Genomic DNA, 144179 nt, shown 5'->3' on the forward strand with positions numbered 1-144179 from the left:
GACTTACCACTATTGTAAAATGCCGTTTGGACTGGCTTCAGCTACCGCTGGTTTTCAAAGGATCATGTGTCATATGTTGAAAGGGGTCAGCAGAGATGTAATGTTCCAAGATGACATGTTAATTTATGGGGCAACTAGAGAAAAACATGACAACACATTGATGCAGGTTTTAAATTAAGAAAGAGAAAGGTGTTGTACTAACCAATGAGAACTGCCAGTTAAAAAAAAAAAAAAGTGGAGTATTTGGGGCATGTCGTATCTGAACATGGGGGTTGAGCCTAGACCAGGGTTAGTGAAGGCCATTGTAGATGCCGCAGCACCAGTAGGTAAGGTTGGTCTGAAATCCTTTATTGGAGTATGTGAATTTTATTCAAGATTTGTGCCAGTTTATGTGCCCAAAGTCAAACCTCTCACCAAAATGTTAAAAAAATATTCATTTTGAATAGGCTGAAAATTGTCAAGTGGTCTTTGAATGGTTTAAATCCCAATTGGTTGGATCCAAAACTTTTAAGCCATTCGATCCCATCGTCAAGTGCACAATCACAATAGATGACAATGGTTGTTGTCACGGGGCAATTCTCAAACAAAATAAGGATGGTGTGAAAAACACATTGGGGTATACCTCCAATATATTAAGAGGGACCGAGATGAGTTTCTCTCTGATCGAGAAGGAACTTTTGGCCTGTTGGTGGGCGATCAGAAAGTTCAATCTCTATCTCTGGGGAAATCATTTTGGCCTACAGACTGATCATAGTCCATTAGTTTCAATTCTGTCAGGTGACAAGATTAAAGAGCATACTTCACATATTGCTAGGTTGTCCACTAAACGTTTACAATATGATTTTGCAGTTTCATACGTGCCTGGCAACAAGAATGGCAGGGTGGATTACTTATTCAGATTTCCTGTGGCTGAAACCGATAAGGGAATGATAGATGATGAAGAACAAGACAGCTGCTTCGTGTACCATTAGTGAGATTGAATGGAGAGAGAGTTTTCCAAAGATGAGTTGTTGGTACAGATGATGAAATTCAGGAAGGATGGCTGGTCCAAAGGAAAAAAAAAAGTATCATGCCAGTTTCAAACTTTTATCAAAGTTTCATTGGAATTGTCTGTTGAGGATATCTGGTGGTTGATTGATACCTCCAGAAAGTTTAAGAACAATAATGTGTGGGGTGCATGAAGGACACCTGGGCAAGACATTGACAAAGCACAGAGTACACAACGTGTTCTGTGGCCTCTCATGGACAAAGTTGTGGATGAGTTTGTTGCGGATTGTGTTGTGTTTAGTAATGCAGAAAAGTGGTTCAAAGTAAGGACTCCACCCATGAAACCAATAGAATACCTGAATGGACCCTGGGAAAAAGTGGGCGTTGACATATTTGGTCCATTTAACACGATGCTTCCTGTGCCCAGATTTGCAGTTATGGTCACTGACTATTACTCAAAGTGGCCTGAAGTCCATTTCATAAATGAAACTTCTTCCAAAAATGCCATAGACTTTTTAATAGATATCTCCTTAGAGACAATTTCCCATTTTCAATTGTCTCGGACAATGGTGTTCAGTTTGTCAGTTTAGAATTTCAAAAATTCTTGCAACAAGGGGGTACTGAACATTGTAGAAGTTCCTTGTATAACCCATAAACAAATGGTCTTGTTGAGTTAATGAATAGTTTTGTGCAACTGTGTTCAGTGGGCCACTGCAATTAAGTGTGTGGTACAAAATGCTGTAACTTCTATGCTTTGGTTCTACCCTACCACTCCACATTCTTTCACTAAAGTCTTCCCTTTTGAGTTGCTATGGGGAAGAAAACCATTGTCCAAAATCTATCCTGGTTAGATGTCAAGGTAGGTGAAAACGAATGTCATTGACGGTGTGGATGAAGTTGCAAAACAGAATGTTGCAAAGGCTCAAAACTACCAAAAAAGATATTTTGATTTCAGAAAAAGAGTTGTTCAACAACATGTGATGGTGGGAGATGTAGGGTTAATAAAAGTACCTACTCACACAAAGAAAGGTAACATAAAATATACCGAACCGAAGGTTGTTGATAGGTATGCGGAAATTGATCCAGGTTAACAACAAAAATTGGTGGAATACTGCTAGAGTGGTCAAAATTAAGAATTCTGTAGGGGTCAGTAAGGAGCATAATATGTATACTTTTGAAGGGGAGAATGAAGCCCTAAGGTCTGATGTGGGAAACTGATGAGGTACCAACTGTCCCGCAGGAGTAAACAACAACGTTCAGTTCTTTTCAGGTATCGCTAGACTTTCGCTGTACATTTGATTGACGAATCTATACTAGAAGGTTCACAATGGTCAGTTTAGTACCATGCAGGATTTATGTCTACATGAATTTTCGATAAAGAAAATGTTTCCATCCACAAGATGTTACTGTGTTACAATTGTGTTTGGTTAGATATGCTCTTTGTTCTGTATTCTATTCTATTCCTGAGTTCTTGTACAGCGCATGGCTACCCAGAGGCCTCCCAGCACTGCCCAAGACCAGGACGGAACCATGGAGTAAGGAGATAGCAATCAAAGAGCCAGGTCTTTAAGGCTTTGCGAAAAGAGAGCTCCTGGTCTAGAAAGTGCAAGTTCAGGGGCAGAAAATTTGAGTCTAGGGGACACCTGCCACCCCACTGAGCACTGCGGACCCTGGGCACCTTCAGTAAATGGGCAGAGGAAGAACGAAAAGATCTCTCTAAACGATATGGAATGGCAAGAGAGAGGGCAAAACAGGGCCCTTGTTGTTACCAGCCCCGTGCATCATACAGAGGGTCTTAAACTGAACACAGCGTGCCACTGGGAGCCAGTGTAGGTCTCACAGGGCCTTGGAGGCAGACGTGTTTGGGTATATCCAGCAACACGCATGCAGCAGCATTTTGTAATGTTTGCCTCATCCTGGTAACATAGCACGGAGAACCAAGGAACAAAGCATTGTCATAGTTGAGCCAAGCTAGTACCAGGGCCTGCACAAATAACCGTCTAGTCGTGGCAGGAGGGCGATGGAGAACCTTTGGCAGCATTTTCAGGGTACCAAAGCAGCTAGCCGCGAGCTTCATGGTGTGCCGATTCATAGTCAGCCCCAAGTAGAGCAATATCCCAAGGCTCTTTAGGACTGGGCAGACAACAGTAAGAAACCAACAGAGGTCTTGAGATTGGGTAGCTGAAGTTGTTGCTCTGCAGCATAATCTCAGTTTTATCATAATTGAGCTTCAACTTGCATCTTGACATCCAGCAGGCGACCTCTGGTAGACATGAGGATAGAGGGTACTGACCAGGAAGGGCGTCATGAGAGATTGAAATGGCCAGCTGCATATCATCTGCATAGGACACCAGAGACAGCTCATAATCCTGCACTATCTCAGCCAGGGGGCACACAGAAATATTAAATAAAGTGGGGCTCAAGTAAAAGCCCTGCAGCATGACAGGACTCTGACAGACACTCAGGCCTCATCCTGGACCTGAAAAAGGCATTCTGCAGAAACGAGGCAAGCCAGTTAAAAGCTGTACCCATGACACTTACATCAAAGACCCTCTGTGAGAGGATGGAATAGCCTACTGTGTCAAAGGCCACACCGAGATCAAGAAGGATAATAGCTGCTGAGGATTCCTGATCTAGAAGGGTTCTAAGCTTTTCTACTGCAGCTAACAATGCGCTTTCTGTGCTGTTAAAGCCCATCTGAGTAGGATATAACAATGAATTAGATTCAAAAAAAGGCCAAAAGGTGTTTGTTAACATGTTTCTCCAGAGGTTTGGAGCCTCCAGGTAGGAGGGAGTTTGGCCTAAGATTGCTCAGGTTCGAAGGATCTAAGTTGACCTTCTTAAGAAGCGGCTTGATTATTGCAAGTTTCCAATGATGGGGAACAACCTCTTGGGCTAGTGCGAGGTTAAATAACTTAGTCAGAACAGGAGTAATGGAGACAGCCCCTTGCCTCAGAGTATGCTTAGGTAACGAGTCCAGTGGAGACCCAGATCTTACTGCCCTCAGCAAGTTCTCTACCAGGTCAGCAGATACGGGAGCCAAGGCTGGCAGGGTGTGGAATCAAGCAGAGCATTACTAACATTTCTGGATATAGTCACTCACGTTGGCTTAAGTATGCTCACTGATCTGTAGCACCCAGGAGGGCATTAATCTTACTATTATTTTATGATGTACGAAATATTAGAGGGAAAGGATACTGTAGTATTTAGAACTGGGTTAACTTTCCGGTCACCTGGCTGAATGGTTAAGGGGCTCTGAGATGTCAGAGCATTCTACATGGAATGTTAAGAGCGGGTGAAGGAAAAGTAGTGAGCTGCTCCGGTGGAGAGGAACCGTTGAGTATGCTGCTACGCACCTCTTCATGAGAATAAATGTATTGTTCTACTACAATGTTTACTGGTGTAATTAATACAGATTGCTGTCTTGCTACAAGGATTGCCGCTCTCATGGACTGCTGCCCTGCTGTGCTGCCCTGCTGCCCACTTGCCTGAGGAAGAACTGGAGCTGCAACTTCACTTTAAACCATGGACCCCACAGTGACTCAAAAGGGTAGTCTGCTGACCTCCTGATCGGAGCCTCAGACACTAAAGGCTCCTAACAGCTGTTGGGCCAGCCTTGATCAAGCTCCTTACCCCCAATTGGTGTGTCTCAGGTCCTGGACCCTTTGTGTGGCTCTCAAGCTCCTGAAATCAAGCACTTGGGCTCTTTGTGACTGCAAACAGGACAGTTTGCACTGAAACTGCGGCGCTCGCAAAAAAAAAAAACAGCAGGATCTGCCAACAGACCATTTCTTCGGACAGCAGCATCGACAGCCCATGGGGGACCTCCAACATGAACCGCAAGCCTGTCCATCCACAACACCCGGCCTGCTCTTCACCCCATGCAGATCGCAGCCCCTGAAGATGTCCTTGCGACCCTCTATAACTCCAATTCCTCCTCCTCCTATAACCCCGCCTCCTCCTATACCACCTCCTCCTCTAACTATTCCTCCTCCTCTAACTCCCCCTTCTCCTATAACTCCTCCTTCTCCTCCTCCTCCAACTCCTCCTCCTCCTCTAACTTTTCCTCCTCCAACTCCTTTAACTCCTCCCCCCTCCTCTAACTCCTCCTCTTCTAACTCCTCCTCCTCCTCTTCTAACTCCTCCTCTTCCTCCTCCTCCTTTAACTCCTCCAACTCTTCCTCCTATAAATCCTCTAAGTCCTCCTCCTCCAACTCTTCCTCCTCCTCCTCAACACTGTTGTTCCAACATGAGATCTGGAGCCCTACGATGAGGGTGGCTGTACTGTGACCACATCGCCCGCTTAAGATAAGCACCCCAAACGTACAGTTGAGCACTGGTTGAATTTTGACTGCCACACTCATGGAATCCCCTACAGCCTAACTAATGTTTTCCTAAAGCCACTTGCTGGATGTAGGAGTTGTGCAGCAAGATGGTTGTTTGCCAAGACAAAAATCCTAAAAGCAGAAAACCTATATGGGAGCAAGGGGAAGAGAAGCAGGATTAGTCACCATTGAAACCTCTCCCCTAAAATTGCCTACATCAACCTTTGATTTCTCTCCAATCAAGCAGACCATTTTGAGCTCTAAACATCAGTTATCAGGCAGACAGAAAGGTAAAATGGACTGAATGCAAAACATCGGGGGACATGGGCACAATTAGACCGGAGGTGAAATCTTGATATTTTACAGAATTAGATGAAAAAGTGTGAAAAGGGCCATCTGCAATCACTGTCCATCTGCCACAGATGAATCTAGGCTGGGTCACACGGAAAGGACTTCCTGTTGTCACAGGGTTGCTGTGATGATATTACCTAGAACCACATTAATAAGAGACCATTGGAACAGGCAGTCCACAAGCACCTGGTCCAGACAAATAGTACAATGTATTCACCAGTGCGCAGTCACCCTGCTGGTCAGGTGAACCCTAAGATTATCCCATTCGAGTCAGACATGGAGAAGACTAGACTTAAAGTATGTGTATCTTCTGCTCTACAAGTAGTGACAAACTCAGCCCTTCCACATTCTAAAGAAAGCCTCAAAGAATTAGAGTATTGCAGCTTGGCTTCCACTACACAAGGGGTCAAGCACACTGAGCTCTGTACACAATGGAACCTTCATCAAGTTTCATGGTGTTCAAGACTGAGATTGAACATCAATATTCAGACTTTGTCACATTTATTTATCTAATACATGAATGTAAGGAAATGCCTTCCTTGGCACAATTACCTCTTGACTTTTTGCCTTTTGTTGACGCCAGTTATGATTTAAAGTGTGCTGGGACCCTGCTAACCAGGCCCCAGCACCAGTGTTCTTTCCCTAAACTGTACCTTTGTTACCACAATTGGCACAGCCCTTGCACACAGATAAGTCCCTTGTAAATGGTACCTCTGGTACCAAGGGCCCTGATACCAGGGAAGGTCTCTAAGGGCTGCAGCATGTCTTATACCATCCCGGGGACCCTTCACTCAGCACATGCACACTACCTCACAGCTTATGTGTGCTGGTGGGGAGAAAATGACTACGTCGACATGGCACTCCCCTCAGAGTGCCATGCCAACCTCCCCTGTGGCATAGGTAAGTCACCCCTCTAGCAGGCCTTACAGCCCTATGGCAGGGTGCACTATACCACAGGTGAGGGCATATGTGCATGAGAACTATGCCCCTACAGTGTCTGAGCAAAACCTTAGACATTGTAAGTGCAGGGTAGCCATAAAGAGTATATGGTCTGGGAGTTTGTCAAACACGAATTCCACAGTTCCATAATGGCTACACTGAAATCTGGGAAGTTTGGTATCAAACTTCTCAGCACAATAAATGCACACTGATGCCAGTGTGGGATTTATTGAAAAAAGCACCCAGAGGGCATCTTAGAGATGCCCCCTGACTAACAGTCCCACTCCTAGTGCTAGGCTGACCAGCTTCTGCCAGCCTGCCACAACCAGACAAGTTTCTGGCCACATGGGGTGAGTGCCTTTGTCACTCTGTGGCCAGGAACAAAGCCTGTACTCGGTGGAGGTGCTTCTCACCTCCCCCTGCAGGAACTGTAACACCTGGCAGTGAACCTCAAAGGCTCATGCCTTTTGTTACAGCACCCCAGGGCATCCCAGCTAGTGGAGATGTCCGCCCCTCCGGCCACTGCACCCACTTTTGGCGCCAAGGTAGGAGAGGATAATGAGAAAAACAAGGAGGAGTCACCAACCAGTCAGGACAGCCCCTAAGGTGTCCTGAGCTGAGGTGACCCCTGCCTTTAGAAATCCTCCATCTTGAGATTGGAGGATTCCCCCAATAGAATTAGGGATGGGCCCCCCTCCCCTCAAGGAGGAGGCACAAAGAGGGTGTAGCCACCCTCCAGGACAGTATACATTGGCTACTGCCCCCTGACCTAAACACACCCCTAAATTCAGTATTTAGGGGTGACCCAGAACCCAGGAAATTAGATTCCTGCAACTTACACCAAGGAGGAGGACTGCTGACCTGAAAGCCCTGCAGAGACGATGGAGATGACAACTGACTTGGCCCCAGCCCTACCAGCCTGTCTCCAGACTCAAAGAACCTGCACAGCGACACATCCGACAGGGACCAGAGACCTCTGAACTCAGAGGAATTCCCTGAACCGAAGGACCAAGAAACTCCAGAGAACAGCAGCACTGTTCACCAACAGCAAAATTTTTGCAAACTTGAAGCAACTTTTAAAGAACTCACTCTTCCCACCGTAAGCGTGAGACTTCAGACACTGCACCCGACGCCCCCGGCTCGAGCTCCAGAGAACCAACACTCCAGAGAGGACTCCCAGGTGACTGCGACCTCGAGAGTAACCTGAAACGACCCCCCCTAACGACACCTGCAGAGAGGATCCAGAGGCTCCCCCTGACTGCGACTGCTTGGAACAAAGAATCTGACGCTTGGACCAAGCACTGCACCCGCAGCCCCCAGGACCGAGAGGAACCAACCTCCTGTGCAGAAGTGACCATCAGGCGGCCCTCTGCCTTGCCCAGTTGGTACCTAGCCAGCCCGAGAAGCCCCCGTGCCCTGCCTGCATCGCCTAAGTTCTCCATAGTCGCCTATGTGTTTTGGGCCCTGCTTTGACCTCTGCATGTGACAGGCCCTATGTTGCTGGTGCGTTGACTTTGGGGTTGCCTTGAACCCCAACAGTGGGCTGTCTATGTCCAGGAGACTGAACTTGTCAGTGCTTTACTTACCTCAGAAACTTTACCATACTTACCTCCCCCAGGAACTGTTGATTTTTGCACTGTGTCCACTTTTAAAATAGCTTATTGCCATTTTAACCTATACTGTGTGTACTACTGCTTTAATTCAAAGTACCAAAGTTCCTTACATACCTGTGTGGAGTACCTTGCATTTTATGTATTTACTTCAAATCTTGTGGCTCTAAAATGAAGAAAATATATTTTTCTATGTAAAAACTATTGGCCTGGAGTCAAGTCTTAGAGTGTGTGTTCCTCATTTATTGCCTGTGTGTGTACAACAAATGCTTAATACTACCCTCTGATAAGCCTACTGCTCGACCACACTACCACAAAATAGAGCATTAGAATTATCTAATTTTGCCACTATCAACCTCTAAAGGGAACCCTTGGAATCTGTGCACACTATTTCTCACTTTGAGTTAGTATATACAGAGCCAACTTCCTACAATGAACCAATCTTTTTGTTTTTTTACCCAATGTATCAGACATTTGTCTAAGTTATTTTAGCCTGACCTTAAGGTGGCTGCCCTTTTTGCAAGTCCATTTGCAGATGGAGACTGCTTAACCACAAGATGGCTGAAGTTTTTCCAAAGTCAGCATCAAAATACTTCAGCATTTCTTAATTGATCATGTTGTTGGATCTTGAGCAGAGCAACTGCTGCCTCTCAGCATTCCCTGTGGCTCTTTTCCTTCCTGCTGCCAGGCTCTACTCCTGCAATTCAGCACAACCATCAGCAAGAGAGAAAAAGAGCTGCTGCTGTTTTTCAGCATGCCCTGCTACTTAGCACCTTGCTATCGAGCTGCTGATAACATAGAGAGGCAAGGGTAACTAACTCGTCTGGCTTAGAATTCAAAATGCAAACTAGAAGTTTTGACAACGCTTGAACACGGTGTATGAAAAACAAAATCGTATTCTGAACCACACCATTAGATGCTGAGTTCATACTGTAAAAGATCTGCAGCTTTATGATTGGATGTTCTTGTGATTGCTCCAGAAATCAACAGAGTAAAGCGAAGAGCGCAGGATGTCCACAAGATGACCGCAAGTCCGTGGCTCTCCAGCTGCCCTGGGCAACATTAGGAGATTTTCTGTGGCTCTTCCTGCCCCGTCACATTCAAGCATGTGGTGCTGATGTCAGAGTAGTGAGAGAGCAGCTAGATGAGTTTTGTTTGACTCCTCGCAGTCTTTAATGACACTTTTCCTCGAATGCTGCCGCTTCTCACGCTGCACCATTGCACCTGCCATTTTGAATTTGGCGCATACCACATTTACCTGGTCCTGCATTCTTCTACATGGCTTCTTTTTGAACGCTGTATTTTTTAAGAAGCCTTTCGACTGGAACTCTTGGTTTGCAATGCTGCCTTGTGGAAATATGTTTCAGTGCATACATCTTATGTCATGCTGCACTGCTGCTGTGGCTTCTCACTCACAGCTGTCTACAGGTGTTGCAGCAGTTCTCGACTAACCTCTTCTGTTTAAGCTGATGTACAGATCTTATTGACAAGTTCGAAAAACATTTACGTTGGATATATATCTTTTTTCAATGTTCTTTTCTTGAGGAACAAGTCACCTTGACTCCTTCAGAATGGGTAATCAGGTTTCTAACGCTGGAGGATATTATGGTTGAAATTAAGAATTTAAAGCCTTTTGTGGTGGAGGCGACTGACGCTGTTAAACGAACTAAAGAAAAATGATCAACCTTGGAATCTAGAATTTGATCTGTCGAACAGAGAAGTAGTGATGCTCAGGATGTAGGGGCCAACGTGGACTCGTTGTCTAAAGAAGTTCTTCTTCTTAAAAAACTAAGGACTTAGAAAACCGCAACAGATGGAATAACCTGAGAATTTATGGGATTCTTGAAGGTGCAGAAGGCTCCAATATGATAGCATTTCTAAATATTTCTATCCCCCAAATTGTTGGACTACACAATGTTTCTGAACTCAACATACAAGCCCACAGGGTTGGGTATATCTCTAATTCCAAGACAAATTTCAACCTTCCAGGAGGTATCATCCCCTTCTTCCTAGAGTACTCTGATCTTATGACAATCCTCTCAGCTGCAAAATAATGAAAACAAATTCTCTGGTCACAAGATATTCTTTACTCAAGATGTTGCCCAATCAACTGCTAATAGACAAATAAAGCTTTTGGATTTGCCCCTAACTCTACGATCTATGAATGGCAGATTAGGACTCAACCACCCTGGTTTCTTCAAGGTCACTTACAAAGACAAACATTACACTTTTGACAACCCAGAGGACTTTGGGGGGGGGGGGGGGGGAGGACATCCTCCACTTCCACAAAGGAGAGGAGATGGATCTTAGCAAGACTTGGTTATCATTGTTCCTCATTCATTATTTTTTGACGTTTAACTTTTTCTTTTATCCTTATAGGTACCTTGTCTGGCCCCTGTGACATGCGGATTGATGTGCTCTGTGCTTCCATGTCCTTATGTCTTTCCCCTCATCTCACCATGTGCACATTGTCCTACCCAGTATCGGTTAGTGTTTATCGCCCCTTTACTTATGCGTCTTGCTTGATACGATCCATAGTTTTAATTTTTACATACTTTATCTTCTTCTAATTTTCTCTCTTCTTACTCTTTTTCTATGTGCCGGGGCTGCTTGAGGATGGCCTCTGAAATGTTTTGTGCCCCACATCCTCCCACACGTACTGTTCTCACTTTTTCTTGAATACATTTTATGGTTAAAGTCATATGGCTTTCTGACATTTTTTTTTAATCATGGGGACTATATTTCCCCCCTTTTCATCTCTTCTTTCTCTTTTTTTTCTCTTCTCCTTAACTCCTCTTTGCCATTTTCTTTCTCTTATTTTGCTATGTTATGACTTTCGCTTCATGCCCTTAATTTTTTTTATAGCCTTATTTTTTGCAAGAATTGTAGCCCTCCACATTTTCTCCCTCACATTTTAAAGTTGTTTATTTAAATGTAATATGTGCTATGTTTTACTTGATTGTTTATTATGAGTACTATACATTTTGTTTAATTGAATGTCGAAGGTCTTAGAAACCCAATTAAATTTCAGAAATAACTCACTCATTTATCTAAGCTAAAATGCCAGCTTGCCCAGTTACAAGAAATGCTTCCTAAGGAAAAGGATATTATTTCTCTCCAAAATAATTGGATTGGTCAAGTGTTTTGTTCCCCCACACAACATAGTAAAATTGGTGTAATATTTATTCTCACAAATCCTGATCTCTTGGTATTGAATCCGCTGTTATCAATGATGATGGTAGGTGGTTGTTATTAAGAATATTCAGTCAATTTACAATGTTTACGGTTCCACAGGTGTGGATGTTCAATTCTGAGAAAATGTCTCCAATCTATTACTCTTGTTGAACTGAAAATCTTATAGTGGGATAAGACTGTAATGAACTGATAGATCCTTTCATTGGCAGACGTTCCCAAGCGTAACATATTTCTAAAACAAAAATGCAACGCTCTTTTAAAAACTCAATACTCTCGTGGGGATAAGCAGTGCTTGGTGAACTTTTAACCCTGATGTTATGAAATTCACATTTTGTTTTTCATCTGTGCATCACTCCAGCTCAAGGATAGACTGCATATTTTTAACCCATTTTTGTTGAAATACCTGAAAAGTTAGTCTGGAATTCTTTGAGCTTAATCTTACTGCTGACTCGGCAATGAATTTGAATTGGGATGTATTTAAAGCAACTGCCAAAGTATTATTATTGACGATGTCGCGTGTACATTAAAAAAAAAAAAAAAAAGTACCTCACTCAAAGAAGAAACATCCATGTTAGAAAGAAAAAAAAAATCTTCTTGAACACAAATATTTGCCCTCCAATGGCAAAGACACTAGACGGCCTAACCAAAGCCAAATTAGATTTTGGCAAAAATTCTATTGAGCAAGCAAGTGGATCCTTACTAAAAGTCAATGCAAAGTTTTAGGGAGGCCGCAAAAAATCTGGTAAAATGTTGACAAATTAGAAAAAAAAAATCTAAAATAGATGATATCTTCAACAGTTCTGGTAACAAATACTGCACTGATTCGAAAAATTGGGAATGTTTCATGAAGTATTATAAACAACTATATATTCACTACACAACAACCCACAGCCACATGCTCTGGAAGGATTTTTTAAATATTACACTTAAAAATGCAACCCACCCAGTTGACCTTTCCTCTTTAAAATGGACTTATCAATTGCCGAGGTTCAGGCAGCCGTTACTAAGTTTCTCAACAATAAGGCCCGTGGACCAGACAGATTTTCTGTTGAGTTTTATTTCCACTTCTCTCAAATATTAATCCCAAGACTGTTATTAATTCAACGCTTCCTTAAACACTGCACAATGCACATGTGGCCAGGCTATGCTCTGCTTAATCCCGAAGAAAGGTAAAGGCCCCTCTCTATGTGGAAATAACAGGCCCATCTTCCTGATTAACATAGACTGCAAGATCTTCGCATTAATCGAGTCATGCCTGATTTAACTGGAATACAACAATACGGATTTGTGAAGGGTAGATATATTAATGATAGTTCTAGAACTTTTTTGAAAAATCATTCAACAGGCATCCAGATGTCACGACCCACATGCAGTTATCACACTTCATGCCAAAAAAAGCCTCTGACCGTGTGCATTTGGATTTTGTGTTCTGCATACTGCAATGGCACGGTTACAACTCTCAAATTCCTAAATATGTTAGTTTGCTATAGTCAGAACCTACCACTTCCATCTTCGTTAATGGTTGACAATCCCTGTACTTTCATTTGCACAGAGGCACTAGACAAGGATGCCCACTATCTCCCTTACGTTTTATGCTTGCTTTAGATCTATTTTTAGAAAAATAAATGATTTGCTTCAGTCAGTTCTCGAGAAACATAAAAGGAAAGCATGTATAGGATTGTGTAGGCTCCAACAACCCAAAGACTTCCGTGGTGTACATTTTCTTAATTTTCCAAATATCACTTGCTTGCTCACTTTTCATTTCGAGATATAGTTTACATCTAAAAGCACCCTAATTCTTTCCCCTACAATCACACTTTCATTATACCTAGCCAAATGCTTACTTAGTTGCATGCACCTACCTCCAGGAAATTTAAGATTTTCTCCCATATGGTATGCTCATCTGGAAAGACGGGATTCACAAAGACAAATATAAACTATACAGGGAGTGCAGAATTATTAGGCAAATGAGTATTTTGACCACATCATCCTCTTTATGCATGTTGTCTTACTCCAAGCTGTATAGGCTCGAAAGCCTACTACCAATTAAGCATATTAGGTGATGTGCATCTCTGTAATGAGAAGGGGTGTGGTCTAATGACATCAACACCCTATATCAGGTGTGCATAATTATTAGGCAACTTCCTTTCCTTTGGCAAAATGGGTCAAAAGAAGGACTTGACAGGCTCAGAAAAGTAAAAAATAGTGAGATATCTTGCAGAGGGATGCAGCACTCTTAAAATTGCAAAGCTTCTGAAGCGTGATCATCGAACAATCAAGCGTTTCATTCAAAATAGTCAACAGGGTCGCAAGAAGCGTGTGGAAAAACCAAGGCGCAAAATAACTGCCCATGAACTGAGAAAAGTCAAGCGTGCAGCTGCCACGATGCCACTTGCCACCAGTTTGGCCATATTTCAGAGCTGCAACATCACTGGAGTGCCCAAAAGCACAAGGTGTGCAATACTCAGAGACATGGCCAAGGTAAGAAAGGCTGAAAGACGACCACCACTGAACAAGACACACAAGCTGAAACGTCAAGACTGGGCCAAGAAATATCTCAAGACTGATTTTTCTAAGGTTTTATGGACTGATGAAATGAGAGTGAGTCTTGATGGGCCAGATGGATGGGCCCGTGGCTGGATTGGTAAAGGGCAGAGAGCTCCAGTCCAACTCAGACGCCAGCAAGGTGGAGGTGGAGTACTGGTTTGGGCTGGTATCATCAAAGATGAGCTTGTGGGGCCTTTTCGGGTTGAGGATGGAGTCAAGCTCAACTCCCAGTCCTACTGCCAGTTCCTGGAAGACACCTTCTTCAAGCAGTGGTACAGGAAGAAGTCTGCATCCTTCAAGAAAAACATGATTTTCATGCAGGACAATGCTCCATCACACGCGTCCAAGTACTCCACAGCGTGGCTGGCAAGAAAGGGTATAAAAGAAGGAAATCTAATGACATGGCCTCCTTGTTCACCTGATCTGAACCCCATTGAGAACCTGTGGTCCATCATCAAATGTGAGATTCACAAGGAGGGAAAACAGTACACCTCTCTGAACAGTGTCTGGGAGGCTGTGGTTGCTGCTGCACGCAATGTTGATGGTGAACAGATCAAAACACTGACAGAATCCATGGATGGCAGGCTTTTGAGTGTCCTTGCAAAGAAAGGTGGCTATATTGGTCACTGATTTGTTTTAGTTTTGTTTTTGAATGTCAGAAATGTATATTTGTGAATGTTGAGATGTTATATTGGTTTCACTGGTAATAATAAATAATTGAAATGGGTATATATTTTTTTTTGTTAAGTTGCCTAATAATTATGCACAGTAATAGTCACCTGCACACACAGATATCCCCCTAACATAGCTAAAACTAAAAACAAACTAAAAACTACTTCCAAAAATATTCAGCTTTGATATTAATGAGTTTTTTGGGTTCATTGAGAACATGGTTGTTGTTCAATAATAAAATTAATCCTCAAAAATACAACTTGCCTAATAATTCTGCACTCCCTGTAGCTCAGCTTTTCACAAATGATCACCTCCTCAAATCATAAACTACAAAAGAAATTTAGTATACCGTCTTACTATGCTTTACAATAAGAATTAAAAATGTTAATCCTACACCTCTCTTCTTCCACACTAGCCTCACAAACAAATCCTCCAGACGCATTCCCAATTTTTTTTAACTCTTCTGTTGACGTGACTGCTTCTTACAAGAGCTTGGATATAGTTCCGAAAGACTGAATAAAACCCACAGTTGAATTAAAATGGCAGAATGACCTTCAGCAGACTTGCCCCATTCATACCTGGACCACGGGTGGTCTACGATTCATTCCCCTTCTTGCTCCAAACATATTTTTTTCTTTTATAACAGATTATGTCTATACCCAACTTTCCTGTTTAAATGTAAAGTATCATTAGATAGTAAATGCTAATCCTGTAATAAGTACTGTTGTGCATATGTTTCTGGAATGTCCAAAAGTCAGAATATTTATGGCTACAGGTTTGGGACATGGTTCATGATAGCTGTTCTACTAATATACTGGTTGACAAAACTCATTTTTAGGTGCTTTGCATAATAATGTTACAGTTGAGAAATGTGTTGATTTACTGATTGCCATCGCTTTACAAATTATTAATTCTACCTGGAAGGACACTATAAATATAACTTCACCAGATGATGGAATCCGTTATGTTGTACTCATAGATTAGAAAGAGTTTATTTACATTCTACTCAGATTCTTACCAAGAGAAACATACTTTGGTCACCATTTACATCCTCCTGTCGAGACAACTAGCCATCCATTCTGCTTCGAATGCCTCTTTTCAACCACCATGACTTATGTTTAGCTCTCCTGCAGGTTGTCTCATTATAGGTTTCAATTAACCAAGTGTTCATTTGTTTTTCATCTAATTTATGATTCTTTCCATCCCGCTTTCCTCCTCTAGCTTATCCCCAAAACTAAATTCTTTAAATGCTAATTGTTTCGTTGACCTCATTTAAAAAAATATATATATTTTATGCCTACGCAGTAGTCCATTACTATGTAATATTTCTGATGATATGTATATGTACCCTGGGATAGATATAATAGTCTTTATAATGCAGTTATGCTTGTATTTCTTTCAATAAACCATTTTCAAACATAGAAGGAAATCAGCAGTGCAGCACTCTCGGCAGCTTTGTACAAAAACACTAGGAGCTTGCAAGAAAGCGCTACGTGGGGAAGCTCAGATCATTGCACTTCTCTGCTGCAGACACTCAGGGCACCACTGGATCCTGTAAGAATTTCATGTCTGGGGATTGTTTTGATGTTTTTTTTTTTTTTTTTTTAAACACATACAGATTCAACCTCTGACTTAAGTGTAGTTTTGGGGTGCAGGACCTGGACTGATCCCCAGTGACAATATCTAACCGACATTTTCTTTACAGCCACATCTTTACGTTCTCATTAAAATCTGTCTCTTGGGTCTGAAAGAGTCCAGCTCCATACCCAATACCTAAAACACTAGCCCATCTCCACACCAATTATCAGAACACCAATCCTCACCAGCTCGGAACTTCAGGATTATCCCCAAACAATCCCTTTAAATACGGCAAACTCAGGCTTCAGACTCCTTGCTGATCTTAAGCAGTGTTTAAGCTGCTGAAGCAAACAAGGCCTGGAAGAAAAGAAGACTAATGAGGCAGCAACAGACAGCCTTGGATAGTCTGTTTACTCTCAGCCTTGGCGCAAGCTCAGGGTATGTAGAGTGCTGTAACGCGCCCTTTGTGGGAAGATTTCCCGTGAGCAGAGATCTTGGTTCAGTTGCAGAACTAAAGAGTAATCGTTTATCTTGGAGTGCCAACAAAGTGCATTTTAACCATTAAACCCCTTTTAGGCTTCTTTCAGTGACAAAAGGGATAATTTGTACGGGAAAGAAGGGATGTGTGCTACAACGAAATGACTAGTATTTTTTGGAGAAGGAGAGATACCTTAGATTGAAGACAACTGTTGTAGGAGTCTGGCCAGGTGAAACATAGCAAAAATAAAGGAAACACTGCAAAAGCCTTTAAGAATGGCAAAGATATTATATGAAAAAAGAAAAACAAAGAGAAGAAAGGCAGCCGGGGGGGCAAAGCTATCAACGGGGGAGAAATCTGCAAATCCCCTGAGGGAAGGGAATCCGTCTTAAGGAAGAACGTCCTTTTACATTGGAGTAACCAGTCTTAATAGGCCCGAGTAGCAGCATCAAAAGAATAACAAGCCTCTGTGGGCAAATGGAAAAGTTATTAAAATCAGGAGTACACACATCAGAGTTGAGTGGTCTTTATAGGACAGTGAGCAGGCATGGCATTACAGACAAACAACCATAGAGTTCAAAGATTATACAAATTCTCATGATTAAACAACAATAACTGAAATTGTAAGCTCCACGACCTGCAGGATGAAGGAAGTGTGTCACTAGGCAAGGGTGACCGGGCTCCGTGATAACCAGACAAGACAACTTCTGGTGTCCACAGTGAAAGAAGATCCAGTCGTTACTGGGGAGATGTCTGATGGAATGATTACCACTGCACTTGGTTTAATCGAGACCTCAATGAAAACTGGGCCAGTAAGGATATGGTAACGTGCGTCTGTTGTGGACAGACAAGCAGCCAGCGTGGGCAACTGGGCCTGCTCAGGGGTCACCCCTTGGACCAGAGGTAGCCTGCATTAGCATGAAGTCTGTAGAGTTATCGAGAGAAGGAGACCCCAGACCATGATGTCACTGTGCCGGCGTCACCCCCTGCTGCATCTTCTTCATCAGCTCCTCGTCCTGCAAGGAAAGCTCAGTTAACTTCTTGCCCATACGCTCGTGGATGTCTAGATACTTGGACACGCAGCGATCCAAGCACACAGACTCGCCCTTGGACAGCTCAGCTTCTTTGTAGTGTGGCGGGACACACTTCCGGTGGCAGGCATTGGTCATCCTGAAATGAAAGAGCAGAGGCAGTCAGAAAAAGTGAGAAAGAGGCACTAAATGCTTGGTGGGTCAAAGGAAATTACTTGAGAAAACACTCAGGGAAAGGACACAGACTCTGCAGTTCAAAAGAGGACAGGACTGCGGGAGAGAGGAACTCCCATAAAAGGGGGAACTTTATGGAGGTGAAGAGACAGACAAGAGAGAACTTCAGATGTAATAAACAATACAGGCAATAGGGAATTGGCATAAAAAAGGAAGAATATGGGGAAAAAGGGAGAATTTGGGAAAGGCAAAAACAGATGAGATCAGAAATATATTTTGATGAAGGGAGATGGGCAATAAGGCAATGAAAAGAAGATTTTTCCAGATGTTTGATGGAGGAAGGAGTCATTTCAATAGACATGGAGTAGAGAGCACCAGCTGTTTGATGGAGATGGGGCTAGTGAGGTGCTCAGAAGAGGTGAAAAGAAAAACACGGAATGGAGGACTCAAGCTGATAAGATGATGATCTCAACAGTAACAAGCCAATCAGGCAAGAGTGGGCCTGAGTGCTTAAAACCAGGGACCTCAAAACGGATTTTCTTTCTCCTTTAGAAAGGTAACTGGTTGCGTGATATTTATTATTCAACTCTAGCAGTGAACCGGAACTAAATGCTCCTAGGAAATAAGAGACGGCATGACTGCCCTACTGCACTTTTAATTGCCACAAAAGGGGTAAAGCCATTCGTGGGTCCTAACTCCTGCTCAACACCTTCAAAAATCCAGTCTCTGTCATCAGTGTCTAATGCGAGCCAACTACCGGAGTATGGTTCACAACGCAACATGTCCCAAACCACGATCAAGTCCACAGAACTTTAAAAGATTAATAACCAGGCCCTTCGGCTGGAGGGGAAAGGAGTTCAAATGAACCAGATCATCTACTGTAAACTTAAAACTGCATAGAAAACTGCACACAATCGGAGATTAAGGCAAAGGAATGGCTGAAGGAGCAGGTCTGGGTAGCTGTCTGGGGCCATTTCCTTTTTTTGGTACAGACCCAGTCTTCTTACTTGGGTTTGCGTCTGGACCGTTCAGGAGAAGGCACCATATACTACCTCCAGACCATTTCATGCAGTGGCCAGCTTCACTGGGCTCGGGTATTTATTTCTCACTCATGGAGGCATTAGCTGGATCTGGGGCACGCCCTATTGTGCCACAAGAAGCACTGAAATTTGGAAGCCTCACATATCCGGTTTTCTAGCTACTTCTCAGAGAGATACTAGGTTCCTAATCACGGGCTTTCATTTGATATCCAAGTGCATTCCCTGAGTTGTAGTCATGCGTTCTCTTGAACCAAGTGAGCTAACAAACCAGATAACAAAGCTCTGTAACACAAAAGCCCAGAAGTGCAAATATGCAGCCAGGAAGCCAGGGCCCAACAGCATTTCTGGAAACGTCTCTCCACCTTCTCGACTGCTGTCGGCTCTCCGGTGATCTCTGGTCAGCAACAAGGCACTGCCCGCTGAGCTCTTCTCACCTCTGTTCACTCTACAAACACTGAAATAGACACTGGAGAACCTAACCCCACTATTGTGTTCAAGGGCTGGTTACTTGGCAGCATTCTCCACAGGGCCGTTTAGCAAGGGTGTCCCACGGCCCACAGTGCTATTGCGCTCTAACTGGATAAACATGTTACTTGCTTTGAGGACCTGACTCCTTTCTGGGATAGTGAAGCTGAACAATCAATGATGACTCTAAAAGCTGCTAAGGGTTAGAAACTCCAATACAGAGAGACACCATAAAATAACACAATGTCCAACCAGCAAAACCAGTGTCTGTGAAAACCAGGGCCATCTACAATTTACTCACTCTAGTATTCCAAATAGCCAATGGCTTATCCCATGGCTAGGACTGTTGACATTTTGCCACATCACAGCGAAATCTCTACATCCACTACCCAGAACCAGCAGACCATGCCCAAGTCACACTGTGCAGCATCTAGGTGTCCGAACTTTCCAGCTTGTAGGACCTACCAGCAAACAGATTTATGGTGAAACTCCACTGCCTTCTTTACTGTTTTTCTGAAGCCACCGGTGCGGTGCCTGCTAACTTCGACCGACATGGTGCCCTAGTACCTACCGAGAGACCCTTATCTTAAAAGGGCCGAAGTCCATCTTTTCAAGGGTGAGTATCGGAGTGGGTTGCTCGCACACTGGCCGATTCCAGTCACTAAGAAAGTTGCTTTGTCTAAAACTGCTGATGTTGTTTTGTATATTGTGGGAATTGATTTGTTTCATGTGCCTTCACTGAAAGATGTGTCTTGATTGCAGGAGCAGGCCTCAAAAGTGAAAAGCAGTCTTAGATCAAGCAGAAATATAACAGAGACCCTCAGGGGGTGTGAAGAGAGTGCACTGGGTGTGTGATCACACTGAAATGTCTACTCCTCACCCTTGCACGTTACATCACTGAGCAATCCATGTCACCAGGGATGGCAAGGGGTGTGCCACAGCAAACTACTGGTATGCACCATTCTCTTCTTCTAAAGCCCAGAATCACTGTTGGTACCGCACCATCCGCCTGTCCCACACTGATGGAAAGGTTCTAAGACCACAGCTGCTGCTCACAATCCCCTTTGGGGCCCGTCCATGCACCTTTAGATGGGTTTTTTCAAGATGCCAGGGTGTGGGACAGACTTGTACGTTTCATAATGAAAATGTCACTTACCCAGTGTACATCTGTTCGTGGCATCAGTCGCAGTAGATTCGCATGTTCTGCAATAGCTCGCCATCTGGTGTTGGGCCGGAGTGTTACAAGTTATTTTTCTTCGAAGAAGTCTTTCGAGTCACGGGACCGAGTGACTCCTCCTTTTGTCTCCATTGCGCATGGGCGTCGACTCCATCTTCGATTGTTTTTCCCCGCAGAGGGTGAGGTAGGAGTTGAATTGTAGTAATAGTGCCCATGCAATGGAGTGACTAAGTATGCACCTATTTAAGGTTGAGATGATACATATATAAATAATTGAAGGTAACTTCCAAACTGCTACAGGCTCCCGGGGAGGCGGGTGGGCACATGCGAATCTACTGCGACTGATGCCACGAACAGATGTACACTGGGTAAGTGACATTTTCAGTTCGATGGCATCTGTCGCTGTAGATACGCATGTTCTGCAATAGACTAGTAAGCAGTTATTTCCCCAAAAGCGGTGGATCAGCCTGTAGGAGTGGAAGTAGTGTGAAATAATGTTCTTAATACGGCTTGACCTACTGTGGCTTGTTGTGCGGATAGCACGTCTACACAGTAGTGCTTGGTGAATGTGTGAGGCGTAGACCATGTGGCTGCCTTACATATTTCTTGCATTGGGATGTTTCCTAGAAAGGCCATGGTAGCACCTTTCTTTCTGGTTGAGTGTGCCCTTGGTGTAATGGGCAGCTGTCGTTTAGCTTTAAGGTAGCAGATTTGGATGCATTTAACTATCCATCTGGCTATACCTTGTTTTGAAATTGGGTTTCCTGCATGAGGTTTTTGAAATGCAATAAAGAGTTGTTTAGTCTTTCTGATGTTCTTTGTTCTGTCAATGTAATACATTAATGCTCTTTTGACATCTAATGTATGTAGTGCCCTTTCAGCTACGGTATCTGGCTGTGGAAAGAACACTGGAAGTTCCACTGTTTGATTTAGATGGAACGGTGAAATAACCTTTGGCAAAAATTTAGGATTGGTCCTTAGGACGACTTTATTTTTGTGTAGTTGTATAAAAGGTTCCTGTATAGTAAACGCCTGAATCTCGCTTACTCTTCTCAGGGAAGTAATGGCGATGAGAAATGCCACCTTCCAGGTTAGGAACTGTATGTCGCAGGAGTGCATGGGTTCAAAAGGTGGACCCATAAGTCTAGTTAGGACAACATTTAGGTTCCATGAAGGAACAGGTGGTGTTCTTGGTGGTATAATTCTCCTAAGGCCCTCCATGAATGCTTTAATGACTGGTATCCTATATAGGGAAGTTGAATAGGTAGTTTGCAGGTATGCAGATATTGCTGCAAGGTGAATCTTAATGGAAGAGAAAGCTAGGTTAGATTTTTGTAAGTGAAGCAAGTAACCCACTACCTGTTCTGGAGTTGTGTGTAATGGTTGTATTTGATTAATATGGCAGTAGCAAACAAACCTTTTCCATTTACTTGCATAGCAGTGCCTGGTGGATGGCCTTCTGGCTTGTTTTATGACTTCCATACATTCTTGGGTAAGTTGTAAGTGCCCGAATTCTAGGATTTCAGGAGCCAGATTGCTAGATTCAGCGATGCTGGATCTGGGTGTCTGATCTTTTGGTTGTGCTGTGTCAACAGATCTGGCCTGTTGGGCAATTTGATGCAGGGTACCACTGATAGGTCTAGCAGCGTTGTGTACCAGGGTTGCCTTGCCCAAGTTGGTGCTATCAATATGAGTTTGAGTTTGCTTTGACTGAGTTTGTTTACCAGGTAAGGAAGGAGAGGGAGAGGAGGAAAAGCGTAAGCAAATATCCCTGACCAGTTCATCCATAGGGCATTGCCTTGGGATTGTTTGTGTGGGTATCTGGATGCGAAGTTTTGGCATTTTGCGTTCTCCCTTGTCGCAAACAAGTCTATCTGAGGTGTTCCCCAGAGTTTGAAATAAGTGTTCAGAATTTGTGGGTGAATTTCCCATTCGTGGACCTGTTGGTGATCTCGAGAGAGATTGTCTGCGAGTTGATTTTGTATCCCTGGTATAAACTGTGCAATTAGGCGAATTTGGTTGTGAATTGCCCAATGCCAAATTTTTTGTGCTAGCAGGCTTAACTGCGTGGAGTGCGTCCCCCCCTGCTTGTTTAGATAATACATTGTTGTCATGTTGTCTGTTTTGACGAGAATGTATTTGTGAACTATTATTGGTTGGAAAGCTTTTAGTGCTTGAAAAACTGCTAGAAGTTCTAGGTGATTGATATGCAGTTTTGTTTGATGTACGTTCCATTGTCCTTGTATGCTGTGTTGATCGAGGTGTGCTCCCCACCCTGTCATGGAAGCATCTGTTGTTATTACGTATTGTGGCACTGGGTCTTGGAAAGGCCGCCCCTTGTTTAAATTTATGTTGTTCCACCACAGAAGCGAGAGGTAAGTTTGGCGGTCTATTAACACCAGATCTAGAAGGTGACCCTGTGCTTGAGACCACTGTGATGCTAGGCATTGTTGTAAGGGCCTCATGTGCAGTCTTGCGTTTGGGACAATGGCTATGCATGATGACATCATGCCTAGGAGTTGTAATACCATCTTTGCTTGTATCTTTTGTGTTGGATACATGCGTTGTATGATGGTGTTGAAATTTTGAATTCTTTGTGGACTTGGAGTGGCTACTCCTTTTGATGTGTCTATTATGGCTCCCAGGTATTGTTGTACCTTGCGTGGCAGAATTTTGGATTTTGTGAAATTGACGGTGAACCCTAGTTTGAAGAGGGTTTGTATGATATGATTTGTGTGATTTGAGCACTCTATTAACGAATGGGCCTTGATTAGCCAGTCGTCTAGATATGGGAACACATGTATCTGCTGCCTTCTTATGTGTGCTGCGACTACCGCTAGACATTTGGTAAAGACTCTTGGTGCGGTTGTTAATCCGAAAGGCAGTACCTTGAATTGGTAATGTATTCCTTTGAATACAAACCTTAGGTATTTCCTGTGCGATGGGTGTATTGGTATATGGAAATAAGCATCCTTGAGGTCTAAAGTTGCCATGTAGTCGTGCAGCTTTAGCAATGGCAATACTTCTTGTAGTGTGACCATGTGGAAGTGGTCTGATTTGATGAAAGTGTTCACTACTCTGAGGTCTAGGATTGGTCTCAGTGTTTTGTCCTTCTTTGGTATCAGAAAGTACAGTGAGTAAACTCCTGTGTTTATTTGTGTGTTTGGCACTAATTCGATTGCATTCTTTTGCAATAGTGCCTGCACTTCTATCTCCAGGAGATTGGAATGGTGTGTTGTTAAATTTTGTGCTTTTGGTGGTATGTTTGGAGGGAACTGTAGAAATTCTATGCAATAACCATGTTGGATAATTGCTAGAACCCAAGTGTCTGTAGTGATTTTCTCCCATGCTCTGTAATAATGACCTATTCGTCCCCCCACTGGTGTTGTGTGGAGGGGGTGAGTGACATGTGAGTCACTGTTTAGTAGTAGGGGTTTTGGGGCTTTGGAATCTTCCTCTATTTCTAGGGAATTGCCCTCCTCTATATTGTCCCCGAAAACCTCCTCTATACTGTCCTTGGTAACTGGACGGTGTGGCTTGTGAGGTGCTGGCTTGTGTGCTTTGACCTCGAAACCCCCCTCGAAAGGGCGTTTTACGGAATGAGCTGTAATTCCCTCTGCTCTGCGGGGAGTAGAGTGCGCCCATGGCTTTGGCAGTGTCCGTATCTTTTTTGAGTTTCTCAATCGCTGTGTCCACTTCTGGACCGAACAGTTCTTTTTCATTAAAAGGCATATTGAGAACTGCTTGTTGAATCTCTGGTTTAAATCCAGACGTTCGGAGCCATGCATGCCTTCTGATAGTTACAGATGTATTAATTGTCCGTGCAGCTGTATCTGCAGCGTCCATGGAGGAACGGATCTGGCTGTTGGAGATGGTCTGTCCCTCCTCAACCACTTGTTTTGCCCTATTTTGGAAGTCTTTGGGCAGATGTTCAATGAGATGTTGCATCTCGTCCCAGTGGGCTCTGTCATAGCGCGCAAGTAGTGCCTGGGAGTTCGCGATGCGCCACTGGTTTGCAGCTTGTGCTGCGACTCTCTTACCAGCTGCATCGAACTTGCGGCTTTCTTTATCTGGGGGTGGTGCATCTCCAGAAGTGTGAGAGTTGGCCCTTTTCCTAGCTGCTCCTACAACAACAGAGTCTGGTGGCAGCTGTGTTGTGATGAAAGCCGGGTCCGTAGGAGGCGGCTTATACTTTTTTTCCACCCTTGGTGTGATTGCCCTACTTTTGACCGGGTCCTTAAATATGTCTTTTGCGTGCCGGAGCATACCAGGGAGCATAGGCAGGCTTTGGTAGGAGCTGTGGGTGGAGGAGAGTGTGTTGAACAAGAAATCATCCTCGACCTGTTCTGAGTGGAGGCTTACGTTGTGAAATTGTGCTGCTCTAGCCACCACCTGAGAGTACGCGGTGCTGTCTTCTGGTGGAGATGGTTTTGTAGGGTATGCCTCTGGGCTGTTATCTGACACTGGGGCGTCGTATAGGTCCCATGCGTCCTGGTCTTGGTCACCCTGGCTCATGGTGGTGTGAGCTGGGGAGTGTGATGGCGTTTGTGCTGGTGAAACGTTAATCACGGGCGGAGGAGAGGGTGGTGGTGTAACTCTTTTCACCACTTTTGGTTGTGGTGCTTGTTCCGTCTGGAACTCCAACCTTCTCTTTCTCCTAATGGGGGGAAGGGTGCTTATTTTTCCTGTCCCCTGCTGAATGAAGATACGCTTTTGCGTATGGTCCACATCAGTTGCTTGTAGCTCTTCCTCAAACCTATGCTTTTGCATTTGGGAGGTTAGCGAGTGCTCTTCTGTATAAGAGCCCGAAGCTGGGTCGCTTGCAGTTTGTTTCGGCATCGAAACTTTGTCTGCGTGTTTTTTCGGCTCCGAGGTGACTTTTTTCCTTTTCGGGGCCGAAACCTCTCGGCGTCGATCTGTTTCGGTGCCGCTGTCTCGGCGTCGAGCCGTGTCCACACCGGCATCTCGGTGTCGAGGCTTGTCTCCAGCACTTTCTCGGTCCCGAGAAGGCTGCGTGCCGGTGTCTCGACCGGAGTCGGACGATCTCGGCACTGTTTGGGCCTTTTTCGGTGCCGACGGTCGGTCACCGAATTTATGGGTCGAGCCATGGCCTGGTGGCAGTGGCGTCCCCTGGGCCTTGTAAATGTTTCTTTGTGTGGTTTTCGACGTTTTACTCACGGTTTGTGTATCGTCGAATCCTTCGGAGTCTGAGTCTTGGATCGAGAAGGTACCTTCCTCTTCCTGTTCCTCGAACTCCCGTCGGGCTGTCGGTGCGGACGCCATTTGAAGTCTTCTGGCTCGACGGTCTCGGAGTGTTTTTCGGGACCGGAACGCACGACAGGCCTCGCAGGTGTCTTCGCTGTGCTCAGGTGACAGGCACAGGTTGCAGACCAAGTGTTGGTCTGTGTAGGGGTATTTATTGTGGCATTTGGGGCAGAAACGGAACGGGGTCCGTTCCATCGGCGTTCCTCAGCACGCGGTCGGGCCGACCAGGCCCCGACGGAGGATCGAAAAACTACCCCGAAGGGCACCGGAGCTCTTCGATCTTCGATGCGGTGTTGAATCTAAGTACGCCGATCCCGAACGCAACAATACCGACGAAAATCTTCCGAAATTAACTATTTTTTCCGTTCCGAAACTCGGAGCGACAGGAACACGTCCGAACCCGATGGCGGAAAAAAAACAATCGAAGATGGAGTCGACGCCCATGCGCAATGGAGACAAAAGGAGGAGTCACTCGGTCCCGTGACTCGAAAGACTTCTTCGAAGAAAAACAACTTGTAACACTCCGGCCCAACACCAGATGGCGAGCTATTGCAGAACATGCGTATCTACAGCGACAGATGCCATCGAACTTATCTTTATGCTCTCAGGATGGATGGAGCCCTCCTCCTGAACCTGTGCAGATGCCATCACAGCAGCAAAACAATTACTTAGAAATGGTATCCCTCTGTTCAGGGCACTGAACTGGCTCTCAAGCGACCAAAGAAAGCACTTTGTTGGAGTCAGCAATATTACAGAATGTTTGCAAGGCTCTAGGGATAGACCAACAATTCCAAAATCGGTGGAAAACGTGGAGAGAGACAGTGGCACAGAACAAACAAGCAAACATATGTTCTGAAACGCAACTGAAATTACCCAATGTCCTTCCATTAGTACTTTGGTCCCTCAGAGCGATTCCCTCACAGGAAACAAGAGTGAACCTTTACAAAAAGTCCTAAGCAGACCTATGATGCTGCCCTTAGTTCCTCCAGCCTCATCTGCAAAATTAGATTTACAACTCAATGAATAGTTCAGTACTGCAGGAGGTTTATACAATGTCTCTGTTTCCGTTCTCAGATTCAAGCAACCTTACCAGAGTGTCTGACAGAAGCCTGCCACTCCCTCCAGCCCGGTGACTGGGTGTACATACGTGTGCGTCAAAGGAATACTGCACCCTCTAGGGCATGGATCCTACTAGGTTCTGCTCATCATCAACACAGGTGTTAAATGCCATGGGAAGGCAATTCGGATACAGTGCAAGCCAGCTGATCCTCCTGGGGACAACATCATTGCTGTTTCTGCTTCTGCATCTTTGCCTGGCCCCGGATTCCCGTCAGCTGGCCTCTGCTGCTAGGCTTCCAACCTACCAGTTGTATAAGCCTTCAATGCGCCCACCTTCTCTGCCTGCTACCCCTGCAGCCTCATCATTACCACCTCCGTCCGAGGTAAGAGGGCCTTTCTGGATAACTCTGAGGGCCTGGCCTGCCTTGAGGGTCTGGTTGGTGGTAGGACATACCCTTACTGTGGAGCAGAGAATTGTTCTAAGGCCTGACTGTACTGACTCTCTCTTTGGACGGAGCCACCACTCTGCCAATGAAAACAAATCCAATGTGATGTTGCCGAAAAAAAAAAACACAATTAATTTTCCTTTTAGCTAGATTGGCATGCATTTGCCTGGAGATGTGGGAGGTAGTATCTCCTTAATCGGTGTGCCCATCATATATAACATTTGCATTTATCCCTTCTGCCATGGGCAACGACTGTCATATTGCGCTGACATACCCCCATACTTCTTACCAGGGCCTTGAAAAGCTTAACAATCCTTTGGACCGGAGTAGGCCAGACGGGACTCACCTTGCACTGACTGATGCAGGACTTATCTGTTGGCACCATAAAGAGAACATCGCTGATGCTTTTGTAAAAAAGAGTGAATGTGACCTAGTTGCAGAAACCATTACTTACAAACCCCCAATAATAATCCAGTCTTTGCACTGGACTGTTTCCATAGGGAGCAGGGCCAAGACTGATTTGCATATGGCTGGGTCCAAACTAGGGTGAACTGGCGAACAAACTAACAATGGATTAAACCCAGATATGTGACTAAGGGTTAGTGAAAAACGTTTCAAAACACTGTCCATCATTTTATTTAGTGGTACTGCTATATGCGCCTTAAGTGGCTAGGGTTATGTCCAGATTAGGGTCCCTTGGTCCCTGCACCACTGGATTCAAGCTAGCCAGGCTGATGAGGGGGTGGTACCCTGAAACTGGTCCCAGGATGCTTGTTTCCAGTCTAGGGAGGACCTGACTTGCCAGTCTGGGCTCGACTGATCGATTTGGGACCAGGGTCAAAACTGATCTGCGTATCGCTGGATCCAAACTGGGGTGGCGTGACTAGCAAAATAACGATGGGTTAAACCCAGATCTGTGACTTGGGGGAGAGTGTTTGAAAAGTTTCAACACTCTGTCCATCATTTTATTTTGTGGTGTTGCTCTCATTTCATAAAGGGACTATGAATTTTAGATTCACACATCCTGAACAAATTCAAGGCGGTCCTTAGACTGGGCTGGGTCATGTTGTCCTAGGCATGTCACTCCTGCAATGAGACACTTTGGTGGCCACTCTACGCAGTGGAGGCATGGTTGGCGGTTCACTTCAGCTACAAGCAGATTCTTTTCTGCTTCAATTCCAAGCGAAGCAAGACAAAATCTAGACATCACGGAAGAGCTCACTAACTCCGCCGTATGACCTGTAGGACTAGTGCTGGATGGAGTAAGTCTCGGAAGCCAAGATGATGATTCAGAATAAGAGGGCATCAAATTAAATTTCAAAAGGGGTGTTGGAGTTGTGCTATTCCTGGGTCTGTATGCTGCACCCTTCTTCCTAACACCACCTTCAGCATGCAGGGGCAGGGATAGCGCTAAGAATACACAGCTCCAGAATGGACTAGATTTCATTGTTAGTGTCATCTGGGTGTGTCTAGGTGGAGTTCTTGTACCCTGAGAAATACAAATGTGTAAAATAATGACTGCTGTTGTTTTAACTGCAGTTGTTTCATGTGTGTTGATACAATTATTAATACCGGGCAGAAAGCCTGCCCCATTCTTTGTCATGAAACCTATCCCTGTTGATGCAAAAGCAGCACCTAAGATTCAGAAGTTTCCAAACACTTTACATTTTTTTCATACTGTGGCATCTAGAGTCTTAAGTGCCACTTTCTGAGGTACTTTCACAATAAATATATAAACATGCAACATGGCGGCCAGGGTTGTTCCAGTTACAGCCTTCAGAGACCCCACAATGTGACCACCAGATAAACCTAACAGACCGGCAGCAGGCATTTTTTTTTTTTTAAATAAAAATGGCCAGAATTCTCAGAAGTGACAACATCTTTTAACGTAAGGAGCATACACATGCAGATTTGCATTGTGCTGAGCCCACTCATCATCACTTCTTAGGTAGACTATTTTAGATAACAGAATCAGCAAAATAGCATTCTCCCTCTTGCGTTCAAGAAAGAGTCACTAACTTCTCATGAACAATAATTTCATCAGTGTGTGTATACTTTTCTTCTTAAAAATATGACACTAATATTTGCATGTAGTACTACCCAAATGTGGTACAATACGCCACAAAAATGTGTTTTGGACACCTTGATAATTCGAGTTTCTTCTGGTCCAGAGAGTAAGAAGGTCTACCTTTGCCAGTATCTGAAGACACACGATGATATAAGGCTAGCTGTAAAAGTGATCCATCTTCAATCGTCCATTGCAACCATAAATCTATACAAGGAAATACTCAGAACCCTTCTCACTGACAGTAACATCAAACGTGTAGATACTCCGCGACTAACCTCTGCCTCCACCTCATGCAAACATAGAGGTGCAGCGCCTACATGAAGTTCAACCCAACCAAGGGGAAGTTTATACTCTGTTAACAACAACAAAGTCTAAAGCTGGCTCACAAATCTGAAAGGCTTCAGCTCCCAAGTGAAAACCAATGCTAAATCACTCTGCTTCAGGCCCAAGACAGGTCTTTCCTCTGATTATCACATTGCAAATAAAAGTAAACAAGCATTTGCAATGCAATAGGTCTGACATATTTCAAACACGTTAAGTGTCATCTTTTGACAATAGCGCCCATGAGCAAAAACAAAAGAAAACACGACAAGAAACTGAGAAAAGACGACTTGGCAAAATAAAATAAGTTAGCTTTAAAAAATAAAACTTAAAAATTTTGTTTGTCCTGCTGGGCACGTGTTTGCCAGTCACAGGGGCACGTGAAGTTAAAAACAAATAGCACCTCGATCATGTCAGGAGCAGCGGACGGGCACTAATTAAGCTGCATCAATCAGTGCTTGATCCCTGCTCCACACAGAGAGACGGAAGTGATGCCAGACACGCCTTGACCAATTACGAGGCTGTAAAGAAGAGTGGCATGCAAACCAACAAATGGTGTGCAACAGGCGGGGTCCAAGCCCTTTAACGAACACAACAGTGTCTCGCAAGCAAGACGCATGTGCAAGCACTCGCAGGCTCGACCTTGAAAAGCACCAGTTCGTGTCCCTGAAAGAGGCGGAGTCCTTGCTCCCTGATGTCTTCGGAGAGAGGACCCATACATGACTGTAGCACAGCTCACTTCCACCTCTGCACCCGAGGTGAGCACAGCATGCCTCGCATGGCACCTCGTTAGGTGGGCACCCCAAGTGAGAGCACCAGATGTACTACCGCAAGTACCTTCTAGGAGCACACTGTGGCTTTCGGGAAGGGCTACCTTAAGTGACTGCATTGAACATACTACTGAGGGATCCTCTGTGAACACAATTCCTTGGTGAGAGAGTTACCCTATGTGACTGCACCAAATATACTACAAAGGATATCTTCAGGAAGCACACTGTGCCTCAGTGGGAGGACTACCCTAAGTGACTGCACCAAATACACTACAAAGGATAACTTCAGGGAGTGCACTGTGCCTCGGTGGGACAACTACCCTAAGTGACTGCAGTAAATAAGCACACCATACCCTGCGGAGAGTGTTATCCAAATATACTACAAAGGATATCTTGAGGGAGCGCACTAGGGCTCGGTGGGAGGACTACCCTAAGTGACTGAAGTAAATATACTACAGAGAGTATCTTACGTGAGCACACCATACCCTGTGGAGAGTGTTATCCAAATATACTACAAATGATAACTTCAGGGAGTGCACTGTGCCTCGGTGGGAGGATGTGAGAAAGTAGCCTCTTTCTAGCCTTGTTACCCCCCACTTTTGGCCTGTTTGTGAGTATATGTCAGGGTGTTTTCACTGTCTCACTGGGATCCTGCTAGCCAGGGCCCGGTGCTCATAGTGAAAACCCTATGTTGTCAGTATGTTTGTTATGTGTCACTGGGACCCTGCTAGTCAGGACCCCAGTGCTCATAAGTTTGTGGCCTATATGTATGTGTTTCCTGTGTGATGCCTAACTGTCTCACTGAGGCTCTGCTAACCAGAACCTCAGTGGTTATGCTCTCTCTGCTTTCCAAATTTGTCACTAACAGGCTAGTGACTAATTTTACCAATTCACATTGGCATACTGGTACACCCATATAATTCCCTAGTATATAGTACTGAGGTACCCAGGGTATTGGGGTTCCAGGAGATCCCTATGGGCTGCAGCATTTCTTTTGACACCCATAGGGAGCTCTGACAATTCTTACACAGGCCTGCCAGTGCAGCCTGAGTGAAATAACTTCCACGTTATTTCACAGCCATTTACCACTGCACTTAAGTAACTTATAAGTCACCTATATGTCTAACCTTCACCTAGTGAAGGTTGGGTGCAAAGTTACTAAGTGTGTGGGCACCCTGGCACTAGCCAAGGTGCCCCCACATCGTTCAGGGCAAATTCCCCGGACTTTGTGAGTGCGGGGACACCATCACACGTGTGCACTGTACTGTACCTATGTACAGCGTCACAATGGTAACTCCGAACATGGCCATGTAACATGTCTAAGATCCTGGAATGGTCACCCCCAATGCCATTTTGGCATTGGGGGGGACAATTCCATGATCCCCCGGGTCTCTAGCACAGAACCCGGGTACTGCCAAACTGCCTTTCCGGGGTCTCCACTGCAGCTGCTGCCAACCCCTCAGACAGGTTTCTGCCCTCCTGGGGTCCAGGCAGCCCTGGCCCAGGAAGGCAGAACAAAGGACTTCTTCTGAGAGAGGGTATAACACCCTCTCCCTTTGGAAATAGGTGTGAAGGCTGGGGAGGAGTAGCCTCCCCCAGCCTCTGGAAATGCTTTGATGGGCACAGATGGTGCCCATCTCTGCATAAGCCAGTCTACACCGGTTCAGGGATCCCCCAGCCCTGCTCTGGCACGAAACTGGACAAAGGAAAGGGGAGTGACTACTCCCCTGACCTGCACCTCCCAGGGGAGGTGGCCAGAGCTCCTCCAGTGTGTCCCAGACCTCTGCCAACTTGGAAACAGAGGTGTTTGTGGCACATTGGACTACTCCGAGTGGCCAGTGCCAGCATGTGACGTCAGAGACTCCTTCCGATAGGCTCTTACCTCCCTTGGTAGCCAATCCTCCTTCCTAGGTAGCCAAACCTCCTTTTCTGGCTATTTAGGGTCTCTCCTTTGGGGATCTCACCAGATAACGAATGCAAGAGCTCACCAGAGTTCCTCTGCATCTCCCTCTTCACCTTCTACCAAAGGATCGGCCGCTGACTGCTAAGGACACCTGCAAAACCGCAACAAAGTAGCAAGACTACTACTAGCTACTACTACTACTTGTATCGCTTCATCCTGCTGGCTTTCTCGACTGCTTTCCTGGTGGTGCATTCTCTGGGGGTAGCCTGCCTCCTCTCTGCACCAGGAGCTCTGAAGAAATCTCCCATGGGACGACGGAATCCTCCCTCTGCAACCGCAGGCAACAAAAGACTGCATCACCGGTCCTCTGGGTCCCCTCTCAGCACGACGAGCGTGGTCCCTGGAACTCAGCAACTCTGTCCAAGTGACTCCCACAGTCCAGGGACTCTTCAGTCCAAGTTTGGTGGAGGTAAGTCCTTGCCTCCCCACGCTAGACTGCATTGCTGGGTACCGCGTGATTTGCTGCTGCTCCGGCTCCTGTGCACTCTTCCAGGATTTCCTTCGTGCACAGCCAAGCCTGGGTCCCTGACACTCTAACCTGCAGTGCACAACCTTCTGAGTTGTCCTCCAGCGTCGTGGGACTCCCTTTTGTGATTTTGGGTGGACTCTGATTCACTTTTCTTCTAAGTGCCTGTTCAGGTACTTCTGCGGGTGCTGCCTGCTTCTGTGAGGGCTCCCTACATTGCTGGGCGCCCCTCTGTCTCCTCCTCCAAGTGGCGACATCCTGGTCCCTCCTGGGCCACAGCAGCACCCAAAAACCCTAACGCGACCCTTGCAGCTAGCAAGGCTTGTTTGCGGTCTTTCTGCGTGGGAACACCTCTGCAAGCTTCTTGACGACGTGGGACATCCATCCACCAAAGGGGAAGTTCCTAGTCCTCTTCGTTCTTGCACACTGTGCCTCAGTGGGACGACTACCCTAAGTGACTGATACTACAGAGAGTATCTTATGTGAGCAAACCATATCCAGCAGAGAGTGCTATCCAAGTATACTGCAAAGGATATCTTCAGGGAGCGCACTGTGCCTCGGTGGGACGACTACCCTAAGTGACTGCAGTAAATATACTACAGAGAGTATCTTACGTGAACACCATACCATGCGCAGGGTGTTACCCAAATATACTACAAAGGAGATTGTCAGGGAGCGCACTGTGCCTCAGTGGGAGGGCTACCCTAAGTGACTGCAGTAAATATACTACAGAGAGTATCTTCGTGAGCACACCATATCCTGCCGGGAGTGTTACCCAAATACACTACAAAGGATAACTTCAGGGAGTGCACTGTGCCTCAGTGGGAGGGCTACCCTAAGTGACTGCAGTAAATATACCGCAGAGAGTATCTTACGGGAGCACAACATACCCTGCTGAGGGTGTTACCCAAATATCCTACCAAGGTTAACTTCAGGGAGTGCACTGTGCCTCGGTGGGAGGACTACCCTAAGTGACTGCAGTTAATATACTACAGAGAGTATCTTACGTGAGCACACCATACACTGCTGAGGGTGCTACCCAAATATACTACAAAGGATGTCTTCAGGACGCACACTGTGCCTCAGTGGGACGACTACCCTAAGTGACTGATACTACAGAGAGTATCTTACTTGAGCACACCATACCCTGCTGAGGGTGTTACCCAAATATACAACAAAGAAGATTGTCAGGGAGCGCACTGTGCCTCGGTGGGACGACTACCCTAAGTGACTGTAGTAAATATACTACAGAGAGTACCTTACATGAGCACAACATACCCTGCAGAGAGTGCTATCCAAATATACTACAAAGAAGATTGTCAGGGAGCGCACTGTGCCTCGGTGGGAGGACTACCCTAAGTGACTACAGTAAATATACTACAGAGTATCTTACGTCAGCACACCATACCCTGCAGAGAGTGTTACCCAAATATACAACAAAGGATAACTTCAGGGAGTGCACTGTGCCTCGGTGGGAGGACTACCCTAAGTGACTGCAGTAAATATACTACAGAGAGTATCTTACGTGAGCACACAATTCCCTGCTGAGAGTGTTACCCAGAGGTTATGTTAGGGGAGCACAAGGGTCCTTTACTGGAAGGATAGCCTAAACTTACTGTAGCTTCTGAGCAGGACCAATGAGTTGTATACAAAGGCTGAACCTATGTACCTTCCTGAAAGGGTACCCAAGTTAAGTGAAGTGGCTGCTCAACATATACAGATATGGGCGACCCCAGAGTGCTGCAAGTGTGCACATTATACTAAGCTTGACGATTGCCCTGAACATGAACACCGTGGCATCTCGCCTTAGGTGTCCTCACCATGCATGATACTTTATGTATACTCACAGTTGCCTGCTAGAGAGATTACTCTAGGTCACACTCTGGAAGATACTCAGTATGTGCGCACAGTGACATATTACACAGGGCACAATAGGTGTGCCTCCATCACAGCACAGTGCCATACATGCGCACACAATGGCCCACTTGGCAGTGTACCAAGGTGTGCACAGAGCCCTCTGCGGCAGTCTGCATTAGGTGTGCACAGGGTGGCCTGCTACTGATCAGGGGGGCCTCCTGACCTGTGTGGAAAGGTGCACAGTCCTGGAATGCATTCTTGGCCACAATCCTAGAGACTGAACACTGAGCCAATGTCTCGCAGCTGAAAAGACCTTGCTGTTCTGCCCGGACTGGCAGATCTAAGGGCTAATATCCCTTCTCCGCCCTCTTGTAGTCATGCCATGTGTAAGGGCATTAACCCATACATATCCTAGGAAACTCACAAAACACAACAGAACTCAGAGGCAGCCAAAGGGCAAGCGAAAGCAAACTGTCATATTGAAAATCTTTGAGTCAATGAGAATTTGGCAATTTTTTTAAATTGAGGATTATCTCAGTGGCGTAATGGACTAGACTACTTAGTATCTTTGCTCAGATTTCTCCCCTACTGAAACTATGTGATCATGTTTATCCATTAGTAAATACGTGGCATCCGTAGTGTCACTGGACATGGGCAAGTGTCCTCTGAGACCCCAAGCCAAACTGCTTGAGTAGCTGGCCCCTAATAATAATGATTTTACTTGACGAAGAGGTCCACAGTGTGGCACTGCTGGGCTGCAAACCAAGCTCCTGTGTCAGTAGGCAGAGGCTGCCCCTCGAGTCTCGTTACTAATACAGACCTCCCTGCTCCCTCTGGGGATGGGCAGAGAGCCAACAGAGGCCTGAGGCACTGAGGATGCTGGAAGCTCCACTGGGATGTGCTGCTAATAAGAGAGAACAGTGAAGGGTCAAGGAGGGAGTAGTGCTTGGCACAAGTGGAATCTGCTTTCAATGCTTCACTCCCTTCTGGTACATACAGGCAGAACCTTGATGCCACGTAGATCTATACGAGGCAATGAGGCGCTCCGGTGGGGGTGTGAGTGCATTACAGAGGTATGCTGGTCAGGAATGAACAGCGTCAATGCTCTTGGTGGTACATGGGATGGCAAGGAAAGGCAATTTAGCTAACGGTGCCAAGAAGAGATGAGGAAAAGAGAAGGTAACTGAGCTGCCAATCTATAAGCTGGGGTCACCACTGGAACCCCCGGGTGGGCAAAAGGAGGTAGGGTAAACCGGCCTAGTCCAAGACTGAATTTGAAAAGAACTGTTTTCTTACTCTCTCTGCATGTTGGGCTTTCAGTTTAACTAGTAATTCTCCTACTGGAGATAGACGTGTCCTCCACCTCCCCAGAAGGACCAGCATCACCCCCCACCTCAGGGCCCTCCTCACGCTCCTGTGCAGCAACGATGCCTCTCGAAGCTTCGCACACACACAAACGAGACCCTCCCCAATGCTGGAAATGTCCACACCAACAACCGCCTCACAATCAACTGACCAATCAGAGAAATCCAATCAGGCACCCTCACCCAGGCCCAAGTCCCCAACATTTGCCGCAAACGCCTTGAGGATGCGCCTTCTCCCACCTTTCCGCCAAAGCCTGGAACAACTTCCTCCAACATCTCTGCACATCCCCCTTCCTGTTGGACTTCAGAAAACAACTCAAGACCTGGCTTTTTGACCACTGCCAGCCAGGCAAGACCAGCAGCGCCAAACCAGCACTTAGAGACCCACCTGGGATGACAAGCTCGCGCTCTACAAGAACCCCCTGACTGACTGATTAGACAGGCTTATCCAGTCCATGGGTGCGCTATGGGTGGGCCCTGTAGGAAAGTACCCTCTTTCTGGCATGGTTACCCCCACCTTTTGCCTGTTGTCAGTATGTTTTGACTGTGTTCACTGGGATCCTCCCTTTAAATTTGGTTTGTTGAACCACACACACCCCGCATTTGGCATACTGACGACCCCATATACGTCCCTAGTATAAGGAACCCAGGGCATTGGGGCACCTGGGGTCCCCCATGGGCTGCAGCATGTATTATGCCATCCATGGGGAGCCCATGCAAAGTATCTGCAGGCCTGCCATTGCAGCCTGCATGAAAGGGTGCATGCACCATTTTCACTACAAGTCACCGCACCAGGCCACTAAGTCACCCCTGTGGTAGGGCCTGCTAGCCCACAGGGCATGGAGCAGGTTCTTGTGTGTGAGAGCACCCCTGCAAGAGCAGAGATGCCCTCACAAACTCCAGCTCCATTTTCATGGATGTTGTGAGTGCGGAGACGCCATTTTACGCGTGTACTGGACATAGTTCACTAAAACCTATGTTCAGCTACAAAATGGTAACTCCGAATCTAGGCATGTTTGGTATCAAACTTGTCGTATCATACCCCAATGTTGTTGCCAGTATTGAAAGTATGATTCCATGCACTCTGGGGGCTCCTTAGGGGACCCCCAGCATTGCTCCTACCAGCTTTCTGGGGTTTTCCCGGGCAGCCCAAGCTGCTGCCACCCCTGACAGGTTTCTGCCCTCCTACGGCTTGAGCAGCTCAAGCCCAGGAAGGCAGAACAAAGGATTTCATTTGGGAGAGGGGGCAGCCTCCCCAAGCCACTGGTATGCTTTGAAGGGCACATTTGGTGCCCTTTGTGCATAACCATTCTGCACCGGTTCAGGTCTCCTGTTGGGGCGGCCTTTTCTTCTGTGGACTCTCTGCCTTGCTGAGGACTCCCCTCAGTGGGCTGAGTCTTCCTGGACCTTGCTGGTCCCCGGCAGCTCCACTTTTGCCTGTGCCAAGGCTTGTTGGTGGCTTCCACAGCACAGACAGACTGCAATCTTCCATTCAGTGTAGGACGTCAACTGCATCCTCCAGGCACTCTTCACCGATTCCAGGGCTGCATTGCTGACCGTCTTCGTCCTACCGTCGATCAACTCCTGCAACCACAGACAGGTGGGTAGTGGCTCCTGCCACCACCCAACACTTCTGCGACTTCTGGACATGGTCCCCTCTCTCCACAGTTCTTCCTCTTCAGGGATACACCACTCGTTTCTTGCAGTCTTGTCGGGGTGTTGCATTATCCTTATTTTCAGTCTCTTTGGTAGTTTTGGGAAAAATGAGTAACTTACTCCTTTCTTCCTGGTTGCTGGGGGGTTTCCTAGCTCCCCCAGCTCCCCTCTACAGATTCCACTTACCTGTGTGGGGATCCTGCATTCGCATTCCATTTTTTTAGTATATGGTTTGGGCTCCTCCTAGGGTCACTATTGCCTATTTGCTATTTCACTGTTTTCTACTGTTCATATGCCTATTTCTGATTACTAGTGTACATATTTAGTGTGTTTACTTACCTCCTGTTGGGGTACTGCCCATCTAGTATTTTTGGTAATTGTGTCGCTAAAATAAAGTACCTTTATTTTGTAACACGGTGTGGTTCTTTCATGTGTGTAAGTGCTGTGTGACTACAGTGGTACTGCATGAGCTTTGCATGTCTCCTAGATAAGCCTTGGCTGCTCATCCACAGCTACCTTTAGAGTACCTGGCTTCTGGACACTCTCTACATTTCACTAATAGGGGAACCCTGGATCTTGCATAAGGTGTTTACTCACCACACACCAGGCCAGCTTCCTACAGACCCCACCTGCAGTCACTATGGAGGAACCACTTTTCAAACTGTAGTAAGTCACTGCTCAGCCAGAACAGCAGTGGAGAAACAAAATAGCTGCTATGTTACAACAGCTTCAATCAAACAACCTCTCATTTAGCTTCCTAAATAATGAAGGGGACCTCCTCAAGCCTAGTGCAAAGGTAAAAAATATTGCAAAAAAAACGTGGGTTACCCGTAGAGTTTTGAACACAACTACAGCCCAAACCGCTGGATGGAATTACACCGAATTTGGCAAAAGCTAGGTTGGTATGCAGATTGTGTTTTTGGTGTAAATCAGTTCAGTAGTTTTTGATAAATTAAAGAGAAAATACATTTGTATATCTGAGGTCATGACGACTTCGCAAATAACAAGCTTGTGCACTGAGCTGCAGAGCTGGGACTGGCTGCCAACACTCCAAACCAGAAGCGTTGGCAGCCATCTTGGGACTCTGCTTTAGCCAAGTCCCAGAAAAAAGTGTTGGGGGGGGGGGAGGGGGAAGGTGGGGCCAATGTAGGTACACCCTGACCCCTTAGCTCTGGTGCTTGGTTCCCAGAGAAAACAAAAAAAACAAACAAACCAAAAAAAAAAAAAAAAAGATTTGCTGTAAATTTGCAGTGGATGCTGGAAAAAAAAAAGTGCTCGGTTTTAATGAAGCCCCTGGGTGGGCCAGCTCCTGGGGGCATGTGAAAAATAAGGAGGCGGGCGCACGGGGCCCCCTCCAGGGCTTGCTAAAGCCCAGTGAATACTGCCATCTCCTCCAGGGCTTTGGTTATGATAAATGTGGGGGGTTGCCTGGGGACCGCCACCTGCCCAGGGATAACAACTATTTAAATACGGCCCCACCAGACCCCCCTCCTGCCTCAGCCCCAAGGACCGCAACCTACCCAGGACTAGGATGCAATGAAATGGGGGGCAGGACTGGGGGGTATAATGCATGCAGGGAAACAGATGAAAACATTGCTCCCACAATCAGGGAGCTGAGTTTAAAGCAGCTCCTTGGGAGCAATGCCTGGAAGCAGCTTGTGAGATCAATGCTGGCTCCCACAGGACGTGGGGAGCTGGCTAGGACCACAGGGGCCTTGAGGTTGATAGTGGTTCCCTTGTATGAAAGACGAGAAATGTGAGATGAGCTGGGTGAATAGTAATATGTAAATAGGCGTCTTTTAGATCTAGTGCTGATAGGAAGTCGTTCTGCTGCAGTAAGGGTAACACGTGGAAAAGTTCTGACATGATGTAATGGTTTAGGGGGTCAGAGATCCAGAATGAGTCTTAATGAGCCATCCTTCTTGGGCGTGAAAAAGTAAAGGGAACACTCTCCTGTTCCTTGATGTTGAACAGGTACTGGTTCTAATGCTTCCTTTGCAAGCAGAGATTGAACCTCCTGTTTGAAGAGTGATGTGATCTCAAAAGAGTTTGTGATTGCGAGGTGGTATATTTAGAGGTGTGGAAGTGAACACCAGAGACTAAACATGTTGGATAATATCCAACACCCATTGATCTATAGTGTTGTGCTGCCAGTTTTGGAAAAAGAACTGAAGGCGCCCTCCTACTGGTGTCTGATGTTTGGAGGGAAACATAGAGTAAGTCACTGTTTGGAGGTAGTAGATGTTCGAGGGAAGCGAACTCTCTTCCTAGCATTAGTTACTACCAAAGATTCTGCTGGAATCTGACTCCTGATGTATATAGGGTCTGAGGGAGAGGCCTTATACTTATTTTCCACTCTAGGAGGACCGACCCGAGCTCTAGCTGGGTCTTGACAAATGGTGCCCGCATTCCCTAACATTCTTTTAAGCATGGGGAGATTCTGTGCGACGCAGTTACCGTTTCAAAAAGGAAGTCATCCTCTGTAGGATCATTTTGAAGGGGTATGTGATGATACGCTTCTGGCCTTCCCACTAACTCTTGAAAAGAAGTAGTGTCATCAGGTGGGCAAAGGTCTCACTGGATAAGCTTCTATATCTGTGCCTACGTAAGTATCTACATAATACTGACACCAAGGGCCGATGGCGGTATGTAAGTGTTCCATGCCATCTCCTAAATCTTGTGGAAGATGGAGGGAACGAGGGGATCCTTGTGGTGGAATATCCAAGGTGTCTTCCTGAGAGTGTTGAGGAAACAGAGAATGTGTTGGTGGTGTGGTGGTTATTGGAGGAGATGAAGAGTGAGGTGGCCTCTTGTATGTCTTTGTCCATTCTCCTTTGTTTGATTGGAGGTGTAGGTTATTCCAGAGCCTCCTCAAACATGAGTTGCCTCATGGAAAGGGTGGAGATAACAGAGTTTACCAACACCCTCACCGTCTTTGGCTAGACATGAAGGTGAGACTGCTTGCTTTGAAGCTGTTGCTTCATTTTATGTAGGACTGGCTCCGGTAAGGATTTTGATTCCGATTTATTTTTTAATACGTTTGTTCGATGCCAAAGCAGGTTCTGTTTTCGGTGCTAAAGTTGTCATAGCGAAGGCTGGTGATGTTTTCAGTGCAAAGAGAAACAGGCCAAACGGGAAGTGCAAGCTTTCGGTGCCTGATCTGTGCACAAAACTGTGAAGAAAGGGAGCGAGGGGGGAACGGAGGAGTTACAACCCGCTCCAAGGCTCAACGGAGATGAAGAGGATGAATCAATCAAGGATTTATAAAGCGCAGCAAATCACCTGTGAGGGCCTCAAGGCGCTGGAAAAGCAAGAAGATAAACAAGGAGAAAGCCGTGAAAACGAGGGAAAGTGAGAAGACGGGGGCAAGAGGCCTGCAGCGGCGCGAGGAGAGCTGGGCCTTCAACCTGCTCAGAGGGCTTTGAGGGGTGTTGGACACCTCGCCCCCTCCCCCCCGAATAAAATGAAGCGTCTGCAAAACTGCGGACAGTAAACTTGTAGTTACTAAGGCACTGGAAACCTTGGCCACTTTAGATCAAGGAACATCTTACTCTGATGGTAAGCAGGTTAAACCTGAGCCCCCAAGGTTTGTAACTAGCAATATTACAGAACCTACACAAAGCTCGTCATAAGAACACAAACTAAAACACCCAAAGTATAAAATCTAAAAACGGATGTAATAGTGATCAGAGAATCCTAAAAACAGCTTGAAATAGAAGAAAACCGAAAACAAACTGGTTAACCAGATGCGTTCTAAGAGTAAAACAGCTTAACTACCATTTATGGCGAAAACCGTGCAGATGCTGCCACCTTCTGGCCAGAAATAAAGTACATGCAAAGAGCAAAGTCACCTCAAATGATCTCGTAGGCTCCAAGTAGGAACTAAACACTTTCTGTGAAGCTAACAGCGGATGAACTCCGGGTGCCATGCAAGGCCATGTGCGCGAGGTCTTTGGCGCGGGTTTTCATCTTTACAAAACAGGAAGGGGGGGCGATGTGAGCCATCTCCTTGCGCCGCAAAACCACAAGAACATCCAGGCTGTCAACAGACAATTACAAAAAATCTTTCTTGTGCAAGAAGAAAAAAGATTTTACGAGGGTAACTAACATCCAACTGTTACAGTTTCTTTTCTCATTTATTTCGGTAAACTGATACTTCTGTGCGCCGCGGCTCGCTGGTGCGCCATCAAAACTAGCCAGGGGCGCCGCACACAGTTTGGGAACCACTGAGCTATTTATAGCCCTTGGGCCAGTTCGTACAAAATAAAACTACTCAGTTGTAGCAGCTCTTTTTTAATTTTGTCCTTGAGCGCCCTCTGGTGGTTAAACACAACTAAAGGGATTCTACATTTCACAATATTTAAACAGTTATGTTATAACTACATAAAAATGAGACCTGCCCATTTTACTAGGGTTACCGTCAACCAATATTTTCCCCTTACTAAAAAAAAACCCTATGCATGCTGTAATTAAACTACTGTTACATTTTTATTTTTTACAGTTATATATAGAATTACAATACCTTCATTGGCGTCATCACAATTCTTTTCAGGGAGAAAAATGGATGTACTCCCTAGGCCAGGCTTACATCCCCCACCCGCCAACAAAAAGTAACATAATGGGGAGCCGCAGCCAGTGGCCAATAGATCAAGGGAGCCGTGGGTCGAAAATGTTTGGGAACCACTGCTTTAGGATATTACACTTTTCAGCATGTAACATGACAAACGACTCTTTAGATATCTCAGTTGAATGAAAGTGACTGCGACGGGTAGAAGGCGAGAATCCCGTGTTTTCTGGAAGGAGGCAGGAAAGGCAGAGGCCTGGCTGGGTTACTGTAAACAGAATCAGAACAGGGGCACCGACCCCCGGGCCCTGAGGAGAGAAGAGGCACCGACCCCTGGGCCCTGAGGAGAGAAGAGGCACCGACCCCGGGCCCTGAGGAGAGAAGAGGCACCGACCCCCGGGCCCTGAGGAGAGAAGAGGCACCGACCCCCGGGCCCTGAGGAGAGAAGAGGCACCGACCCCCGGGCCCTGAGGAGAGAAGAGGCACCGACCCCCGGGCCCTGAGGAGAGAAGAGGCACCGACCCCTGGGGCCCGAGGAGAAAGGCACCGACCCCCGGGCCCAGAGGAGAGAGGCACCGACCCCCGGGCCCAGAGGAGAGAGGCACCGACCCCCGGGCCCAGAGGAGAGAGGCACCGACCCCCGGGCCCAGAGGAGAGAGGCACCGACCCCCGGGCCCAGAGGAGAGAGGCACCGACCCCCGGGCCCAGAGGAGAGAGGCACCGACCCCCGGGCCCAGAGGAGAGAGGCACCGACCCCCGGGCCCAGAGGAGAGAAGGGGCACCGACCCCCGGGCCCTGAGGAGAGAAGGGGCACCGACCCCCGGGCCCTGAGGAGAGAAGGGGCACCGACCCCCGGGCCCTGAGGAGAGAAGGGGCACCGAACCCCGGGCCCTGAGGAGAGAAGGGGCACCGACCCCTGGGCCCTGAGGAGAGAGGCACCGACCCCTGGGCCCTGAGGAGAGAAGAGGCACCGACCCCCGGGCCCTGAGGAGAGCGGCACCGACCCCTGGGCCCTGAGGAGAGAAGAGGCACCGACCCCTGGGCCCTGAGGAGAGAAGAGGCACCGACCCCCGGGCCCTGAGGAGAGAAGAGGCACCGACCCCCGGGCCCTGAGGAGAGAAGAGGCACCGACCCCCGGGCCCAGAGGAGAGCGGCACCGACCCCCGGGCCCAGAGGAGAGCGGCACCGACCCCCGGGCCCAGAGGAGAGAGGCACCGACCCCCGGGCCCTGAGGAGAGAAGAGGCACCGACCCCCGGGCCCTGAGGAGAGAAGAGGCACCGACCCCCGGGCCCTGAGGAGAGAAGGGGCACCGACCCCCGGGCCCTGAGGAGAGAAGGGGCACCGACCCCCGGGCCCTGAGGAGAGAAGGGGCACCGACCCCCGGGCCCTGAGGAGAGAAGGGGCACCGAACCCCGGGCCCTGAGGAGAGAAGGGGCACCGACCCCTGGGCCCTGAGGAGAGAGGCACCGACCCCTGGGCCCTGAGGAGAGAGGCACCGACCCCTGGGCCCTGAGGAGAGAAGAGGCACCGACCCCCGGGCCCTGAGGAGAGCGGCACCGACCCCTGGGCCCTGAGGAGAGAAGAGGCACCGACCCCTGGGCCCTGAGGAGAGAAGAGGCACCGACCCCCGGGCCCTGAGGAGAGAAGAGGCACCGACCCCCGGGCCCTGAGGAGAGAAGAGGCACCGACCCCCGGGCCCAGAGGAGAGCGGCACCGACCCCCGGGCCCAGAGGAGAGCGGCACCGACCCCCGGGCCCAGAGGAGAGAGGCACCGACCCCCGGGCCCTGAGGAGAGAAGAGGCACCGACCCCCGGGCCCTGAGGAGAGAAGAGGCACCGACCCCCGGGCCCCGAGGAGAGAGAGGCACCGACCCCCGGGCCCCGAGGAGAGAGAGGCACCGACCCCCGGGCCCCGAGGAGAGAGAGGCACCGACCCCCGGGCCCCGAGGAGAGAGAGGCACCGACCCCCGGGCCCCGAGGAGAGAGCGGCACCGACCCCCGGGCCCCGAGGAGAGAGCGGCACCGACCCCCGGGCCCCGAGGAGAGAGCGGCACCGACCCCCGGGCCCCGAGGAGAGCGGCACCGACCCCCGGGCCCCGAGGAGAGCGGCACCGACCCCCGGGCCCCGAGGAGAGAGGCACCGACCCCCGGGCCCCGAGGAGAGAGGCACCGACCCCCGGGCCCCGAGGAGAGAGGCACCGACCCCCGGGCCCCGAGGAGAGAGGCACCGACCCCCGGGCCCCGAGGAGAGAGGCACCGACCCCCGGGCCCCGAGGAGAGAGGCACCGACCCCCGGGCCCCGAGGAGAGAGGCACCGACCCCCGGGCCCCGAGGAGAGAGGCACCGACCCCCGGGCCCCGAGGAGAGAGGCACCGACCCCCGGGCCCCGAGGAGAGAGGCACCGACCCCCGGGCCCCGAGGAGAGAGGCACCGACCCCCGGGCCCCGAGGAGAGAGGCACCGACCCCCGGGCCCCGAGGAGAGAGGCACCGACCCCCGGGCCCCGAGGAGAGAGGCACCGACCCCCGGGCCCCGAGGAGAGCGGCACCGACCCCCGGGCCCCGAGGAGAGCGGCACCGACCCCCGGGCCCCGAGGAGAGCGGCACCGACCCCCGGGCCCTGAGGAGAGCGGCACCGACCCCGGGCCCTGAGGAGAGCGGCACCGACCCCGGGCCTGAGGAGGGGCAGAGCCACACGTGACTGCACGGATGGTATGGTCTTAAGTCAAGGAAAGGGGGGGGGGGGAGGGGGGGACAAAAGGTCGAGGACCCAAAGAGGTCCTGAGAGTGAAGGGCAGGCCAGGGTTGTGTTGTAATTACTTGCCTCATGGGGTGAAGGAGCTCCTCAGCAGGCTGCTGACCCAGTGACGAGCAGATGGTGTACTGTGTGGTGCATTCTGCAGACTCCAGGGCGAGTAATAATGCAGCTCTTTGTAACTCCACAAAGAAAGAATACCTGGGCCTCCAGAACACAGCAGTAATGAAATACTCGCGCCCCTGGAGGCAGGGCTGAACACAATCATTTAAATACCCTGGCTGGCAGCGTAGTGTCCTCTGTGTGTGCTGTGTCACACAATACTTGTACAAGTGTTTAGTTCCCTGGTGCCTCCTCGCTTGGCTTGGCAGCTTTAGGTTCTGAGCAGTTCATGTGTAGTGTCATCTATTTCATAGCTTTCAAAAACAGCATTATAGCAATCGAGGAAACCAATTTATTAAAAACTACAACTGATATTATGCGCTCAGCAGGACTTTGGCTTTCCCTTGTATATAATATCGCACAGGGAGGTGACCCTATGTCCGGTGTGGGGCTACGATGGTATCGGGGTAGGCAATTAAAGATGGGGAGTTGGGTCTGTACCTGCGGGGATCTCTGTAAAGAGTTCCCCCGATTCATGGAAGAGCAGCCCAGGTCTGGCCGACGTCTTTAGGGAATGAACCGAGAGGTGCCTGGATTTCCACAAATCTCCAAGGATGGTGTCACCTGTGCACAGGATCCGGCTTGGGATCACAGGGCACTGAGCAGCGTTCAAGGTTATGTACCGTGAAGGCCCTGACGTTCCGTTTTTACGGATTTGTGCAGATAAATACAGACACAAAACATGTTTCCTGTCAGTATTTATTTTTAAAAAGATGAAAAATACTGAAAATTGTGCTTCTTGTGACTCGCTCTCCGTGCCGGGGTGTGTCAGTTCCACACAAAGGCTGGGCACAGACAGCACGGGGAGTTAGGCACATGTGTTTGTAGAATAATCCTAATATTTACCGGTGGCTGTGGTGTTTTCCTATATTTGGCTGCTTAATTGGCTAAAGCGTGAAAGGCATTTTAATCAGCTAAATAAATGTTCAAATAAATATGGGTAAATACCAGTAGGATGGTCAAAAAATGAATATAAATACAGATGAAAATGTAAAAAAATAAATACCTTAAGACCAGGACCCTGTTTCCAATGAGGCAGGAAACAGTAAGTTCCTGTCAGCGAGGCGGCGGCGGGGCTCTTCAGAAACCGTTGTCTGAACTGCAGATTCCGGCAGATGGGGAGCCCCCTCTTCTGCTGCCTGCATGCTTGTTCGAGTCTCACAGGAGCCCGGGGGGCACTGCTGTGCAGCGTATGCACGAGAGCTGCAGGAGATGTGCTGTATGTGGCCTCGAAGGCGCTACAACCCCTTCCACAGTGGGACGGTGCGGTACAAGGTGACCCATCACAGCCCATGTCCGAGGACCCCATCCGCATGTCCAAGGTGCCGCTCCGTGCTTGCTGGGCGAGCTTGTGGACAGCAGGGGAGAGGCTGAACCAGACTGGGAGGCAGAGGTGGTTGTTTTAACGTGAAGATAGTCTCTCCCTGCTGCAGAACGGTCTAGAGCCTAACTGGAACCCTGTAGGCCCCTCTTCTTCACCCCTTAGGTGGTCTGGTGAAGACTGGTCTCAATGATGCCCCGGGTGAAAGGGCAGTGATCAGTGAGGTCATCTGCATCCAGAGCAGGATCTCTCAGCAGGGTGGGTGGGGGGTTGAGATAGGTCCTGTTCTGTTGGCATCTGAAACAGCACCTTTAACTGAGAGAAGTAACGTTGGCGTTACAAAAAGAATGAGGGTCCTTCCTTGCAAAGATTTCAGGATGGCGGGTGGCAGACTGTCATCCTGAGGGGGTTGAGGATGATGGTGAGGTCATCATGCGAGAGGAGGTTGGAAGTTGTACACTTGGGGTGGGAGGCCCGAGGCAGCGTAGATGTCTGTTGTGTGATGTTGACGTGGCACTTGAACTAGTTGATCTATGTAAAGAAAAGGATGATGGTCTTACAGCTGCCAGTAGATTGAGGGTCTGGAGGCTCTGCAGGTAAGGTGATGCATTGCCCACCAGCCTTGAAAGGCGGCGTTGCTTCTGTTAATGGGGCTACACTTGTCACTAGATAGAAGGACTGGGGGGTCTGCAGGTACATGATGCATTGTCTAACGGCCTTGGAAGGCGTGTTGCTTCTGTTAATGGGGCTGCACTTGTCACTAGATAGAAGGACTGGGGGTCTGCAGGTAAATGATGCATTGTCTAACGGCCTGGGAAGGCGTGTTGCTTCTGTTAATGGGGCTACACTTGTCACTAGATAGAAGGACTGGGGGTCTGCAGGTACACGATGCATTGTCTAACAGCTCTGAAAGGTGCATTGCCTCTGTTAATGGGGCTGCACTTGTCACTAGATAGAAGGACTGGGGGGTCTGCAGGTACATGATGCATTGTCTAACGGCCTTGGAAGGCGTGTTGCTTCTGTTAATGGGGCTACACTTGTCACTAGACAGAAGGACTGGGGGTCTGCAGGTAAATGATGCATTGTCTAACAGCCCTGAAAGGTGCATTGCCTCTGTTAATGGGGCTGCACTTGTCACTAGATAGAAGGACTGGGGGTCTGCAGGTACACGATGCATTGTCTAACAGCCCTGAAAGGTGCATTGCCTCTGTTAATGGGGCTGCACTTGTCACTAGATAGAAGGACTGGGGGTCTGCAGGTACACGATGCATTGTCTAACAGCTCTGAAAGGTGCATTGCCTCTGTTAATGGGGCTGCACTTGTCACTAGATAGAAGGACTGGGGGTCTGCAGGTACACGATGCATTGTCTAACAGCTCTGAAAGGTGCATTGCCTCTGTTAATGGGGCTGCACTTGTCACTAGATAGAAGGACTGGGGGGTCTGCAGGTACATGATGCATTGTCTAACGGCCTTGGAAGGCGGCGTTGCTTCTGTTAATGGGGCTACACTAGACAGAAGGACTGGGGGTCTGCAGGTAAATGATGCATTGTCTAACGGCCTTGGAAGGCGTGTTGCTTCTGTTAATGGGGCTACACTAGACAGAAGGCTGGGGGTCTGCAGGTAAATGATGCATTGTCTAACGGCCTTGGAAGGCGTGTTGCTTCTGTTAATGGGGCTACACTAGACAGAAGGACTGGGGGTCTGCAGGTAAATGATGCATTGTCTAACAGCCCTGAAAGGTGCATTGCCTCTGTTAATGGGGCTACACTTGTCACTAGATAGAAGGACTGGGGGTCTGCAGGTACACGATGCATTGTCTAACAGCTCTGAAAGGTGCATTGCCTCTGTTAATGGGGCTGCACCTGTCACTAGATAGAAGGACTGGGGGGTCTGCAGGTACATGATGCATTGTCTAACGGCCTTGGAAGGCGTGTTGCTTCTGTTAATGGGGCTACACTTGTCACTAGACAGAAGGACTGGGGGTCTGCAGGTAAATGATGCATTGTCTAACAGCCCTGAAAGGTGCATTGCCTCTGTTAATGGGGCTGCACTTGTCACTAGACAGAAGGACTGGGGGTCTGCAGGTAAATGATGCATTGTCTAACAGCCCTGAAAGGTGCATTGCCTCTGTTAATGGGGCTGCACTTGTCACTAGATAGAAGGACTGGGGGGTCTGCAGGTACATGATGCATTGTCTAACGGCCTTGGAAGGCGTGTTGCTTCTGTTAATGGGGCTACACTTGTCACTAGACAGAAGGACTGGGGGTCTGCAGGTAAATGATGCATTGTCTAACAGCCCTGAAAGGTGCATTGCCTCTGTTAATGGGGCTGCACTTGTCACTAGATAGAAGGACTGGGGGGTCTGCAGGTACATGATGCATTGTCTAACGGCCTTGGAAGGCGTGTTGCTTCTGTTAATGGGGCTGCACTTGTCACTAGATAGAAGGACTGGGGGTCTGCAGGTAAATGATGCATTGTCTAACGGCCTTGGAAGGCGCGTTGCTTCTGTTAATGGGGCTACACTAGATAGAAGGACTGGGGGTCTGCAGGTACATGATGCATTGTCTAACGGCCTTGGAAGGCGTGTTGCTTCTGTTAATGGGGCTACACTTGTCACTAGACAGAAGGACTGGGGGGTCTGCAGGTACATGATGCATTGTCTAACAGCCCTGAAAGGTGCATTGCCTCTGTTAATGGGGCTGCACTTGTCACTAGATAGAAGGACTGGGGGTCTGCAGGTAAATGATGCATTGTCTAACAGCTCTGAAAGGTGCATTGCCTCTGTTAATGGGGCTACACTTGTCACTAGATAGAAGGACTGGGGGTCTGCAGGTAAATGATGCATTGTCTAACGGCCTTGGAAGGCGTGTTGCTTCTGTTAATGGGGCTACACTAGACAGAAGGACTGGGGGTCTGCAGGTAAATGATGCATTGTCTAACGGCCTTGGAAGGCGTGTTGCTTCTGTTAATGGGGCTACACTAGACAGAAGGACTGGGGGTCTGCAGGTAAATGATGCATTGTCTAACGGCCTTGTAAGGCGTGTTGCTTCTGTTAATGGGGCTACACTAGACAGAAGGACTGGGGGTCTGCAGGTAAATGATGCATTGTCTAACAGCCCTGAAAGGTGCATTGCCTCTGTTAATGGGGCTACACTTGTCACTAGATAGAAGGACTGGGGGTCTGCAGGTAAATGTATGTCTCAGCCACCAGCCTTGAAAAGTGCCTCGCCTCTGCGGACTGTGTAGAGACAGCAGAAGGTGCTTTGACTGCTGTGACGAGTTTACATGAAGAGTGAAGTGCTTTGAGCTGGGTGCTGCCGTCAGGGGCTGCGGTCAGTCTTTATTCTCTTGTCTGCATTGCATACATACTCATCACTTCAGCAGGGGTCACTGTAGTGCCAGATGTATCTTTGGATGGGGTGGACGCTGCTTATGCGTTAGGTTTAAAGGTATCTGGTAAATTCACCATTTAAATTAATATGATTTGACTCGCATTTGCGACATTTATTTAAGAACTGGACGAGTGTTGGTTATGTGACTGTTAGCTGTTGAACCTCACAGAATAAAGACATTAAAAAGAAATGTAACTTTAGGAACTGTGCAACACAGGAGTGGATGCTGGAGAGTGAATCTCTGCTACTGGAAGAATTTTATGGATCACCTCCACAAGATCAGGCTCCACCTTCTCTGCAGGGGTCTCAGTGCACAGTACCCGACAGAGCTGCAAATGGTGAGTCTATCAAAGTATCAGAGACAAGTGAATGACAAGATTAGAGGTAATGATGTTGACGTCTCAGAAACCGAGTTAAACGTGGCTGAAGGGACTTGTCGGTTTTCAGATATTAGATATAAATTGAACTTTTTCTGAATACTAAAGTAGAGAGATCGATCTTAGATTGAATAGGCAGTTATTTTGAGAATGAAGTCAAAAGGGACTTTATTAATAAGGGGTGAATGGAAGTAAAATGGCGCCACTTCAGACGGTATAATGTTTGATTTATCATACCTCCTGCTGCAATACTGAGATAAAGTTCTCAAATGCTGAACAGAGGTCTCCCACAGGTGGACTTGGTGATGAGAGCCGAGTTTCCAAGAGTTCGGCTTTGCCATCGTCAACAAATAACCTACTCAGCACTGATTCTCTATAAACCTGTATAGAAGGATGCACAGGTCACTTAGACTGGCAAACCAGGATTCTCAGTTTATGAAGGGTTAGAAATCAATCAGGCCTGTTCGTCGTTCCTTTAAGAAAAGAAAACTTAAAGGACAGATTCAATGGCTTGTCATTTTACAATTTGGCCACTGTCTCTATTTTTTTTCCAATAAGAATTTCCCCCCAACGTGTTTTTTTTAACAGGCTGCCTTACCCAATACCTCCTTTTTAAAATTTGGAATCTTTGGTTAGTAAACTTCAGGAAGATGAATCGAAGGAGTCAAAGCGTCAACATTTTCCAGCAATTACCAAGAGTCAGGCAGGCAATAGATGAGGAGATTGTATGCTGCTTACCTTCAAAGTAAGGCTGCATTATGTCTGTAGTCCGCCTGCGCTCTACCCAGCCTGCCGGGGATCCTTACCAAGCGACAGGTGAACAAAGAGATGCTCAAGTACAGCTTGAACCACCGCAGCCTGTTCTATGTGAGGGACGCTTGCGCTGCTGCCTGTACTGTAACAGTTCTATGTGAGGGACGCTTGCACTGCCGCCTGTACTGTAACAGTTCTATGTGAGGGACGCTTGCACCGCCACCTGTACTGTAACAGTTCTATGTGAGGGACGCTTGCACTGCCGCCTGTACTGTAACAGTTCTATGTGAGGGACACTTGCACCGCTGCCTGTACTGTAACTGTTCTATGTGAGGGACGCTTGCACTGCCGCCTGTACTGTAACAGTTCTATGTGAGGGACGCTTGCACTGCTGCTGCCTGTACTGTAACAGTTCTATGTGAGGGACGCTTGCACTGCTGCCTGTACTGTAACAGTTCTATGTGAGGGACGCTTGCACTGCTGCCTGTACTGTTCTATGTGAGGGACGCTTGCACTGCTGCTGCCTGTACTGTTCTATGTGAGGGACGCTTGCACTGCTGCTGCCTGTACTGTAACAGTTCTATGTGAGGGACGCTTGCACTGCTGCCTGTACTGTAACAGTTCTATGTGAGGGACGCTTGCACTGCCGCCTGTACTGTAACAGTTCTATGTGAGGGACGCTTGCACCGCCACCTGTACTGTAACAGTTCTATGTGAGGGACGCTTGCACTGCTGCCTGTACTGTAACAGTTCTATGTGAGGGACGCTTGCACCGCTGCCGTCTGTACTGTAACAGTTCTATGTGAGGGACGCTTGCACTGCTGCTGCCTGTACTGTAACAGTTCTATGTGAGGGACGCTTGCACTGCTGCTGCCTGTACTGTGACTGTTCTATGTGAGGGACGCTTGCACTGCTGCTGCCTGTACTGTAACAGTTCTATGTGAGGGACGCTTGCACTGCTGCTGCCTGTACTGTTCTATGTGAGGGACGCTTGCACTGCCGTCTGTACTGTAGCAGTGCTATGTGAAGGACGCTTGCACTGCCGCCTGTACTGTAACAGTTCTATGTGAGGGACACTTGCACCGCTGCCTGTACTGTAACTGTTCTATGTGAGGGACGCTTGCACTGCCGCCTGTACTGTAACAGTTCTATGTGAGGGACGCTTGCACTGCTGCTGCCTGTACTGTAACAGTTCTATGCGAGGGACGCTTGCACTGCTGCCTGTACTGTAACAGTTCTATGTGAGGGACGCTTGCACTGCTGCCTGTACTGTTCTATGTGAGGGACGCTTGCACTGCTGCTGCCTGTACTGTTCTATGTGAGGGACGCTTGCACTGCTGCTGCCTGTACTGTAACAGTTCTATGTGAGGGACGCTTGCACTGCTGCCTGTACTGTAACAGTTCTATGTGAGGGACGCTTGCACTGCCGCCTGTACTGTAACAGTTCTATGTGAGGGACGTTTGCACCGCTGCTGCCTGTACTGTAACAGTTCTATGTGAGGGACGCTTGCACTGCTCCTGTCTGTACTGTAACAGTTCTATGTGAGGGACGCTTGCACTGCTGCTGCCTGTACTGTAACAGTTCTATGTGAGGGACGCTTGCACTGCCGCCTGTACTGTAACAGTTCTATGTGAGGGACGCTTGCACTGCTGCTGCCTGTACTGTAACAGTTCTAGGTGAGGGACGCTTGCACTGCTGCCTGTACTGTAACAGTTCTATGTGAGGGACGCTTGCACTGCTCCTGTCTGTAGTGTAACAGTTCTATGTGAGGGACGCTTGCACTGCTGCCTGTACTGTAACAGTTCTATGTGAGGGACGCTTGCACTGCCGCCTGCACTGTAACAGTTCTAGGTGAGGGACGCTTGCACTGCTGCCTGTACTGTAACAGTTCTATGTGAGGGACGCTTGCACTGCTCCTGTCTGTACTGTAACAGTTCTATGTGAGGGACGCTTGCACTGCTGCTGCCTGTAGTGTAATAGTTCTATGTGAGGGACGCTTGCACTGCTGCTGCCTGTACTGTAACAGTTCTATGTGAGGGACGCTTGCACTGCCGCCTGTACTGTAACAGTTCTATGTGAGGGACGCTTGCACTGCTGCTGCCTGTACGGTAACAGTTCTATGTGAGGGACGCTTGCACTGCTGCTGCCTGTACTGTAACAGTTCTATGTGAGGGACGCTTGCACTGCTGCTGCCTGTACTGTAACAGTTCTATGTGAGGGACGCTTGCACTGCCGCCGCCTGTACTGTAACAGTTCTAGGTGAGGGACGCTTGCACTGCTGCCTGTACTGTAACAGTTCTATGTGAGGGATGCTTGCATTGCTGCCGCCTGTACTGTAACAGCTCTAGGTGAGGGACGCTTGCACTGCTGCCTGTACTGTAACAGTTCTATGTGAGGGATGCTTGCATTGCTGCTGCCTGTACTGTAACAGTTCTATGTGAGGGACGTTTGCACTGCTGCTGCCTGTACTGTTCTATGTGAGGGACGCTTGCACTGCCGCCTGTACTGTAACAGTTCTATGTGAGGGACGCTTGCACTGCCGCCTGTACTGTAACAGTTCTATGTGAGGGACGCTTGCACTGCCGCCTGTACTGTAACAGTTCCATGTGAGGGACGCTTGCACTGCTGCCGCCTGTACTGTAACAGTTCTATGTGAGGGACGCTTGCACTGCCGCCTGTACTGTAACAGTTCCATGTGAGGGACGCTTGCACTGCCGCCGCCTGTACTGTAACAGTTCCATGTGAGGGACGCTTGCACTGCTGCCGCCTGTACTGTAACAGTTCCATGTGAGGGACGCTTGCACTGCTGCCGCCTGTACTGTAACAGTTCTATGTGAGGGACGCTTGCACTACTGCTGCCTGTACTGTAACAGTTCTATGTGAGGGACGCTTGCACTGCCGCCTGTACTGTAACAGTTCTATGTGAGGGACGCTTGCACTGCCGCCTGTACTGTAACAGTTCTACGTGAGGGACGCTTGCACTGCCGCCTGTACTGTAACAGCTCTATGTGAGGGACGCTTGCACTGCCGCCGCCTGTACTGTAACAGTTCTATGTGAGGGACGCTTGCACTGCTGCCTGTACTGTAACAGTTCTATGTGAGGGACGCTTGCACCGCCGCTGCCTGTACTGTAGCAGTTCTACATGAGGGACGCTTGCACTGCCGCCTGTACTGTAACAGCTCTATGTGAGGGACGCTTGCACTGCTGCCTGCACTGTAACAGTTCTATGTGAGGGACGCTTGCACTGCTCCTGTCTGTACTGTAACAGTTCTATGTGAGGGACGCTTGCACTGCTGCTGCCTGTACTGTAACAGCTCTATGTGAGGGACGCTTGCACTGCCGCTGCCTGTACTGTAACAGTTCTATGTGAGGGACGCTTGCACTGCCGCCGCCTGTACTGTAACAGTTCCATGTGAGGGACGCTTGCACTGCTGCCTGTACTGTAACAGTTCTATGTGAGGGACGCTTGCACTGCCGCCTGTACTGTAACAGTTCTATGTGAGGGACGCTTGCACTGCCGCCTGTACTGTAACAGTTCCATGTGAGGGACGCTTGCACTGCCGCTGCCTGTACTGTAGCAGTTCTACATGAGGGACGCTTGCACTGCCGCCTGTACTGTAACAGTTCTATGTGAGGGACGCTTGCACTGCTGCCTGTACTGTAACAGTTCTATGTGAGGGACGCTTGCACTGCTCCTGTCTGTACTGTAACAGTTCTATGTGAGGGACGCTTGCACTGCCGCCTGTACTGTAACAGTTCTATGTGAGGGACGCTTGCACTGCTGCCTGTACTGTAACAGTTCTATGTGAGGGACGTTTGCACCGCTGCTGCCTGTACTGTAACAGTTCTATGTGAGGGACGCTTGCACCGCCACCTGTACTGTAACAGTTCTATGTGAGGGACGTTTGCACCGCTGCTGCCTGTACTGTAGCAGTTCTACATGAGGGACGCTTGCACTGCCGCCTGTACTGTAACAGTTCTATGTGAGGGACGCTTGCACTGCCGCCTGTACTGTAACAGTTCTATGTGAGGGACGCTTGCACTGCTGCCTGTACTGTAACAGTTCTATGTGAGGGACGCTTGCACTGCTGCTGAATGTACTGTAACAGCTCTATGTGAGAGACGCTTGCACTGCCGCCTGTACTGTAACAGTTCTATGTGAGGGACGCTTGCACTGCTGCTGAATGTACTGTAACAGTTCTATGTGAGGGACACTTGCACCGCTGCCTGTACTGTTACAGTTCTATGTGAGGGACGCTTGCACTGCCGCCTGTACTGTAACAGTTCTATGTGAGGGACGCTTGCACTGCCGCCTGTACTGTAACAGTTCTATGTGAGGGACGCTTGCACTGCCGCCTGTACTGTAACAGTTCTATGTGAGGGACGCTTGCACTGCCGCCTGTACTGTAACAGTTCCATGTGAGGGACGCTTGCACTGCTGCCTGTACTGTAACAGTTCCATGTGAGGGACGCTTGCACTGCTGCCGCCTGTACTGTAACAGTTCCATGTGAGGGACGCTTGCACTGCCGCCTGTACCGTAACAGTTCTATGCGAGGGACGCTTGCACTGCCGCCTGTACTGTAACAGTTCTATGTGAGGGACGCTTGCACTGCCGCCTGTACTGTAACAGTTCTATGTGAGGGACGCTTGCACTGCCGCCTGTACTGTAACAGTTCTATGTGAGGGAAGCTTGCACTGCTGCCTGTACTGTAACAGTTCTATGTGAGGGACGTTTGCACCGCTGCTGCCTGTACTGTAACAGTTCTATGTGAGGGACGCTTGCACCGCCACCTGTACTGTAACAGTTCTATGTGAGGGACGTTTGCACCGCTGCTGCCTGTACTGTAGCCGTTCTACATGAGGGACGCTTGCACTGCCGCCTGTACTGTAACAGTTCTATGTGAGGGACGCTTGCACTGCCGCCTGTACTGTAACAGTTCTATGTGAGGGACGCTTGCACTGCTGCCTGTACTGTAACAGTTCTATGTGAGGGACGCTTGCACTGCTGCCTGCACTGTAACAGTTCTATGTGAGGGACGCTTGCACTACTGCTGCCTGTACTGTAACAGTTCTATGTGAGGGACGCTTGCACTACTGCTGCCTGTACTGTAACAGTTCTATGTGAGGGACGCTTGCACTGCCGCTGCCTGTACTGTAGCAGTTCTACATGAGGGACGCTTGCACTGCCGTCTGTACTGTAACAGTTCTATGTGAGGGACGCTTGCACTGCCGCCTGTACTGTAACAGTTCTATGTGAGGGACGCTTGCACTGCCGCCTGTACTGTAACAGTTCTATGTGAGGGACGCTTGCACTGCTGCTGCCTGTACTGTAACAGTTCTATGTGAGGGACACTTGCACTGCTGCCACCTGTACTGTAACAGTTCTATGTGAGGGACGCTTGAACTGCCGCCTGTACTGTGACTGTTCTATGTGAGGGACGCTTGCACTGCCGCCTGTACTGTAACAGTTCTATGTGAGGGACGCTTGCACTGCTGCTCTGTACTGTAACAGTTCCATGTGAGGGACGCCTACACCTTTTTATTACACTGAAGCAAGCACTAGAGTCCTGCAATTTTCTTGTGTAGCCAGCGTAAACCTGCTCCTCTGTGACCGACTAGAGTACAGTATCTCTATGTTCCATAAAATGCTCTTCTATGGGGACTTAAAGTAATGTAGTACAAGCCTTCACTCCTGTTAGCTCTTATTCTTCTTGTAATAATCTGAAGGACTCAGTGACATGAGTAGGCCAATCAGCAGATGGTAGGAGTGACTGGTAGGGTCATGGAAGGAAGAGCGAGTAAGCAAATACAGGGAAGGCCACAGTAAACGTGGACACATAGTCGTTCTACAGATCCTCAGCTTAGCTCAACATACTCCACTCCAACTCGCCACACAGGAGTGTGCTAGGATCTACGAAAAAGATCTACAGAATGGACCTGCAGCGTTCTTTTTGGGCCCGGCAAACGGGACAAGTGCAACAGCATAGGAAGTGTAATTACTATATGACAAGTACTGCTCAATGGAAGAAACTTATCTATCAAGGTACAGAGACTGTCATGAGCCCATAGCAATGCCCACTAGAAGGTCAGAGTGACTGACTCTTGGGCCAGTGCCACCGAAAAGGGCAGGAAGGGGAGGCAAAAAGCTTACATGACATGCCAGGACTCTAGAAACGCACAAAAGGGTCAGTGGATGAGCAGCAACTTCCACTGAAACACACCTAGAATGTGTTGGGCCATGATGTTACCTACATTCAACATACCAGACTACAGCATGACTGAAGGCTGGCGATATCAGACTGGCAGAAGAGGCCCTTATATGGACATCCTTGATGAAGGACTGCTCAGCCGGCATTTAGGATGAGTGAGGGGCAGAGTGAGGAAGTGTAGGTCTGTTCTGTGCATAAAGGACACAGTATGTGGATCAGCACCTAATGGTAGTTATAGGAGGCAAACAGCCTGTAGGTGCAGGGTGGACTCCACTGTACTTCAGATTCACTTTCCTGTCAAGTGTTTGACAAAGTCCAAGCACCAAGGAAACTTGGATTAAAGTGACAGGGGGCAATCCACACGCCACCTCGGCTAACTAAAATGAGCCCAGTGCTTAGCTGGCATCCCAGAGAAATGCAGAGAAAGTGACATAAAAGACTTGGAAAAAGAGACGGAAAACTAATTCCTTCTGGACACGTTGTTTGGATTTTGAAAGAAGATGGAAGTTTGGCTGGCTCTGGCTTCCAGCTCTTGCCTTAAACTAGGATAAATACCCCCTGTAGATGCAGTGCACCCGCCTAGAGAGGGTATTGGCTGCGGCCTTCACAGTGCTCCAGGGACAGATCATTACTAAGAAGTACGACAAAACAAGGTAAAGCAATATGAACACTGCCAAGAGGACCCCAAAACGAGAGGTGCTCAAAACCAAAGGACAAAAAGATATGGTCATAAGGATCACAAAAAGTGGCTGATATCACAGGTTGAGGATCTGCAGACGCCACGAGTGACAAACTGCATGGTCATCGACCTTTTTAAAAGCTTAGGGACATCAACATCATCAGAACCAGGGTTGAGAAACTTTATCTCTTCGCCCCACTGTTGGTGTGGTGTTCAGATGACTGCAGTCATCGAGCCTTGGGTTCCCATGTGGAGATGTGTACTTGAACAGGCTGGTGGAAAGACCAGTGCCCCTCAAAGACACCCGGGATAGGTCACGACTAGGAGTTAGCAGTCAGGGGCGCAGGGAGGACCTGGAGAACAAGACGAAGAACACACAGCAACCAACAGAACCTAGAATAACAGGAACAGGGAGAACACTACAGACTAATATGGGAAAATCCTTTCAAAACCAGAATTTAACTAGCAACACAAGCACAAGATGAGGGTCACAAGAACCACTTCCACAAAAGAGCTCTCCTGTCTTGGGTCAGTGGCCGGGGCTTTCCATCCTAGCAGTGCGAAGGGATCAATAACAACGGCGAGGATTCCAGAACATACACAAATCAGAACAATCTGCCTGCTGTAGCCGATGGGTGCTAACATTTTTAAGGGGTGCGTATAATGCGAGAGTAACTGGAGAACGAGGGGAGCCCAGGAAAGAACTCACTCTGCACCAGTGTGTGGTATTCACTGATGATGGAGACGGAGCCACCGGGTATTGTGTGTTAGACTGGAGAGGTCAACCATTGCCAGCTCAGCCAAACACTACACACTGAAAGCAAGAGCTGCGTTAATCAGACATTCTCGGGTGGTTACTCACTTCGGTGGCGCAACAAAGGTAAGAAAGTGGCAGAGAAGCTCACCCCGCACAGAGGCGAGGTTGGAGGTAAGGGCCAGGGCCAGGGGAGGGGTTTGTTAATCTAAATGCGATGTGGTGGACACACCCTTGCCAGTCCTGTGTTTGTGAAGAGTTGCTTCGCAAACATTGTCCTGGGCAAATAGTCGACACGTGTGCTAGAGTTACCTTTACCAGCTAATTGGAGATCAGTATTAGCAAGATTGCTAGTGGGGAGCACACGAATGTTGTTGTAAAGATACAGCAGGAAATGACGCACGCATTGGCCAGATCACAGCACTGATGCAGAGGAGACGGCTCATGAGCATCAAGGTTTTCACGAAAGCAGAACCAGCGCAGGGGGGGGCTATCTGGGGTCTCCATGTGCCCCTCAGAGGAGACACACGCACTGAACAGCGCCTCTGTAGCCAAAACCAAAAGGTGCCTGAAGCTGCAGTATATGCTCGTGTGGAGCCAGCGCCAAGATGGCCGAGCGCTGCTTCGGGGAACGAGAATGGAACAACCAAAGACTGACTGTTTCTGTGTGAACAGGTTTTATCATCTGCTGGAAGCTGTCCAGTGACAGTGGTACCCAGGAAAGCTTTCATGAGTACCAGTAGGTAACTGGACAGTCAAAAAATACACCACAGAAAATGCAGGTCACAACACGTTTGCATCTAAAATGTTGAAAGTGATGGGCTAGCGAAAGGAGAAACCAACAGAATCCTGCTCCCTCATTTAACCCCTTCCGGTGCTGCCCACCCGAGCAGCGCTCACCTGTTGTACATGTCGGCCATCATCTCCACCTCCAGCTCAGCAGCCAGCTGCTGCGCTCTCATGGGGTCCATGGTGTAAGAAGGGCCCTTGTCTGCAAGATCTCAAGCTGCCAAGCGTGCCCTTTGAGGAGTTGATTGCAGCCGCTGTTTCCTTAACGAGACCTCAGACTTCTGCCTTCAATTCCTAATCTCCAAGAGATTCCAGGCAGCTGATGTGGTAGAATCCTTGAATAGACAGGATATAGCACAGGATGCCTTGGGCTGCTGCGAGTTGGTGAAGAAACGGGAGCACCAATGAAATCTCACAAGGGTGTGTCCTTCAGAGCTGAAACACAGAAACCGACAGCTAGATGGGGGTACAGCAAAAAATACATATCACTCAACAAGAATGCAAGAAGAAACTGCAACCCACTGTCCCTGGGCCTCATTGTAGCATGCTCTGAACACTTTATGAAAGGCTCATCACAGCGTGGGCTCAGATTCAGTGTCCCGGGCAAGCAACTGTGCGCTGCCAACACACACCCAAGATTACCAAGAACAAATCTATCAGACCGCCTGCCCTAAGCAGAGCTGGCACTGTGAGCTGCTGTTATGAACAGACATCCCTCCCCAGAGAGCTACAGCAGGCCATTTAACATATTTCATGCATCTATAAAATCGCACAAATAAGACTGTTAGATATCTGAGGCATATAGAGAAGAAAAAAAAACTTATGAATGTATGTATAAGACAGCCCATGGTTCCCTAATCCACTCAGCACTGTAGCCCTTTGAGACACCCAGCAGCCGCTGCAATTATTGAAAGTCAGGATGGGGCTGGCTGAAGTGAGGGGGAGACGACTGGAGTGAGGGGGGAGACGACTGGAGCGAGCAATGTAGCAAGGCCCTTTAATTTGGGCCGTTCCCTGGCGCGCCTGAGAGCTGCTCTTCTACCACTGGTAGATAAAGAAGGGCCTTCAATGCACTCCGAGGTGGCCACAAGCCCCAGATGACCACAGATACAAGCTGCTGTACATCTGTCCAGAGACCTCAAGGCACAAATGGGCCAGACAAACTGTGGCCTCCCATTACAGACCCCATCAGGTGGGCCCTACTTGCTGTGGCACTTCAGCCCAGACGATGAGTGAAACCTTCGCGGTCACTGCTAGGATCTATTTAGAACAATATCAGCTTCAACACACATTTGGGCCCCCCCCCCCAAAACCCATGTGGGATGCTTTAGTGCTGGAGCCTTGGAAAACAGGACGAGACTCTCCACATTGTTAAACTGGAACCCAGTGCGGCTTGTTCCCTCCTGTGGCCGCCATGGGCGTCGGGCGAGCTCCTTCACATCGGTTCATTCCTTCATTTGTAACAGTTCTATGTGATGGACGTTTGCACTGCTGCTGCCTGTACTGTTCTATGTGAGGGACGCTTGCACTGCTGCCTGTACAGTAACAGTTCTAAGTGAGGGACGTTTGCACTGCTGCTGCCTGTACTGTTCTATGTGAGGGACGCTTGCACTGCCGCCTGTACTGTAACAGTTCTATGTGAGGGACGTTTGCACCGCTGCTGACTCTACTGTAACAGTTCCATGTGAGGGACGCTTGCACTGCCGCCTGTACTGTAACAGTTCTATGTGAGGGACGCTTGCACTGCTGCCGCCTGTACTGTAACAGTTCTATGTGAGGGACGCTTGCACTGCTGCCTGTACTGTAACAGTTCTATGTGAGGGACGCTTGCACCGCCGCCCGTACTGTAACAGTTCTAGGTGAGGGACGCTTGTGCTGACGTCTGTACTGTAACAGTTCCATGTGAGGGACGCTTGCACTGCCGCCTGCACTGTAACAGTTCTAGGTGAGGGACGCTTGCACTGCTCCTGTCTGTACTGTAACAGTTCTATGTGAGGGACGCTTGCACTGCCGCCTGTACTGTAACAGTTCTATGTGAGGGACGCTTGCACTGCTGCTGCCTGTAGTGTAATAGTTCTATGTGAGGGACGCTTGCACTGCTGCCGCCTGTACTGTAACAGTTCTATGTGAGGGACGCTTGCACTGCTGCCTGTATTGTAACAGTTCTATGTGAGGGACGCTTGCACTGCTGCCTGTACTGTAACAGTTCTATGTGAGGGACGCTTGCACCGCCGCCCGTACTGTAACAGTTCTAGGTGAGGGACGCTTGTGCTGACGTCTGTACTGTAACAGTTCCATGTGAGGGACGCTTGCACTGCCGCCTGCACTGTAACAGTTCTAGGTGAGGGACGCTTGCACTGCTGCCTGCACTGTAACAGTTCTATGTGAGGGACGCTTGCACTGCTCCGGTCTGTACTGTAACAGTTCTATGTGAGGGACGCTTGCACTGCCGCCTGTACTGTAACAGTTCTATGTGAGGGACGCTTGCACTGCTGCCGCCTGTAGTGTAACAGTTCCATGTGAGGGACGCTTGCACTGCTGCTGAATGTACTGTAACAGTTCTATGTGAGGGATGCTTGCACTGCTGCCGCCTGTACTGTAACAGTTCTATGTGAGGGACGCTTGCACCGCTGCCTGTACTGTAACAGTTCTATGTGAGGGACGCTTGCACTGCTGCCGCCTGTAGTGTAATAGTTCTATGTGAGGGATGCTTGCACTGCTGCTGCCTGTACTGTAACAGTTCTATGTGAGGGACGCTTGCACTGCTGCCGCCTGTACTGTAACAGTTCTATGTGAGGGACGCTTGCACTGCTGCCGCCTGTAGTGTAATAGTTCTATGTGAGGGATGCTTGCACTGCCGCCTACACTGTAATAGTTCTATGTGAGGGACGCTTGCACTGCTGCCTGTACTGTAACAGTTCTATGTGAGGGACGCTTGCACTGCTGCCGCCTGTACTGTAACAGTTCTATGGGAGGGACGCTTGCACTGCCGCCTGCACTGTAATAGTTCTATGTGAGCGACGCTTGCACTGCTGCCTGTACTGTAACAGTTCTATGTGAGGGACGCTTGCACTGCTGCCTGTACTGTAACAGTTCTATGTGAGGGACGCTTGCACCGCCGCCCGTACTGTAACAGTTCTAGGTGAGGGACGCTTGTGCTGACGTCTGTACTGTAAGAGTTCCATGTGAGGGACGCTTGCACTGCCGCCTCCACTGTAACAGTTCTAGGTGAGGGACGCTTGCACTGCTGCCTGCACTGTAACAGTTCTATGTGAGGGACGCTTGGACTGCCGCCTGTACTGTAACAGTTCTATGCTCTTGTGTAGCCAGTGTAAACCTGCTCCTCAGTGACCAACTAGAGTACAGTATCTCTCTATGTTCCATAAAATGCTCTTCTCTGGGGACTTAAAGTAATGTGGTACAAGCCTTTGCTCCTGTTGGCTCTTATTCTTCTTGTAATGATCTGAAGGACTCAGTGACATGAGTAGGCCAGTCAGCAAATGGTAGGAGTAGCTGGTAGGGTCATGGAAGGAAGAGAGAGTAAGCAAATACAGGGAAGGCCACAGTAAACGTGGACATAGCGTCGTTCTACAGATCCTCAGCTTAGCTCGACATACTCCACTCCAACTCGCCACACAGGAGTGTGCAAGGATCTACCATCAGCTCATTGTCTCTCTCCTAGACAAGATGTCCAGCACCTGGATCTAGTTCAATGCATGACTGAAATCACCCACTGAATAAAGACCAACTCTCTAAAGTTGTACACTGATAAGACTGTAATATTGATCTTTGTGAACAGCATAAAAAAGTGGGAATCCACCTGGTGGTCAACAGAGCTAGGACCAACACCCCTTCCACCTACCAACACACCTCGGCATAATAATGGATAGAAAACTTGACAGAAGCCCCCAAGTCAAGGCCATTACAGTCTTATGCTTCCATACCCTGAAGACAGTGAGGAACATTTTCAAATGGCTCCAAACAGCACCCAGAAAATTGTCATGCACGCCCTAGTCACAAGCAAGCTCGACTACAGGATCAACGTCTATGCCGGGATCAACAAAATGCTGGCCAAAAGGTTGTAGACCATTCACAATTTAGCAACCAGAATCACTCTATCTCCCACTGCGCTCTCACATCACACCAAATCTGAAGGAAGGAGCTCCACTGGCTCCCCGTACTGAAAAAAAAGATAATTCAACCTCCTCACATACACTTTCACAACACTGGCCCAGCAGACATCAACAATAGTCTCTGCCTTCACTCAGCCTTACAAACACATCTCCTAGTCTGGACTTCTATTTGCACACATATGGAACATCAGATCCAGCAGTCAAGGCTTCTCCAACACAAGTGATAGGTGGAATGGCTGGCAGAACACAGAGTCAGATCCCGCATTACCTGTCAGAACCTACGAACTTCAGCTGTGGAGCTCCACAGGGTCCCTCCCTGAGCCCTGCACTCTAACATCTACATGGCCCGCTTGTATCCACCGTCAGGAACCACGGGCTGAAATATCGTCTCCTACGCTGACGATACCCAGCTGATCTTCTCACTGACTGAAAACCCCACTACCGCCAAGAAGAATATCCGCAACGGGATGGAAGCAGTTGCCGTCTGGATGAAGAAGAAATACCTCAAGCTGAACTCTGACAAGACGGAGATCCTCGCCCTGGGACCATCCACATCGTCCTGGGGCCATCCACATCAACCTGGGATGACACCTGGTGGTCATCTAACCCTGGCACACCACCAACCCCAACAAACCATGCACATAACCTCGTTTTCACCCTGAACTCATTGCTCTCCATGACCCGCCAAGTTAACTCTGTCGCAGCCTCCTGCTTTCACACACTGACTTCTCCGAGAGATGTACAAATGGATCCCAGAGGACTGTCGCAAAACCGTAACCCATGCCCTGGTTACCAGCAGACTCAACTATGGAAACGCCCTCTAAGTGGTACGAACCAGAAAAACCTGAAGAAACTACAGTACATCCAAAACGCCTCCAGCAGACTCATTCTGGACATTCTCCACTGCTAACACACTAATCACCAAAGAGACCTCCACTGGCTTCCTATTGAGAAAATAATTAACTCCAAATTCCTCACCCACGCATACAGGGCCCTACACGGCCTAGGGATCTGGAACACCCTGCCCCTGCACCTCATGGAGTCACCATCGCTACCTCAATTGAGGAAGGACCTTAAAACATGGCTCTTCAACTGAAGTTCAGATGACAAACTCCTTTAGTGCCTTGAGACCCTTATGGGTGAGTACTTGTGCTCTATAAACCTTTGATTTGAATGATCTGCCACTACATACAACTGAATCTATCTCAGTTCTTTAATTCTGGTGTAAGCTTTTCAAATATGACTAGGCCCTAGGTGTGGCTAGAATCACACCTGCTCAGTGCCAGGATACCCTCCCCGGTGATAGTGCCTCTAGAAATCTGCTCAACAACACAGTTAGAAGCCAGTAAATATTTCATTACTTGGGTGATAAGTTATAGGTGCAGGTAAGTGCCAGTGTACATTGTGACAGTCTCCTTAATGTGTGTGAGATGACATAATGCGACAGACTGCAGGTCAATACAGAGAGACATCATGAGAATGCTGTGAAGACAGAGGGCCACTCTCCATGTCCTGTGAATGGAGGCGTCGATTCCGCAGACAAATAAGGCGACCTTGTAGGAGGGCGCGGAGGACGGGTCAGTAACGAGGCAGCTGAGCGTGCAGAGATGAACTGTGCGAGCCTGGGCCGTGCTCGGGGGGTGTCCATTAACATCCCTAATACACTGTAGACGTTGGCGAGGAGAGGCTGCTGGTACAAAACATCAATTAGGTTTTTATCTCCTTAACTTCCCAGGTCCTGACCCGCGGCTCCTCCAACTCCACCCCAGGAGGCCAGGCCTGGGGGGGACCCGCCTCACCCCCAACCTTTGGGTGACATTAATGCTGTGAAGTGGGGGAGCCCAGCCCCCCCTGCACAAGGAGAGAGGGGAAACGTCGGCACAGCAGGTACCGGTGGGGGGCACACTGCACGTGTGGGGGGGGGGCATAGTGCACGCACTGTGGGGGGGGGTCTGTGGTGAAGGAGAGGCACGGGGTGGGGGTCTGTGGTGAAGGGGGGGCGCGGCCCTCGGGGGTGAGCCCAGGGCTCCCCGGCGGCGGAGGCTGGAGCACACAGAGCCGCGGGTACCCTGGGGAGGGGTTGGCATGAGGCTCGGGGGGCCGACAGGACCGCTCTCAGCTCCTCTCTCGGGGGGCTCTCGCCCTGGGAGCAGAACCCCTTCTGCTCCGTCCCCTTCACTCACCTCCAGCAGCAGCACCGGAAGCACGTGTGCCCCACTTCCGGCGGGGTAAACTCACCGCACTTCCGGGAGCCCCATTTCCGCCGACGTCAGAGGCGTGGCTACGAGCTGGGCGCGAGCGCGCGCTGCCTTCCGTACTGCGCACGCGCTGCCTTCCTCACTGCGCGCGTGACCCCGCCCCGGAAGCGGCCGCGCGAGCCTCGTTCGCCGCTCCAAGCCTTGGTAGCGCCGCGGCGGGGCGGGGCAATGTTCAGCCGCCCCCGGGGGCGGGGCCGGGGCTGACGTCATGCATGTATATGTAGCCGAGCTCCGCCGAGCTGTTGAAGCGCTTTTTCCGCATAATTCTGGACTGGCCGCACAATCCATCATCATCCGCCGCATAGCCGTTGCTAACCGCGTGGGGCGGGCGCTGCCGCGGCCCTGGCCTGCTCCCCTCCCCCGTCTGCGGCGATAATGCACCGAACGCCCGGATCTATCAATCATAAACAGGCACGTGCGGTGCGGCCTCGCACGTGCTGCACCTGCTGGCAAATGCCGAATTGCACTTTTCTTGCCACATAACTTGGTCAACCCGCCCTCCTAATTTGGCCACTTAATTCCAGCTGCCGAGCATATATGTAAAGAACTTCCATTTACCTTCTTCCTCTATCTGCAGCAAAAGTCATAAAGCGCTATAATATAGCAGCACTTTTTTGCTTGTACAAAGGCTATCACAAAAGAAAGCGCTGCCACACTATAGCGCTTTATTATGGTTGCTATACCATAACATATTTTGTTTGATGTCACATTCCGCATATATGTATATTTAAAAGTAACCTTTTGTGTGTTTATCTTCTTATTTTGTCACCACGCATCTCCAGTTACCATATAAACACACAAAAGTTTTTTGACATACATTTACACACAACCGTAGCATGTAGCGATTTATTACGTATGCTACCACCTGGAAAAAAAACTTTATATTCAGCAACGTGAGTGCAAAACATGGATTTGTGATCTGACAGGAAACAAAATTAGCCTTGTAGTAAAGATCTTTGTCTTTGGTGCAGCACTATTCAAACTTCCCTGCCAGCCGAGACTCTGACTGCAAAGGAAGATTCCCACAGTGCCTTGTACCATCCCATCTCCTGGCGAAGCACGTGGAGTACTATTCAAAGCTTTCACGCCAGCACAGACTCCTTGGGCTGCATAGGAATATTCCCACAGTGCCTTGTACCATCCCGTCTCCTGGCGAAGCACTTGGAGTACTATTCAAAGCTTTCACACCAGCATAGACTCCTTGAAAGATTCCCACTGTGCCTTGTACCATCCCGTCTCCTGGCGAAGCATGTGGAGTACTATTCAAAGCTTTCACGCCAGCCGAGACTCCTTGGGCTGCATAGGAAGATTCCCACAGTGCCTTGTACCATCCCGCCTCCTGGTGAAGCACGTGGAGTACTATTCGAAGCTTTCACGCCAGCACAGTTTCCTTGGGCTGCATAAGAAGATTCCCAGGGTGCCTTGTACCATCCCGTCTCCTGGTGAAGCACGTGGAGTACTATTCAAACTTTTCACGCCAGCTGAGACTCCTTGGAAGATTCCCACAGTGCCTTGTACCATCCCGTCTCCTGGCGAAGCACTTGGAGTACTATTCGAAGCTTTCACGCCAGCACAGCCTCCTTGGAAGATTCCCACTGTGCCTTGTACAATCCCGTCTCCTGACGAAGCATGTGGAGTACTATTCAATGCTTTCACGCCAGCCGAGACTCCTTGGGCTGCATAGGAAGATTCCCACAGTGCCTTGTACCATCCCGCCTCCTGGTGAGGCACGTGGAGTACTATTCGAAGCTTTCACGCCAGCACAGACTCCTTGGGCTCCATAGGAAGATTCCCACAGTGCCTCGTACCATCCCGTCTCCTGGTTAAGCATGTGGAGTACTATTTGAAGCTTTCACGCCAGCACAGTCCTCGTGGCTGCATAGGAAGATTCCCACAGTGCCTCGTACCATCCCGTCTCCTGGTGAAGCACGTGGGGTACTATTCTAAGCTTTCACTCCAGCACAGACTCCTTGGTGCACCCTTGTTTCTTTAAAAAACTAATGTGAATGCAATACTGTAACCTTGCGGTGTAAAGCTACCCTAAAGGCAACGTTTACCTTTAAATAATGACTAGAAACTTAAAAAAATTAGTTGCTGCTTTCTGTTTTATTTTAAAGGTTGTGTTGGTGCATTTCAGTTATGTATGTTTTGTTATATTATGTAAAAATAAAACTGCTTCTATTCACAAGAATATAACATGGCACATGAAGCTATACCATAGCACTATCCCACAAACGCTACATGTTATATTAATATTTTATAGTGTGCAACTGTAATAAAGCGCTATAATCTTGCAGCACTTTCTTTTGAGATTGTCTTTGGAACGTGTGCGCGTCTAGGGTGTGCACTTAAAACAGTGGTTTTATTCCACGTGGTAGCACAAGTGAAAAGCTACATTACATTACAATGATTACATTATTTAATCAGGACTACAAGTCCCAGGGAAAAAACATGTAGATGGACTGGCTGAGCTTTCATGCATGTACCTGCAATACTTGAGAGCTCTTATGGCAGCCTCTGAGGCATATATTAAAATATTTCAAATACAGCCTTGCTCCTGGCCTGCTGCACTGCCCGTTCCTGATCCCAAACTTTTGGAGGGGGGCCCAACTTCAAACCATTTTGCTCAGTGAGTCTGCACAAAAAGGTTTGAAGACCTCTGCAGTAGAGGGATGTGGTACATGAGTGGTACTTTGGGTGCTGTCTGTGGTCGACTGTCTTTCTCCTGCTGAAAGATCTCAGCAAAAACAGCATAGAGGAAGAAGGCAAAACAGCAACTTCTGCTCTGAGACTTTATGCCCTTTCTTGGCTAATTCAACGAGCAAATATAAGGAATCATGTTTTCAATGGTCCAGGTAATCAGACTTGATTGTCCACATACTGGATAGAAACAAATTACACCCTCGAGAAAATGAGGGAATTAAGGTTTTTCTTGGGGGCTTGGGAGGAAATAAAGGGTGATCATTTGAGTTTGTATTGTCCACGTTTATTGTCCCTGTTCCCTGAGAACAGTAAATTTCGCCCCTCTGATGTCCAAAAGCATCCCTACTATTGCGGTGCCTGATGTAGGAATGATAAATCTAACCTCTCCAAAGTCCAACACTTTCCCTAATGTTGCATAAACTACAGTTTGAATAGTATATTTAATATTCCAAGACTCCATTAGTTTTCATAATATTGGTAAATAGATTCTCTAGCACTAATAGTTTGTTTTTTATGTTGTATACTAATTGTTTTTATTTTTGAAATTATTTGAATGTTTATAGTATTTTTAGTAAATGTGTTTTTGGGGTTTAAAATTTTAAATTGTAATAATGTATTTTTTGCCTAATTTAATGAATATATATTTTGTTATTGAATTGTTTATATTTGTTATGGTTTTATCAAATATGCTTCACCACCGAAACATGTTGTGCTTCATTGTAAGCTGCAGCGCAATAAAACAATGCATTAGCACTGAAGGATTTGTGAATTTTGCTTTCCTAGTGAGTGTGCGTTACTCTATTGAGGGAGTGGTGGTTTGCTATATTTTCCGGGTGACTCGTCCAGATGCGCACCAACACTGTGAGGGTCCTGGCGGGGAGGAATTGTGAGAAGCATATATATATATATATATATATATATATATATATATATATATATATATAAAGAAAAAGCGCTCCTTCTGGACTCAGGCGGCCCGTGAGGGGCGGTGCATAAATCAGCAGAGCAAACCCATAGAGAAATCCACATACAAAAAACAGTAATAAACACACATTCAGGACATCCTGAGTGTGTGTTTATTACAGTTTTTTGCTTGTGTATATTACCTAGTGGCGTTCACCACTAGGTAGTTATAGATAGGACCTAATTTCTATAGAAAAAGTGATTTTTGTTTTGCTCATAACTTTGGTACCCTTTGATGAATCTTCATGGAATGTTCAAAACATATACTTTGCTAAGTTCAGCTTCTGTCTCAAAAGTTTTGAGGTGATCTGTCAAGCGGGGCTGAGAAAAAAGGGGGTTCCCAAAACGTGTTTTCCCTATTCATTTTTCCATAGTACCTTTAGACACGCCTACAGCCTGAACCACTGAACGGAATTACACCAAATTTGGCATGAATGTAGATACTGTTGCGCATTTCATGCTTTTTGTGATTTGGTGTAAATCCGTTCAGTAGTTTTGGATTAATTTAAGGCCAAAAAATATAGATATATTGGGATGCTGATCCACCGCGGGTCTATCTGCTGATCCACAAGCCAAAAGAAGAATCTGATTGGCTGGCCGCAGCCTGACAGAAAAGTTGCGGCTGCCATTTTGTTTGTCACATCGGCTCGGGGTGGGAAAATAAGAAAGAAAAAACACATAAGGGATCAGTATACAGGTATCTTGATCCCATAGGACACATACAGTAGAGGGTTGTCTTAGGGACCCCTCGTGGGCAAAAATGGCCCAATTATTTTTTTTTGTATCCGATTTGCGGATCCATGGAACCCTGATGCGCGTATCCAGAGACTAATTGAAAAAAAAAGCTTGTGTTTGGGTGCATGCAAGAGGGTTGGCCACCAGGCCCGGACATCCATGGCCGAAGGCCGTGTGCGGCACAGCTTATAATCATGTCTGTCCATGCTAAAAAAACTAACTGAAAAAAACTCACTGAAAAAAAACAAAGGTTACAGGGACATTATAGGTAAGTTCTGAATTCACTCGCACAAAACCTTAAACATTCTGAAGCTATAGTTGGAGTCAAGTAACTATAACTCATGCCCTAAGGTAACTATATCTCGCGCCTTCGCCATGTGCTGCCGATTACTCCACATTTTATATCACTGATGACACCTTCTTTGGCATCTTTCGTATTATCACTGTAACATTTGCAATAAAATTATTGATCAGAAAACTGTGCATGGTAAGGGTGCGAGTTATAGTTACTTGAAATATCTTTAACTGCTGAATTTTCAAGGTTTTGTGCGAGTACATTTAGAACCAAACTATAACGTCCCTGGAACCTTTGTATTTTTTCACTGAATATATGTAGATAGAAATATATATCTTCACTGAAAAAACAAAGGTTACAGGGAGGTTATAGTTAGATAATAGAATATAAAAAAAGTTAGAAATTCACTGAAAAAAATAAATGTTACAGGGACGTTATAGTAAGGGTCTGAATTTACTCGTACAAAACCAGAGAAATTCAGCAGTTATAGTTAGAGTTCTTTCAAGTAACTATACCTCGCACCTTCACCATGCACAGCTAAATACTCCATATATTATGCCATCGATGAGATCTTGTACGGCATCTTTCATATAATCTCTGCAACATCTGCTATATATATGCATGCCAGTTGCCACTAGGTAGTTACGATTAGGACCTAGTTTCTATAGAAAAAGCAGTTTTTTTCTTGCCTATATCTTTGGTGCGCTAGATGAATCTTCGCAAAATTTAAATTTTCCCCCAAAATTCGACAATCACGTGAACTGCTGTCTGGAAAATTCATCAAGCGGGGGCCGATATAAAGGGATGGTGAAATTTTGAGCATTTCCAATGTTAATTCCCATAGGAAAAATTTAACAGCGATAGCGCAAAAACCACTGGACAGAATGACACCAATTTTTTTAAGGAATTTAAGGAAATCCAAATTTGTATGTATAGGGACGGGAAGGATTTGTGACCCTTCCCGATCTCATTCAGAGATCTGATTGGCTGACAATACTTCAAACAAAAAAGTGTTGTCAGCCATCTTGGGACTTGGCTTCAGCGGAGTCCCAGAAAAAAATGAGAAAGGGGCAGCGTAGGGAAATGCTGACCCCTTAGCTGTGGTCCCAAAGGGACACCCCAGGGCTAAAAAACATAAAAAAAAAAATGTTAGAGCAAATTCACAACAGGGTCGCAAATCTGCTGTAATATCTTAAAAAAACAAACAAGCGCAGGCTCCCGCACTTGTTTTTAAGTAAACCCAGGGGTGGGCCAGGTCCTCAAGTCATTCTTTTTAAGAGGTGAGGCCTCCTAGCCCCCGCTCCCTGCGGACCACCACCCCCCTGGGCCAAAAATGCTTTCATAACGTGAGGTAGGTCCAATGGCCTCCCCCACAGCCTCCAGCCCAGGGACCACCACCTCCCGGGGCTATATTGAAATATGAGCCCCCGCAGCCTCAGAGGTCACCAACTCCCGGGGCTACACCAACTACGCATGGCCAAAGGGCTGTGCACAGTATGGGCTTGGGTGGTTAGTGGGCTTGGCCACAGGGTCTGACTGCAGGCCAGGTCTTGTGGGCTACCTCCGCTGAGTACATGTGAAGGCCCTACACAGTGCAAGGTTGGGTGCTTATAGAGGGTTGGCCCCAGAATAGGTGGTTGGATTAATGTATAGTAATGAAAATTACTATATGTTAAAAAAACATAGAAATTCATTGTAAAAACTAAAGGTTACAGGGCCGTTATAGTTAGGAAACAGAATTAACAAAAACATAGAAATGAACTAAAAAACTTAAAAAATACAAAGGTTACAGGTAGGTATAGTTAGGCTCACATTTTAAACATACAAAAGCATAGAAATTCACTAGTTATAGTTAGAGTTACCTCAAGTAACTATAACTCGTGTTTAGGTAACTATAAGTCACACCCTCAACATGCACTCCTAATTAACCCACAAATTATGGCACTCATGACTTCTTTGATAACTTCATTGATAATATCAATGTAATATTTGCAGTAATATTTTTTTATGAAAAAACTGTGCATGGCAGGGGCGCGACTTTCCGGCAGTACGGATTGGACTGTTCCCATGGGGAGCAGGGTCAAGACTGATTTGCATACGGCTGGTTCCAAACTGGGGTGGCATGGTGAGTGAAAAAAGGATGGATTAAACCTAGATCAGTGACTGGGGGTGAATGTTTGCAATGCCCAGCATTTTTTTGCATGAAGGTTGGAGCTTGAGCATTGACCGGTACACATCAGCTGAGAATGATAGTTAATTTGATATAGTGTTCTGTGTATAGGTGTGCGAGCCAAAAAATTATTCGGAAGAGCCGAGCCAAAGACCTGGCTTGGCTCTCAGAGACTGTGCATGAGCCAAGCTTTGACAGTGTTTGCTATGTATATCATACACCAAACATCACATAAAATATGCAAAAGCCTCTTAAAAAATCAATAAAGTTTATTGCTTTAGTGTGTGGAAGCTTTGACATTAATATGTCAGATTATAGCACTGCACTTAGATGTACTTATTAAAAATGATAGTTTTTAAGCATGAACCATTAGGGAATTAAGAGGGAAGGCAGTTGTCATGTAAACCTGAAATTGGCCCAGATTATAATACAGCAACATTGTAGTCTATTAAATCAAACACAATAGGTTTTTTGTACGGCTGCTAACTTGAACTCTCATATTTTAAAGTGCTTTTATTCTCAGTAATGAAGAGAAAAGAGTTTTGGTGACATAAAATATTGCCTACGAATACACTATTTCTGTTTCAATTTATACAAATCAGACAATAATGGTTACATATTTGTCTTTCTCATGCTGAATTTTTGTTTTTACCTCTGTGCTTTTTTTCCACTGTTTTTATATAGCGCAAACTTGACCCAATGTATTGGAGCGCTTTACATGAGCATCAGTTACATTACACAAGGTCACATACCTTGTTTATAGGCACAGAGATATTAAGTGATTTGCAAGATGTTGAGTCAACGCCAAGACTTGAACCTGGTTCCCCAGTTCCAAGGCAGCAGCTCTGCCTATAACGGCACATCCTGGGTGGAGGGAGGGGTAGGAAAAGGCCACATGAAAGCTCGGCTCGTTATGGGCTTGAAGTTCCAAATGGACCTCGAGAAGAGCCAGAAGCAGGATTCAGGCTCACGCTCGGCTCGCGCTTCCAGTGGTTCATCCACCCCTAGTTCTGTGCACATCTGTACCTATTTCTACGCAGTGAGAGGCGAAAGGGTACATATTTGGGACAGGATACATTTAGGAATGTGCCTTCCCCAGGCTTCGGAGAGCTATTTCCGTGCCAAGAGTACCTGGCTGTCATTGCCAGACTAACGTGAGCAGCGGGATAGCCCTCCAGGTGTGTCACTGCGCTGTGCCATTCCTTAATGAGCTAACTACAGACATTCCAAGAGTCCAAATTTGGAAGTTCATTCATTCCCTGGAGCTGGACTGAAGGCACGCTCACATTAGTTTTTTTTTTTTTTACAAGAAGGTAAACTTGCAGCCCTTCTCCCTGACTTGCTTTTCACCATATTTGGAAACAAGCATTGCCAAAGCCAATAGGTCTCGCCTATGCAAGATCTATTGGCTTTGCAATGTTTTTTGTTTAACCAGGTTATGCAGCAGCAAGGTTCAACAGTAGTGTTAATCATCTTTAAATCAAAATCAATTCTTTATTGTTTTAGATGCGACAACTAACTTGTAAAAATTCAAGATAGCTGGAGAACTGCTTGTCAGAGAGTAAACCATAAACAAATTAAATGGAATACTGCGTGATTTTGGTATGAAAATAAAATGAAGAGCATTACCTCTTGGATAGGAGTACTGGTGTTTGGTTGAGAAACCTGTTTTGATGGATTCTTTTTTCAGTATTCGAGGTGGCTTCTCTTCAATATTTAGAAAGTTGCTTTTCTGAAGTGATTGAAATTAGAATGTTAGAAAGTTTTACTGATTTTTTAAGTATGCTACTTGATCCAGTAAAAAGAAAAGTCGTGTTCAACACGTATATATTGTTTGCATAAAAAAAAGCTATTTTAATTTTAATTCTGTTACAAGAAAGAATCATATTGTTTCCCTAATTTGTACTTGAAAAACAGTTAGTATTTGTGGGGATTTTTTTGTGAAGTTGATTGCCTGATGTTTTCATTTTTTGGGTTTGGATTTGAACGTTGATTCCTTGTCATGTTTTCATTTGATTACGTTCTTCTTGATGAATTCCTGTAAAAAAGGGAATTGTTTACATTTGTTAGAAACTGTACTATCTTCCTAGTGTCCAGCATCTTCCCCAAAGTGGCCACAGGGTAGAGCTGGGAATAGTAAATCTGCCCCCTCCCATTGTCTAGCACCTCCCCGTGTTGTCTGAAAATTATTACTTTTCTCCTAAAGTATATTATTTCATTAAAACAATTCTATATTATTAGTAATAGTTTTTTCGAATTTCCCAAAAACATACTTTAACATTAAAAATGTTATTCCTGGTTTGTTTCTCATGAAATGATTAAGGGCCTCATTACGACTTTGGTGGTCTTTTGGGAAGACCGCTGCGGTGGCAGCCGTCAAAAGACCGCCATGTTGGCAATAATCCGACCACGATATTAAGAGTCACACTGTGAGGACCGCCAAAAAACAGCCAAAATTCTGACACCGCCAGGAGACTGGAGGGCAGGAAAGAGGCGGTCCCATGACCCGCACGTCAGCCAGACAAAATTCCACCCGACAGATTATGACCCACAAATCACCACAGTGGTTCTTTCACAGTGGAAAACCATTGGCGGTACGAACCACTGCGGTCAAAACTCACTTCTGTCAGAACACACCACCACACTGGATAGTTTGTATACCCCACACCCGATACACATCCACACACCCAACACACCTACTCACTGCACTATATAACACCCCTACACAACCCACAACCCTTTGCAACAAAAACGCCATTCACATACACTGAAAGTAGGAAATATTTGAGAGAAAGCACCTTTGCACATTAGGCACACATACACATCTCACTCATCACACATCACACACCTGCATAACCAACACAACACACACATCACTAGCACACACCACCCGCGGTAACTGTCTCACCCTCACAACGCAGCACCCACACCTCACCAAGTACCCAACTCTGCACCCTTATGCACACAACACCCCCACACACCGTCTACACAACCACTACCATGTCCCTACAAAAACACCCACGATTCACTGACGAAGAATTGAGGGTCATGTTGGATGAAATTGTCATGGTAGAGCCACAACTGTTTGGAGCACAGGTCCAACTAACATCCATTGCCATGAAAATGGAGTTGTGGCAAAAAATAGATAACAGGGTCAATTCAGCTGGCAGCCATCCACACACAAGAGAGGACATAAGTAAGAGGTGGAACGACCTACGGGGAAAGGTGCATTCCATGGCTTCACGCCACCAGATCGCCATGCAGAAGACTGGCGGTGGGCCCCCATCTCCTCCCCCACAATTCACATCTTGGGAAGATCTTGAACATACTGCATCCTGAGTGTCTGAGTGGATTACCTGGGGGACTGGAGTCTGGTAAGTACCCACAACGGTCATGTAACACATTTGTCTTGTTCTGCATGCTTTCTCACCACCCCAATACTCCCTGATTAACTAAATGTCCTCTACACCTCCCACCTAATCACCTAACACCCCTCTCCTGCATGCCACCATCCCACTCAGGCCAACTGCCTTTACACTCCTTGGCAATGGCACATTAACTACTGGCTAATCACATCACTACGACTCCCAGAATGCACCAATCCATCACTGTGAAAACCTGGAATGTGCACAACACATCACATGTAAGGCATGTACAACTAAAATACTAGCAACACCATTTAGATTGTACCAGTGAGGACCAGTATATGGCAATGACAGCAATGCAATGGCACACTCACAATAGTATTGAAAGCAAAATACAGCTAGAGCTCAGTGACCATTCCAAATGGCCACAGATCCAATATCCAAACCCAGAAATAGACAGACCTGGGTTGGAAAGTAACATGACAGAGTCAATGCACATGCACAACATCCAGATACTGGACTATTACCTTTGCATTCTCAGATACTGTGTTCCCACTAGGACACCATTGTGCATGGTGCAGCCATCATGTGTCACATCTAGCAAGCCTGACCTTTCACAAGGTAACAGAGCTGAACAGTCCTGTCAAATATCAGACTAACCCAGAACATATTTGCAGTACAAACTGTACCAAACATGTATGATGGCTCCTAACATGGACTATGGAAACCAAGTCACTGAGTAGTATGTACAACAAAGATGTGCTGTGCAGCAGCTGTCAATGTCATTGCAGGGAAATCAAGTTCAGCCACTGTCTGCATCTCACAAAGTTGTAACCAAACACACAATCTAAACTGTACTCTGTGTCTCACTCCATCCACAGGTAACCCTGTCATAGCTACCATGGAGAGGATACCAGAGACTACCGGTCCCCCTCAGGATAATGGCCCCAGTGTGGACAACACGCCAGGATGTCTGGACAGTGACGACCAACCTGGCCCATCTGGGACACCTGGTTCAGTTGACGAGTCCCAGCCTCACCCTGCCCACATCAACCCCTCCCACCCCTGGGCCATCCACATCAAAGCCAACCAATTGCCCCCAAACCTGTGTCCCAAGGACTGCCCAATCAATTGTGTTCCCCACAGTTTAGGGACTTGAGTCTAACCTTGACACCCCAGACAAGGATGATCCTGCTAACACTGGGCACACCCTTCCAGGGGCACAGGTACGTGGTGCTAGGGTGTGTGGGAGAGATGCTGTGGGCCAAAGGATGGGGCCTCAAAGGCACTCCACTGACCAGGAAATCATCACCCAAGTCCTGGGAGCATACCAACCTTCCCAGGATAGGATGGGCCAAATAATTACCATGTTGGGGAAAAATCGGAGGCTGCAGAGGGAATACCACCAGGAAGTCATGAAGCAGTGGCAGGCACATCATGGCCTCCATTGCAGGGGTGCTGAGGGACATCAACACCACCCTCATTGGTCTCTACCGACAGCATCAGGCCCCAACCACTTGCACCCTAACATCTGTCCCATCAACATCTGCAGCAGCTAGTGGGATGGGAACCACATGCCTCACACACCCCTCCCTCTATAGCTGAAAAACCCCTCCACACACAAACTTGGATGTCCCCCCAGACATCCGGCTGGGGCAGATGCCAAGACCAAACCCACAGCCAGGAAGTCAACCCCTCCTGATATGTCACCCTTGTGTGCCACAGATACACCCTGTTCACTGTTCTCAGCCATTATTCCATTTCGCCATGGACAGTGGACCTGTGCAACCAACTGCTGCAGCAGCTACTCTGATGAATCCATCTACCACGACCTCACCCATCACCATGTTGTCTATACATGCACCTTTGTTTGACTATCACTGTTATGATATGCACAATAAATCACCTTTGAACACAGCTACTATATATGTGTCTTTAACACAACATCAACAATTGTCATGCTTGCCAGCTGTGGTCTGGGCGTGCCCACCTGCATCGAACAGCCAGTGTAATGGGCATCAGATGGAGGCTCCCTCAGCAGGAAACACAGTACTGCAGAAATGTCACAGGCCTGATGTGAGTGTGAAATCCAGAGTAACGCCAGGGTATAGCAAGTATTCCAATCTGCGAATAGAGCATGACAGGGAGTACCATCAGGATGGAAGGCATGGAGTCATAGCAAGCACACTTGCAGGTAATAAAAGTAATGGCCATGGTAGACTACCTACCAAGCAAGGTCACCCTGATAGGATCTATATATCACCAGGTACAGGCTCTTCACATTACCATACCATAGCTACATAGGCACTTATCCCATGGACCACACAAAGAACATCACTGAGGAACACAGTACTTACACCACACACTAAAATAGGCCCCAGAACTGTAGGACTGTCACACACCTTTGTCCGTATACAGTGACATGCACCTTGGACAGCAACGTCAGTATACAAACACTGATGTCCCAAACTCATCGCTAGGTACCCCACCGATTGAGAAGCCACAGGGCATGATGCTAACAGTACACATGGGCCATTTACTACAGCTAGCACTGGGAGGGACCAGGGCTACATGGGTGCCATCAATGGCTCCTACCACATGAGGGATGTGTCCCATCCCATAAAAATCAGCCTTCACATAGGCCAAATCCTCTTGGTGGGGGAACCTGATGTAGCTGTCCAGGTATTTCAACAATGCACACAGTACATCCTTCAACACCGGACTGAACATGGGCTGAGCCATCTCAGCTGTTAAAGCCACTGTATTCTGAAAGGACCCTGTGGCCAGGAAGTGTAGCACGGACAAGACTGGAATGATGGGGCGTTTGCCCTAGGGATTGCAAAACGCAGGCATCAGATCGGGCTCCAACTGAGTACAAAGTTCCATGATGGTCTGACGATTCAGATGATATGTCTGGAAGACATGCCTGTCCTCCATGGTTTCCAGGTGTACTAGTGGATGGTACACTGGTGGGTGTCTCACTCTTCTCATGGCAGCATTACTATGTTGAGAGAAGGGATTATACAATGAATTATGCTGTATGCACACATCTATTACACATTGCATATTACCTGACACCTAACATATGTAGAGGGTGCGTAGAACTTCTGACATATACAGTACAGCCCATTGATATTCACCGATTCCTGCCTCATTGCGGCACATTGGCTAACATGGAAATGGGAATGTATTAATGTGACCAATGTAAGTGTACAAGTGTGTAACACTTAGCTGTCCTGCACTGTTCTCACATAAGTATTGTAAACTACCTAATCACGACATTGGCCATTATGTAGCACATACATGATGGCACTACATATATGAATACTGCTCTTGGGGGTGGAATAGGTGAATGACACAGATTAAAAAACATATCCATTGAAGAAATGTGCCCAAAATGGCAGGCGCCTGACCTACTGTACTGGACAGGTGGAAGTGGACTGAGTCCGCTGGCGGGAGCCATAATGGCGGTCGCAACCGCTGTGAAACTTGCCATTGGTTAACATTGCTGCCTTTGGCGGACTTGGGCCCATGGCGCTGACCACCGGCGGTGACGGTCCTGTATGTGGCGGTCGTGGCTGACATTTTCTGCGACCTTGCTCACTTGACTCCTGACACTGTTGCCAGCAAGACCTCCATGACGTGAGCTGCTGTGTACTGTCTCTGGGAGCCATCATGCACTTCCTGCAGGTGATAGGGCCCCTGGCTTCACACTGGAAGAACTAGAGATGCTGGTGGAGGAGGTCCTACCCATGTATGGACAGCTATATGGGGCACCAGAGGAGCAGGCGAGTCCTATGCCACAGTCACGTGTGATAGATGTTGTGTGTGATGTTGCATAGTGCATGTTCATTAGTGTGGGTGCGGATGCATGCAGATGGCATGATGTTTAGGCGTGTGTGCTGAGAGGATGGGAATGAGTGGCAACTTGCTGTGCCTATTGTGCACTGAACAGTGGTGCCAGTGTACATGACTTTCTATTTTTGTCTGTGTCATCCATGCAGGTGAATGCCCATCAGAAGAAGGGGATCTGGCGTGCCATCGCCAAGCAAGTGCGGACCCTGGGGGTCTATACCCAGCGGAGCACCCATTGCAGAATGCGGTGAGGGGACCTGAGACGCTGGGCCTGGAAGACCACGGAGGCCAGCTGGGGATGTCCTCCCAATGAGGGAGGGGTGCCAGTCGGACCCTGACCCCGCATTTGGGGTGGTGGCTTACCCTGAGGTGGATGGGCGTTTGAGTGCAGCACAGCAGCCACAAGGGGATGAGTACTGACAGAACCCATGTACTTTGCTCTGATAGTTTGCTGCTTGATGTCACACCTTAGGAACTGAGACACTGTAGTAGGTGCTCCATGTATGAAGACAACTGGGAATACATTGTACTCTATTTGCCTTTCAAAGAGATGGAGACCTTGCCCTAGTCTAGCACATGTGTACTTTTAGGTCAGCTGTGTCTAAGTACATCTACGTCTGTATGTGGCTATATACACTGGCCAGTGCCACATGTGTCACCCCCCAGGTGTATATAGGTCTGAAGGCTGCTGTTTCATCCTTCTTGTCTAGTATATGCTGGTCCGTATTTCCGATTATATGAGTATGTAGCTCTATGGTGTCAACCCACCCCCATCTCCGTACGTCATCTGTATTTGCTACAGTGTGCCAGATATGTGTGGGACAGGGCCTAGTTAGCTTTTGTCCTGGTACAGGTGTTGACTCCATGTGAGTCTGGCATCTCATTCAGTCAACCGGTATAGCCGGATGTGAACACTACATAGGGTTTAGTGGTGCTGTTCCCATTGTCCCTTCATGTGTGTTAGAAATGGGGTCTTTGATTGGCAGTCAGGTTACCCCCTGTCCAAGCAAGGACCCTCACTCTAGTCAGAGCAATTCACACACAATCCAAATTACCCTGTGCCCACCCTCTGGTAGCTTGGCACTGAGCAGTCAGGCTTAACTTAGAAGGCAATGTGTAAAGTATTTGTGCAATAAATAATGCAATAACACAGTATAGTACCACAAAAGTACACCACACATTGTTTAGAAAAATATATAATATTTATCTCATAAGATGCAGGTCAGAACGATTAAAATGCAATAAGTATATGTTGAGATATCACTGTATAAGTGATATAAAGTGTCTTTAGTCTTTTTAAAAGCAATAAATGTCTCTTTCAAGCACAAAGTACCTGGTTTGCGTTCAAAATCTCTGCAAAGAACCGCAGAGGAGGAGATGCGTGGAAAACAGGGAGGTGTGCGTCGACTTCTCAGGCCGCACATAGCGATGCATCGTTTAGTTTTCACGCAGGGACGGCTCTGCATCGATTTCCGGCACTCGGTTGTGGATCCTCTTCGGGTTGCGGTGTTTTCAGATGCCCCGGGGATGATGCATGGATTTCGGCACTGACAGGATGAAGTCACAGGGCGTTGCATGGCAATTTCTACGGCACGGCAGGTGCTGCATTGATCCCTCCCTGGAAGTCGGACTGCGTCGTTCCGGCTTGGCTGTGCATCGATCCAGTGGGCCGTGCATCAAATTTCCGGTCGCTAAACTGGTGCTGCGTCAATCTTCTCATTGCGAAATCAGGATGCGTTGTTCCGCTTCGGCGTGCTGTGAATTTTTCACCACGATGCAGGCTGTGCATTGTTTCTTGCAGGCTGTGCGTCGATATTCACCACACAAGGAGTTCTTCTTGCCGAGGTTAAGTCTTTTTGGTCCTGAGACTTTAGGGAACAAGAGGCAAGCTCTATCCAAGCCCTTGGAGAGCACTTCTCAGCACAGCCAGAGAGCAGCAAGGCAGCAGCGTAACAGCAAGGCAGCAGTCCTTCACAGAAAGCAGTCAGGTGAGTCCTTTGGACAGCCAGGCACTTCTTCGTGGCAGGTTGCAGATTCTGGTTCTCTTCTCCAGGAAATGTCTGTGACAAGAGTGTCTTGTCAAGAAGTGTCTGAGTTGGTAGGGTCAGAGACTCGGCTTAAATACCCAAATGTGCTTTTGAAGTGGGGGAGACTTCAAAGAATGGCTTTGAAGTGTACAGTGTCCCCTTTCAGTTCCATCCTCTCTGCCAGGGTCCCAGTAGGGGGTGTGGCAGTCCTTTCAGTGAGGGCAGGCTACTGTCCTTTAACATGTAAGTGTCAAGCCCTCCACCCTCCGAGTCCAGGAAGACCTGTACAAAATGCAGATGTATGCAAGTGAGGCTGAGCATCCTGTGTTTGGGGTGTGTCTGAGTGAATGCACAAGGGAGCTGTCAACTAAACCCAGCCAGACGTGGATTGGAAGGCACAGAAGGATTTAAGTGTAGAGAAATGCTCACTTTCTAAAAGTAGCATTTCTAAAATAGTAATATAAAATCCAACTTCACCATTAAGCAGGATTTTGGTCATATTAAATATGACCTTGCTACTCCTTTCAGATTAGGTTCTACCACTCAAACAGTATATGAGGGCAGCCCTAATGCTATCCCATGAAAGGAGGCCTCTTAGCAGTGTAAAAATGAATTTAGGAGTTTCAAACTACCAGGACATATAAAACACACATGTTCATGTCCTACCTTTATCCTACACAGCACCCTGCCCTATGGGCTACCTGACTTATATGTAGAAAAAGGGGAGTTTAAGGCTTGGCAAGTACTTTTAAATGCCAAATCGAAGTGGCAGTGAAACTGTACACACAGGTCTTGCAATGGCAGGACTGAGACACGGTTAAGGGGCTACTTCTGTGGGTGGCACAACCAGTGCTGCAGGCCCACTAGTAACATATAATTTACAGGCCCTGGGCACATGTAGGGCACTTGACTAGGGACTTACAAGTAAATTAAATATGCCAATTGGGTATTAGCCAATGTCACCATGTTTTAAGGAGAGAGCATATGCACTTTAGCACTGGTTAGCAGTGGTAAGGTGTGCAGAGTCCTAAAGCCAGCAAAAATGAGGTCATAAAAAGAGAAGGAGAAAGGCAAAATGTTTGGGGGTGACCCTGCAGAAAGGCCATTTCCAACAATGTGCATATACTGGGGTATGTGAAGGTTGTAACTGAAGGACGTCCAATATGGGTGCTTATTCATGTGTATGTGGCCTACCCATGCTTTCCAGGCCATTGAGATGCAATCTAATCACTAATGTCCCAATGGCTCTGTTTCAGTGGCGGTGAGTGATTAGGCAGTCCTACCCAAAGTCAAAGTGCAATGTCCATCCAAAATTTGCCAATGCTCTACCAATACTAGTGCATCATGTGGTAATATCTGCCTACATCATGTCACCATGGTCACTTGGGGTCAGATCTTGTAGGGTGGGACAATCCGTGCTGCCCTTTGCCTAGCTGATGTGGACAGGTTGGACAGGACATGCTATGTGGTCACTTCTTCCTACGAGATGTCATTATTTGTCTGTTGTACCATTTGTCATGCAGGTGTTGTAGCAGTGGCAAATACTGTACGTGCAATGGCAGTCTGGTGGGTCCATGTGTGCATCATGTGTACATGTGTTCTCAGTGGGATATGTGTGTTGTGTGGACCTATGGTAGTAGTATTCACGTGGGGATTGGTACGAGTGATGTGGGTTTACTCATATTGACATGTGGTGGCTCTGTATATGCATGTCAGGTGGAATATGAGTTGGCCTAATAGGTATTTGTTAGCTGTCCTATGTGTAGTTGTGGTTCCAGTGTTCTCTGTGATTGTCAGTGGGTGTATCATGTGTGCTAGGTAGGCCACTGTTCCCGTACATGCATGTGTGGTGTGATGTGGAGTATCTGTGTATGGAGACTGCAGCTAGGCCTCTAGGATTAGATACATGTAGTGATATAGCTGGTCTCCAGACATGTATTGTCAGATTCCCATGGCACCTGACTGGGACAGCCACATGTTGTATCTTCATCATGGATTGTATCCATAGTGTAAGATATGTACATAGGGTTCAGCTAAGCACATGATAGCAATGTCAGGAGCTGTGTCGTTAGTCAATAGAGTTTTCTTGACCAGAATGGTACGTTCCTTATGGACACAGACATGTCAGGAGTTGAATGTGAGCACGCATGATATGGTGTTATCTGCCAAATGCTGTTCCTTATGGTGATAGGGGATATATGGCATGGATGAGGACGGATGTTTTAGCAAGGGCATGTTGTGCATGATGACGTAGGTTCACAGGTGAATAGATGGAAGGGTCCAGTTGTGGAACCTCACATGGATCATGATAACTGTGAGAGATATGACATGAAGGGGTGCGTAGCAGTGACATGTTGTGCCATGAAGTAGGATTGTGGCATTCCATATGGGATTCCCTAGCCAGGAGGTGTCTACCTACAGTTGAGCCTGTTGTAATGTGTGTGTGTGAAGAATGTGATGATCCTCTCTCCCTCTCTCTCTCTCCCTCTCTCTTTCCCTCTCTCTCTGTTTGTGTGCATCGGCGGGCGAAGGGGACGGAGCATAGGCGAGTGGAGAATCTGCCGGCCACGGGATCCAGAGTGCTGATACCACTGACAGTGAGGGACCCAGTGGCCTGGAGGGTGAGGGGAGTGCCACGGAGTAGACCTGATCTTCCACTTCATCATCTTCGGAAGCCTCCTCAGTGGACACTCTCTGGTGGGGGCTGACCCTTCTGGGACCACCCCAGCACCATCTTTGTCTGCCACCCCCTTTCTACCACCTCCCTCCCTGTAGCTCCCCACCCACTTGTCTGTGCCCACTCACCCAGGAGGGTGGGCATCTCCTTCACCGCAGGCACCTCTACCCCTGCCCTAGTCAGCCCTGCTGCCCTCAGTGAGGAGGCTATTGACCTCTTGAGGTCGATCTCTGTGGGCCAGTCAACCATCGTGCATGCCATCCAAGGACTTGTAACTCAAGTCCAGCAGAGTAATGCGTTCCTGGAGGGCATTCACAGTGCACTGTCTGGCCTATAGAGATCCTTTCAGGCTCTGGCCTCCACACTGACGGAAGCTAGTCACCCACCACCACCTTCCTCTTCCCAGACCCAGCCACAGCACACACACAGACAAGCATGCATCCACCTCAACATCCAAAGGTAGCTCAGACAAACACAAGCACCACAAGACACACCACCGGTATGCACACAAGCAACATCCACCTGCAGACACAGCAACAGCCCCAACCTGCCCTAACACCCCCACCACCCCCAGCAGCACAGACAGTACACCAGACACACCTGCAGACACCACAGCAACATTCACAGATCCAGCCACTACATCTATCCTACCCACAGACAGAACCACAGCAGACCCCCAGACATCCACCCCAGTCACCACATCTGCAGACACCACAGCAGCATTCACAGATCCAGCCACTACATCTATCCTACCCACAGACAGAACCACAGCAGACCCCCAAGACATCCTCCCCAGTCACCACCAGGCGCGGCCCGTCCTTTAGGACGGATGGGTCACCGCCCCCCCCACCTTTTGCCCCTCATGAAGAGTGTCTGTCAGGCTGAGAAAAGGTCAGCCTGACAGACACTCTTCATGTTCAGGTCAGGCAGCCAGGAGCAGACATGCACGATTTGCGCAGACTCCTGGCTGCCTTAGCTGAACTTTGTTGGGCTGAAGAGGTCACAGCTCCTATGGGCGTAACCTCCTCGGCTCAGCAAAGGTGCCTCGAAGCCCTCCCCGGGTGACGAGGAAAGCGTCACCCATTGACTTCGACCTGGGCACTTCAGGTTTAAGCCCTGAAGTGCCCAGGGCGAGTGTCAATCAGTGACACCTTGTGGGTCAGCAGTCTCACTGACCCCAACCCACTCTGTGACAAGGCTGGGACTGCTGCCTTCCCTCATTGACTGACCTAAGGGGAACCCTCCTGGGACCTGAAGGTTGAAGGTAAGTGTGTGTGCATGTATGTTTGAATGTTGATGAGTGTCGTTAATAGATGTGCATGTGTGTGTATGTGTGTGTGTGAAAGTGTGAGTGTGCTTCCCGCCCTCCCCCCTCCCTCCTAAAACTGCCGGCCGCCACTGGTCACCACATCTGCAGGCACCACAACCACAGACACGCCTACATGCAGCACACCCACCATACCTGCAGTCACCACCCCAACAGTCACTCATCTACCATGGCATCTCCCAGCACCTCCAACACCCCTCCTCCCAAGACACATAAACACCCATACTCACCCACCCAACAGACACCCACCACCCACAAGCATACCTCGCTTACACATGCACCTCAAACCATCCACCAAGACACCTCTTTCAAGCACTACCTCTCCCTCCACTATCAAACCCTTTTGCCATGACCATCCCCGTGTGAGTAAGAAGCATTTCCTCTCGGAGTTTTCCCTTTTCCCTACTCCTCTCCCTCCCGAAGTCAAGCCCTTCCACCTCCAAGACCTCCCTGCCCCCCTGCAAGTTTCCATGCCCATCCCTCCGCCAAGAAGTCAACCATTCCTAAGGATTCCTAACCCTCCCATTAGCCCCGACCAGAGCACCCCCCTCCCAGGCCCAAACCCAAGGACCCCCCCAATCCAAATGTAGGAAAGTACCATCTTGCCTGGCATGTTACCCCCATTTTCACTGTATGTATGTTTGTTTTTGCCCTTGTGTCACTGCTAGGCAGGACTCCAGTGCTCATAGTGTATGCCCTGTATGTGTTCCCTGTGTGATGCCTAACTGTCTCACTGAGGCTCTGCTAACCAGAACCTCAGTGTTTATGCTCTCTCTGCTTTCTAAAATTGTCACTGCAGGCTAGTGACTAATTTTACCAATTCTCATTGGCATACTGGTACACCCATATAATTCCCTTGTATATGGTACTTAGGTACCCAGGGTATTTGGGTTCCAGGAGATCCCTATGGGCTGCAGCATTTCTTTTTACACCCATAGGGAGCTGTGACAATTCTTACACAGGCCTGCCACTGCAGCCTGAGTGAAATAATGTCCACATTATTTCACAGCCATTTTTCACTGCACATAAGTAACTTATAAGTCACCTATATGTCTAACCCTCACTTGGGGAAGGTTGGGTGCCAAGTTACTTAGTGTGTGGGCACCCTGGCACTAGCCAAGGTGCCCCCACATTGTTCAGGGCAAATTCCCCGAACTTTGTGAGTGTGGGGACACCATTACACGCGTGCACTTCACATAGGTCACTACCTATGTGTAGCGTCACCATGGTAACTCCGAACATGGCCATGTAACATGTCTAAGATCTTGGAATTGTCTCCCCAATACTATTCTGGTATTGGGGGGACAATTCCATGATCCCCCGGGTCTCTAGCACAGAACCCGGGTACTGGCAGAGTGCCTTTGCGGGGTTTCCACTGCAGCTGCTGCTGCTGCCAACCCCTCAGACAGGATTCTGCCCTCCTGGGGTCCAGGCAGCCCTGGCCAGGAAGGCAGAACAAAGGATTTCCTCTGAGAGAGGGTGTTACACCCTCTCCCTTTGGAAATAGGTGTGAAGGGCTAGGGAGGAGTAGCCTCCCCCAGCCTCTGGAAGTGCTTTGATGGGCACAGATGGTGCCCATCTCTGCATAAGCCAGTCTACACCAGTTCAGGGATCCCCCAGCCCTGCTCGGGCGCGAAACTGGACAAACGAAAGGGGAGTGACCACTCCCCTGATCAGTACCTCCCAGGGGAGGTGCCCTGAGCTCCTCCCGTGTGTCCCAGACCTCTGCCATCTTGGATTCAGAGGTGTTGGAGGCACACTGGACTGCTCTGAGTGGCCAGTGCCAGCAGGTGACGTCAGAGACCTCCCTCTGATAGGCTCTTACCTCTCTTGGTAGCCAAACCTCCTTTCTTGGTAGCCAAACCTACTTTTCTGTCTATTTAGGGTCTCTCCTCTGGGGTGTTCTTCAGATAACGAATGCAAGAGCTCACCAGAGCTCCTCTGCATCTCCCTCTTCGACTTCTGCCAAGGATCGACCGCTGACTGCTCCAGGACGCCTGCAAAACCGCAACAAAGTAGCAAGACGACTACTAGCAACATTGTAGCACCTCATCCTGCCGGCTTTCTCGACTGTTTCCTGGTGGTGCATGCTCTGAGGGCTGTCTGCCTTCACCCTGCACTGAAAGCCAAGAAGAAATTTCCCGTGGGTCGACGGAATCTTGCCCCTGCTAACGCTGGCACCAAAAGACTGCATCACCGGTCCTCTGGGTCCCCTCTCATCCTGACGAGCGTGGTCCCTGGAACACAGGAGCTAGATCCAAGTGACCCCCACAGTCCAGTGATCCTTCAGCCTAAGTTTGGTGGAGGTAAGTCCTTGCCTCCCCACACCAGACAGAAAACCTGTGTACTGTGTGATTTGCAGCTGCTCCGGCTTCTGTGCACTTCTCCAAGGATTCCTTTGTGCACAGCCTAGCCTGGGTCCCCAGCACTCCGAGCTGCAGTGCTCAACCCTCTGAGTTGGACTCCGACGTCGTGGGACCCTCCTTTTGTGACTCCGGTTCACAAATCTTCTAAGTGCCTGGTCCAAAACTTCTGCAGGTGCTGCTTGCTTCTGAAGGGGCTCTCTGAGTTGCTGAGTGCCCCCTCTGTCTCCTCCTCCAAGGGGCGACATCCTGGTCCTTCCTGGTCCCCAGCAGCACCCAAAAACCTCTACTGCGACCCTTGCCGCTAGCAAGGCTTGTTCGCGGTATTTCTGCATGGAAACACTTCTACAACATCCAGCACGCCGTGGGACATCTTCCATCCAAAGGAGAAGTTCCTAGTCCTTTTTGTTGTTGCAGAATCTTTGGCTTCTTCCACCCAGAGGCAGCCCTTTTGCACCTTCATCTGGGGTTTCCTGGGCTCCTGCCCCCCCCGGACACTATTGCGACTCTTTGATTTGGTCCCCTTGCCTTGCAGGTCCTCACGTCCAGGAATCCCTCTTCAGTCGGTTTTGCTGGTGCTTCTTTCAGAATCCCCCTATCACGACTAGTGTGTCTTTCTGGGGTAGTAGGGTAACTTTACTCCTACTTTCCAGGGTCTTGGGGTGAGGTATCTTGGACACCCTGACTGTTTTCTTACAGTCCCAGCGACCCTCTACAAGCTCCCATAGGTCTGGGGTCTATTCGTGATTCGCATTCCACTTTTGGAGTATATGGCTTGTGTTGCCCCTAGACCTATGTTCACCTATTGCATCCTATTGTGATTCTACATTGTTTGCATTACTTTTCTTACTGTTACTTACCTGTTTTGGGTTTGTGTACATATAACTTGTGTATATTACTTACTTTCTAAGTGAGGGTATTCTCTGAGATACTTTTGGCATATTGTCATAAAAATAAAGTACCTTTATTTTTAGTAACTCTGAGTATTGTGTTTTCTTATGATATTGTGCTATTTAAGTGGTATAATAGGAGCTTTGCATGTCTCCTAGTTCAGCCTAAGCTGCTTTGCCATAGCTACCTTCTATCAGCCTAAGCTGCTAGACACACCTCTTCTACACTAATAAGGGATAACTGGACCTGGCACAGGGTGTAAGTACCACAAGGTACCCACTATAAGCCAGGCCAGCCTCCTACATTGGTGTAACTGTTTTACCACCTTGTCATTTGGTGCTTTTCATAAGAAAATCATATACCAAATAGTTCAGTATATGTACACTTAACCAAAACTGTTTACTTTTTTACTCTAAAGCTTTTAACAAAGCTTCTGAAAAGTTTACAAAACTTCTAAATGTTTTTCCAAAGTTTGAAAAAGTTTTTTCTCTGTGCTTTCTAAGTTCTAAAACTTGTTTCTTTCTCACTATCCTTAAACCTATACTATCATGTCTGTTGTAGAGCCCACTCCCAAAACTGTTAATGCAGCATATGAGAGTTTAAACTATAATGGTTTGAGGGGTCTCTGCCTGGATAGAGATTTGAGTATAGGTAAGAATCCTACAAAAGAGTTTCTCTTTAACATGCTCATTGTAGATGACCATAACCAGTCTGGCCCATCTCAGGAGAGGTTAGAAAATGGGGAAACTTCCCAGTCTGACTCAGGGGAGTTCCATGAGAAAGCTGGGGAGGGTTCTTACAAGGGCCTGCCCCCTAGCAGGGCACCTAGTGATACTGGTAGTGATAGAGGCTCCCACAACAGTAGAGCATCTTTCACCCCTAGAGGCCAGCTTACTAGGGTCCAGACAGTTAGGGACAGGTCTCCCTCTGAAACTTCCCACATTTCCTCTGTGTCTAAACATTCCCAACCCACCCACCCTGAGGATAACTTAATGGAAAGGGAACTCAAAAAGCTGAGGGTAGAAGAGACCAGACTGAAGCTTAAACAACAGCAGCTGGCCTTGGATAGGGAGTCCCAAGACATAGAGAGGGAAAGACAGAGGTTGGGGTTAGTTCCCCTTGGTGGCAGCAACAGTATTTCTGATAGCAATCCTGTTAGAGAGAAAGATTCCAGGAATCTACACAAGATAGTCCCCCCTTACAAGGAGGGGGATGACATTAATAAGTGGTTTGCTGCACTTGAGAGGGCCTGTATGGTACAGTTGGTCCCTCAAAGGCAGTGTGCTGTTAATTTGTGGCTATCTTTCACTGGAAAGGGTAGGGATGGGCTCCTTACTGTCAGAGAAAGTGATGCCAATAACTACAAAGTTTTGAAGGATGCACTCTTGGATGGATTTGGCTTAACCACTGAACAATACAGGATTAAGTTCAGAGAAACCAGAAAAGAGTCTTCTCAAGACTGGACAGACTTTGTAGACTGTTCAGTGAAGGCCTTGGAGGGTGGTTGCATGGCAGTAAGGTATCTGACTATGAAAGCCTATATAATCTTATTCTGAGAGAGCATATTCTTAACAATTGTGTGTCTGACTTGTTGCACCAATACCTAGTAGACTTTGATCTGACCTCTCCCCAAGAATTGGGAAAGAAGGCAGACAAATGGATCAGAACAAGGGTGAACAGAAATGTTCATACAGCGGGTGACAAGGATGGCAAGAAGAAGGATGGTAAGTTTTCTGACAAAGGTGGGGACAAAAGTAAACATTCTGAGTCTTCATCAGGCCCACAAAAATCCTCTGGGGGTGGTGGGTCCAAATCTTCTTCTAATAATCAGAAAAAGCCTTGGTGTTATTTGTGTAAAGTCAAAGGCCACTGGGCAACTGATTCCAGTTGTCCAAAGAAAAACATAAAACCTCCTACCACCACAGCCCCTGCTGAAAATTCTAGTGCTCCTAGTAATAGCAGTGGTGGTGTGAAATCTACTAATAGCCAATCCAAGGGATTAGCTGGGCTCACTGTTGCCAATGTAGTTGGGGTTGGTCTTGTTAGGGAGACCACAGAGGCTGTTTTAGTCTCTGATGGTGGCATTGATTTTGCCACCATGGTTGATTGCCCCCTTAATATGGATAAGTACAAGCAACTTCCCCTAATACATGGTGTTGAGGTTCAGGCCTACAGGGATACAGGAGCCAGTGTAACTAGGGTAATAGAAAAACTGGTCCACCCCGATCAATACCTACTTGGTCACCAGTACCAAGTGACAGGTGCTCATAACAACACTCTTCGCCACCCCATGGCTGTTGTGAATCTCAACTGGGGGGGGGGGGTTACTGGCCCAAAGAAAGTTGTGGTAGCCACTGACTTACCTGTAGATTGTCTACTTGGAAACGATTTGGAGACATCAGCTTGGGCAGAAGTGGAGTTGGAGGCTCATGCAGCAATGCTGGGCATTCCTGGGCATATTTTTGCTTTGACAAGGGCTCAGGCCAAAAAGCAAAAAGGACAGGGTGACTTGGATCTTGGAACAATGGACTAAGTGCTCCTTAAAGCTGGGGGTAGAAAGGGTAACTCCCTACCCACTATCACTCCCTCTACAGATGATTCCCCTTTTGAGGAAGAGGAATCCTCTCCCTGTGCAGAACCTACACCAGATGAGCTGGCAGCAGACACTGCTGAGCTTTTGGGTGGAGAGGGGCCTGCTAGGGAAGAGCTGAGTGTGGCACAGCAGACCTGTCCCACACTAGAGGGTTTAAGACAGCAAGCTGTCAAACAGCAGAATAGGGATGTCAGTGACAGTCATAGGGTGAACTGGGAAGACATCCTCTTGTACACAGAGTCAATGGACCCAAAACCTGGAGCTGCCAGGAGATTGGTCATTCCCCTGCTGTACAGAGAGTTTCTTCTCACCCTAGCACATGACATTCCTTTGGCTGGGCATTTGGGCCAGACGAAAACTTGGGAAAGACTTGTCCCCTTGTTTCACTGGTCTCATATGTCAGAGGACCCAAAGACTTTTGTAAATCTTGTGTGACCTGCCAAGCCAGTGGCAAGAGTGGTGACACTCCAAAGGCCCCTCTAATTCAATTTCCAGTGGTTGGGGTGCCCTTTGAAAGGGTAGGGGTTGACATAGTTGGCCCCCTTGACCCTCCAACTGCTTCAGGCAATAGATTTATCTTGGTGGGAGTGGACCATGCCACAAGATATCCTGAAGCAACACCCTTAAGGACCACTACAGCTCCTGCAGTGGCAAAGACCTTCCTGGGAATCTTTTCCAGGGTAGGTTTTCCTAAAGAAGTGGTGTCAGACAGAGGTAGCAACTTCATGTCTGCATACCTAAAAGCAATGTGGAAGGAGTGTGGTGTTACCTACAAGTTCACCACCCCTTACCATCCACAAACAAATGGTCTGGTTGAGAGGTTTAATAAAACTCTCAAAGGTATGATAATGGGACTCCCTAAAAAACTCAGAAGGAGATGGGATGTCCTGTTACCTTGTCTCCTTTTTGCTTACAGGGAGGTACCCAAGAAAGGAGTGGGCTTCAGCCCCTTTGAACTCCTCTTTGGGCACCCTGTAAGAGGTCCACTTGCTCTTGTGAAGGAGGGTTGGGAAGAACCTTTTAAAAGTTCCTAAACAGGACATAGTGGATGATGTACTTGGCCTAAGATCCAGAATGGCGGAGTATATGAAAAAGTTCAGTAAAAACCTTCAGGCCAGCCAGGAGTTGCAAAAGCAATGGCATGACCAGAAGGTTGTCCTGACTCAGTACCAACCAGGACAGAAGGTGTGGGTATTGGAGCCTGTGACCCCAAGAGCACTCCAAGACAAATGGAGTGGACCCCATCTCATTGTTGAAAAGAAGGGTGAGGTTACCTATTTGGTAGACCTGGTCACTGCCAGGAGACCCCTTAGGGTGATTCATGTCAACCGCCTAAAACCCTACTATGACAGGGCTGATCTCTTCCTGCTCCTGGCAACAGATGAGGGACAGGAAGAAGAGAGTGGCCCTCTCCCTGATCTCTTCTCCACCACTGAAGCAGATGCCTTAGTGGAGGGAGTAGTCTTAGCAGATTGTCTGACTGCAGAACAGAAAGACAACTGCATCAATCTCTTAAGCAAGTTTTCAGACCTCTTTTCACTTGTACCAGGTACAACATCCTGGTGTGAACATACAATTGACACTGGAGACAGCCTGCCTGTCAAACGTAAAATTTATAGGTAGCCTGACCATGTCAGGGACTGCATTAAAAAAGAGGTGCAGAAAATGTTGGAATAAGGGGTGATTGAATCTTCTGAAAGCCCCTGGGCTAGCCCAGTTGTGCTTGTACCAAAACCTCACACCAAAGATGGAAAGAGGGAGATGAGGTTTTGTGTAGATTACAGACGGCTCAATCAGGTAACCAAAACTGATGCTCACCCTATACCCAGGGCAGATAAGCTCATTGATACACTGGCTTCTGCCAAGTATCTTAGTACTTTCGATCTAACTGCAGGTTATTGGCAGATTAGATTGGCAGAAGATGCTAAACCCAAGACTGCATTTTCGACTATTGGAGGGCACTACCAATTCACAGTAATGCCCTTTGGTTTGAAAAATGCACCTGCCACTTTTAGAGGTTGGTGAATACAGTCCTGCAAGTGTTGGAGGCTTTCATTGCAGCATATCTAGATGATATTGCTGTCTGTAGCTCAACCTGGGATGATCACCTGGTCCACCTATGGAAAGTTTTGGATGCCCTGCCAAAGGCAGGCCTCACTATCAAGGCCTCAAAGTGCCAGATAGGGCAGGAGAAAGTGGTTTATCTGGGCCACCTGGTAGGTGGAGAACAGATTGCACCACTACAGGGGAAAATCCAAACTATCATGGATTGGGTTCCCCCTGTAACTCAGACCCAGGTGAGAGCCTTTTTAGGCCTCACAGGGTACTATAGGAGATTTGTCAATAATTATGGCTCCATAGCAGCCCCTCTTAATGACCTCACTAGCAAAAAAATGCCTAAGAAGGTATTATGGACAGCCAGCTGTCAGAAAGCTTTTGAGGAGCTCAAACAGGCCATGTGCTCTGCACCTGTCCTAAAAGGCCCATGTTACTCCAAGAAATTCATTGTTCAAACTGATGCATCTGAATTAGGGGTCGGGCAGTCTTTTCACAACTGAATTCTGAGGGCCAGGATCAACCAGTTGCTTTTATCAGCAGAAGGTTGACCCCAGGAGAAAAGAGTTGGTCTGCCATAGAGAGGGAGGCCTTTGCGGTGGTCTGGGCACTGAAAAAGTTGAGGCCATACCTGTTTGGCACTCACTTTATTGTTCAGACAGACCACAAACCTCTACTTTGACTAAAACAAATGAAAGGTGAAAAACCTAAATTGTTGAGGTGGTCCATATCCCTACAGGGAATGGACTTTACAGTGGAACATAGACCTTGGAGTACCCACTCCAATGCAGATGGACTTTCCAGATATTTCCTCTGGACAAGGCTAGTCTTATTGTCCTTCGTTTGGGGGGTGGGGGGTGGGGCGTGGTGTAGGAAAGTACCATCTTGCCTGGCATGTTACCCCCATTTTCACTGTATGTATGTTTGTTTTTGCCCTTGTGTCACTTGGATCCTGCTAGGCAGGACCCCAGTGCTCATAGTGTATGCCCTGTATGTGTTCCCTGCGTGGTGCCTAACTGTATCACTGAGGCTCTGCTAACCAGAACCTCAGTGTTTATGCTCTCTCTGCTTTCTAAAATTGTCACTGCAGGCTAGTGACTAATTTTACCAATTCTCATTGGCACACGGGTACACCCATATAATTCTCTTGTATATGGTACTTAGGTACCCAGGGTATTGGGGTTCCAGGAGATCCCTATGGGCTGCAGCATTTCTTTTGCCACCCATAGGGAGCTCAGACAATTCTTGCACAGGCCTGCCACTGCAGCCTGAGTGAAATAACGTCCACGTTATTTCACAGCCATTTTTCACTGCACATAAGTAACTTATAAATCACCTATATGTCTAACCCTCACTTGGTGAAGGTTGGGTGCCAAGTTACTTAGTGTGTGGGCACCCTGGCACTAGCCAAGATGCCCCCACATCGTTCAGGGCAAATTCCCCGAACTTTGTGAGTGCGGGGACACAATTACACACGTGCACTCCACATAGGTCACTACCTATGTGTAGCGTCACCATGGTAACTCCGAACATGGGGCCAGGTGTAGCAAAGGTTTTTACCCATTCTGTGTCTATGGGAAAAAGTGTTCGTACATATGGCCCATGGTCATGTAAAATGTCTAAGATCATGGATTGTCCCCCCAATACCATTATGGTATTGGGGGGACAATTCCATGATCCCCCGGGTCTCTAGCACAGAACCCGGGTACTCCCAGACTGCCTTTCCGGGGTTTCCACTGCAGCTGCTGCCAGCCCCTCAGACAGGATTCTGCCCTCCTGGGGTCTGGGCAGCCCTGGCCCAGGAAGGCAGAACAAAGGATTTCCTCTGAGAGAGGGTGTTATACCTTCTCCCTTTGGAAATAGGTGTGAAGGGCTGGGGAGGAGTAGCCTCCCCCAGCCTTTGGAAATGCTCTGATGGGCACAGATGGTACCCATCTCTGCATAAGCCAGTCTACACCGGTTCAGGGATCCCCCAGCCCTGCTCTGGCGCGAAACTGGACAAAGGAAAGGGGAGTGACCACTCCCCTGATCAGTACCTCCCAGGGGAGGTCCCCAGAGCTCCTCCAGTGTGTCCCAGACATCTGCCATCTTGGATTCAGAGGTGTTGGGGGCACACTGGACTGCTCTGAGTGGCCGGTGCCAGCAGGTGATGTCAGAGAGCCCCTCTGATAGGCTTTTACCTCTCTTGGTAGCCAAACCTCCTTTCTTGGTAGCCAAACCTACTTTTCTGGTTATTTAGGGTCTCTCCTCTGGGGTATTCTTCAGATAACGAATGCAAGAGCTCACCAGAGTTCCTCTGCACTTCCCTCTTCGACTTCTGCCAAGGATCGACCGCTGACTGCTCCAGGACGCCTGCAAAACCGCAACAAAGTAGCAAGACGACTACCAGCAACATTGTAGCGCCTCATCCTGCCGGCTTTCTCGACTGTTTCCTGGTGGTGAATCCTCTGAGCGCTGTCTGACTTCACCCTGCACTGGAAGCCAAGAAGAAATCTCCCGTGGGTCGACGGAATCTTCCCCCTGCTAACGCAGGCACCAAAAGACTGCATCACCGGTCCTCTGCATCCCCTCTCATCCTTATGAGTGTGGTCTCTGGAACACAGGAGCTAGATCCAAGTGACCCCCACAGTCCAGTGATCCTTCAGTCCAAGTTTGGTGGAGGTAAGTCCTTGCCTCCCCACACCAGACAGCAAACCTGTGTACTGTGTGATTTGCAGCTGCTCCGGCTTCTGTGCACTTCTCCAAGGATTTCTTTGTGCACAGCCTAGCCTGGGTCCCCAGAACTCTGTCCTGCAGTGCTCAACCCTCTGAGTTGGACTCCAACGTCGTGGGACCCTCCTTTTGGGACTCCAGTTCACAAATCTTCTAAGTGCCTGCTCCGGTACTTCTATGGGTGCTGCCTGCTTTTGCGGGGGCACTCTGAGTTGCTGAGCGCCCCCTCTGTCTCCTCCTCCAAGGGGCGACATCCTGGTCCTTCCTGGTCCCCAGCAACACCCAAAAACCTCTACCAAGACCCTTGCAGCTAGCAAGGCTTGTTTGCGGTATTTCTGCATGGAAACACTTCTGCAACATCCAGCACGCCTTGGGACATCTTCCATTCAAAGGAGAAGTTCCTATCCCTTTTCGTTGTTGCAGAATCTTTGGCTTCTTCCACCCAAAGGCAGCCCTTTTGCACCTTCATCCAGGGTTTCCTGGGCTCCTGCCCCCCCTGGGCACTATTGTGACTCTTGGACTTGGTCCCCTTGCCTTGCAGGTCCTCACGTCCAGGAATCCGTCTTCAGTGTTTTGCTGGTGCTTGTGGTTCTTGCAGAATCCCCCTATTGTGTCTTTCTGGGGTAGTAGGGTAACTTTACTCCTACTTTTCAGGATCTTGGAGAGGGGTATCTTGGACACCCTGACTGTTTTCTAACAGTTCCAGCGACCCTATACAAGCTCACATAGGTCTGGGGTCCATTTGTGATTCGCATTCCACTTTGGAGTATATGGTTTGTGTTGCCCCTATACCTATGTGCTCCTATTGCATCCTATTGTGATTCTACATTGTTTGCACTACTTTTCTTACTGTTACTTACCTGTTTTGGGTTTGTGTACATATAACTTGTATATATTACTTACCTTCTAAGTGAGGGTATTCTCTGAGATGCTTTTGGCATATTGTCATAAAAATAAAGTACCTTTATTTTTAGTAACTCTGAGTATTGTGTTTTCTTATGATATTGTGCATATGACACTAGTGGTGTAGTAGGAGCTTTGCATGTCTCCTAGTTCAGCCTAAGCTGCTTTGCTATAGCTACCTTCTATCAGCCTAAGCTGCTAGAAACACCTCTATTCTACTAATAAGGGATAACTGGACCTGGCACAAGGTGTAAGTACCACAAGGTACCCACTAGAAGCCAGGCCAGCCTCTTACACCTAATCTGAAACCCCTCCCTCATTCACCCCCCACCACCCCAATCCCCGAGGTGCCTGCCCCCTTGATGCCCCAAACTGTGGAGGTTACATGGCAGTCAGGAGCCAAGTTGGGGCACAGAGGTGTGCCTTTTTTGCATGAAGCACTTGGATAGATGCTATTAGTAGAATACAAGTTTAAAGTTAGTTGAGTTTTAAAATGTATATTAGGAAAGTGTATTTTAAAAAACAGTCTTAGAGACTTGTGATAATGGTGTGTGTGGTAAATGTATGAGTGGTGAAGGTAGTTTTAATTCTAGTGAGTAATGATGCATGGTAAAGGCATTTGTGTGGTATAGGAATTTGTGTGGCGAAGACTACATTGTAAACGCATGTGTGATAAAGTCATTAATGCATAGAATTATGCTGAAGTAGAGGGACCTTCCGGGACTTATCTAATTCTGGAGATTACATGAGGCCTTAAAGCCAGTCTTTCTGTTTGTAAGATATGATGGGATGGTGTTGGTTGTTGCTGAGTTAATGAACATATATGCATTATTATTTAGATATTTTAAATAGGCCCTGAAGGTAGAACATTACATACAAAAGTGTTGATTGTGAGTATTGGTTTATGCATGTGGCGTACATTCCCCACAATGCGTTGTTTTGAACGCTATGAAAACATGAAATGTAATATTTTCTCATTTTTTTGTTGCATCTTTGAAGAAATTCTACCTGGAGTATGTAGGAAATAAAAAAACATGTTTTTAACAAAACTTCTTGCGTTATTTTTTTCAATGTGTAAAATGATGTCTCCTCCGGAGATGGCTCCAGGGTGGGATGTCACCTCCAGAGATGGCTCCAGGGTGGGATGTCACCTCCAGAGATGGCTCCAGGGTGGGATGTCACCTCCAGAGATTGCTCCAGGGTGGGATGTCGCCTCCGGAGATGACTCCAGGGTGGGATGTCACCTCCGGAGATGGCTCCAGGGTGGGATGTCACCTCCAGAGATGGCTCCAGGGTGGGATGTCACCTCCGGAGATGGCTCCAGGGTGGGATGTCGCCTCCGGAGATGACTCCAGGGTGGGATGTCGCCTCCGGAGATGGCTCCAGGGTGGGATGTCGCCTCCGGAGATGGCTCCAGGGTGGGATGTCGCCTCCAGAGATGGCTCCAGGGTGGGATGTCGCCTCCGGAGATGACTCCAGGGTGGGATGTCACCTCCAGAGATGGCTCCAGGGTGGGATGTCGCCTCCGGAGATGGCGCCAGGGTGGGATGTCACCTCCGGAGATGGCTCCAGGGTGGGATGTCACCTCCAGAGATGGCTCCAGGGTGAGATGTCGCCTCCGGAGATGACTCCAGGGTGGGATGTCACCTCCGGAGATGGCTCCAGGGTGGGATGTCGCCTCCAGAGATGGCTCCAGGGTGGGATGTCACCTCCGGAGATGGCTCCAGGGTGGGATGTCGCCTCCGGAGATGACTCCAGGGTGGGATGTCGCCTCCGGAGATGGCTCCAGGGTGGGATGTCACCTCCAGAGATGGCTCCAGGGTGGGATGTCACCTCCAGAGATGGCTCCAGGGTGGGATGTCGCCTCCGGAGATGACTCCAGGGTGGGATGTCACCTCCAGAGATGGCTCCAGGGTGGGATGTCACCTCCAGAGATGGCTCCAGGGTGGGATGTCGCCTCCAGAGATGGCTCCAGGGTGGGATGTCGCCTCCGGAGATGACTCCAGGGTGGGATGTCGCCTCCGGAGATGGCTCCAGGGTGGGATGTCGCCTCCGGAGATGGCTCCAGGGTGGGATGTCGCCTCCAGAGATGGCTCCAGGGTGGGATGTCGCCTCCGGAGATGGCTCCAGGGTGGGATGTCACTTCCGGAGAAGGCTCCAGGGTGGGATGTCACCTCCGGAGATGGCTCCAGGGTGGGATGTCACTTCCGGAGAAGGCTCCAGGGTGGGATGTCGCCTCCGGAGATGGCTCCAGGGTGGGATGTCACCTCCAGAGATGGCTCCATGGTGGGATGTCGCCTCTTCTAAGGGGCTCTGTGCTTTGTCCTCAGTCTGTAGCTGTTTCCCCTTCTTCTGGTGGGTTCCTTCTCCTGGAAGCCAAAGTGCGGGTAATGCCAGTGCTTCCTGAACCCTTCCACCGACTTCTTTGTCACTTCTGCTGCTTCTGTGCTCTGCTGGATACTTGTCTCTGGAACTGACATGGGTGGTTTGTCAAAGAGCTTGCCATGTTGGGAGGCACACTCCTGCACTAAGATTTCCAGCTCTCTCTTCCTCTCCCAGCCCTCCTCCTCCTGTGGCTCTTTGCGAGTTGTGCCTTCGTGAAGAAGGTGTTTCCTGTCCCCACCTTGACGTTCAGCTCTTTTGCTTCTGTGCAGTTGATGTTTGTGCACCCAGTCTGTTTCTGTGAGAAGACTGCACCTCATTCAGTTTCCAGCAATAACACTTTGTGTGTTTTTTCCTATGTTCTGTGCATGGGGTTGTGTTCCTTGTGCATCTTCAATGCACTCTGTGCACCCCTTATCTCAGAAGCACCCCATTTCCCACTCTATCTGTTTCTCCTGTTGGTCTCACTGCACCTGCCTTTTCCTCCACTTACAAAAGCTGCCACTCGTCATGAAAGGGGTGTTCTGGGCTGAGTTCAGATGGAGAGTCATTTTTTGCCAGAGTAGTGAATAGAAGCACCCTGGGAATCAGACTGTTTTAGAAACATTGTTTAATATCTGAACTGAATGAGATGCTCAGCACAGTCCACACCGTTATTACACACATGCTTTAAGTTTGAATCTGTAGGTAAGGCCCACATTTAACCTCCTTAAAATGCTATCACACATTTTCAAGCCTTCTCCAAAACACCCCCGACACCACAGCTCAGCAGACTCACATAATGCAAGGCAAGGAAAACATCTATCAGCCTCTACACATTTACACTTGAATTTTGTGTAAACCGTTGTGTTTTTTCATTTTTAACACTATAGTACCGTTTTTTTCCAAAACAAAAGAGGAAGACCAAATCAGGTGAGAAAACACAAAATAACACATTCAACAAGCATTTGCAATGCAAAAGCTCTCACATACGTTTGAGTTAGAGCCATTGGCGTTGCAAATGCATAACCGGATGTTCTTGCCACATAAATTGGTCAACCCTGCCGCATAATTTGGTCCTCTCTGCCACATATTTGCAGTGGCCCTGCATATAACTAAAGCACTTCCATTTATCTCCTTCCTCTATCTGCAGCAAAAAATGAAAAATGTTGCCATTATTTATTATATTTATTTATACCATTATTTTGGGGTCCCCCCAACCTAATGTAGGGACCCTGAGATGACCTAGACAGAAACAGCACGTCGTGCTGACCGTTTTGATGGTGGTCCCATTGTCCTAGGACCACCAGACAGTGACTTATGGGCAAGGGTTTAGTGCATTACACATTCTCAGGTCTAGCAAGCCTAACAGATTAATATTACAAACAAGCCCTTAAAATACAAACTACTCTCAGCTGTAAAACAAAAGTTCGAGCCATGAGAGAGCTTAAACAGACATTGAATGGAGTGAGTGGTTATTATTTTGGGGTCCCCCCAATCTAGTGTCGGGACCCAGAGATGACCTTAACAGAAAGAGCATGTTGTCCCATTGTCCTGGGACCACCACACAGTGAGTTATGGGCAAAAATTTGTGTAAAAGGAACCTCCGCAAAGCATTTTGGGGTAAGTTTTTGAGTGCAGCGAATATTGTAGTATTGTTACTAATACACAGAACAGCCCCTTCAGCAGGGCAGACAACACTCTGGACAACACGTTAGAGAACATTGGCTGGGACATCCCTGATGCAATGGCCACTGTTGTTTGAAAAGACCCACTTGCCAGGAAATGGAGCACTGACAGGACCTGCACTAGAGGGGGTATCCCTGTGGGATGGCGGATTGCTGAGATCAGGTCTGGCTCCAACTGGGCACACAGTTCATGGATTGTTGCACGATCAAGTCTGTAGGTGACTATTACGTGTCTCTCTTCCATTGTCAACAGGTCCACCAGGAGTCTGTACACCGGAGGATGCCGCCATCTCCTCACCTGCTCCAGCGGACGTGCCCTATGGACGAGAACAGCGAGCAGAGAGTCAGCCAACACTGAGGTATCACAAATTGTCATTAGCACACATTTATTAATCCGCAATGTGCCTGTTACTGTGTGTATGCAAGGCCTACATAGGTGTGACGCAGTTATTATTATTGCCATGTGGCCCCCTGAAATGGCAGCTGCCTGACCTGTAAGGTGGGACAAGGGGATATGAGGTAACTGCGCTGGCGTTGTACACCGTCGCGCTAGGCGGTCAAAGACCGGGCGCAATGCTGCATTGGTTAACATTGGACCATATGGGTCCCAGGAGCCAATGACGATGGACGCCGGCGGTGACGGTACGCACCGCCGCAGACGTGACCGCTATTTTCTATCTGTTCAATCACTCGATACCTGATCTTCGACAGGAGAGGACCTACACTGCAAGTGCTGCTGTGACCTCGGTCTGGAAGAGACAGTGGCTCGAGTGTCTGGGGAAAGGGCCCCTGCCTTCACATCGGAGGAGTTGGAGAAACTCGTGGATGGGGTCCGCCCCAGTACACGCTATTCCACGGTCCTCCAGACAAACAGGTGAGTACACTGTGAGCATGCTGTATGGGCAATGCCTGTTTGGAGTGGTGTGGATGGAAGATACGGGGGGGGGGGACTGAGGCCTGCATGAGCGGACGGTGAGTGTATGTGCGTCAGGGAAAGGGTGGGAACGTGGGTCAATGACTGTGACGGTCAGGACGGTTAAAGATTATCCTTTTCCCCTGTACTATTCCTGTAGGTCAGCGCCCACCAGAAGAAGGACATTTGGCGTGCCATCGCCAAGCAAGTCCCGACCCTGGGAGTCTACCACAGACGGAGCACCCAGTGCCGGAAAAGATGGGAGGACATTCGCCGCTGGAGCAAGATGACGACGGAGGCCCAGCTGGGGATGGCCTCCCAATGTGGGAGGTGAGCCCGTCGCACCATGACGCCCCTGATGTTCCGGATCCTGGCGGTGGCGTACCCGGAGTTGGATGGGCGCTTGATGGCATCACAGCAGCCACAAGGGGGTGAGTACACTCTCATTCAGCTGACTCTGTGCGCATTACGAGGTGTCTGGGTGGGGGAGGTGGGCAGTGGGTTCCCCTAGCCCAGGGCGAAGATGGTAGGCAAGGTCCCTTGTGAGGCAGGCTATGTGGCACCCCACCCCACCAGTGCAAGAGCCATCTACACCTAGTCAGGCTCCTGTGACTTCCATGTGTGCTGCAATCGGGCATAGGCCTTGTACCCCATGTCCCTGTGATAAATTAGGGAACTCTAAGTGCATAGCGTAGTGCAGAGGGCTGCTATGTCTGTAGTGTCCGCCAACTGTAGCGGTATTGCATGCACTGAACATGTCTTTCTTCTCTCCCCCCCCCCTTTTTTGTGGTCTCCCTGTTCTTGTGCGCATTAGCATCATCTGGCGGAGGAGCATTGGCATCAGAGCAGGAGGGAGCTGCATCCCACTTGGCCCTGGAGGGTGAAGCAACGGAGACTGAAGCCACCATTGGGACGGAGGGCGAGGGGAGCTCCACGGCGGGGACAGGAGCAGACACCAGCGACAGCGAATCCTCCTCTGATGGGAGCTCCCTTGCGTTGGTGGGCCCCTCTGTGCCCACGCATCTACAGGTACAGGTACAGCCGCCACGCCCCCTACCAGCACCGCCCTCCCAGCAGCCCCTCAGCGTGTTTCCTGTGCCCGCTCACCCAGGAGGGTGGGCATCTCCTTCGCCCCAGGCACCTCAGGCCCTGCCCCAGTCAGCCCTGCTGCCCTCAGTGAGGAGGCTATTAGCCTCCTGAGATCCCTCACTGTTGGGCAGTCTACCATTGTGAATGCCATCCAGGGTGTAGAGAGGCAGTTGCAACAGACGAATGCATACCTGGAGAGCATTCATTCTGGGCAGGCAGCCCAACAGAAAGCATTTCAGGCTCTGGCCTCAGCATTGATGGCAGCCATTGTCCCTGTGTCCAGCCTCCCCTCTCCAACTTCCTCCACCCAGACCCAATCCCCTGTACCTCAGCCTATCCCAAGCACACCATCAAACTGTGGCGTTGCACTCCCCAGGATAAAGCAGTGGGCAAACCACCCACTGGAGAGACTTGAGAGACTGTGGCTTTGGACTCACCAGGATAAAGCAGTGGGCAACCCACCCACTGTAGAGACTTGAGAGACTGTGGCTTTGCACTCCCTTCCCTTCTCCCTGAGGTGCCTGTTTCATTTCGATTTGATGCCCCAGCAATGTTCTCTCGGTTTGGAGTCTGGTATCGAGTGTGGGCCTTGCCCATGCATTTTAGGCTCAGTGGTCCACGGACAATGATTTGTGCACTATCCAGACTTGTGTAGTTGGTGTCCATAATTGTGTATACTGTATTTATAGTTTTGACTACTGGATTTTTATTGATTACAATCGTTCAAATCAATTCCTTTTGTCCTTGCGTTATTGAATGGGGGGTGGGGGTGTGTATATGTAATGTTGCAGCATGGATTTGTGTGTATGGTGTTGTGGGTGAGGGTGAGGGTGGGGGTGTTGGGTGTTGCGTGTGTGTTTCACTCTCTTTTCCCTCCCCTGTGTTGTAGGTGCAGTACTCACCGTGGTCGTCGCCGCCGTCTCTGGAGCTCCTGATAGAGGAGCAGGAAGACGATCGCCGGCAGGATGTGAAGTTCTGGCTCCATGGCGTCCTGGTTCCTCGTGGGGTGTGGAGAGGTGAGTGATTTCCCCTTCTGTGTACTGTTTCCTCCGTGTTTTTTATTGCGTTGGTTCCACCCCGGAAAAGGTGGCAGATTGGCATCTTGTGATAGGGTGGGCGGTACATTGCCTTTCGCCTGCCTGTTGGCGGTGACCGCCATGCTGTTTGTTTCTACCGCCGTAGCGTTCGTAGTGTTAAAGTGGCTGTCTATGTTGGCGGTTTCCGCTGTGGTCGTAATTCCATTTTTTTTCCACCGGCCTATTGGCGGTGTTACCGCTGCTTTAACACCGACCGCCAGGGTTGTAATGAGGGCCATAGTCTTGTAACCATATAGTCAGCACCTAAAAGGCATAACCACACAAAAACAGAATGGCTGAAAGTAATGAAGTGCAACCATATATTTAGCTCCTAGAGGGTGTAGTGCAATACAAGTTTTCAAGGCTAGCAGCCTACTATACGGATATTACAAACAAGGCCCTTAAAACACAAACCAGCCAAAAAACAAAAGTTCCAGCCATGCGACCTTAAAAAGTCACTGAATGGTGTAATAGGCCTCAAGAAAATGAAAGAAGGCCTACTCTGGTCAATACATGACTTAGAAGACAAACGGTGTAGATTGTACAAGAGAAGTACAGGCCTCAATCTGGGTACGATGTTAGACTGGAATGCAAGGACTGGAATGAAAATGAAAAAAGAGGCCAGGTGCAGGGCAAAGCAGTAACAGCCAGACCTCGCATACCATAGGATACCAGGAGTAGGAGGAGGTGTAAATCATGGCAGACCTGAAGGGGAGACACCAGATGTTCAAGTCAAGGTTGGCAGGGAGAGGAAGACAGACCGTAAAACTTCAGAGCCTGGTAGTAGCGTGGGGAGGATACACTGCTAGGGTTCAGAGGGTGAGATCTAAGGACACTGTGCTAGTTAGAGGATGCATACGAATATTATCTACGCCACAGCTGCATTTGAATGACAAGTAGTCAGATGCTTATTAAAGAATTATTGCTTTTGCTAAAATGAATAAAGATAACAGAGAGTTGTGCTACTGTGCTGATTGGGACAAAGAGATAAGTGGAGTTTCAATGGTGGACCAAGACTATAAAAGATGCAGTTTGTAAGAGCTGAGCTGAGTGTGGTTTCAGTTACAGAGCTGGGCTGTACTCCCGGACGTATTTTTGTTTTTATAAACTTACCACATTGCTATCAGAACTGTGTCACTTCTTTATTTCTTGAAATTCGACTACCATGGTGGGAGAGGTTAATATTTTGGGGTCCCCTCCAACCTAGTTTGGGGACCCAGAAATGACCTAGACAGAAAGAGTGTGTCGTGCTGAACATTTTGTAGGTGGTCGCATTGTCGTTGGACCACCACAGGCTGAGTTATGAGCAAAAGTGTTTTGTAAAAGTGATGCCCTGCAGAGCATTATGGGATGAGTTTCCTGAGTGCAGTGAATATTGTTGTCTTGGTTCTCCTGCTGTGCCGGGAGAGCCGTGTTGAGGATTTCTGTGTTTTGTTCTGTTGAAAATGTGCCAGTTTGTATATCTTTCAACTGCTAAACTTGGACGTAAGTGGTACTCAAGTAAAGCGTTCCCCCGATCGAGTTTGCGCTATATGAAACTTCAAACATAAATAAATTAATTAAGGAAAAAGAACACTCCCCCAAGCTTGCAGCCTTTGGACGCCGACACCACAAAGAAACAGTGGTATGCCCAAAAAGAAGGAAGAGGAAGAAACAACATACGGCCACGGAGAGCAAAGCGGAGAGCCAAAAGAAAAAAGTTGTGTGCCACAAAAGGTACATGGCCAATCGTGCAATAATACATGTAACAGGGTCAGTCTTCAAGGCAATAACAAAGCAGCCTCAAGGCGGGACAAGCGGAGAGGATGTACCTACAAAATCAAAGGAATTTTGAAAGGCAGGCCAAGGAACGAATGAAAGCGATGGGCGTGGTTAAAGCCCACAGAAGTAGGTTACAACATGTCGAGAGACAGCGCATCCACGCTGCCTAGGCTCGACCTAAGAATGAGAAAGTACAAAAAGAGTGGTGTAGGACCCCTGGGGTGGAGAATGGAGCTTGCTTCGCTTCCATGTGGCTGCAGCCCGAGATAAATGTCCTCCTGAGACCCGCGTCCCACCCATCTTCCCTCTGCACAAGGAAGGACGGATGCTGAGAACAGCAGGCAGTCCAGCCGCAGTGTGCATGGAGCTGTCAGGCCCTCACAAAAAACAAATAACTAATACAGAGTTAGAATAAAGAATTTTAAAAAATAGTAAGAAACTTAAATGTTGTTGTATAAACCCTGATGCTGAAGTGTACAGTTTAATCTGAGGAAAACCACACTTTGCACAGCCAAAACGGTGTCAGTCTTAGTGAGCAGAACCAGTGGTCGAAGTGGGCTGAGTCACTGAATTATGCTGTATACTGAGGTCCACTGGAATTATGCGGCAGGGGAGGGCCAAATTATGCGGCAAGGCTGAGAAAATTATGTGGCAAGAACAGGCAAATTATGCAGCATTATGCAGCGGATTTTGAGATGTATTGCTTCATTATTTTATCATTTTTTAACAAATTAACACTGTCTGGGCATTAGTTGCACCTCATTAGTCCAGTTTAACCCCCAACCATAGAAATAAGCTACAGAAAGGTGACCAGTCAGCCATTGCAAAGGGCCTTCCACTGAGCAGCAATGCGTGTTGCTCGGTTTGGACTAACTTTTGAACCGTTTGAGCTAGGAACACATTTTTATTTGTCAAAATCTACAGATTATGTGGCAGATGATGGATTATGTGGCGAATGCGCTAAATCTACAACTAATTGAAAATTGCGGCGACCGCATAATCACATATTTTCAGTAGCCCTGTGTATACTGGAGAGGTTGGAAGCAAAATGTGAATGGCAGCAGACCAATGGATAAAGGACACTGACCAGAATGTAGCACATAAGTATCTCTAATATAGAAATATATATATATTTGTAAAACCACATTAGTTGGGCGGGACAGCCACAGCTGTCTCAAAGGTCAGAACTATAAAGTATTGTTAATCTTTCATTTATGAAACCCCAGAGTCTCCATTTTCCCATGTCACAATACTTACACTCTGTACAGCAAATGAAACTCCACCTCATGAACATCACAAAGTGTGGAGGTGGCTGGATCAGGGTAGAATGTATAGTTGTGGTGTTGTGCTTCGAGTTGTGGGATTTTGTTTACTTGTTGTTGTACCCACTATTCTGCCGTGTTGTGTACTTGTGTTTTATTGTTTCTTTGTTGCAGTGTCCTAGTTTTTTATTTGTGTATTCTGCTGTTTGGTTGTTGGTCTCGTGTTGTTGGGTTGTGTTTGCTGTTGTGTTTTGAGGTGTGTTGATTGCATCGTCATGCTGTGGCGTTGCGTTAATGCAGTGCTGTATCCTTGTATTGTGACACTGTTGTGTTGTGTTGTTGCAGTGCTGTTGTAGTGTTGTGTTCTGAGTTAGCCCTCAGGTTAGACTCTGCCTCATACATGACTGGCTGAATGTGACACAGAACACACAAGTCATGAGCGAGTGGAAGCATGGAGCTGGGATCGCTGCACTCGGGGGGCTGGGATGTATGTGGGTGTCTGCGTGTGTGTATGTATACCTCTGCGTAGCGCTGTATGGCGCGGACATTACCCAAAGGTGTCAGAGCGCTTTACAACAGAACGAAGAACCTTACAAGAGAAACTGAGAGTAACATGGTGGTGGGAGACGAACTGTATAGCTCCTACAGTTACTCATAACCAGAGTTATGTACTTGCAGCGTACATATTAATTACAGATTACATATTTAGAGAAGTTACGAAAGAGCAAGAATGATATGAAAGGAGTACCACGCAGTGGGAGGAACACTGTAAAACTACTACAGATACTCATGAGAAGAGTTATGTATTTACATTTAATCAGTTAATTAAAGATGACCTCATTAGAGAAGTTAAGGTGACTCGAGGTTAGAGGTCAGAATATTACATATTTAGAGTTGAACACAGAAGTTAAGATAGGTAATTTAAGGAAGGGCGTTGAAACTCTCGAGGTAGTTAGGTAACAATTAGGGTTGTGCCGGTAAAAGGGGGTGCTGGTCTAGTGTGGACCCTGACCAGTGGGGTTATTGAGAAGTGTTGGAAGAGAAGGTTTGAGGTCTGTTCTGGAGGAGGTGGTGGTGCCAGGGTCAGTGGGTAGTGAGCTCCAGATTCTAGTTGCATTACCTGAGAAAAATAGCGCCGCGAGTCTTCACTTCTGAAGGCTGGAGGTTCGAGCAGATAGCGCTGTGGGTCTTTCTCTTCTGAAGTTTGGAGGTTAGAGCAGATAGCGCCTTGAGTCTTCCCCTTTGAAGTTTAGAGGTTAGAGCAGATAGCGCCGCGAGTCTTTCCCTTCTGAAGTTTGGAGGTTAGAGCAGATAGCGCCTTGAGTCTTCCCCTTTGAAGTTTGGAGGTTAGAGCAGATAGCGCCGTGAATCTTCCTTTCTGAAGTTTGGAGGTTAAAGCAGATAGCGCCGTGAGTCTTTCTCTTCTGAAGTTTGGAGGTTAGAGCAGATAGCGCCTTGAGTCTTCCCCTTTGAAGTTTGGAGGTTAGAGCAGATAGCGCCGTGAGTCTTCCCTTCTGAAGTTTGGAGGTTAGAGCAGAGATAGCGCCGCGAGTCTTTCCCGTCTGATGGATGGAGGTTCGAGCTGCAGATTCTCAGCATTTCGTGAGGGTCTCGAGCCTTTCCAGGTGAAGAGCGGGGTGCGGGGTGTGTGTCGGGTGTACACATGCTTTAGTTCGGGGGTAGAAGGTTTCGTGGTGGAGGGCAGGGAGAGAGACGTGTGCGTGCGTGTGTGGTGCAGCGTTTGTGTGTGTACTGAGAGTGTATGTGTGTGGACCTGTATGTTGCTATGTGCATGCTTCGGTTATCTGGATGGAAAAGTGTGTGTGGGGCCGTTTGTGGGTGTGTATGTGTGTATTGTGTGTGAACCTGTGTGTTATGCTGTGCGTGATTCGGTTAGCAGGATAGAAAAGTGTGTCTGCCCATTTTGTGCGTGTGGGGGGCGTTTGTGTGTGTGTCGCATGTGTGTGGGCCCGTTCGTGTGTGGACGGGGGCGTTTGTGTATGTGGGGGTCGTTTGTGTGTGTGGGGGTGCGTTTGTGTGTGGGGGAACGTTTGCGTGGGCCCGTTTGTGTGTGTGTGGGGGTATGTGTTTGTGTGGGGGCTATTTGTGTGCGTGGGGGGGCGTTTGTGTGTTTGTGTGGGGAGTGTTTGTGTGTGTGGGCCCGTTTGTGTGTGTGGGGAGGGTGTTTGTGTGAGTGTCGGGGGTACTATTTGTGTGTGGGGGAGCTATTTGTCTGTGTGTGTAGGTGTTTGTGTGTATGTGGGGGGCGTTTGTGTTTTTGTGTGGGGGGTGTTTGTGTGTGTGGGCCAGTCTGTGTGTGTGTGTGTGTGGGGAGGGTGTTTGTGTGAGTGTCGGGGACTGTTTGTGTGTGTGTGTGTGTGGAGCTATTTGTGTGTGTGTGGGGGGTGTTTGTGTGAGTGTGGGGGTACTATTTGTGTGTGGGGGAGCTATTTGTCTGTGTGTAGGGGTGTTTGTGTGTATGTGGGGGGCGTTTGTGTGTGTGCTGAGCCATTATAGGACTATTCCCATGGCAGGCACCCCTCACATTCCACCCCCCCCCCCCTCACTGGTGCCCACCAGTGCTGCCTGGCACTGCCAGCTTGAAACCAGCAGCCTGTGGGCTCTGACGTGGGGACTGAAACAACCCGCCCGCACAGGGGCCCTTTCAAGCTGGTCCGTCAGGCAGTGGCAATACAACGCTGGTGCACAGTGCCACTGGACTGAGCCCACTGAGCTGCCTCACTATCACTCACGGACCTCCGACTGCACTCAACCCACTGAGCTACTTCACGAGTTTATCACTCACAGACCCCCGACATCACTCAACCCACTGAGCTGCCTCACTATCACTCACAGACCTCCGACTGTACTCGATCCACTGAGCTGCCTCACTATCACTCACAGACCTCCGACTGGACTGAGCCCACTGAACTGCCTCACTATCACTCACGGACCTCAGATTGCACTCAACCGACTGAGCTGCCTCACTATCACTCACAGACCTCCGACTGGACTCAAACCACTGAGCTGCCTCACTATCACTCACAGACCTCCGACTGGACTGAGCCCACTGAGCTGCCTCACTATCACTGCCTCACGGGTTTGTCACTCACAGACCTCCGACAGCACTCAACCCACTGAGCTGCCTCACGGGTTTGTCACTCACAGACCTCCGACAGCACTCCACCCACTGAGCTGCCTCACTATCACTCACAGACCCCCGACAGCACACGGTCTGTGCTCTCATGGCCCTGAGACAGCTCAGCGGGTTGTGCCCTGAGACAGCTCAGCGGGTTGTGCTCTCATGGCCGTGAGACAGCTCAGCGGGTTGTGCTCTCATGGCCCTGAGACAGCTCAGCGGGTTGTGCTCTCATGGCCCTGAGACAGCTCAGCGGGTTGTGCTCTCATGGCCCTGAGACAGCTCAGCGGGTTGTGCTCTCATGGCCCTGAGACAGCTCAGCGGGTTGAGCTCTCATGGCCGTGAGACAGCTCAGCGGGTTGTGCTCTCATGGCCGTGAGACAGCTCAGCGGGTTGTGCTCTCATGGCCCTGAGACAGCTCAGCGGGTTGTGCTCTCATGGCCCTGAGACAGCTCAGCGGGTTGTGCTCTCATGGCCCTGAGACAGCTCAGCGGGTTGTGCTCTCATGGCCGTGAGACAGCTCAGCGGGTTGTGCTCTCATGGCCCTGAGACAGCTCAGCGGGTTGAGCTCTCATGGCCGTGAGACAGCTCAGCGGGTTGTGCTCTCATGGCCGTGAGACAGCTCAGCGGGTTGTGCTCTCATGGCCCTGAGACAGCTCAGCGGGTTGAGCTCCCACTGCAGAGGCCTCTGTGTTCGCTGCATGTTCTAAGCCCAGGAGCTCAGACTTCAGCAGCAGATAAGGTTGTTTACTAATCAGTCTCAGCGTTGGAAACAGAAACATTAAATTACCTTAAGAGGCCATAAATTGGGGGTCAATGTGTGCCAGCAGAAAGGGGGAGGAGTCACGAGGGGTGAAGTCGTGAAAAGCGGAGCCTGACTGTCAATCTATGCATTTAGTTTGATTTCTTTAACTTTTCAGCAAAGAAGTGTCAGTAAATCTGTTCTGGGTTAAATGTCTGTATTAATTTTAAAATATCTTGTGGGGCTAAGGCGCCTCCCGCAGAGATCTGTGTGGGCCCCCATCTTCCAGGGATGGTCATGGGGGGGTCTGTGGTGGCTGTGCTTTGTCTGCTCACAGTTCGGACTCATAATGTAGCACGAAGGGTTAATGCGCCTCCTGCGCCTCAAGTTCTGCAGATCACAGAGTTTCCTTCAGATAGCTCAGTGGGTTACTGCTGTTGTCACAGAGATCCCCTGGATCCCTGGAGTTCATAGATTACAATCCCTCTCATATAGCACAGTGAGCTATGAGCCGGCGTCAAGGAGCTGCATGAGCACTGCGAGGCACAGGATTAGAAACGTGTTGTTTTTGCTCAATATTTTGTTATTAACAGGTTGCTAAACACGATTCCTTTCTGTGACCATAATGCCTTATTGGCATGGACGACTCCAACCACCTTCTGTGTTTTAAATGCTGACTTTGTCCTTCACCAGAGCAAGTACTGGTGACGTCTAGTGCCTACTAGTGTGGATGCCACGCGACGCCTACACCTTGTAACCCTCACTTCCTGTGCGCCCATGTCCTGTGCATTGGCTTACACACTTGTAGGATGTGTGTCTCTCTTTAATACGTGTTTTTGATGTAAACTGCTGTGATGGGGGTGAGGAGGGCTATAAAATAAATGAAACAAACAAAAATAGTTTAGTAAGTGCCATTGAATTGTGTTTGTGTAATTACTCACAGGGACACATTTATCTGACATTCTTACGCAAGCACATCCCCTATGACTGGGTTTGGACAATGTCTAGACCCCCCCCAGTAGTTTCTCTTAAGTACTTGTGAAGTGATAGCAAACCCAGTGCCCTAGTGCAGCCCTCGCCAGGCAGTTATGTGATAGGACAAGGGCTTTGGCTCCTCCCACATGGTGGGAGGCAGGAGTACATGTTTTGATTGGGCAGAAGCTGTGTGCTTCCACAAAAGAGTGCTTGCCTTCCACACATCTGCCTGAGCTTGCCACTTTAGGGGCACACTCATGGGAGTGTAATGCTGTGAAAGTGTTTCTGATATATATCATTATTAGAGGTTTTCTCCAGCAGCAGCGTAGATGGGAGGAGGCAGTCATTGTCGTACGTGGATTTTTAGGTCTGGCTTGACAGTGCATTCACAAGCCAGACTTATTGGCATTGCATATGCTTGTTTCCACCATTACATTGACATTTAGATGCCAGGCTCCAGATACTCAAACAAAAGGAGGGCTGATGGTCCTTTAATGAAGCCTTTGTTTTGGGATAAGCTAGGCATGAATAAGAAAGCCCATTCACTGCCTGCAGGTTGCTGCTCCAAATGTGCGGGTGCCAATGACACCAGAGCAAATTCAGCATACTTCACTGCAGTGCCTGGGAACCAAGAACACCTGCCGGATCCAAGATCCCTTTTATTTCCTCCACTGATCACTCACTACTCAAACGCCACAAGATACCTGGGTTCAGTGCTTTAAGTGGGAGGAGAAAGGTAGGCGGAGCCTAAAAGGGGCGTGTCAAACAAGTGCATCTGTGACTTCTCTCGAAAGGCATGTCCTATGTAATTAAGGGCGTGGCTTAAAATCAGTGAACTAAAACCCTGTACTTCAGACTGCAGCTCCCTGACCAGTATTCCTGTGCCCCTTTAAGAATGTTCTGTTATTGCAGCCAGACATGTTTCAAACAAGGCATACTGATTGGGTTTGCCAATGCTTGTTGGCAGTATCAGTGAGTAACAGCAATGATTTTGTTGTGAATGATTATAATAAAAAATGTTTGAGTTATGGAAATATGAGACTGAACTACACATTTCATCTCTTCCACATCACCTGCCCCTCCCCTCAAGCCCCCCCACACACAGTTCCCACCCACTCAGCTCTAGGCGCTGGATTTTCTTTTCCTGGTGATATCATATGTTGACAGCTGTGCACCTCCTGAACACGCTTCCACATACAATTACAATTGGCACATATGCAACCATCGCTGTGTGTGTGTTCTGCAGAGAGGCCAAGCATTGAATGTGCACATTCTCCATCACCTTGATGATCTGCAGACCCAGGCTGCATCCATGACCGGATTACTTAGTTTAGAAATCAAGCAGTAAGGACATGAAGACAGGGCCTGGATGGGATCCGTTCCAAAGTCAGTTTTTCTTAGGTCTACCCACTTCTTTCACAGGGTCCCCTGCAAAGACCGTGGGCCCCACAGGAGTATGCTAAGCTTGTCCCAGTGCAGCTCCTGTAGACACCAGGACACATTCAGCAGCCCCTGCACCTTGTCTGCTTTCCTTCCCAAGGCAGAAGGGGCTTGTCAGATTCCAGCTGGGCCCATAACAAAGGCCGAAGTTAAGGGCCCATCGGGCCTCCTAGCCCATAACAAAGGCCGAAGTTAAGGGCCCATCGTGCCTCCTAGCACATAACAAAGGCCGAAGTTAAGGGGCCATCAGGCCTCCTAGCCCATAACAAAGGCAGACGTTAAGGGGCCATCAGGCCTCCTAGCACATAACAAAGGCAGAAGTTAAGGGGCAATCAGACCTCCTAGCCCATAACAAAGGCCGAAGTTGAGGGGCCATCAGGCCTCCTAGCCCATAACAAAGGCTGAAACTAAGGGGCCATCAGGCCTCCTAGCCCATAACAAAGGCAGAAGTTAAGGGCCCATCAGGCCTCTTAGCCCATAACAAAGGCAGAAGTTAAGGGGCCATCAGGCCTCCTTTTGTTGGAGTATCCTGGTGGGGAGCTATCAGGAGCCTCACACCTAAATGCAATGGAAGGGAAACAAAGGCAGCGCTTATCTCTTCACAGGTACTTGAGAGGATGTTTTTGGCTCTGTTCAGCCCATGCACATGACATAAGCATGCACTGTAAGAACGTCAGATGTGTTGGTCTGTCCCAGTATTTACACAACGAAAGATTTAAACACCAGTATTTTGTTTTATTTCTTTTATAGCGCTACAGTGCTACTCATCCCAAAACTCTTTACACCACACGTACATAATATGCGCTGACAATAAATTATATGTGCGAAAATCAATGTGTAGGATGCGTCAGATCGGACAGTGATGGTTACGAGCCATGTGATGGAGCAACATGTCCTTCATAGCCCACTGAGCTGTATTAGAAGGATGGCAATGTATAAACTGCAGGTAACAGAAGGATCTCTGTGCTAGAAGCAGTAGCCCACCTACCCATCTCCATAAAGTAAACATCTGCCATCTGCCTGCAACATGCTGTGCTTTGCAGGAGACATATTAACTCTCTGGGCTACTTAGATTCAAAACGGGGACTGGACAGAACACAGATCTCTCTGTCCAGCAACTACATTAACCTCCAGAGTTCTCTCACCATTATTGTTGCTCCCTGAGATTTACTGGGCACACATAAAATATTTTAAAATGCAGACTGTGCAACTAATTAAGCAGACCAGATTTACTGACATGTTTTGTCTTGCTTACAATTTCTTTTTGGCAGAATAAAAAAAAAAGTAAAAGTTGAGGCCCAGTTTTTGCTTTGGGGGTTGTGTCCCTTCTTTGGCAGAACAGGGACGAAAAGTTTAATTAATTAAATATTGTGATGCGCTCAGGTGTACTCATGTTAGACCTGCTGGACACATGTGAGGTCTTAAGATCTGATATGACTTCTCGTGAGGTCACTTCCTGAGAGGTCATGGGTTGTGCTGCTCCCAGTGACGTGTCACATGCCATGAGGTCACTTGCAGACGCCCAACACGGTTATCCCGCTTGTATTTTAGAGTCGAGTGCACAAGTGCTCTGTCCCTGATGTAATCTCTCTGTGGGCTTTTAGCCACGCCCATCAGTTTGGTTGGTTCGTCGGCTTGCCTTTTGAAAATCGCCTGATTTTAATTAGTGAAAGGCAAGCACACGTCATGCCTTTTCTGGTGTTTAGCCCTCTTCTAGCACACTGACCAACTACTGTAAACATACGAGGCTCTATGTTTTCCGTATGGTTTCTGCACTACTTTTTCCATTTATTTCGTAGGCAGCGCGATCTCGCTGGGAAATAGTCGAGCGCTATGCATGACATCGACCCTATTACATGGATAATTGCACTTTTTCCAGTTCCATGGATAATTGCACTTTTGCCAGTTACATGGGTAATTGCACTTTTGCCGGTTACATGGATAATTGCACTTTTGCCTGTTACACAGGTAGTTGTACTTTTGCCAGTTACATGGATAATTACAATTTTGCTGGTTACATGGTTAGTTGTACTTTTGCCAGTTACATGGGTAATTGCACCTTTGCCGGTTACATGGATAATTGCACTTTTGCCTGTTACACAGGTAGTTGTACTTTTGCCAGTTACATGGATAATTACAATTTTGCCGGTTACATGGTTAGTTGCACTTTTGCCAGTTACATGGATAATTTCACTTTTGCCGGATACATGGGGAATTGCACTTTTGCCTGTTACATGGATATTTGCACTTTTGACGGTTAAATGGGTATTTTCACTTTTGCCAGTTACATCGGTAGTTGCACTTTTGCTGGTTACATGGATAATGGCACTTTTGCCGGTTACATGGATAATTGCACCTTTGCCAGTTAAATAGGTATGTGCATTTTTGCCTGTTACATGGATATTTGCACTTTTGCCGGTTACATTGATATTTGCACTTTTGCCTGTTACATGGATATTTGCACTTTTGCCGGTTAAATGGGTATTTTCACTTTTGCCGGTTACATGGATAATTGCACTTTTGCCGGTTACATGGGTAGTTGCACTTTTGCCGGTTAAATGGGTAACTGCTCTTTTGCCGGTTACATGGATAATGGCACTTTTGCTGGTTAAATGGATAATTGCACTTTTGCCAGTTACATAGGTATTTGCATTTTTGCCTGTTACATGGATATTTGCACTTTTGCCTGTTACATGGATATTTACACTTTCGCCGATTACTTGGATAATTGCACTTTTGCCGGTTACATGGATAATTGCACTTTTTACGGTTACATGGGTATTTTCACTTTTGCCTGTTACATGGATAATTGCACTTTTGCTGGTTACATGGGTAGTTGCACTTTTGCCAGTTACATGGATAATTGCACTTTTGCCGGTTACATGGGTAACTCCACTTTTGCCGGTTACATGGATAATGGCACTATTGCCAGCTACATGGATAATGGCACTTTTGCCGGTTACATGGATAATTGCACTTTTGCCGGTTACATGGATAGTTACACTTTTGCCGGTTACATGGATAATTGCACTTTTGCAGGTTACATGGATAATTGCACTATTGTCGGTTACATGGATAATGGCACTTTTGCCGGTTACATGGATAATTGCACTTTTGCCGGTTACATGGGTATTTTCACTTTTGCCGGTACATGGATAATTGCACTTTTGCCGTTTACATGGGTAACTGCACTTTTGCTAGTTACATGGATAATGGCACTTTTGCCGGTTACATGGATAATTGCACTTTTGCCAGTTACATGGGTATTTGCACTTTTGCCGGTTACATGGATATTTGCGCTTTTGCCGGTTACATGGGTATTTGCAATTTTACCGGTTACATGGGTAGTTGCACTTTTGCCGGTTACATGGGTAACTGCACTTTTGCCAGTTACATGGATAAAGGCACTTTTGCCAGTTACATGGATAATTGCACTTTTGCCAGTTACATGGGTATTTACTCTTTTGCCGGTTACATGGATATTTTCACTTTTGTCGGTTACATGGGTAGTTGCACTTTTGCCGGTTACATGGATAATTGCACTTTTGCAGGTTACATGGATATTTGCACTTTTGCCGGTTACATGCATAATGGCACTTTTGCCAATTACATGGATAATTGCACTTTTGCCAGTTACATGGATAATTGCACTTTTGCCGGTTACATGGGTATTTTCACTTTTGCCGGTTACATGGATAATTGCACTTTTGCCGGTTACATGGATAATTGCACTTTTGCTTGTTACATGGGTAACTGCACTTTTGCTAGTTACATGGATAATGGCACTTTTGCCGGTTACATGGATAATCGCACTTTTGCCAGTTAGATAGGTATTTGCGCTTTTGCAGGTTACATGGATATTTGCGCTTTTGCCGGTTACATGGGTATTTGCACTTTTGCCGGTTAAATGGGTAGTTGCACTTTTGCCGGTTACATAGGTATTTGCATTTTTGCCTGTTAGATGGATAATTGCACTTTTGCCGGTTACATGGGTATTTTCACTTTTGCCGGTTACATGGGTAATTGCACTTTTGCCAGTTACATGGGAGTTGCACTTTTGCAGTTACATGAGTATTTGCACTTTTGCCAGTTACATAGGTATTTTCACTTTTGCCGGTTACATGGATAATTGCACTTTGCCGGTTACATGGGTAACTGCACTTTTGCCGGTTACATGGGTAATTGCACTTTTGCCTGTTACATTGATATTTGCACTTTTTCCAGTTACATGGGTATTTGCACTTTTGCCAGTTACATGGATATTTGCACTTTTGCTGGTTACATGGATAATTGCACTTTTGCCGGTTACATGGGTAATTAATTGCACTTTTGCCTGTTACATGGATATTTGCACTTTTTCCGGTTACATGGGTATTTGCACTTTTGCCGGTTACATGGATAATTGCACTTTTGCCGGTTACATGGGTTTTTGCACTTTTGCCGGTTACATGGATAATTGCACTTTTGCTGGTTAAATGGGTATTTTCACTGTTGCCTGTTACATGGATAACTGCAATTTTGCCAGTTACGTGGGTATTTTCACATTTGCCAGTTACATGGGTAATTGCACTTTTGCCGGTTACATGGGTAATTGCACTTTTGGCGGTTACATGGGTAGTTGCACTTTTGCAGTTACATGGGTATTTGCACTTTTGCCAGTTACATGGGTATTTGCACTTTTGCTGGTTACATGGGTAGTTGCACCTTTGCCGGTTACATGGATAATTGCACTTTTGCCGGTTACATGGGTAATTGCACCTTTGCCGGTTACATGGATAATTGCCCTTTTGCCTGTTACATGGATATTTGCACTTTTGTCGGTTACATGAATAATTGCACTTTTGCCGGTTACATGGGTAATTGCACTTTTGCCTGTTACATGGATATTTGCACTTTTTCCGATTACATGGGTATTTGCACTTTTGCCGGTTACATCGATAATTGCACTTTTGCCAGTTACATGGATAACTGCACTTTTGCCGGTTACAGGGGTATTTTCACTTTTGTGGTTACATGGATAATTGCACTTTTGCCGGTTACATGGGTAGTTGCACTTTTGCTGGTTACATGTTTATTTGCACTGTGCCGGTTACATGGGTAGTTGCACTTTTGCAGCTACATGGGTATTTGCACTTTTGCCGGTTACATTGGTGCTTTCACTTTTGCAGGTTAGATGGTTAATTGAACTTTTGCCTGTTACATGGGTATTTTCACTTTTGCGGTTACATGGGTAATTGCACTTTTGCCGGTTACATGGGTAGTTGCACTTTTGCAGTTACATGGGTATCTGCACCTTTGCCGGTTACATGGGTATTTTCACTTTTGCCAGTTACATGGATAATTGCACTTTTGCCGGTTACATGGGTAGTTGCACTTTTGCAGCTACATGTGTATTTGCACTTTTGCCGGTTACATGGGTGCTTTCACTTTTGCAGGTTAGATGGTTAATTGAACTTTTGCCTGTTACATGGGTATTTTCACTTTTGCCGGTTACATGGGTAGTTGCACTTTTGCAGTTACATGGGTATCTGCACCTTTGCCGGTTACATGGGTATTTTCACTTTTGCCAGTTACATGGATAATTGCACTTTTGCCAGTTACATGGGCAGTCCTATGGACTGTACATTGTTATTGTTAATAAATGCCTTTCTAGCGCCCTCTTGGTGTCACCGCAACCAGGCGCTTGGCACGTGGCCACGGGCAGACAGCTCCAGGCTGGATCCCTCACCGGGGCCTGGGAGGGGGGATCCTGGGGGGGTGACACTAATCTGTCCTAATCCGCACTTGTGGGTCGGGAGTCACTGGGGCCACGCGCCTCTGATCCGGATCAGCTCAGATTAGCCCCCCAGGACCCCGAGTGAGACCCCGTGGGAGGGGGACCCCCCTCCTGCCCAGGGCCCGCCTGGCCTCCCGCTCACTGTGTCTTAGGGTGTGAACTCCCTGGTCAGGTCCTTGTTCCCTCCTCGCCCCTCCTTTCTGCCCGGCTTATGATCTCTTCTGATGTCTGCTTATGTTTCTCCCCCCCCCCCCCCAGGGGCGCTGGAAGTTGGGGACCAAAGGTGCCCCCCAAAAAAAATAACCTTGCAGGAGTTCAGAAGCCGAAAGAGGTAGAACAAGGCCTTTACATGTTGTCCCACTCTTCCATTTGCTGCGAGTTCACAGCAGAGGTCTGGTGTCCGGCCATGTCTTCTAACAAACTGAGGTTTATAACTTGAAGATCAGCGGTTACTTCCCCTGTCCTCGCCTTGTCTTCTGACAAACTGAGGGTTATTTCACCTGAAGATCAGTGGTTACTTCCCCTGTCCTCGCCTTGTCTTCTGACAAACTGAGGGTTATTTCACCTGAAGATCAGTGGTTACTTCCCCTGTCCTCGCCTTGTCTTCTGACAAACTGAGGGTTATTTCACCTGAAGATCAGTGGTTACTTCCCCTGTCCTTGCCTTGTCTTCTGATAACTGAGGTTATTTCACGTGAAGATCAGTGGTTGCTTCTCCTGTCCTTGCCTTATCTTCTGACAAACTGAGGTTATTTCACGTGAAGATCAGTGGTTGCTTCTCCTGTCCTTGCCTTATCTTCTGACAAACTGAGGGTTATTTCACGTGAAGATCAGCGGTTACTTCCCCTGTCCTTGGCTTGTCTTCTGATAACTGAGGTTATTTCACGTGAAGATCAGTGGTTACTTCCCCTGTCCTTGGCTTGGCTTCTGACAAACTGAGGGTTTTTTCATGTGAAGATCAGCGGTTGCTTCTCCTGTCCTTGCCTTATCTTCTGATAACTGAGGTTATTTCACGTAAAGATCAGCAGTTACTTCCCCTGTCCTTGGCTTGTCTTCTGATAACTGAGGTTATTTCACGTGAAGATCAGTGGTTACTTCCACTGTCCTTGGCTTGGCTTCTGACAAACTGAGAGTTTTTTCATGTGAAGATCAGTGGTTGCTTCTCCTGTCCTTGCCTTGGCTTCTGATAACTGAGGGTTATTTCACGTAAAGATCAGCGGTTACTTCTCCTGTGGTAGGAGGCTGGCCTGGCTTATAGTGGGTACCAATGGTATTTACACCTTGTGCCAGGTCCAGTTATCCCTTATTAGTAGATCAGTAGTGTTCTAGCAGCTTAAGCTGATAGAGGTAGCTATAGCAGAGCAGCTTAGGCTGAACTAGGAGACATGCATAGCACCTACTATACCACTTATATCATATAGCACTATATCACAAGAAAACACAATACTCAGAGTTACTAAAAATAAAGGTACTTTATTTTAGTGACAATATGCCAAAAGTATCTCAGAGGATACCCTCACTTAGGAGGTAAGTAATATACACAAGTTATATGTACACAAACCAAAATCAGGTAAGTAACAGTTAGAAAAGTAGTGCAAACAGTGTAGAATCACAATAGGATGCAATAGGAGACAATAGGCCTAGGGGCAACACAAACCATATACTCCAAAAGTGGAATGCGAACCACGAATGGACCCCAGGCCTAGTGTAGGTTGTAGAGGGTCGCTGGGACTGTTAGAAAACACTAAGGGTGTCCAAGATACCCCACCCCAAGACCCTGAAAAGTAGAAGTAAAGTTACCCTACTACCACAGAAAGACAGTAAAGTCGAGATAGGGGATTCTGCAAGAAGAACAACTGCCAGCAAAACACTGAAGACAGATTCTTGGACCTGAGGACCTGTAAAGGAAGGGGACCAAGTCCAAGAGTCCCGCAAGTGTCCAGGGGGGGCAGGAGCCCACAAAACCCCGGATAAAGGTGCAAAAGGGCTGCCTCCGGGTGGAAGAAGCCAAAGATTCTGCAACAACGGAAGGTGCCAGGAACTTCTCCTTTGGTCAGAAGATGTCCTACGGCATGCTGGAGGATGCAGAGTTGTTTTCACGTAGAAAGACCACAAACAAGCCTTGCTAGCTGCAGGAGTTGCGGTTGAGGAGTTTGGGTGCTGCTGGGGCCCAGGAAGGACCAGGAGGTCGCCCCTTGGAGGAGGAGACAGAGTGGGCGCTCAGCAACTCAGAGAGCCCCTGCAGAAGCAGGCAGCACCCACAGAAGTACCAGAACAGGCACTTAGAAGATCTGAGGACAGCGGTCGACTCAGAGTCACAAAGGAAGGTCCCACGACGTCGGAGTCCAACTCAGCGAGTTGGGCAATGCAGAATGGAGTGCTGGGGACCTGAGCTAGGCTGTGCACAAAGGAAGTCTTGGAAAAGTGCACAGAAGCCTGAGCAGCTGTAGATCACGCAGTATACAGGATTACTGTCTGGTGTGGCGAGGCAAGGACTTACCTCTACCAAATTTGGACAGAAGGGCCACTGGACTGTGGGAGATACTTGCACCCAGCTCCTGTGTTCCAGGGACCACGCTCGTCAGGATGAGAGGGGACCCAGAGGACCGGTGATGCAGAAGTTTGGTGCCTGCATTAGCAGGGGGAAGATTCTTTCGACCCACAGGAGATTTCTTCTTGGCTTCCAGTGCAGGGTGAAGGCAGACAGCCCTCAGAGCATGCACCACCAGGAAACAGTCGAGAAAGTCGGCTGGATGAGGCGCTACAATGTTGCTGGTAGTCGTCTTGCTACTTTGTTGCGGTTTTGCAGGCGTCCTGGAGCAGTCAGCAGTCGATCCTTGACAGAAGTCGAAGAGGGAACTGCAGAGGAACTCTGGTGAGCTCTTGCATTCATTATCTCAGGAATAGCCCAGAGGAGAGACCCTAAATAGCCCTCAGAGGAGGATTGGCTACTCAGAAAGGTAAGCACCTATCAGGAGAGGTCTCTGACATCACCTGCTTGCACTGGCCACTCAGAGCTGTCCATTGTGCCCCAACACCTCTGCATCCAAGATGGCAGAGGTCTGGGACACACTGGAGGAGCTCTGGGCACCTCCCCTGTGAGGTGCTGGTCAGGGGAGTGGTCACTCCCCTTCCCTTTGTCCAGTTGTGCACCAGAGCAGGGCTGGGGGATCCCTGAACCGGTGTAGACTGGCTTATGGAGAGATGGGCACCATCCCTTCACACCTATTTCCAAAGGGAGAGGGTGTAACACCCTCTCTCAGAGGAAATTCTTTGTTCTGCCTTCCTGGGACCGGGCTGCCCAGGCCCCAGGAGGGCAGAAACCTGTCTGAGGGGTTGGCAGCAGCAGCAGCTGCAGTGGAGACCCCGGAAAGCAAGTTTGGCAGTACCCAGGTTCTGTGCTAGATGCATGGAATTGTCCCCCCAATACCAGAATGGTATTGGGGGGACAATTCCATGATCCTAGATCCTATGATCCATGATCCTAGACATGTTACATGGCCATGTTCGGAGTTACCATGGTGACGCTACATATAGTTATTGACCTACATGTAGTGCACATGTGTAATGGTGTCCCCGCACTCACAAAGTCCGGGGAATTTGCTCTGAACAATGTGGGGGCACCTTGGCTAGTGCCAGGGTGCCCACACACTATGTAACTTGGCACCCAACCTTCACCAAGTGAGGGTTAGACATATAGGTGACTTATAAGTTACTTATGTGAAGTGAAAATCACTCAGACTGCAGTGGCAGTCCTATGTAAGAATTGTCTGAGCTCCCTATGGGTGGCAAAAGAAAAGCTGCAGCCCATAGGGATCTCCTGGAACGCCAATACCCTGGGTACCTCTGTACCATATACAAGGGAATAATAAGGGTGTTCCAGTGTGCCAATGAAAATTATTAAAATTAGTCTATAGCCTGTAGTGACAATTTTAAAAGCAGAGAGAGCATAAACACTGAGGTTCTGGTTAGCAGAGCCTCAGTGAGACAGTTAGGCACCACACAGGGAACACATACAGGCCACAAACCTATGAGCACTGGGGTCCTGGATAGCAGGATCCCAGTGACACATATCAAACATACTGACAACATAGGGTTTTCACTATGAGCACTGGGCCCTGGCTAGCAGGATCCCAGTGAGACAGTAAAAACACCCTGACATATACTCACAAACAGGCCAAAAGTGGGGGTAACAAGGCTAGAAAGAGGCTACCTTCCTACACCTGTCCTTGCCTTGTCTTCTGACAAACTGAGGGTTATTTCACGTGAAGATCAGTGGTTGCTTCTCATGTCCTTCCATGGTACTCTGAGTTGAGTGATGTGAGTCCCGGACACTGCTGCCGGGTACAGAAAGCATGAAATAAAAAACTGCAGGATCTCAAAGGGTTTCTTACACAAAACAACACTTACATACTTGTAAATCAATTAAACATATTTCAAAATACATCAGCAGCAAAGTCCAACAGTGTTCTTGTAATACTGACGTTTGACAAAAACAAAGATTTTAATTGGGTCAAAATAAACTACACACTTTACTTCTGGGCTTTAGGGTGGTGAGGCCACACTGGGCGTTGATCTGGAGGGGGGGTACTGACCTTAGGAGGGGGGGGGGAATTTGTGTTGAGCAATAACTTACCATTTAAATGCACCTGGTGCAGAGTTCCTTGTGTAGCCACCTTCCAGGCAGCAACACAAATGCCAAGGTGACGCTTGTGATTAATGTTCCTGGTTGAGAGAGAGATGGGAGTTTTGTCCAGTGGCAGCTTTGACTCACCATAAAGTAGCGCAGAGGGTTAATGTGCCTGCTACAAAGAGCAGATCTGTATTTTATGTGGATGGATGAGTGGATTAGTGAAGCATTTACCAGGGCTTTAAAACAAATGAAATGCACGTGAGAGGGGCTATGGATTAGATGAGGGCACTTTAGCAGGTGGTAGTGAGGGAATCCGAAGAGAAGGTCATGAGGGTCTGGGGGGATGTTTCACCGGGTGCCACCAGCGCTAAAGCCGCCCTGCTTGTCTGATGCACTAAATACATGATCACAGGCGCAGACATCTGATTTTCACAGTTGTGGTGCGCACAGGGTTAGCTGTAAAGCTGGATGTCTGATGCTAATCAGGTGGAGATTTCAAGGGGTCATGTCAACAGAAAATGCGCTTTCAGTAGTGTTGCCACCTTTTCCAGAGATAAATACTGACCATCTGTTCACCTTTTAAGATTCTGCAAAGGCCCAGACATGATACTTAAATAGAACATGTAGGATAGCTCTGTATTCGTTTGTGGCTTTTCTGTCATTGTTTACTTATCGTCCAGAGATCATTAAGGGAGATGCATTTGCTTTCTTTCTATATTTACTGTTTGAAGTGTGTGAGAATTAGGTGGAAAAAAATACTGTGTGTAAAAATTAGGTGGAAAAAAATACTAGCTGCAGGTAATTTTCCTAATTTTTGTACCAGCCAGAATATTACAATACCAGTCATGCCAGTGGAAACCAGCCAGGTGGCAGCCCTAGCTCTCTGTGAAGGGCAAGGCCTAGGAGACCATGCTTTTGTCATATATTTGGAACAATGCGTCCCCAAATGCACCTCTGGACACACCCTGCTCCCCGTCAAGTCTGTGAGTTAAGCGGTTTATTATGTGGCGTGGTTGTGAGACTTTGCGTGTAATTAACTAACTCCCTGCACTGGGTCCAGTCAGATGACTTTAAAAACCTCAACTCAGCCCTGGGTAGCTGCGGCTCTGAGTGGTCAGGTTTTATCAAAGGGACAAGTGTAAAGCATTAGGAAACACCAAAACAGCCGAACAAGAACGAAACCAGACGCAATCAAAATCCAACACCAATTTATATAGAGTTTGTATTTTCATCTTTCAAAATGCACCTCAATGAAACCACTGTTTTTCATTCGAAACACAAACAAGCATTGGCAACAGCTGTGTTGAGTGGTTCACTTTTAAAACTTTGAAAAACTTTAATAGAGTTATGAACTTCTACTCCGGCCTTCTGTGGACGATTAACTCTGGCAGTGAGCAGGTCACTGTGGCTAGTGAGTATTGGTAGGAGAGTTGCTTCATAGGTAAAGCAGACCAGTTCCAGGCCCTATGGGCAAACCGCCGTAGACTGTAACAGAGTGGTCCTGATGCAAGGGATGCAGGATGCTGAAGAAGCAGAAGGATGCTGCTCCAGTGACAGAGGTCTTCCTGGGGCTACTGCTCTGTCCACGGTCACAGGTGGGCGACTTTGGCTACAGGGATCGATGTCCCTCAATGTCTGATTTAAGTCCAGCCAAAAACCAGTTACCACTGTTCTACTGGTCTCCAGTTACAGTAAAACCAGGGGTTTCCTTTACCTGGTGATAAGTTCCAACTTGGTGACCAAACAACACTCCAACGACTCTCCCGAAGTCCAGTAGACTCAGGTGCAACTTTTGAGTGTTGGGTCGCGGTCTTCCAGGCTGCATGTTGGCGGTCAGCATTGGTCAGACGTTCTTGGCTACCAGCTCTCAAAATCATGGTTATTCAAGTTTTGTGGCCCTGTAGCAGTAACAGGAAGTCAGCCAACTGACTCTTGTGTTCACCTCTTCTGCCTGAGACCCAGGGATGACTTTAGCTCGAGCAGGTCACCACAGGCACAGTCCTCCCTTCACAAACCCCAGGAGTAGCAGGTGCAGTCCAGTCTTCTGTGCAGCCTCTCCTTGCTGAGTGAAGGGAACAGCAGGGCAGTCCCTCTTAGGTCCACTCTTCAGGACAGATCTGAGGTCTGGGTGCCGGGGTGCCACTTTAATGCCCAGTTAGTGCCCTTGGGAGATGTGGTGACTGCAAGCAAATGTGCTAACCAGTCCCCTCCCACCTAGTTACAACGTCTTATGAAGTGTGTCATTAGCCATTCCAAGATGGCCACTTCCAACATGGCGGAACCCTTCTCTTGGTGTGAGTAGCTGCTCATCATTCCACCCGTACGTGTGGCCATCTGGGGCTACATATTCACAGGATAATCAGTTTGACAACAGCTTCCCCTCTCTGTCTTCAATGCCAACCTGTCTGCGAGAACAAAAGAGCAGCTCTTCTCATGTGTGCCCATTGTTTGCCCTTCAAAAGTGGCTTTCACTTTGAATTCCACTTTAAAGTCCGCCTTTTGGGCTCACACCCTCTGTGGCTTCCCTCGATGCACCTTCAGAGTCGTAGAATCAGCAGCATCAGTGCAAAAATGTGGGGGCGATCATCAAAAAAGAGGTATTTCCTCACAGAGACTCAATAGTGACACTTGTTCTTTGTGTGATGCTTTGAGTTTTCACAATCCCCATGAACTCACTGCCCTAACGCCGATGGCAGCCCCCCGGCTCTTGAGGCTGTTCCGGCACCACTGCCCACACTTGCCAGCTTATGAGCGCCTGAATGTGTTTATACCTCTTTGTTTCTGTGTAACTCAAGAAGTAGGGAGGGTCCTCATGGTGATCGGGGCGCGGTCGTAGACAGAGGACTCCAGTTCAATTATTTGGAAAAGAATTCCTAAAAGTCCAAGCCTAACATTGTGGAAGATTTTCCAGTTTTTAGCATCTAAATACATCCAGGCCTAAAGTTTTGGGATCAAACGACTTCCACAATAAAAGTCAATAGTTTGGTGAGTTGCTTTGGAAAACACCAATTTATGGTTTTTAGTTTTTAAAGCAAAATGGTACTAAATACTGGCAGTGGGATCTGTGGGAGGTGAGGGAGGGCTTCCAGAAGGGGCCAAATGTTGAAAATACGCAGACAACCTTGAGGCTCCAAAACTGGAAGTCATCATTTCAAAACATTTGCTAACAATGGAAGTCTTTGGCTTTTGATGTGTTTAGGGGCATCCTCTGGCTTATAACCTACAGGAAGCGCTTGTCTGAGGGGATGCAAAGACCCATTTGAGGATGAGACACACAACATTGAAGCACGTTCTTTGATAGACAAGGAGCCAGTGTAATGACATCTTGAGGCGGGAGGTGTTCAGTTTTATACACTGGTCACTTCTGTCCTGGCCGGAGAAACCCCAGTCCTGTGTCTCAAAGGAGTTTAGCAAGGGGCTGTAGAGAGAGGCGAGGACCAGCGGGGATTGAGACGGCTACTAGTGTAACTCCCACCATGCTTTAATGGACTGAAGACAAGGTCCCCCAAAACACCCACTGTGTCTGTCCTGCAATGCGAAGCACCACTTGGCACCCTTGGGACCTAGTAAGGTTGGAATCCACAGTGTGACACTGGAACAAGTGACCATGGGCCAGATGTAGCAAGATATGCTTTTGCGATTCTGAAATTGCGAGTCAGTGCGACTCGCAATTTCAGAATCGCAAAAGCATATGCAGAATGGTGTCTCAGACACCTTCTGCGAATCGCTATGGGGTCGCAAAGAACCACCTCATTGATATTAGTGAGGTGGGTCGAATTTAGCGACCCCATAGCGAGTCCCTACACTCACAAGGATGGTGGCCTGCTGAAGTCAGCAGACCTCCATGTCTGTGACTGCTTTTTAAATAAAGCAGTTTTTTTTTTTCATTTTGCAGCCCGTTTTCCTTAAAGGAAAACGAGTTGCAAAATGAAAAAAATACCGAAACCATTTGGTTTCGTTTTTTCAGTGTAGGCAGTGGTCCATAGGACCACTGCCTGCCCTGAAAAAATATTTTTGTCGACATTCACAAAGAGGAAGGGGTCCCATCGGGACCCCTTCCCTTTTGCGAATGAGTTACCACCAGTGTGACACTGGTGGTAACTGCGAGTTGGTTTGCGACCGCATTCGCGGTCACAAAGCAACTCTGAATTACGATGTGAGTCGCAAATAGGAAGGGAACACCCGTTCCTATTTGCGAGTCACATTCCCAAATTGCGAGTCGGTACCGACTCGCAATTTGGGAATGAGCATCGCGCGAGGCCGTTTGCATGGCGTAAACTGCGATTTTTGCAGTTTGCGTCATGCAAACGGCTTTCTACATCTGGACCCATGTCTCACATCCTGAGCAGAACCCAGATAAGTAGCTGCATAAAGACATTTGGGAGCTTATGTACAAGCCCCTTGCTGAGCTGGTGCGTCATTTTTTATACCCTCCAGCAGCGCATAGTGCAGACCCATCTCTACGGGGCCACGCAAAGCCACTTTGCATGGCCCTGAATGGCCTCATAGATATGGAGTAAGGCAGCACAAGTCGCTGGGTTGCCTTACACTGCATCAAGGAGGCGTTTCATTGGCGTTGCAGTGGCTGTTCCCACACAACATCCATGGGTTTTGACGCATTCCCCGATTTACAAGGACATGAAAACCTGGGTATGAGTGAAAACTGTACGCCTCTGTAAGGCAGGCATAACGAGGAGAAATATCTTAATTTGTCAATTTTTTCTCTTTCTATGTGTGATGCGTTCCGCAGCACATTCTGCAGCACTTATAAAGAGAGGGAAAAGCCTCCATGAATTGCTTTTGTGCGGGAAGGTGTCCCTTCCTGCACAAAAACAATCTTGCCAACAAATCAGACAATCGTGCACAAAGGTGCAAGGGTGCCTGCATTGGTGCTAGGCACACACGTCTGTGCTGTGGTGGCTGAAATGACTGGAACGCACACTATACCTTAGATACGGTGCTTTCCTGCCCTTTGAAGCTGGCGTAGGGCAGCACAACAAAGGGCCCTGCAGCACTGCCCTACGCCAATTCTTTTAAAGGTGCCCCTAGATTTCCATAGACCCGTGAAATGGACAAACTGCAGTCACTGCAGGATTGGTAACTGGACCGGGCTGGGATTGGTCAGACGTTCTTTGTAAGGGCTGTTTCTACAAGAGTGTCACAAGTGAATGTTTTAAGTCGTTGCCTAAGGTGGCACCAAAGTTCACAGATGATGGCACAGCTGCACTAACTCCTTGACCGCCCGGGCTGGTGAGGTACAGCCCGGGAACAGACTGGGCTGAGAATCCTTACAAATGGCAAGGAAGGACCAATTCAAAAATACAGATGCAACTCTAGAATGGGCAGCATCTTGACTACTCACAGGCAAGCTACATCTGTGCCTTGTTATATATCTCCTACCCAGGTCCTACTTTTGAGGCTTCCCCTTGGCCTTCCCTGGGCCTGGTCCTATACAGTACATATGTCATGCGCACACTCGAGAGCAGACTTTACAATCCAAATGAAGGCAGCTCAGAGTTAGTGATACAGGCAGTTGGGGTGATAATGTCCCCTGCAGGGTGTACACTCCACACATAATCACTCGTTCATTAAATGAGTGTCTTACCTCCTGGGCAGTCAAGTTTCTCATGTGAGGATGAGGACTATACCCAGCGAGTACCTGCCAAGTGTCTCCTGGACGCGCTAAGGGGGCGGTTCTCAGAGGTCCCACTACATGTGTTCAGCTGTCCATCACGCCACGTTTGTTGTACTTGAATCCCCAGAGCAATTTCCAAACACTTATCGGGTTCATATTCTGCATCAATAGCAGCCTTGTCTGAAAAACCTAGAATTAGGATCTCCAGGGTCAAACTCCACCCATGAGTGGAATATTTCAAGAGGGTTTGCCACAGGTGCGGTAATTGCTAGGATGGCTTCACCCCCATCTCAGGGAGCCCTCATTCCCTGAGGTACTGTGCCAACAAACCCCCTAATGTTTGCCCTTTTCGGTACAGGCACAGCCACCATTTTCAGAATGCAATTCAAGATGCCGTCGAACGGGCAAAGTCTTGTATTGGTCAAGTTTTTCGCAAACCCTTAGGGGAACCCAGCATCACAAGGGACGTGTATGCATCAGTAATCATTGGGACAATCCTGTGGTACTCGCAGCTCTAGCCCACGTTGGGCGCCAGGCTATATTTTTCCAGGTTCCCCAGCAAATACTGCCCAGTTTAGGGAATCAAAACCCTTTGGCAAGCACAGGGTCAGGCCATGGTACCAACCTGAGCCAGTAGGACTGTAGCCCATGTACCTCCCGCCACCTGCCTGAGGATGGTGCATCTGTGGCAACAGTCAGTCCTGTAAAACTGCAGGATTCTCTCTTAGCAATCAGTTAGTTCCAGGGCCCCTTTCCCCACAGATAAACACCCAGAAGAAATCCACACTATATTTTAATAAGGCTTTCTGAATAATTAATGCCATTAATCTAGCGCAGATTACATGAAGAGATGTTACTATAAAAATAAGCATGTTTGTAATTAAAAATACAATTATAATGTATATTATAACGAATAACAACGTACTAGGCAGTGTTCAGCTGATATTCATTGGATCAAAGCACTGAGTAGTGAAAAACTCCTCCCCTTCCAGCCCTTCCAGCCTCGTGGCAGCAACAAAAGTGCCCATAGAAGTTTCCCAGATGGCCTCTAGCACACAGCCTGGTGACTGCACACAAACCTGTCAATCAGCTCCTGTGCATTCAGAAGGCTGTATTTCAGCGCTATTATAGCGCTCCAAGCTATGAAAAGCACAGACGAAACAGGCTGCGCCAGCCCGTGGCTTTCAGCTAAAATGTCTGCAGCCCGCAGCTCGCTGGAGAAGATGCCCGGAGCATCCGGCTTGGGAGCTCCCTGGGAAGCAGGAAGATGTCCCTTTCAGAAGATGCTCGCAGCATCCGGCTTCCTCGGAGCTCCCTGGGAAGCAGAAGATGCCCGCAGCATCCGGCTTGCTTGGAGCTCCCTGGGAAGCAGGAAGATGTCCCTTTCAGAAGATGCCCGCAGCATCCGGCTTGCTCGGAGCTCCCTGGGAAGCAGGAAGATGTCCCTTTCAGAAGATGCCCGCAGCATCCGGCTTGCTCGGAGCTCCTTGGGAAGGAGGAAGATGCCCGCAGAATCCGGCTTGCTCGGAGCTCCCCGGGAAGCAGAAGATGCCCGGAGCATCCGGCTTGCTCGGAGCTCCCCGGGAAGCAGAAGATGCCCGGAGCATCCGGCTTGCTCGGAGCTCCCCGGGAAGCAGAAGATGCCCGCAGAATCCGGCTTGCTTGGAGCTCCCTGGAAGCAGGAAGATGTCTCTTTCAGAAGATGCCCGCAGCATCCGGCTTGCTTGGAGCTCCCTGGGAAGCAGAGAATGTCCCTTTCAGAAGATGCCTTGGCTTCAACACCCTATTCTTGTTATTTTGAAAAGGCCACACCTCGTGATGCAAAAAAAAAAACTTCTGTTTCAAATTTACTAAAAGTCACCGCACATTATAATTCATGCATAACATACGAGCATTTCGTACCCTACCGACCTATAAAAAAGAAAAATATGATATGAAAAACATGTGCAATTAGGACTAAATGAAGATTACCTCTGTAAACGACTATTATGGCCCTCATTATGACACAGACGGTAAATGCTGTGGTGTTGGTGCCTTATACCAGGTATCACCTATTAGTGAAGTGTAGGCAGTGCCTAGAAGCCAGGCTGTCTAGAGGTAGCTGTGGATGAGCAGCCGAGGCTTATCTAGGAGACATGCAAAGCTCATGCAATATCACTAGTCACACAGCACTTACACACATGAAGAACCACACAGTGTTACAAAAATAAAGGTACTTTATTATGGTAACACAAATACTAGAATACTGTATAGGCAATATCCCAACTGCAGGTAAGTACACACTATATATATATATATATACACACACTAGTAATCAGAAATTTGCATAGAAACAACAAGCATTGGCAAGAATTGTAGAAAATAATGAGGGCCCTAGAGGAGGGCCAAACCATATACCAAAATAGTGGAATGGAAAGTGAAGTCTCTCACCCAAAGATATGGAGTAGTTAGAGGGGAGCAGGGAAAACTCGCGACCCCGAGAGGTGAGTACCTTAGTGACCCCCAGCAACCGGGAAAGCAGATGTAATTATCTGGTCTTCCCAAGGACTAACAAGGGGACTTGGAAAATGGATTGTGCAAGAACAGGACCAGACCAGACTAAACCAAAGGTGGATTCTGGAAGAAGGGGACATGCAAAAGGAGAGGACAGAGTTCCGTCCACGATGGAGTGTCCAGTGGGGGCAGGAGCTACTACCCACCCTTATTTGGATGAAGATCTAGGTCAACGGTGGAAGAAGAACACCAGCTCTGGAGCCCAGGAGCTGAAGAGGAGTCCTTGGAGTGGTGCAGATGGTGTCCCACATCCGTTGTCAGGTTGCAAATGGTCAGTGGTGCAGGAGAACCACCAACAAGCCTTGGCAAATGCAAGAGGAGAAAAAGAAGAGATGCAAGGATGAAGAGGACAGGGGACGTGACCCTTGGAGGGGAGTCCGATGTGACCTTCAGCAGTCAGGAGTGCCAAAAGAAGCAGTCACAGCTGGAGCAGCAGAGAGGAGACTGTTCTAGGCAGGATGAATGCTGGAGGCTGGGGCTACTCATAACCTGAAGATCCCTTGGAGCAGGAGACAACAAGCCTTGGTAGTTGCAGGAGTCTCGGTGCACAGGGGTACTGTCCTGCAAGGATAGGCAAGGGTTCACCATCTCCCAAGTTGGATAGGTGGTAGAGAGGACCAAGTGGACCACTCCAGCCCACAACCTGTGATAGGAGAGTGGATCCACGCAGCCGGACCTCGTTGCTTTAAGGAGCCTGAAGATGCAGAGGATTGTCTCCTTCATTCCAAGGGAGATTCCTTCTTGCTTCCTGGTGCAGGCAGAAGTCTTGCCAATCTCAGAGGATGCACAGCTGGGGAAATATTGCAGTTGTTGTAAGGTGCCAAAGAAACAATGTTGCAAAGTGAAGTCATTGCTGGAGTGGCAGTCTTGTCCAGTACACAGGTAAAATGGCTTCCCCACACTTATGAAGTCCAGTGCAATGGAACTGGGGTTCATAGGGGCACCTCTGCTCATGCAGGTGTGCTCTCACACACAGGGACCTGCATCCTGCCCTTTGGGCTAGGAGGGCCTACCATAGGGGTGACTTACAGTGACCTGGTGGAGTGACCTGTGGTAAAAGGCTGCATGCACATTTTGCATGGGCACCCATGGGTGGCACAATACAAGCTGCAGTCCATGGGGAACCACTGGTGCCCAATGCCCTGGGTACCTAAGTACCATACATAGGGACTTATAAGGGGGAATCAGTATGCCTATTGTGGAGTGTACAAAAGTTCCAGGCAACCAAATTTAGAGGGTGAGAGCACAAACACTGTGGTTCTGGTTAGCAGGATCCAAGTGCAATTAGTCTAAGCACACTGATATCAGGCAATGAGTGGGGGTAACCATGCCAAAAAGATGGTACTTTCCTGCACACACCAAGCAGCTTGTGCCTTTGGCTTCTCTGGGATAGATTCCCCATTTCTGGAAGTTGAACATGTAATTCAATATTATTTAGCATCACAAGGAACTGAACTAACTAAAAATGGACATTAAATTAAAGGTTTTTCTTAACAGGGAGCTCTGAAATACATCTTGCCTGTGTACCCAAAAATCCTTAAGATGGCACCGCTGAAAGTGTTCACGTTCAGATAGTTTGAACCACTGCACCTCCACAACAGACCAGCACAAAGATGTAAACATGGACTTGGTTCATGACATTGCCCTACCTTAAGGGCCAATGCCCATGTGGCAAAGCTCCTGGTTTATCTGGGTTGCTGATGTAGAACACATGCTGCAACCAAGGGGCATGGTGATCCATGAAGGTTCCCATTGTCAGTCCTTAGGGCTGAACCCTTTCCAAGCTACTAATTACTGAAAGTGCCTTATAACATTTTGTGTATCCAGATTCTTAAGTATTTATATTCTTTCTCAGCATTCAACTGAACTGGTGCAATATTTGGAGCAAGACTTGACTTGTTCTTTGTCACAAGGACAGGTGAAACACAGGGTGAATTTTCATTGACAATGATAATTTTAAATGTTCAGCCAGAGGATTCACAACTTGTTCAGCGGTAACTATGCCAATAAACCTAGGGTGTCATTTAGACACTTTCCTCAAATGCAAATTTTCTGTAACCAGACTTTCCTACCCATAGGTGCTAGTATTCTTTTTCTATCATCATATAGCTTATAGCTAGCCATGGCTTTCTCTAATGTCTCTTGTGCAGACTTTTGGATTTTCTGAAGTTCATTTAAATATTCTTGTACTGAAGGTACTGATGTAGAAAAGGGCAGGTCTACTAGCAGTACATTAAGCTGATATCCATACATGCAAATGAAGGGTGACATCCCAATGGCTGAATGCTGAGCATTGTTATAGAATAATTCTACTAACCACAGGTCTATACTAGAATTTGCTTCTTGCAAAAAAGGCTTGGTATCTCCAGTACTGTTCAACACATTTATTCAATCGCTTTATGTGTCCATCTGTATGAGGGTGATAACTGTTAGATAACTGTTAGACAAATGGTTTTCCATGTCTAGTTCTTAATACAAAGCTGTATCAAATTTGCAGGTAAATTGAGGCTCCTGCCAATTATCAGAACTTGTAGTAATCCATGTAATAAATGAATAATATGACATGCAAAGATTTGTGCAAACTCTTTAGAGGAGGGCAATGCAGTTAATGCAATGAAATGCAACAGCTAGAATTATAGTGAAGTTTTCACTCTTGGGAGACTCAACTATAAAATTCATAGTTGCTGGATGCAAGACGTAGGTGGAACAGGCAATGATCTCAAAAGACCCACATGCCTAGTGTGTGAATTTTCAATGTCAGCATACATAGATACGTCTGAACATGCTGTTTTACATGAGTATAGGAGGGGCCAAGCAGCATCAAAATGATTGACATTTTAGTCACGCATTTTAAGTCATCCCTTGATTACCTTTTTAGAATTTCTGCAGAGAGTACTTGTTTTTACATACTTTTCAGTACATGGACAAATGATTTCCTATCGAGTTTCAGGTACATCTATGGACGTTCTATACTATGTCTGGGTTAGTCACTGTGGACCCAATTTGCCTTGCTTTCACTTGGATGTTTGGGCTATTTGGTCCTTCTGTACTATCTCTTGGTCCTTGGGCAATTCTGGTGGGCATTAGCACAGGGTTACAACTTGCACATCTTATGTGGATGCGGTTTGAGTGCTTCCTTTGCATGTCACTCTTTTTGTGCATGCTACTCTACCTACGAGGGATTTGGGAACATCTCTACTATTGACACACATGGCATTTCTCCTTCCTCCATCACAGGTGAGCTATGTTTTCTTGGCATCTCATGCACATGTGGCACATAAGCATACATTTCATCATTGTGTTTGTCATCTCCTTGCAGCCTTGTAAAAGTCTTGATGATGGAACACGTGTCGGCTGCTGTTTTGTAGATGTATCATGTGTAACAAAAGATTTTGAAGACAGAAATGTGAAGAATAAAGGACACTCATGCCCACCTTTATTGCTGATACTTCATTGGATGCTGTGTTTACTATAAACTATCTTAGATGTGTTGTGTGCTTTGGTAACTTTTTTTGCTTGGGTTCACCGTACGGGGGTACCACTCAGGACACTCTATTCTCCCATGGTGGCAGGGTGATGATACCAAGAGGGCATCCCAACAGGGACAGTCTCTACTCCTCCAGGAACTTCACATCCTCTCACTCTGACCGCTCATTGGGTGTGCGAACATTGAGGCTTTAACCATCACATTGTCTTTATCCTTAGCTTATGTGTTAAGCGCCTGCAACCTGTAATTTGGACAAAGCATTTTGTGATTTCGATGCGGCTGCCAAAACAGTAAAAGAGGATTCCTGCACAACTTCCTCCAAGAATTAAAAGTGACTATTCTAAGTTTCATCCTGTAAAATTTGAAAGCTCTTTTTTAGATACCATACCTAGTCCTATTGAAAACTTGCCCAAGGTTGCACAGAATTTTGATAAATGGATCATTTCTGCTTTAGATCACAATATTCCACTTAAGAAGATTAGACCCCCCGTCCCCCAGGTTGGCATTAAGAGCCCAGTGGTTTAATCCCAGCTGCAAGAATTTCAAAAAGGGGGTGTAAGAAACTAGAGAGGCAGTGGAGAAAGGGCCATGAGCCTAATAATAACAAAAGACTATAGAAATACGATATATCACTAACATCTTCCTATTAGAAAGATACGGACAGAATATTACGAAGATAAAAATGAACCTGCAGCAAAGTCTCCAAGAGATCTATTTACTGTAGTTAAATCATTAATCAAAAAGCAATGTGATGGGTCCTCCTCGACATCTTCGTGGCCCATTGCAATGAACTAGCCAACTTTTCTGGCAATAAAATCTCAGGATTTTGTGAATCCTTTAGTGACTCGGAAGTTAAAGAGAAGTCTCTAGATCTTCCAAAACCAACCAAGAAAGTAATGGAAACTCTTTCCTCCTTTCATGAGAGAGAGGAAAAAGATATTCTTGATCTGATTAACATGGTAAAATCAGGCTCTCCATTGGACCCTGCTATCCCTCATAATTTGAAGCTGGGAGTGTAAGTCACCTTCCCAACCTTGTTAAGGCTACTCAATCTCTCCTTACAATCGGGGACAGTACCACGCTTCTGGAAACATGCTCTAGTAAAGACCATTCTAAAAATGTCCTCCTTGGGCCCCTGGCAATTGGAAAACTACAGACCAATATCTTTGCTCCTATAATGGAAGACATTCTGGAAAAGCATCTTAATCAGCAACTTTCTACATTGGTGGAACAAAATGGGGTGCTCTATGACACTCAAACGGGCTTTCAAGCAGGTCATAGTGCTGAAATGGTGCTGCTATCCCTGGTTGAAGAATTGAAAATGAATTAGGACCGTGGTGGCACAGCCGCAGTAATCCTGTTGGATCTTTGTGCTGCGTTCGACACTGTTTCCCACAATAAATTGCAGCACAGATTAACAGCTACAGGTATATCAGGATCAGCATCTCACTGGCTTTCCTCATCTCTTAATGAAAGAACCTTTCAGGCGCATGGGAAGCCTTTCCCTCTTCAATGTGAAGTCCCCAGGGTTTTTCACTCAGCCCCACACGTTTTAATCTATACGTCAGCCCTCCAGCAGAGAGAGTGTCCTCTTATGGTCTATCCATTGTATCGTATGTAAATGATAGACAGATTATTATCTCTCTTAATAACAAAAAGAGGGGACACGGAGGATTAAAGGTCAAGTGTATAATCTCCCACAATAACTATGAACAAAAATAGATGCACTGTTCCTAGGCAGAAAAGGGAAACCCTAAAGTTTAGGAGCAAGAGCCCTCACACATCCAATTGGATTTCATGCTTCATCATCGGGGTGCTCCTCGTCAGACCGGCGCTGCAATGTCTGACGGGCTCCCCGTAAGGGGGCTCTTTGCCAGAGATCTTTTTTATGGAACTGCTGTGATGGACTACAGGCAGGTTGTATTTCAAAGCAGGAGAGAGTTTGAAATTGGTTCTATACCCCAAAGGAAGGATTCACATTTAATGGATAGAGAGGGGATAAGACCAAGGTAAACAAAATAATGAAAGTGGTCAAATGAGATAATGCTCAAACATTCAATAAGAAATTATCTCTAAGCCACTTGTATATAGGTCTACATGTTTCGCGTCTCACGGTCTCAAAGATCCACTGACGGTTCTTCAGGACCATACATCATCTATGGATACTTCTCCTGTGACACAAAAAATCAAAACATTGTAAGGAAGTTTATCAAAAATCTAATAAATCAAGCCAAACGTCGCAGTCACTTACAATGAAGCGTACTGTCCGTCCAGTCACATTAACACAATAAGGTCCCCCTAAAAAAAGTAAGACGGCATGAGTAATAAAAATAACAATAACAGTGACCAGTACTGGATTAGTGCGCACAGTGAGTGACCAATAGCACAATGTGAAAATGAAAAGGGAGCTTACCATCCCCTGTTGTTGGAAGGGCTCCGTAGGAGGCACATGCCTATCTCTCTGACCCAGGATAACCATTGCAATGCGGAGCAACTGCAGCCCTGGCTTGATGAGGTTCCTGATAGGGGTGGGTGAAAAATTCTGCTCTGCCGGCAGAGTTCACAGGGTTTTGCCCACTCTGCACTCTGCAAAACTCCTCCAAACACCAGTTTTTTCATGCGCACGGCTCACCACCATTAAGTTGGCGAGTGTGAGTGAGAATTTGCATCCCCTAGCTCAATTTCTGGGTGCTAGAACTCTTCCTGGCACGATTTCTCAATGCAGGTGCTGCCGGCAGTTGTGGGACCCTGGCAGCCTTGTATTGGCTGCCGGTCTCATGCACAATTCAGTTTAAGTTGCTATGTATTGCCTGTAGGGCTTGTCATAAAAAGGACCCTCAAATTCTATTTCCCTTGATTCATCCTCACATGCATAGAAGACCACTGAGATCATACTCCCTAAAGTTAGCCGAAATACCAAAAGTGTGGAAAGAGAGGAGGGGTGGTCACTCCTTCCTGGCAGAAAAACTTTGAAAGGATCTTATGTCCAGCTTGAGGCTAAAAGAGGAAGGACTGTTCAGAAAACAATTGAAAACCTGGTTGTTTTGAGGACTAATATTCAATTGTTAAATGGTTTTTGCGCTGGTGGGTATCCATGCGCTATGTAACCGTGTTTGAATTTAATTGAATAAAGGTGCTTATATAGCTTGCTAGGTCTTTAAGGCACTGTTTCAAAATCAACAATTCATTATCTAGAGAGGGAATATGAGACTTTCTGTCAAGTAACTTTAGTGTTTGTTTGTAGAAGGCAGGAAAATTATACAGTTTTACATCATTAAATTCTACTATTTGAATTGTCTAATTGGCAGCATTTCTACTTAAATAACAGACAACAAAGGCTACTTTGGTTGAGTCATCTGAAAATGTCCTGAGTTTACAAAGGCAATACAAGATTGTAGAATGTCCAGTGCCAGATTCTCTCGGCACTCGAATATCGTGGAGAAAATATCGAAAAGTAGGTGCATGGAGAGAAGTATAGATTTAGGGGGTCATTCTGACCCCGGCGGTCATGGACCGCCGGGGCCGGGGTCGGCGGTAGCACCGCCAACAGGCTGGCGGTGCTCCGCCGGGCATTCTGACTGCGGCGGTACAGCCGCGGCCAGAAACGGAAAGTCGGCGGTGTACCGCCGACTTTCCGCTGCCCATGGGAATCCGCCATGGTGGCGCAGCTTGCTGCGCCGCCATGGGGATTCCGACCCCCTCACCGCCATCCTGTTCCTGGCGGTTCCGCCCGCCAGGAACAGGATGGCGGTGAGGGGTGTCGTGGGGCCCCTGGGGGCCCCACTTTGTATTTCAGTGTCTGCTTTGCAGACACTGAAATACGCGACGGGTGCCACTGCACCCGTCGCACATCCTCCACTCCGCCGGCTCCATTCGGAGCCGGCATCCTCATGGAGGGGTGTTTCCCACTGGGCCGGCGGGCGGCCTTTTGGCGGTCGCCCGCCAGCCCAGTGGGAAACCCAGAATACCCGCGGCGGTCTTTTGACCGCGCAGCGGTATTCTGGCGGTTCCCTCCAGGCGGGCGGCTCCCGCCGCCCGCCGGGGTCAGAATGACCCCCATAATCTCTTGCTCCACATCTATGTGCCTTGGGAATGTATATTTTGTCAAGGAACGTATCTGTGAAGTTAGGTATAGAAAGTCTATACATACTTACTGTAAGAAATAGGGTTCTCAGTTGAGAGGCGTGAGAGCCCCACTCGTGTAATCATCACACTCCTTGTCCGGGTGAACCACAAAATTCATGAAATAAACCTGTGCTCAGCCCCTGGAGTCTTCCTCCGGTAGATCCTGACATGTCAAGTCTGCCAAAATGTATTGATAATGGAAGGTCTGGAAAAAGGCAAAGCATGCAGAATTTGGTGAATAAAGCATGATTCCTTATGTTATGTCTCACTTTCTCGCTGAGAACCCAGAATAGGAGGCATTTACCACTGGTAGGCACCTCACCCTGGAGTAATGCCATTTCATTGCACCATTTATGGCGTCACTTCTAACGCCTGCTCAAAGCAGGCGTTGAAAGGGCGCACGCATTGAAACCAATGGGCCTCCTCGTAGTTTGCTGCACTTGCATTTGACGCTAGTGCAGCAAAGTGCCACAATACGTCACAAATGTTGATGCTATTGACCTAACATGCGCAATGGTGCTCCATATTGTAAATACGGTGAACCCATGGTGTCGTTAAAAATATTTTTTAATAGCAGGCAGTGGTCCCACGGATCACTGCCTACTCTTAAAAAATGTAAAGAAAAGTTTCCATTTTTCTTTTTGAAACACATCCCATTTTTCTTTAAGGAAAACAGGCTCCATTTAAAAAAAAAACATTGCTTTATTTAAAAGCAGTCACAGACAAGGTGGTCTGCGGACTCCAGCAGGTCACTATCCCTGTGATTTTTGCGAGTCCCAAAGGGTCGCAAAGTGAGACGTCCCTCATTAATATTCTAATTGCGACCCAGTGGAACTCGCGCAATGTGTCAAATACATGTGCATGGGTGTCTGCGATTGACAAACAGCGAATCGCAAAAATTTGCTATTTGGTGATCAAACAAACCTATGTACATCTGGCTCTATGTTCTGAGGTTTATATATCACCTTAAATGTGATAGTTCCAGAAACTGCAGCATAAGAGATGTATTACGCTATTATAGCGCTTCCATAAGAACAGGCAATCACTTTCCCAGCTAAGTAAATATCTTAACAGCCTATTTATATATATTTTTAATTATCAAAATCTGTGCTCAGATGAGGACTCTCTCGTGAAAACAAAAAGTGCAAACATTGTGCACCAACAGCCTCTGGTGTGTTTCAGAAGTCCCTCTCATCATGAGTCTGGCCAGCTCTTAAGACCATCCCCAGTGACCACCTTTATCTTGGGCTATTTCTGGTACGTTGCCATTTTCAGCAGCCTTTTAGGCGCTATCAGCGTACTGAGAAGGCGCGCAGCGCTCTTGTGGGAGTGCCCCCCTCCTGCTGCCCGCAGGCCTTCATGGGTCTGAAAGGCTCTCTGAGGGGGCCCCCAGGACCATGTATGGTACACTCAGGGGCTTGGCATCTTAAAGATGCACTGGTCCCTGTGTGGAAGGGCATGTGCAAAGTGCCTGGATTGGCTCAACCTGTGACTCATTACAATCTCTATTGTGGCAACTTCACGACCACTCCAACCCCCACCCCATGTCTTCCCACCCCAGGTTTGGTTCAGCTGTGCGCGTTCGCTCTCCGTCACTGCAGAAGCTTACAATTACAGTTGTTTCCTCTGACAGAGAAAGGGGGGGAGCACCACAGGAGGAGTAGTGTCAAGGAGGGTGTTTGGGGTGTTACACCCCCCTAATGTACTTTCTTATAAATAGTTGGGTACAGGTGCTTTCGGTTGGATATTGTGAGATGTCAGTGGAATTTCAGCAGCAATTGTTAACACACACACAGACAAAAAAAACACACACACGCTCTGTAGTTTATTTTACAGAATATTGTGTTTTCTTTCTTATTACTCCAATCAAACTGCATTCCTCTCCCTGTCCACTGCTCCCTAGACCCCTATCATGGGCCCTGCTTGTCCTGTAATGTATTTAAACATTATGGCCCTCATTACAACATTGGCGGTAAAAGCCGCTTAAAACCTTGCAGAAGACCGCCAACACACAGCCGCAGCAGCGGAATTCCGCCGCGGTCATTATGACCCACAGCTCAGAATCCGCCAAAATTGAGACACCCACACAAGTCCGCCACACCAAAGGTCAGTGATAAACTGGCGATAACAAAACCTCCACCGTCACGCCAACAGAAATACGCCCACACTATCACAACCCACGAATCCACGCGGTGGTCTTTCAACCTCGGTATTCCATTGGCGGTACACACCGCCGCGCTCAAAATACACACACATATACAAAACACTACCACATTGGACAATTCAAAATATACACACCTGATACACATGCACACACCACTCCCACACACCCAATACAATATAAAACACACACCCACATCACCCACAAACCCCTACGACCACAATTGAGAAAGAAGCACAGAGAGAGACACTATAATCTACAACCAAGCATCCACAGGCACACAATACCATCACCCACATAACATGCACGCACCTCACACAACACACCACTAAATATCACCCCACTTATGACTACACACACCACCCCACACATCACCCACACCACCCCATGGCACGGCAAAGATACCCCAGGTTCTCTGAGGAGGAGCTCAGGGTCATGGTGGAGGAATTCATCCGGGTAGAGCCACAGCTATTCGGATCACAGATGCAGCACACCTCCATAGCTAGGAAGATGGAGCTATGGCGAAGAATAGTGGACAGGGTCAACGCAGTGGGACAGCACCCAAGAAATAGGGATAACATCAGGAAGAGGTGGAACGACCTACGGCGGAAGGTGCGTTCCGTGGTCTCAAGACACCACCTTGCGGTTCAGAGGACTTGCGGCGGACCCCCACCTCCTCCCTCACAACAACATGGGAGGAGCAGATCTTGGCGATTCTGCTTCCTGAGGGCCTCGAAGGAGTAGCTGGAGGAATGGACTCTGGTGAGTCAAACCTTAACTACTATATCCCCCACCCTACCTGCATGCCATCACATACCCCCACCCTCACCCTCACCCCCATCACTCCTACTCCTCACCAATGTCCCAATATCACAAACCACACATCCCAACACCAAGCCCTGCATGCAACAACAAAGCATGGACACCCATCACCAATGCATGGCCACTGCACATACCCATACACCCCCCTAAACCATTATCACACAAGGTCCCACACAGGAAAGCAAGCACTGGGGTACACGGTCACCCACCCATTGCACACCATGGTACACCCAGATGCAATAATCATGCTTTTACACCCCTGCAGGACCCCTACCCAACGTCCCGCACACGAGGGTCCACACCACCAACAGAAGAGGCCCACAGTGATGACAGCAGCTCTGTCCAACTGGATCTAGACGACCAGCCCGGCCCATCTGGGACCTCGGGACAGTCACACTGGCACAGGCCACTACAGAGCTTGCCCCCTCTGGAAACACCAGCACAGCACCCACCCAGCGGGCCCATACCTCTGTCCCAAGGACATGTCAATCAGCAGTGTGTCCACCACTACAGGGAACCCAGGATAACCCACCACCCCAACAACAACAGGGACCTGAGGGCAGTGGGCACACCGTTCAGGGGACAGAGGCCCAGGGAAACAGGGGAACTGGGAGGGCTGCTGTGCGACAGGGGGAGGACAGGCCCAGGGAACCCACTCTCCACGAGGCCCTCTCCAACATCATGGGAGCGTACCATCATTCCCAGGAGACAATGGCAACGGTACTGGCCAAGTTTCAGGAGACCCAGCGGCTGCAGGAGGAACAGTATTTGGGCTTCAGGGAGGAACTCAGATCCATCAGTTCCACCCTGGGCACCATCGTAGAGGTGCTGAAGGAAGTCCTCAACACCAGGAGGGACATAGTGGCACAACAAGGGGCCCCTGACACTAGCCTGGACGATGAACTGCCCACCACCTCCGCTGGCGCTAGTGGACAGGAGGCACCGCCACAGGACCA

The 144179-nt window shown here is 47.9% G+C and overlaps 1 protein-coding gene across 1 annotated transcript; it reads right to left on the reverse strand.

Annotated features, from left to right (window-relative positions):
- Positions 1-17192: 17192 nt before the first annotated feature.
- Positions 17193-65975, reverse strand: TIMM10 (translocase of inner mitochondrial membrane 10). The gene is made up of 3 exons (XM_069233054.1): positions 65878-65975; positions 59673-59996; positions 17193-17852 (listed from the first exon to the last, which is right to left on the reverse strand). Exons 2-3 carry the CDS (start codon positions 59741-59743, stop codon positions 17648-17650), a joined length of 276 nt encoding a protein of 91 aa, XP_069089155.1. The 5' UTR covers positions 59744-59996; positions 65878-65975; the 3' UTR covers positions 17193-17647.
- Between the last annotated feature and the right edge of the window lie 78204 nt (positions 65976-144179).

Source organism: Pleurodeles waltl, chromosome 4_2 (genome assembly GCF_031143425.1).
Source record: "Pleurodeles waltl isolate 20211129_DDA chromosome 4_2, aPleWal1.hap1.20221129, whole genome shotgun sequence".
In the NCBI taxonomy this organism is placed as follows: domain Eukaryota; kingdom Metazoa; phylum Chordata; class Amphibia; order Caudata; family Salamandridae; genus Pleurodeles; species Pleurodeles waltl.

Excerpts from the sequence above, each read along its gene's own strand:
- TIMM10 (XM_069233054.1), bottom strand. The coding sequence starts at position 59,743 with ATGGACCCCATGAGAGCGCAGCAGCTGGCTGCTGAGCTGGAGGTGGAG. Across the intron at positions 17,853-59,672 it reads ATGGCCGACATGTACAACAG|GATGACCAATGCCTGCCACC; the intron begins GTGAGCGCTGCT and ends CTTTCATTTCAG.